Source organism: Lynx rufus, unplaced genomic scaffold (assembly GCF_022079265.1).
Source record: "Lynx rufus isolate CCGP_SWC_20201006 ecotype Redwood Valley unplaced genomic scaffold, mLynRuf1.p SCAF_2, whole genome shotgun sequence".
NCBI lineage: Eukaryota > Metazoa > Chordata > Mammalia > Carnivora > Felidae > Lynx > Lynx rufus.
Window position 1 is genome coordinate 202,688,324 of NW_025814834.1, and position 112,330 is coordinate 202,800,653.

The 112,330-nt window shown below is 46.8% G+C and overlaps 3 protein-coding genes and 1 non-coding gene across 6 annotated transcripts; all 4 read right to left on the reverse strand.

Moving 5' to 3' along the window:
* Positions 1 to 31,812: 31,812 nt before the first annotated feature.
* Positions 31,813 to 31,914, reverse strand: LOC124516766 (U6 spliceosomal RNA). The gene has a single exon (XR_006963166.1). It is a non-coding gene; the product is annotated as a U6 spliceosomal RNA (small nuclear RNA).
* Positions 31,915 to 39,566: 7,652 nt separating this feature from the next.
* HMGN2 (high mobility group nucleosomal binding domain 2) lies at positions 39,567 to 43,932 on the reverse strand. Its single transcript, XM_047083464.1, has 6 exons — positions 43,736 to 43,932; positions 42,686 to 42,730; positions 42,455 to 42,484; positions 42,041 to 42,091; positions 40,853 to 40,948; positions 39,567 to 40,415 (listed from the first exon to the last, which is right to left on the reverse strand). Exons 1-6 carry the CDS (start codon positions 43,748 to 43,750, stop codon positions 40,380 to 40,382), a joined length of 273 nt encoding a protein of 90 aa, XP_046939420.1. The 5' UTR covers positions 43,751 to 43,932; the 3' UTR covers positions 39,567 to 40,379.
* A 1,163-nt stretch (positions 43,933 to 45,095) lies between these two features.
* Positions 45,096 to 74,589, reverse strand: DHDDS (dehydrodolichyl diphosphate synthase subunit). 3 transcript variants are annotated; one of them, XM_047083463.1, is made up of 9 exons: positions 74,526 to 74,589; positions 73,915 to 74,032; positions 72,118 to 72,234; positions 69,151 to 69,293; positions 65,184 to 65,300; positions 64,171 to 64,272; positions 57,176 to 57,290; positions 55,088 to 55,195; positions 45,096 to 47,366 (listed from the first exon to the last, which is right to left on the reverse strand). In XM_047083463.1, exons 2-9 carry the CDS (start codon positions 73,975 to 73,977, stop codon positions 47,130 to 47,132), a joined length of 1,002 nt encoding a protein of 333 aa, XP_046939419.1. In that variant the 5' UTR covers positions 73,978 to 74,032; positions 74,526 to 74,589; the 3' UTR covers positions 45,096 to 47,129. The 3 variants fall into 3 exon arrangements, with proteins under 3 accessions (XP_046939419.1, XP_046939417.1, XP_046939418.1); XM_047083461.1 differs by having other exon boundaries at positions 45,096 to 47,369; XM_047083462.1 differs by lacking the exon at positions 74,526 to 74,589 and adding an exon at positions 74,506 to 74,525 and having other exon boundaries at positions 45,096 to 47,369.
* Positions 74,590 to 79,055: 4,466 nt separating this feature from the next.
* Positions 79,056 to 90,274, reverse strand: LIN28A (lin-28 homolog A). Its single transcript, XM_047082222.1, has 4 exons — positions 90,244 to 90,274; positions 89,594 to 89,778; positions 80,022 to 80,206; positions 79,056 to 79,339 (listed from the first exon to the last, which is right to left on the reverse strand). Exons 1-4 carry the CDS (start codon positions 90,272 to 90,274, stop codon positions 79,120 to 79,122), a joined length of 621 nt encoding a protein of 206 aa, XP_046938178.1. The 3' UTR covers positions 79,056 to 79,119.
* Between the last annotated feature and the right edge of the window lie 22,056 nt (positions 90,275 to 112,330).

The window sequence follows — 112,330 nt, forward strand, 5'->3', positions numbered from 1 at the left end:
TCCCCCTACACGGAAGCCAACACTGGATGCCCTGGGGATCTTAGCGCCCCAGCTCCAGGTAGGTTCCTATTCTTCTGTTGCCACCATCAGTACCCACAGCCTCCCCGGGGTGATTTCTTAATACGCATTTTTTGTAATCTGTGCTTGAGGGGGCCTCTTTCAAGCCATGTCTCCCCAGAATCTCTCCAGCTTCAGGCCCAGCTCCGCGTTGATTTGTGTTTGTGCCACCCTGAGGAGGGTAGGGACCAGACTCCCAGGGTTGACAGACACTTGGGCTGCACCTGGAGTAAAAGGCCAGGGAGAAGGATTCCTCTTGGAGAGATTCAGCCTCCACCTAACGAGCTGTTAGGGGTCCAGGTGTGGTGAGATTTATTCAGAGGTGGGGCCGTGGAGGGATGGGCTTGCAGGTTTCATGGGTGGGGAAGAGTGGCCAGTTATTTGCAAAGCTCTTCTAAGGCAGGGGGATGGAAATGATTGTTTATCCAAAACCTGTGAACCAGCTGTATCGACCTGTGATTTCTTTGAATTGTCACCACCACCTAGTTTACAAACCATAAAACAGCCTCCCAAAGATGAGGTGATTTACCCAAGGTCACACCACTGGTCAAGAACAGATTAGGCAGACTAGGAATTTTTTTCTTTTTTTGAAAGAGAGAGAGAGAGAGGGAGAGAGAATACCAAGCCGGCTCCGAGCTCTGTGCTGAGTCCGAGATGGGGCTCGATCCCATGACCAGAGATCATGACCTGAGCCCAAATCAAGAGTTTGACGCTTAACCAACTGAGCCACCCAGGCACCTCTACACTCTGATATTTTTAAAGTCCTGATCTGTTTTTGGGGTGCGTGGGTGGCTCAGTTGGTTAAGCGTCCAACTCGATTTCGGCTCAGATCCTGATCTCTGGGTTGGTGAGATGGAGCCCCAAGTCAGGCTCTCGCTGGCAGTGAGGGGTGTCTCCCCCTCTGTCTGCCCCTCCCCCGTGCTCACTCTCTCTCGCTCTCTCTCTCTCTCTAAAATAAATAAACTTAAAAAAAAATCAAAGTGTATGAGGATTTCTCCTAAATCCAGATGTTCCCTTATTCCATGAATTTCCCAGGGTAGCAAGTTAATTGAGTTTTCAGTGGAAAAGACTATGGAACCCAACAAATTTGTTTTGAAGTAGCCCACACCCAACATGGGGCTCGCACTCATGACCCGGAGATCAAGGCTCACATGCTCTACAGACTGAGCCAGCCAGTTGCTCCAGAACCCAACAGATCTTGATTTGAATCCTAGCCCTATCACCTGCTTAACATTGGGAAACCAACTCACTTTGTGTCTCTAAACCACAGTTTCCTTATCTGTGAAAGAATTATAATGCAAATCTTTCAGGTATATGCTGAGGACTACATTCATTTTAATTCAATAAATACGTATGGCCATACATTACATGCCAGGCCCTCTTCCTGAGCATATATTGTATACCAGGACTGCTTCTAGATGCTGAGGATATAGCAATGAACAAAACAAAGTCCCTGTTCTCGTGGATTTTACATTCAGTCTGGTGTGATTAAATAGATTATCACAGCTAACATGAACCTCTTACTATGGACCAGGCACTGTTCTAAGCACTTTACCTGTCTAAACTCATTTATTTAAAAAAAATTTTTTTTAACATTTTATTTATTTTTGAGACAGGGAGAGACAGAGCATGAACAGGGGAGGGTCAGAGAGAGGGAGACACAGAATCTGAAACAGGTTCCAGGCTCTGAGCTGGCAGCACAGAGCCCGACACGGGGCTCAAACTCACGGACCGTGAGATCATGACCTGAGCCAAAGTCGGCCGCTTAACCGACTGAGCCACCCAGGCGCCCCTGGTCTAAACCCATTTAATCCTCACAACAACATTATGAGGTAGGTGCTGTTACTGTCTCCAGGGTACAGATGAGGAAACTGAGGACAGAAGTTAAGCATCTCAGACCAGGAGAAGGGATCTCTCTCTGAGGTTGCATAGCTAGAAAATGGCAGAGCTGAGAGACAACTCTGGCAGCATGGGCCCAGACTTTGTTCTCTTGTTCACTCACTCTCCACCTCCCTGATGAGAAAAGGCTGGGGCTAAACCAGAGGCAGCTTGGCCCAGGGGATGGCAGCCATTATTAACATCGGTGTAGGTGTCAGTTCAGTTGCCTGGAACCAGTTTGCAATGCCCTAGGACCTGCTGCTCTGGGCTAACATTGTAAAATGTGGACTTACCTAGACTAAAAAATTGTTGCTGTTTATCTGAAATTCAAATTTAACTGAGCGTCCTGTATTTTGATTTGCTACAGCTAGTAGTCCTACTCAGGGTACAGAACAGATGACACACAGGTGCCAAATATCTGACCACAAGCCAGGAAGAGACACTGAGACCCAGAGCATTAGGGCAAAAGACTGGGTGAGGGAGACGGAGTAGATGGGCAGGGGTAGAGGAGGTGAGGGGAAAGCAGGAGTCATTTTGTCTTCTGTCTGCCCCTTTCCCAGGACCCCTGGCCCTCTTCCTTTCCCTTCTTATAGGAAAGGATTCCCTATCAAGTGCATCATCTCCACTTGAGGACTGAGTAGTGATCGTGCTTTTCTGTGAATAAGTTTCACTTCCTGTGTCCCTCTCCCAAGGGTATTGGAAAGGCAGTGGTGGGTCATTCTGGAAAAGGGAAGCCCGGAAGACACCCGGGCCCTGCCTGGGCAGCTTGGGCAGGTCGGCTTGCCTATCTACGTCCTAGTGAAGCAGTCACTCAGCACAGAGCTATGGAGACCTAACCAGCACCTACAAGGCGGTGATCCTGCCACAGCCTCAGCTCACAGTTGTCACTATTTCCCTCTAGACTCCAACCACACTGACTTTCCTTCGATTCTCTTGCCACAGGGCCTTGGAATATGCTGCTCCTTGCTCTTCTTCAGACCAGCTTGTCTCCACAATCGCTTCCTCCAGGACATCTTCCTTTAGCTTCCTGTTACACACACTCATAGCAATGGATACTTCTCAAGGTTGTACCTTTACATGTGTTTTTGTGATTATTTGCTTAACACTTGGCTCTTTGGTTAGTAAGCTCTGAGAGGGCAGGAGTCACGTTTCCTTGGTTCTTCATGGTCTTCCTGGCACCTGGCACACTATGTGGCACATAGTAGGTACTCTGAGAGGCTAAGTGATACTCTGGAATCATCTAGGTATGAAACGGTAAATGCAGGACTCAGACCCAGGCAATGCAACCCCATGCTCTGAAATGCTGCACTCTGAGTAGTGGATAAATGCTAGCTATTATTATTATTATTATTATTAATAATAATGGGGTTAGAACAGGCTGTTCTGGGCGGTCACTTGAGGTGTTTGTTAAATGAATGACTCATGAAAGGGCTTTGCTGGACACAAGTGAGGTTATTATTTTGTATCCTGTTGAAGAGATTTTTCTGGCATGGAGCAGGGGGGTGAACTACAGGGGCTGAGGACTGGGTTTTGGGTCTTTCGAATGCATCCTTGCACATATAGCATGTGTTTGTTACAATGTTCAAGAGCAGAGCACAGGGCAATGCCGCAGGAGGACAGTCTGTCCATATTCTTTCAGTAGAGGAGGGTCTTGGCATCCGTGTCTCCGGGCAGCAGGTGGAACACAATGAGAGGGGTAATCATAATGGTAGTTGTCTTTAACAAGTGATTACAAAAGGCCAGAGCTTGGCTAAGAATTTAAATAATAATCACCAGCCATGAGGGCTTATTGAGAGAGTAAAACAGCCTGCCTGGAGCTGTTTTATGGACGAGAGCTCACGCAGTCATCCCAACACCACCGAGAGATAGAAATTATTATCCCTATTTTCCAGATGAGAAAACTGAGACTCACAGAGGGACAGGATTGCCGGTGGTCAGATAGCTGGTAAGTATTGCAGCTGGTCTGGGAACCCAGTGCTCAGACTCAAAGCCAGTGCTCTTGATCACTTCACTACACTGTAAGCCCAGAAAGGGGCCCAAGGGTGGACGGGGCACAGGCAGTGAGTAGTGGTGAACAGGTGAGGGGGTGGAGTCTCTAGTCTCCCTCATCCAGGTCTGGGGGACGGGGGTGGCATCACTCCCCTGCTTGAAACGCTCCTGTGGCTCCCCAATCACATTTTGAACAAAACCCAAAGATTGCTGGGCCCCCCGGGACCCAGCCCCCTGCTCCCTCGGGCATCGCCTCTCCTACCGTTTGCTCACTGCCTTCCTGCCACCAGGCATCCTGACTGCTCACTGACATGCCAGGTAGCTCCCATCTCAGGCTTTTGTTCCTGCCCTCCCCTCCACATGGAATGTTCTTTTTCCAGCTCTCAGAGTTCACTCCCTCACTACAATCACACCTCTGCTCAAATGTCACCTCTCCAGAGAGAACTGGCCCTATCTAAACTAGCTCCCCATCAGTGGCATCACCTATGCTATCCTTGCTTAATGGCATGCCTCTACCAACAATCATATTGCCTATTACCTGTGTTATTGTTTCTCCCAGGAGAATAAAGCTCCATGAGGCAGGACTTGTCTGCGTTGTCTACTGCTGTATCCCTGGATACATCTGGCATATTGCAAGCCCTCAAAATATACTTTTGAATGGAGCCACACCAACCTGGGCTCTAATCCCAGCTCTCCCACCTCCTAGCTATGTAACTCTGAGCATTTAGTTAACCCCTATAGCCTCAGTTTCCGCATCTGTAAAAGGGGTGGCTGTGAGTATTAAGTTATATCGGGCAGTAAAGATCTGTGTGGTGCTTGGCACATGAAGGTGCTCAACAGAAATTAGCCCATCTCTCTTGCCCCCTAATTCTTGCCCTGGGCAAAGGAGGGGAGGGCAGGAGACTCGGACTTGGAGGATTCACTGGGTGGGTTCTCTGTTGGTGTGAGAAGAGACTTCAGTTTAAAGGAAGTCGCATGACTGTGATCACAAGGCTGGTAAAGAATGAGGCTAAAGATGTAGTGGTCAGAAAGGAAGAGGAGGGACAAGCGCCTGCAGATGGGACAGCCCCAAGGCTGCTGGAGAATTGGCCACTAGTCTCCTCCACTGACCTGGAGTCTAGGGGGGATGCAGAAGCTTGCTCCTGTCTGTTAGAGAGTGTGGGAAAGGACTCGGAGGTCGAGGGACAGAAGAGGAAGCATAGGTCATCAGTAGGTACTTATCGGGCACCAGCTATGTGGCAGGCACTGGGGATACAGCAAAGGAATAGACAGAGAGGGTGTCTGCCCTCTAGGATAGGGGTGGGTGAATTAGGGCCCATGGGCCAAGTCTGACCGACTTTTATTTGACGTGTTATTATTTTTACTTTATTTTGAGAGAGAGAGCGCGAGCATGCATGCAGGAAGGGCAGAGAGAGAGGAAGAGAGAAAGAATCCCAAGCAGGCTCCGCACTGTCAGCACAGAGCCCGATGCGGGGCTAGAACTCACACACCTTGAGATCACGACCTGAGCCGAAACCAAGAGTCGGGTGCTCAACCAACTCAGCCACGCAGGCGCCCCTGATCTAGTACTTTTGCATGCCTGCGAGCTAAGAATGGTTTTTACATCTTTAAGTGATTGAAAAAATTCAAGAGAAGAATATTTCATGACATGTGAGAATTATATGAAATTCAAATTTCAGGATCCACAAATAAAGTTTTATTGGCACACAGCCATGCTCCATTTACGCCATCTAGGCCTGCTTTGCACTACAACAACAGAGTCGAGTAGTTGCAACACAGACCATATGGCTTGGAAAGCCTAAAATGTTTACTAGCTGGCTCTTTAGGAAAAAAGTTTGTCAAGCCCTGCTCTAGGAACTTGCATTCTCTTGGGGGAGACAGTTAAACAAGCAGGTAAGCTAATTTGGGGATGCTTCTGAAGAGAAGAGCCAGCTGGCATAAACATTTCCTCCCACTCTGCTTTTACCTCCGCCACCTACCCCCTGAAGGGAAATGCTCCATCCAGCTGGGTTACATTACAGGCACAGAGGAGCTGGGGTCATTGTGATCAGCCCTCTGCTGCTGGGCCAAGAGGAGCGAGCCTTTTCCTAAAAGGAAAAAGTCACGCTCAATGATTTGCGAAGTTCAGCATCTACTGGATCCCCTTCCCCTCGCTCAGATCCTCAATGTAAGAACGACTTCTGCATAACTTCAGAGGAACGTCATCGCCTGTGTCATCAAGGCCTGCCACGGGTCCACCTGCCACCTATGTGCAGTGCCTCCCTTTTTATAAAAAGGCTGCTTCCACCCTCCCTCATGGAGCTCTTACAGGGATAAGTCACAGGTTGGGGTTATTCCCATGTCACAGAGGAGGAAACTGAGACTTAGAGAAATTACCTGAATTACCCAGGGTCACACAGCTTGAAATAGCTTGCAGATCCAGAATTAGAAAGTAGTGGAGTGTCAGCTTTGCAAGGGCCTTTGGGACTGTCTTAGCGAGACATGGAAAACTGGTGGCCTGGGGCTGAGGTGAATCAGGTTAGGGTGGTGGCGAATCTTCCATGTGCAAGAAATAAGGTGTGCATTGTCTGTGAAGAATTTAAAAACATTAATGAAACCGGGTAGGTCTGCTTTTTATTGCTATCACCATGCCTTGGCAACTCTACACAACGGTGGTGATAAAATCCTCCCTCCTGAAGAGATCTTTCTGTCAGTCTAAGTTCTAAATAATTGCTGTGCTTATTATGAGTTTTAAGAGTATAATGTATACGTAGGCTTCAGATTAGTACATTTACGTTACCTCACCTTTGAGAAATAATCTATATTACGTGAAGGCTAAGTTGGAGAGCTCCCAACTACACAACTGGGCCCCAACATATGCCTTCAATTGGCAAGTTCATAGCAGGTCAGAGTCATTGGGGCTCACCTCAGGAGCCCCCCATCCCTGTGTGAAAACAGCAGATGTGAAGCCAACAGTGGTGGTATAGTGATTGTAAAAACAAAGGAACGAAACTCGAGTGACCGCAATTCTCTCACTCTGTGCAAATCCTCCTCTGAACCCTGCCCGGCTGCCTCCTTTGGAGGCACTTCATGGGCAATGTGTGTGCATGTTCCTTTTTGTAAAAAACAAAAAAACTTTCTGTACCTAAAAACTATTGGTCCATTACTTTTTTTCTCTTTTGTGTTGTAATTTTTATTTATTTATTTTTTAAGTCTTCATCAGTCTGAGTGTGTAATACGAAGTCCATAAAAGGAAATTTTTACTGTGTTTCTTTTCTGGTCATTATTGTTTGTTTTGTTTTAATTTTTCTTCATGTTTTATTTATTTTTGAGAGAGAGAGAGAGAGAGAGAGAGAGACAGCGCTCGAGTGGGGAAGGGGCAGAGAGGGAGAAGGAGACACAAAAGTAGAAGCAGACTCCAGGCTCTGAACTGTCAGCACAGAGCCTGAAGCAGGGCTCAAACCCATGAACTGGGAGATCATATCCTGAGCTGAAGTCGGCTGCTTAACTGACTGAGCCACCCAGGCGCCCCTATTATTTGTTTTATTTCATGATTATTATTGAAGATAATTCTGTCATGTTGGGGTTAAAAAACGATCCATTCTGGCTGTCAGATACACGAGCTTTACCACTGACCTGAAGACAGGACAAGACCCACAGACAATGACATCATCTTCTCAACCATAATCATCATTATTATTTTACTGAGCACCTACTTGGTGCCAGGCCCTGTTCTAAGGTTTGACATGTATCATCCCCTTCTGTGTGTGTGTGTGTGTGTGTGTGTGTGTCATTCAACAAACATGTATTAATATCCTACCACATGTGAGGCACCATTGTAGGTGCTGGTAATATGTCAGTGAACAAAGTCAAATGCTTGCTGTCTCTTACCCTTGAACCACTGGGCCTGGCGGTGGGATAGGTTTTCTCCTTGTGTGCCATCTCACTTTAAAAATGAAGACAGGATGGGGCGCCTGGGTGGCTTAGTTGGTTGAGTGTCCGACATTGGCTCAGGTCATGATCTCATGGTTCGTGAGTTCGAGCCCCACATCAGGCTGTAGGCTGACAGCTCAGAGCCTGGAGCCTGCTTCCAATTCTGTGTCTCCCTCTCTCTCTGCCCCTTCCCTGCTTGAGCTCTGTCTCTCTTTCTCTCAAAAATAAACATTAAAAACAATTTTTTTTAATATTGGGTCTCTTAATTGTTGAGTTTTTTTTTGGTGTCCCCCTTAAAGTTTGTACCCAAGGTGATTCCTCATTAACTTTACCCTATTCCCATCTTTGCTCATCTCGCCCTCACAGCAATTGAGTGAAGACACTGCAATAACCCTCCCCATCTTACAGATAAGAAAAATGAGGCACAGAGAGGCTAAATGATTTGTTCAAGGACACACAGATATTAAATGGTGGGACTGGCACACAAACATCTCTTACCGTAGAGCCCATGTTCCTAACCCTGCTTTACATCTCTGTTTGGTCCACCCAGGTTGCTGAATAACTCCCATAACTTGCCATAGCTTTAATTTAAAGTTAAAAATATAGCTTTCCAGCCTTTTTAAAAGTCTGGCAACCTGGGCTCACATTCGTGTTTTGTAACCATCAGCAGGGGGAGTGGCAGCCCTTCTGAAATAAGGCAAGCTCATTAGATAGCCACAGCCCCCACCAAACCCTATTGTCTCAGCTTCTCGCCCACTTCACTCTGTTTACCAGCCTGCTCCTGGGGACATCTGGAGTGGGACCCCTGATCTAGCCATTTCACAAGTGGAGGAATCCAGGCTCCAGAGAGGAAGAGGCTTACCCAACTCAACATTGCACTGTTAGGACAAAGCTGGGCTCCAAGCCACGCCTCACACAGCCCCTCAGTGACAGGAGACAATTCGTGAGTGACTTTACATTTAAGGGAAGTTCGGAAAGGGAGCTCCTAGACTCAGATCCGGCTACCACTCCTTCCCTGAGCACCTCCCAATGGCTGGCACTGAGGTGGGCGTGCCCATGTCCACACACATGACTCCCAGCAGCTCTGGCAGGTTGACCTTGATAATGTCCATCTTGCAGAAGAGAAACTGTGGCTTGGGAGGTCAAGTGACTTTCTCAGGATCTCACTGCAAGTTTGTGGCAGACCTGCCTAACTTCAGTTCACTAGCTCTTGACATAAAACCAGAGGAATTTACTTCCTGCTCCCTCCCTGCAGCCCCCTCTCTCACTCTTGCTGAGATTTTCTTGGGCTGAGGCTGTAATCACCCTGACTAAATTTACTCTCTTCCAAGCGGATGTTACCACGGAGCCCCTGAGAAGCAAGCCTGAGTTGTCAAAAACACCTGCTATATGGGGGCACCTGATTGGCTCAGTTGGTAGAGCATGCAACTCTTGATCTTGGGGTCATGGGTTCGAGCCTCACATTGGACATAGAGTTTCCTTTAAAATTTTCTTTTAATTAAACTTTTTTTTTTTTTTTTTTTTTAAAGACCTGCTAGGGGCGCTTGGGTGGCTCAGTCGGTTGAGCGTCCAACTTCAGTTCAGGTCATGATCTCACAGTTTGTGGATTCCAGCCTTGTGTCAGGCTCTGTGCTGACAGCTCAGGGCCTGGAGCCTGCTTTGGTTTCTGTAGCTCCCTCTTTCTCTCTCTGCCCCTCCCCTGTTCACGTTCTGTCTCTCCTTCAAAAATAAATATTTTTTTAAAAGTTAAAAAAAAAAAACCAAAAAGACCTGCTATATGCCAGGCCTGTGTTAGATGCTTTTCACAAGGCTTATATTCCCTTCTTTGTGTTTGTCTGCATCCTCCAAGCCTCTTACAATGAATACATTTTACTTCCGGTACAAGGAGTTGCTTGATCTAGGCCTGGAAATGATTCTACTAAAGATTTGGAGAAGTTAGAGATCAGAATCCCCAGTTTGCAATTAAGGAAACCGAGACTCAGAGGGATTACCCAAGGTCACACAGGTTAACAAGTGATGGAATCATGATGCTGTCGGAGTCCAAGGCCTGGGCTCTTTCCACGCCACTGTTCTGCCTGCCTTTTTTCCCACACTTTGTTCCACAAAGGAGTTCAGGCAAATTATAAACATACATAAGAGAAACCAAGCATTTATCCTGTCTTGTATAAACTGTATTTCAGGAATATCAAATAACGAATGAAGAAAATTTCTTTAGGGAAGAATTCCAAGTAATGAATGCAAAAAGGAATGACAGACTTAGAAAATTACCTTTTGGGGGCACCTGGCTGGCTCGGGAGGTGGGGCAGAGCATGCAACTCTTAATCTTGGGGTGGTGAGTTTAAGCCCCACATTGGGTCTACTAGAGATTACTTAAAAATAAACAAAAGCTTTAAAAATATATTTTAAAAATAAAATTACCTCTTTGTACCATTTAATGAAATGCTGGATCATAAGTGGATGCTCAAACTAATAGATTAAACATTGATGGAGAATTTTGTAATGAAGAGAGCAGGCCAAGAGCCCTGATTGACAGATCAGTCAGTAACAACGTTTTAACTAAATATTATGTGCCTCCAGATGTGCCTTAATAATAAGTACACAGCACAGGGTGCCTGGGTGCTCAATCAGTTAAGCATCCGACTTCAGCTCAGGTCATTATATCCCTGTCCATGGGTTTGAGCCCTGCGTCGGGCTCTGTGCTGACAGCTCAGAGCCTGGAGCCTGCTTGGATTCTGTGTCTCCCTCTCTTTTTACCCTGCCCCCACTCATGCTCTGTCTCTCTCCATCTCTCAAAAATGAATAAACGTTAAAAAACTTTTAAATGTAATAAGTACACAGCACCATTGCCAATAAGTTATTCCTGCCAAAACCATTAAACCTAATATAATCAAGCCACTAGAGCTAACTGTTAGTTTACTGGAATACAAGTGACAGAAGAACAAGTTAAACTACACCATCAGGAAGCAATCCGCCAAATCTTCTGTGACTTGGGAAACATTATGGGACAAATGCGCTGGGTTTTGTTTGTTTGTTTGTTTGTTTGTTTGTTTTTACAAATAAATAGCATTTTTTTAAAAAAGGGAAAGAAAGGTGGAACTGTTGCAGATTAAAAGTTACTTCAGAGATATATATCAACAAATGAAGTGTGAGGGGCACCTGGGTGGCTCAGTTGGTTGAGTGTCCAACTTCAGCTCTGGTCATGATCTCACAGTTCATGAATTCGAGCCCTGCATCGGGCTCTGTGCTGACAGCTCAGAGCCTGGAGCCTGCTTTGGATTCTGTGTCTCCCTCTCTCTGCCCCCCCCCCACCATGTTCTGTCTCTCTCTCTCAAAAAATAAACATTAAAAAAATTTTTTTTTAAACACAAAAAACAAACAAGCAAAAAATGGAATGTGTGAACCTTATTTGAATCCTGATTGGAACAAATCAACTATTAAAGTTTGAATATGAACTAGGCATTAAGTGACTTTAGGGAATTCATATTAGCTTTGTTAGCTATGATAGTTATGTTTGCAAAAGCCCTATCTGTTAAAGATATATGCTGAAATAATTTGGGTGAAGTGATACGATGTTTGGGATTTGCTTTATAATACTCCAGAGAGAGGGAAAAGCGAGGAGGTAATTGAAACAAAACTGGCAAGATATTGATAATTACTGAAGATGGGTGATAGGTACATAACAATTCATTTTATTCTATTTTTATGTATGTTTGAAGTGTTCCATAATAGAGAGGTTTTTTAAAGGCTAAAAGCAAATAATTAAGAAAAATGGGACAAAGAGAAAAGACAGATGAAGAAATAGAGAAGTTCTGAGCTTTTTAGCAGCCAAAGCAGAGAGAGAAACAACAGTCATGCTAGCCAAGTATTGAGAAAGGCAACCTCTTGCCTGCAGTCTTTCGATCCCCACTCAGGCTCCATAAGAACGGGCCATAGGACTGGAACACTTCCTAACTAAGAGATAAAGAGCCCACACAGCTTGTTCTGGGTTTATCACCTTGTGTGGGATTATCTTTCCTTGTCTTAAGTGCAGTGAATATTCTTTTGTCTCTTCTTAGAGTGTGCACATCATATGGCGACTGGCCAACTGCACTGCTCTGTCTGTTCTCTGGAAGGGGACAAGCCCCTTCCACCACTGCACGAGAAGAGTGAGCATAGGCAAATTGCCCTGTGTCCACTGCTGGGAGAGATCCGTTGGCCATATGGGACTAATGCCCCAGATTGAAGGTGATCTCACTCTATCTCTTCGCTATGTGAGTGAAGCATTGTTCCATCCAATGCTTGACTGCATGTGTTTACTTTGGTGACTCAAATACCAAGACTCAATGGGTTAGAGGGTTTAGAGTTCTCCCCTGGGATTCATAACAGGTGCACAGTACTCTGCTCTCTTGGGGTTGAGAACTGGTGCACCGTACTTTGGTCGACACCAAGAGATTTAGAAAACCACCAATCCAGCACAGTTTCTTACAATAAAAAAGATTCCAGTGGCGGCAAAATTACCACTTAACATGGCCTACCAACCAGGTCATCAGTAGGGGGGGCCGGTCACCTGTCCAGACTTTGGCTATAATGAGGGACTTGCAAAGGGGTGGGCCTTAGAGAATGAGGGAAATGGAGAAAGACAGGGGAGAGGCGGGGTATTCCAAGTGGAGGGCACACAGAGAGCAAGGGCAGACATGCTATTCCATTTTTGTAAAAGAAAAAAATGTCATACAAAATGCACGTGAACCCAAATAAAGCTGGACTTGATTGTTCCCTCCTCACCCAAAAGAAATTGATCCAACTCCAAAAAGCAGTCAGAAAACAAAAGTCTTCACCAAAGGTCTGCAGAGGACATTGCAAAGGAATTACACATCACATACCTCACAGCAAGACAGCATTTCAGAATCTCCAAAATATCTCTTCCTCAACATTCCACGCTATCAGAGTAGCTCCCCAAACCTCTTCTTTCTTCCTTTTTCTTTTTTCCACATTCCTGACCACCCAAATTCTGCCAGCTCACTCCCTTCCCATCTCCCAGGAGCAGCTTTTCCTCAGTGGGATGGGAGGAAATTTCACGAGGTTGCTCCACTCTTTTGCTTAGGTCTGTTCCTCTCTCTGCCCTCCTTACAAAGACTCCTTAGAACTAAGTCTGGGAAGGAGGAAAAGCCATGAATATTTACATGCAACTATTTTTGTCCTGTTGCATAGAAAAAAGGTTGGAAGGAAATTCACCCAAATGTGAACAGAGACCAGCAGAGCCTTGGAACCAGATAAAGTTGGGCCCAGGTCCTGGCTCTGCTGCTTCGTAGCTGTGTGACCTTGGGAAAGCCTCACTGGAGATATTTCTGCAACCCTCAGATTGCTGTTCTGTGAATTACTCACATGGTATCTGGCATATAGTAATTTCTCTGTAAAGTGTAGCTTACAAAGTAAAGGCGTTATTTCTACCTGGTAGGAATATGGGGAACTTCATTTTATCTTTATCACTATTTTTTTTTTCCTTTATCGCTACTTTTTAAAAATTTAACTTTTACTTATTTTAATATTTATTTATTTTCAAGAGGGGAGACAGAGCGTGAGCTGGGCAGGGGCAGAGAGAGGAAGACACAGGATCGGAAGCAGGCTCCAGGTTCTGAGCTGTCAGCACAGAGCCCTATGCGGGGCTTGAACTCAAAGACCGCGAGATCATGACTTGAACCCAAGTCGGATGCTTAACCGACTGAGCCACTCAGGCACCCCATATTTTTAAAAATTTTTAAATGAGCACATATTTGTAACTTATAAAACACCATCAAGATTATTATTAACATAGGGCGCCTGGTTGGCTCATTCGGTTAAGGGTCAGACTTTGGCTCAGGTCATGATTTCCCGGATTTCCAGACCGTCGTCTGGACATGACTCCAAGACTCTCCGCACCGCAGTCCTCTCTCTGTGCGGTGAGCTCCAGCCACTACTCGGTTGGCAAGAAGGGGTTAACGGCAGCACCCTGTCTTCAGCCCTCAAAGTCCACCCTAGCCAAAGTCCTCTTTTGCAAGGGCTGCAACCGAAAGGAGCCAGGTTGCTCCTTCCTTCCTCCCGATGGGGACTGCTCAATACCTCCGCTATGGGGGGTAAGATTTGCGGGAGCCGTGAAGAAGTCTGGGAGAAGAGAAGGCCCTGGGGCTTGTGGCCCCGGAGACTTCCGTCCTCCCTGAATCTTGTTGAAATTGAAGAAGGGGGAGGGCTCTGAAGGTACAGCTGGGCGTCGCTGGGTTCTCAGGGTAGGGCCCGCCCCTCAGCGTGTGAAGGGAGGGAGCCGCTAAGTCCTCAAACACTTGGGGGACATGCCTGAGCAGTTCCTGGAATGCAGGGGAAATGAGTGCGATGACACACCGGGGGGCCCTTATCAGCGGGCTCTATAAAACCCTCGCCTCCAGATCTAGCCCCCAGATTGAGTCCCAGGACATCCTGGCTGTTTCCAAGAACCCGGCCCGGAAAGTGGGTGGGGTTCCTGCCTCCTCCACTCCCCCTTCTGGCCCTTCTTGCATTTGGGCCCCAAATCCAGTCCAACCCCACCGCCAGCCCATTCACCTCCCAGTTCTACTCGACCGCGCGCTCCCTCAAATCACCACGGGTGCCCGCCCCGCCCGGGGCAGACCTCTGCCCCGCCCCCCAGTCCTGCACCTCCCCCCAAAACCCCGCGCCTCATTTCCGCATAGTTCCCGCTCCCGGCACTCCGCGCGCGCGCCTCGCGGACTCCGAGGTCCGCTGGCACCTAAGCCCGCGGATCCCGCCCCGAGACCCCGCCCCCTACCAAGGCCCCGCCCCTCCACGTGCCCGCGCGTGCTCCGTCAGGTTCTCTGGCCTGCAAGGCGACCCCTTTGGAAGTCAGTCCTTGTGTCTGTCAGTCCTCAGAGCCCCCGTTCGGCTGGTTGAGAAGGAGGGCGTTCTGAGAAGCTCGGAGAATATGCATGCCCGAGGCGGAAGCAGAGGGTGGAGTTGACCGAGGTCAGGGCGGTGAGGGCCGCAGAGCTCGAGCCCACGCCCACCTCCTTTCCTCCGGCCGGCTCAGTTGGGCCCGGCAGGCACGGGGCCCGGGTCTGAGCATGGATTGGCTTGGTCCCCGCCAGGTGCGCCGAGCGAGTTGGCAGCGAGGCGGGGCGGACCCCGGAACGCGGGTCAGGGTGGAGGGCGAGTCACGTGAGCTGGGAATGTCCGATCAAGGATATGGAACCCAGAGCCCTAAGGGAGGTATAGACGTGAGCTCAGGCCCAGCGGCTCTCTCATCGTGAATGCGGTGACCTGCCCTGGCGGGGATGGGGAACCGGGCCCAGGAGGCCCAACTGATGGGGCGCTGCCTCTCCAGCGCCTCCCAGGTATGGAGGAGCTCGGCTCTGCGCTGCCACCGTGTGGCCGCAGGGAGCAGCGCCCGCCTAGCACGCGGAGAGGACTCCAGGCTGAGAAAACAGACCCTGCTGACCAAGGAGCAGGCCGCCGTCGGGGGAGACCGGCTTTCGACACCCCGCCCGTCTCGAACCGGTTTCTGGGAATGGGGTTGAGGTTGCCTTGGCCGTCCTTCTTTCGGCCACTGTGAATCCGGATCAGGACCTCGTGGGACTTGGGTGTGGATACCCCGAGCCCGCCCCCACCTGCTCACCGGGTATTTGTGAGGAAGAGCAGGATCTTGCCACCAACAACCAACCAGCTTTTCGTAAGCGCCTGCTATTGAAAGACACACAAAAATATATAATTAAAATAAGTAGAGGGGCGCCTCCGTGGCTCATTCGGTTAAGCCTCCGACCCTTGATCTTGGGTCAGGTCATGAGCTCAGGGTTTGTGAAACAGCCCAGCGTGGGGCTCTCTGTGCTGCCGGTAGAAGCCTGCTTGGGATTCGCTCTCTTACTCTTCTCTGCTCCTCCCCTGCTCTTGTGTGCTCTCTCTCTCCTTCACAAAATAAATAAACATTAAAAAAATAATTAGAGAAAGCCCTCTCAAATTCGTGGCTCTCCATTCTCACGAAAATGAACAGGTAACATTTAAGGAGGGCTTGCTGTGTGCTATGCACTTACTGAGTACTTGTATATGCATGAGGACATTAAAATCTCACCACAGCCCTCTAAGGCTAAGCTATTTAACAGACGTGCCTACTTAACAGATGAGGAGTTTGGGGTTCAGAGAGGTCAAGTAATTTGTCCAAAGTCACACAGCTAGCTAACGTTTAAATTTCTGAGTCTTGGCTTTTTAAAAACAATTTTTTAATGTTTATTTATTTCTGAGAGAGAGAGAGAGAGAGAGACAGTGCAAGTGGGGGAGGGACAGAGAGGGAGACACAGAATCCAAAGCAAGCTCCAGGCTCTGAGCTGTCAGCACAGAGCCCAACATGGGACTCGAACTCATGGATTGTGAGATCACGACCTGAGCCGAGATCAAGTCAGACGCTTAAGTAACTGAGCCACCCAGGGGCCCGCCCCCCATATTCTTTTTTAAGCAAAAATTAGACATACACATGGTTTAAAGAGGTTAACAAGTATTAATAAGGTTTTCTATGAAAACAGAAGGCAGCCCATCACACTCTTCCCCCATTTCTACTTTCCCTGAGGCACCTATTTTCAATTCTTTCAGCTGACTGTATTTTACATTTATCTCCATTATCTCTTAAGTAGCATGCTTGTTTTGCCTTTTTTTGATGTTTCAGTTTTAAAGCACTATCTCTTGATTTTCTACCAAGAAGATAAAGTTTTAACTCTTTCGCCATCACGTGCCTCACCATACACATAATCCCACCTCCCCAAACGGCCAACATTTTAGTTGGTTCAGTAATCCCTGTGTACGTTAGTATATGTAAGCTATGATTACTTTCCCTTTTTGTACAACTTGCTGTTCTCCCCAGTTAATAATTGTCCTGTTTTGTCACTTGCTTAAGTTTTTATGTATCCCACTCTCCACCAGTTATCTAAATCTCTTCCCAAAATGTTCACACACATCAGGTGCCTCAGGTTGGTATCTCTGGGGGCGGACGAGGAGATAGAGATGTTTATTTGGGATTAACAGCTGGGAAAGGAAGTGGGCGGAAGCAGGATTGGGCAGAGGGATATGTGGGACTTTGGTGAGGCCTGGTAAAGCCTCCCCCAGACTGGCAAGGAGCTTTGGAGCAAGTGTTGCCCATCAGAGTGTCCCAAGCCCGACTGAAATGGTCAGGCCCTTAGACCCTGCGTGGCTCAGTCACATCGTGGGGGCTGCCCCAGGGAAGAATGCTGTCTTGGGCAAGGCTGCTCTGCATCTGGGGCTGACCCTGAAGGAGTTGACAGTTGGGAGTAGTCTGCTGTCCAGACCTCCTGCTGCTGGGCAGCAAGCCCTTCCTTGAAGTGGCCTCTGGGGACACATCTCTATCTCTATCTACCACTTCATGTATTCTGTTAAGGCCATCTCCTTGAGGAAACTTCTCTTGAAGTCTTCCTGGAACTTTCTGTTCCAATCTGGAGTGTTTTCTCTTTACACCTGGTGAACAGTTAGCACTCTGGGCAGGGAAAGATCTGGAATTTGTAGGGTTTCAAGTTGTAAAGCTTCTGCAAGCTGGGGACTCTTCGAAAACAAGAATACAAAATTAGGTATAATTTATTTAGATTGATAAGATAAACCAATAAATCCCCGGAGCTTTGAATCCCTTAGACACTCGGGACCTTTTCATCTGAGATCTCATCAGGCAATCTAGCAGAAATGCTTTCTGATTACAGCTTGGCTTCTGACCACCCAGAACACTCTACAACCCCCAGCCCTCACAGGGCCCCAGGGAAGTGCAGGAACCTGGAGCTTAGGGTATAGGAGCTTCTCAGGAAGTTCTCCTCTGATCCTGGGATCTTCACAATCATCCCAGGGACTGGGCTCACCTCACACCTATGTTGGGTTCTCCTGCAATCACTTCTTTCTTGATTTACTCCATCCTCTTGCTGGAACACCCATTCCAGTAGTTTCTTAGGAAAGAAAGAAATGTCACTTCTTGGGACCTTGTATATTTGCAAATAACTTCATTTTACTTTCACCCTTAATAATATGGCTGGGTACAGAATATATTTAAAAAAAAAAACAACAACTCTTAGGGGCGCCTGGGTGGCTCAGTCGGTTAAGTGTCTGACTTTTGATTTTGGCTCAGGTTGTAATCTCACGGTTCGTGGGCTTGAGCCTCATGTTGGCCTCTGCACTGACAGCACAGAGCCTGCTTGGGATTCTCTCTCTGTCCCTCCCCAACTCGTGCTCTCTCGCTTGCTCTCTCAAAATAAATAAACTTAAAAAAAAAAAAAAACCTTTAGAACAGGACCTAACACATAATAAGTACTATAGGAGTTTTGCTATCACTATTATAAAAAATTCTAGTTGGAGATTATTTTCTTTAAGTGTTGTTACTGAGAAGTTCAAAGGCATCCTGATTCCTGGTGCTTTGTATGGAATGTCTTTTCCACTTTGGAAGGTGTAGGATCTTCTTTGTTTCTCCAGGGTTCTGACAGGTCACATCAGTATCTTGATACTGGTCTGTTTTCATCCATGCACTGAGCACTTTGGAGATATCTTTCTTTTTTCTTTTTATGTTTATTCATTTTTTGAGAGAGAGAGACACACACACACACACACACACACAGAGCACAAGCAGGGGAGGGGCAGAGAGAGAGAGGGAGACACAGAATCCCAAACAGGCTCCACGCTCCAAGCTCCTAGCTCCTAGCTCCAGCTGTCAGCACAGAGCCCGATGTGGGGCTTGAACTCACAAGCTGTGAGATCATGACCTGAGCTGAAGTGAGACATTTAACCAACTGAGCCACCCAGGCTCCCCTGTTCTTTTTAAATAACATCCTGCTCTTGCTTCATGGATGCACGATATTCTCTTCTCTCTCTGAAGATATTAACAGTAGGTCTTTTTGGCCTGGTCAGATTACCTTTGAGAAAACTTTTTCTGATCCCCTGCCTGGAGAGCAAAGTCTTGGCTGCCAGCTTTCTGGGGGGGGCCAGCTGGGAAACAGGGTTGGGGGGTGTCCGGCATTCACAGCATATACATTCATGTCACCGCCTGACTTGGGGAGGACGCTCCCGCCCTCCCCTGCACCTGCGGTTTCCCCATTCCGGTGAATCTTTTTCATCATTTCCAGAGTAAACCTCCAGTCTTCTGCCAGGATTCAGGAAGGAACCTGACAATTCTGATTTTTTTTCCAACTTTTAATTTAAATTCTAGTTTATTAATATATATGGTAAAAGTGGTTTCCGGTGTAGAATTCAGTGATTCATCACTTGCATATAACACCCGGTGCTCATCACAAGTGCCCTCCTTAATGCCCATCACCCATTTAGCCCACCCCCCACCCACCTCCCTTCCAGTAGCCCTCAGTTTGCCCTCTATAGTTTTATGAGTCACTTATGGTTTGCTTTCCTCCCCTTTTTTCTCCCCCTTCCCCATGTTCCTCTGTTTTGTTTCTTAAATTCCACATATAAGTGAAATCATATATTTGTCCTTCTCTGGCAAACTTATTTCGCTTAGCATAATATACTCTAGCTCCATCCACGTCGTTGCAAATGGCAGGATTTCACTCCTTGATGGATGAGTAACATTCCATTGTATATATATATATACCACATCTTCTTTGTCCATTTACCAGTTGATGGACATTTGGGCTCTTAACATAATTTGACTAATGTAGATAATGCTGCTGTAAACATTGGGGTGCATTTGCCCCTTCAAATCAGCATTTTTGTATCCTTTTGTAAATACCTAGTAGTACAATTGCTGGGTCGTAGGGTAGTTCTATCCTTAACTTTTTGAGGAAACTCCATACTGTTTCTCGGAGTATCTGTACCAGTTTGCATTCCCACCAACAGTGTAAGAGGGTTCTCCTTTCTCCACATCCTCACCAACATCTGTTGTTTTCTGTGTTGTTGATTTTAGCCATTCTGACATGTGTGAGGTGGTACCTCACTGTGGTTTTGACAATTCTGATCTTAAAACGGTTTCCAAACTCTTTTTATTTCATACCCCGCTATATTTAAACAGGTACCTGCGTGTGTGTGTGTGGGGGGGGTGTCTGTGATCCTTCTTCCCCACATCCAGCGTAGGCTAAGATTTCCTTGCATTTGCTGTGTAGTTATTCCCCAACCATCTGTTTTCCAACTTCCCGATGCTATGCTCTGGTCTCTTCCGTCATTCTCCTCGTCTTAGTGAGTTTGTGCCTTAAAATCTCTTTACTGTAGTTTTGGCGGGGTTTTGGGAGGGCATGATGACATTAGGTCCACATGTTCAATCTGCCATAATTTTCAGAGCTTCCATTTTTCCAAAACCAGTAAGCAGGTTAATAATTACAGACTGTGAAAGCTACCGAGGGAAACAAACCTGAGGCCAAGATGAACACAGCAGGCAGGAGGACTCAGACTTAAGAAACACAGATTTGTGTCTTCAAACTACTGCCCTCGTTCCTGTGAAGAGAAGAGGCCATCCAGGAACACGAGTGCAGTCGGAGCAGGTGAGGAAGCCACCGTGAAGATCAAGGTGAATGGAGGGTGGTTTGCAATGGTGATGGCTATAGGGCTGGAAGGAGCCATTTGGGACAGGTGCCATGAGGGGAGACACCGCGTCTGTTTTGTGCCCTGCTGTGTGCATGTCCAGAGCTTACCAATGTCCCTAGCTACCAGAGACACTTTATAAAATGTTTGTAAATGGACACAGTGGGGTGAGGGGGAGGTGAGGAAGGGAGGAGATGAGGACTAGCAGGTTTCTCCTGCTAGTGTAGACCTTGGAGGCCAACCATGGGCTGTGCAGTGTGTGGCCAAAGGGAGCCACAGAAGATGTGGGAGCAGGGGAATGACCGGGTGAGAGTGGGTCTCTACCTGCACACAGGACCAGTGTCACCATGCACCTTCCCCTTCCGGCCTGTTTTCCTTTACACCCTTTCTACTCTGATCACTCCTGCTGCTGCCTGACACATCCTCTCCCCAGCCTCGCCCCTTCTGGCCACTCCTCACCTGCCCCTCCCCCCTCCCCCTTCTTCCCATCCCCATTGGCCCCAGTCTGATCCTTCAACCATATTCTTTTTCTGCAGACTCTTACCTCAGTCTGCAATTGTGGCCATTGGTGGGATCCCGTTTAATGTCAGATTCCCCCATAGAGGGTGAGTTTGCAAGGGAGGGAATCTGCCTCTTTCACTTGTCATTGTGTTCCTAGCACTAGGACTGGGCCTGGCATGCAGAAGTGGGCTCGGCAAATTTTTAAAAAAATTGTTCTGGTGTTTTATTGGGATACAATCGATTAGAACGTCGGATTGGTTTTAAGTGTACAACATAATGATTCCATACTTATATATATTACAAAATGACCGGGGCACCTGGGTGGCTCGGTTAAGTGTCTGACTTCGGCTCAGGCTGTGATCTCACAGTTCGTGAGTTTGAGCCCCGCACTGGGCTGTGTGCTGACAGTTCAGAGCCAGAAGCCTGCTTCCGATTCTGTGTCTCCCTCCCTCTCTGCCCTTCCCCCATTCGTACTTTGACTCTCTCTCTCTCTCTCTCTCTCTCTCTCTCAAAATAAGTAAACATAAAAAAGAAAAAATGATCACAATAAGTCTAATTAACACCCATCACCACAACAGTTACAGTTTTGTTTTATTTTTTTGTGATGACAACTTTTACCATGTACTCTCTTGGCAACTTTCAAATGTACAGTACATTATCGTTAACTATAGTCACCTGCTGTACGAATAATTATTGAAAGAACCAGATGAAAACAGGTGTCATCTTGCAGAGATGGTGGGACAGAGAGGTTGAAGGGGAGACCATGGACAAGGTATGTGACCTGGGAGGGAGAGGATACAGCCTGTGCACAGGCGAGGGACAGAAGTCCTGAGAGAGGAAGTGATAGGTCTCAGGGCCTGGTAGGGCTTCCGTTGAATGAAGCCGTCCCTGAGCCATTGCTTGGCGCTGGGCCCTGGGCCTGCCCCCCGAGCTCTGCAGTCTTGGGGGCGTGTGAATGTCTGTTTGACTCTGGATTGAAACAAGCTGTGAGCCGTGCTATGGGCAGGTCACACCTGGTGAGGGCATCAGGGAGGGCTTCCTGGAGGAGGATGCCCTGGAATGGATTTTGAAAGCTCTGGGGGACATGACCTGGAGTGATTTGAAGGCCGCCAAGTTTCTGAGTCTGATGAGTGGTTGACTAGTGGGGCCACAGGCAGAGGCAAGGGACATGGGTTTCAGATACACTGATCAGTCCAGCGTGTTGGAGGATGCTCAAGGACCTGTGAGGGGCCAGAGTGAGAGGCAGGGTGTGGCACGCACCTCAGGCTCACTCCAGGCCACCGAGGACACCAGGCCGTGATGGTCCCATTCCCCACCTTACTCCCAGCCTCTCCCCGGGTGGCCTGCCCTCATCTTCACTCAGGAGTTTCTTCCCCTCACTTCAGCTCCCCTGAAAGTCCTCTAGGAATTTTTTGTGCTGGGCACTTTTCCAGACCTCTCTCTTATCCCCTTGTATTTGGTCATATACCCCAAATTTTAAGGATAGGTGAACTGGGGCACTGGGAGTTTGAGTGAGTTTGAGCCCCACATTGGGTGTACAGATTCACTTAAAAATAAATAAACAGGGGCGTCCAGGTGGTTCAGTCGGTTAATAGTCCGACTTCTGCTCAGGTCACGATCTCAGTTTGTGAGTTTGAGCCCCGCGTCAGGCTCTGTGCTGACAGCTCAGAGCCTGGAGCCTGCTTCAGATTCTGTGTCTCCTTCTCTCTCTGCCCAGTTATGTTCTCTCTCTCAAAAATAAATAAATAAGCATTTAAAACAAACAAACAGGGGTGCCTGGGTGGCTCAGTAGGTTAAGCATCTGACTTCGGCTCAGGTCATGATCTCACTGCTCATGAGTTCGAGCCCCGTGTCAGGCTCTGTGCTGACAACTCAGAACCTGGAGCCTGCTTCCGATTTTGTCTCCGTCTCTCTGCCCCTCCTCTGCTCTCTCTCTCTCTGTCTCTCTGTCTCTCTCTCAAATATAAAAATAAAACAAAGTAATTTTAAAACAAACAAACAAACAAACAAACAAACAAGGTATAACTGAGCTCACAGAGGAGAAGTGACTGCCCACAATCAGTAGAACTGATCAGGGAGTTAAATCTGGGTCTGCCGATTCTGAAGCCTGCTCTCCTCACTGCACCCTAGAGGCCAGGCAGGCAGGAAGCCTTGGGGATTAAGGGTGCTTCTCATAGCCAAAGCTCTGGGTGCCCTGTGTGTGTGTGGGGGGGGGGGGTCATATTGTACTACACAGAAGAAGTAAGAGCTTGAGGGACAATGTGGTACAGTGGTTAGAAGCATAGACCTAAGGGCCAGAGTGCTTGGGTTCCAGTCAGATCTGCTGCCTCCTATACCTCAATTTTGCCTTCTGCAGAATGGGATGATAATAGTACTTACCTTATTTGGGTATAGGTAAGTGTTATTATCTCCTTTCCTGAACTCCCTCTGCCCAGTGGGGGTCTGCTGTTTCTCATACTCTGGTTGGTGGTGATCACCAGGGAGTGGGGGTTTCCTCTCTGCTCTAGCCTGGAGCAGGAGGAAGGATACTTTCTTATCTCCATTTTATTAATGAGGAAGCCAAGCCTCAGAGAGGTCACACAGTCAGGGACAGAGCCAGGATTAGAAACTGGGCCTGCCCAAACCCCAAGCCTGGCATTTTCCTGCTGCACCAGCTGCGTCCCCAGCATGTTGTTGACCCCTCTGCGGGCAGGAAGGAAATGCTTTCTTCATTAGGAGACCCAGAATGCTCTTTTTCCAGATCTAAGGTATGCATAAAACTCCTTATCTTCAGGAGTGAGGTTCAACCCCTACCACATCTCCAGTGCTGGGCCAGAGCTACTGACAGACCTATCCCCGGCCCCATCCCAGTGGCCCCTGGGGATGTCCAGACATGGGCAGTCAGGGCACAGAAGGCAGGCCCAAGCTGATAAGAAGAGTGGACCGTGGGTTTAAATTCAGCTCTGTCACAAATTTACCGGGTGACTAGGCTAGATCACTTCATCTCCCTGAGCCCCATGTCATTCAGCTGTAAAATGGGTGAAATAAAACATCTTATTAGGGCTCTTGCAAGATTGTCGTCTTGAGGTTGGTGCCAGTAGGCGCTCAGTACATGTGTGTTGAGTGACCCAGCTGACTGATCAGATGCATATAAAAGGTTTGTTAGCACAGGGCCTGGCTTGGAAATGGTGGCCTCTGAGGATCGGCTTCTTGGTACCTGGCCCTGTCCTGTGCTGCCCCTTACGTGCAGCCTCCTCTCCAGTCCTTTTGTCCTACCTTGTGTGGGTCCTCAGCCTGCCAGGCCACCCCGCACCCCCAAACCCTGTTTGTGGTCTCTTTCCAGACAACCCTTCCCCCAGCTTCTGAACTTGACAGCTCGGAGCCTGGAGCCTGCTTCGGATTCTGTGTCTCCCACTCTCTCTCTGCCCCTCGCCCAGTTGCAGGCCCTGCACATCTCTGATCCTGCTTATGACCTCAGACCTAAAGCTTGTCTCTTTTGGTTCCTACATAGCCCGCAGTGGTAAAGGCCAGGTTGAATAACTTACAATACATTAATACCATACAATACCGGGTATCCGTGGTTGTACAGGATGGTTGCACCTGTGGATGCACTCAGAATGCTTGAATTCAGATCCCACCTTGACCTCTTATTTGCTCTTAGACTTTGGGGAAGTTATTTAACTTTTCTCTCCCTCAGTTTGCTCATTTATAAAATGGGATAATAATAGTATGGGCCTGACAAAGTTATAAGAAATTAGCAAGCCAGCATGGAAGTTTGATAAGAGTGGGATTTGGGTCTGTTTTGTTCATTGCTGTATCACCAGTGCCTAGCCCAGTGCCTGACACATATATGCTATTCAACAAGTATTTGTTGAACAAATCTATGGAATAGTGAGATCATGCATATAAAATAGCACTAGTGTCTGATAGAAATACAGTGCAAGCCACTTATAATTTTGAAATTTCTAGTAGCCATGTTAAAAAAAAGTCAAAAGAAAAAGGTGAAATTAATTTTAATAATATATATTTTACTTATTAAAAATATTTTAATGTTTATTTATTTTTGAGAGACAGGAGTGTGAGTGGGGGAGGGGCAGGGGGGGGAGGACACAGAATCCGAAGCAGGCTCCAGGCCCCAAGCTGTCCGCACAGAGCCCGACGCGGGGCTTGAACTCAGACCGCGAGATCATGACCTGAGCCAAAGTCGGACGCTTAGCTGACTGAGCCACCCAGGTGCCCCAATAATATATATTTTAACATAATGTATCCAAAATATCGTTGCAACATGAAATCAATATAAAAATTATTACTGAGATTTTTTTAAAGCAGTCTCTATGCCCAAGGTTGGCTTAATTTCACGACTCTGAGATCAAGAGTCACATGCTCTACCCACTGAGCTAGCCAGGCACCTCTGAGATATTTTGTTCTTTTTTTTCCCTACAAAGTCTTTTTTTCTTTTTAATTAATTTATTTTTTTTAATATATGAAATTTATTGTCAAATTGGTTTCCATACAACACCCAGTGCTCATCCCAAAAGATGCCCTCTTCAATACCCGTCACCCACCCCCCCCTCCCTCCCACCCCCCATCAACCCTCAGTTTGTTCTCAGTTTTTAAGAGTCTCTTATGCTTTGGCTCTCTCCCACTCCTACGAAGTCTTTAAAATCCGGTGTGTATTTACTATAGCACATTTCAGCTACATAACAATAATATCGTAAAGCCATGTCCTACCAAAAAATAAAGCTGTATTGAACAGACAAATATTTTTGTTTTTAAACTTAAAATAATTAAATAAAATTTGGGGCACCTGGGTAGCTCAGTCGGTTAAGTGTCTGACTTCAGCTCAGGTCATGATCTCACAGTTCCTGAGTTCGAGCCCCCAATCGGGCTCTCTGCTGTCAGCACAGAGCCCACTTTGGATCTTTTGTCCCCTTTTCTCTGTGCCCCTCCCCCACTTGTGCTCGCTCTCTCTCTCTCTCTCTCTCTCAAAAATAAACATTAAATAAATAAATAAGATAATTAAGTAAACTTAAAATTTGGGTCCTCCATAGTACCAGCCACATTTCAAGGGCTCAAGAACCTCATGTGGTTAGTGGCTACCAGATTGGGACAGCACAGATATGAAGTGCCCGGGGGCACAAGTTCCCAATGAAGTTCAGCTATTCTTATTAGTGATCTGGAAGATATCTGTACTTTGGGTTGAGTGAAACAAGAAAGTCACTGAGCACTGTGTACAACATGATTTCACTTGTGCAAACATAGAAACCCCCCGCCCCCAAACTATTTATATATGTTAAATATGTAACCCAGATGTTAACAGAAGTCTCCTCCCCTTATGAGAGCTCCAACCCCAATCCATGAGAGCAGCAGGAAAAAATGAAATGTGCCACAGATGCCTGCTCAGGAGAGTGGGCCCAGAACAATGGGAGGCCTTTGTGTTAGCTCCAAGAGGAGTCTGATGGACTGAATTGCTTGGGTTGGGAAGGGAGGAGGATTTTAATTTCCCCAGTCAGGGAAGAACGGGTAAGGGCCAAGGTGGTGGAATGCATGGGGCAAAGGGCCAGGGAGCACCCCTCCCCGGGAAGGAGGATGGCTGAAAGGATATGAACCCATCACAGAGATGATGCTTAAAATTGTTTGCTACCTTGGGTACAGTGTGAACGCGTCGGGGACCCTCGAGCCCTCTGTGAAGTCTTTTCGACTGACCAATGTCTGTGTGCATGAGTTTTAGGGTAGAATCCAGAAAGAAGCTGAGCTTTTCATCTGGGTCAGGGAAAAGAAGGGCAGAAGCAAAGGCCAGGGACTGAGGAGACCGGACACATAAGGGTCCCCTTCTTTTTCCCCAATGCTGTTCTTGGGACTCAGAGAGGTGACTTTCAGCCTCCCATGATTCATGGAGGTGGAGGTGGGAGCCCAGCTCAGTTTGTCCGCTATATCTCAGAGGCAAAGAGGCCTCAGAAGACATCTGGACTCCTCTGTGTTTGTAAATGCCCAGGAAAAAGCCTGGAAGGGTCCACATCAACATGACTGTGGGTGCCTTTGGGAGGAGAGTGGGTTTGGAGAGGTGAAGAAGATTTTCACATTTGCCCTCTATATGTCTGTATTGAGTTGTTTCAAAAAATGTTTTCATAGCAAGCGGGCAAGACCTTTATGTTTAGAAGGAAAGGAAAACACCGCCCCCGCACCTTCCTCCCAGCCCACCAAAGGAGTACCTGGCTAGTGTGGAAAATTGAGAATGTGCAGGCAGGTAAGTAGGAATAAGAAGCAGAAGTCATGAACTCACTGCCTAGCAGTGACCACTCTCCCAGTCGCTGCTGAAACTCTGGGGAAATGTCTGGCTTCTGGGCTGGCCCTCTGCAGTGCAGGCCCTATCAGGTCTCACCATTTTGCCCCAGCCCCAGAGTAACCAGAGATCAGAGTAGCCAAAAAGGTTGTTTTAGGGCCCGGGGCTGTGAGGGGTCTTAGCCTTGTGCCTGAAGTGCCCTGGTGGAAAATGGGGCCTTTGCTTTGGCATGAGGCCTGCTGTGGGCCTTGGATGGGTCTCAGTTCAATTTGGGGGCTATGCTGGGAACATGGGAGCCCCCCTGTGGTACTGAGAACCCTGCCTTCTCGTGGCATAGAGGTCAGGAGTTTGGCCAACTTACTGTGAGCAAGTTACTTAGCCATTATGGGCTTCAGTGTTCTTTTGTGTGAAATGTCGTGAGGGTTCAAAATGAGATAATGTACGCCATACAACTAGCACAAAGAAACTTGGGTAAGAATAAGGATATTCTAAGAACCAGTCTTTGCTCAGCTAAACCCTGTAGCCCTCATGAAGGAGGTGAGAGGGGATGAAGATTTTGCCTGTTAAACGTAGGGAAATCGGGGATGGGATCCCAAGGGCCAGTGTTCTGTCTGGTTGGAGCAGAAAGAGACAGTTATCCGAGTCCCTGTCTTGGGGCAGTGGCAACTTCCAGAAGTTGAGTGGTACAACATGGTGGGTAGAGGGGTGGCAGTTGGCAGCTTTAAGGGCTGGGGCATATTGTGGGGATCAGACCAGTGTGGAGGCAGGGGTGGCTTCTAGTCTCCATTCTGCCATTGGCGTGGTCCAGGGCACGCCACGGGGCCTCAGAATGGTGTGGAGGTTTCTAGTGCAGCCTTCCTTCAGGCTCAGCCCATCCAAGTTCAGATCAGGTGTAGTCGCTTGCCAACTATGTGATTTGGGGCAAGTTACTTAACACTCCGGTGCTTCAGTTCTCCCATCTGTAAAATGGGAGCCACGACGACACTAACTTGTGAGAAGGAAACGTGGTAAGTCAAATAAATTACTTAGAGGGGCGCCAGGCTTATAGTGAGGGCCCGTTAACGAGGCAGACCTGCTGGTATTTCCTGTGTCGTGGATGTGGCAAGTGACCCCTGGGGGTTCTTTCTGCTTTTGGAAGTCCTCCTCTCTCACGTCTGACCCAGCTTCTTAGAGGGCAGTGTAAGGCCAGCCCCCTTCTGTTCAGTTGTACCTGCAGCCCTGAGGAATGACAAAGCTCTTGAATCACTGAGAACAGGGTCCTCGACCCTCGGCATTTTGTGTGGGAAAATGAAGGGAGTGTTTCTGCCGTGGTCCGTCAGTAATGCTTCAACTTTTCAGTCCAGGGCCCTGTGCGGACTCTGATGGTTTCCATTCACATTTTCAAGCCCAATTCATTAATTCACACAGCAAATACTATCTGAGTATTTGCAGAACAGAGTCATGGTTCAGAGAGTGGGCCTTAGAGCCAGACGGGCCTGGACTGGACTCCTGGCTGGGCCACACTGGGTCTCCAAGGCCCTGTGTCTTCACTTGTAGAATGGAGAAATTAATTCCCACTCCTAAGTTAATGTGAGGATAAAACCACACCATCTGTTGAGTCATCGGGGGCTGTTTTTAGCCGCAAGTAACAGATTACCTGACAAAACCAATAAAGGTGTTTCATTCTCTCACTTAAGTGTCTGGCTTTGGTAGTTCTAGACTTGGCTGGGCAGCTATCTCAGGCTCTTTCTGCTCTGCATCCTCAGTGTATTAACCTGATGATCCCAAAGTGGCTGCTGCAACCCCAAGCTTCATGTTCTCGCACAACACAGTCAAGCAGGAAGGGGGGGGGGTGGGGGCGGCAACAGGCCTTCTCCTCTGGAAACTCCTTTCCTTCCTCAATCTTTCTCCAACTTTGGTGGGTGCAAGAATCATCTGAACAGCTTTTAAAGCCAGAGTCCTGGGCCCCTTCTCCAGAGATTCTCACTCCGTGAGTCTGGGGCAGGGCTCGAGAACTGCCCGCTAACAAGTTCACAGGGATGCTGAGGCACTGGTCCCAGAATTATTGGTGCCTTGCGTCTTACCCTGGTGCTAACTTCGGCCCTCAAGAGAGAAGAGGCTGAAGAAGGGGTTAACATGCTGGTACTTTATTTGGAAGGTGCAAGCCCAGGGCGCCGAAGGCGAGGAAGGGAAGAGGCAAAGCAATGAGATGTGGTGCATTATGTCCTGGCTACTGCTTCTCAAGCTGCAAAGAGACATGGTAGGTCACTCAGCAAGTGGATTAATTGGTACAGAGACTTTTCTGGAAAAGTGAAAGGAGAACTTTTGGAGAAAAGGAAGAGGCAGTTAGCCTAGTTCCCTCCCTTTCCATCCACCATTTCCTATTTTTCAACGTTTATCTCTGGGGAGCTAACGTCTCCACAGTTCTGGACTGAATTAGCCACTTGGCTGCCTCTGAGGAAGCCAGATCTCATGTCCCTAGGAGTGGTTTTTCAACCAAGTGTGAAAATGGAGGTGTGACTTAATGCAGGTGGGGCCCAAATGAGAGCACTAAAGACGCAGTTGAGGAATCTACGGGAACCCATAGGATTTGTGTCATTCATTGCAGGTAGGTGGCAACTTGTTGGGTCCAAAGCAGATTTTAAAAATTGAGCCAAGAGGATACATTGATGGATTGATAATGGAGTGTGAGGGAGAGGGAGAAATTAAAGGTTTGGTGGATGATGGTGTTTACTTAGATGGGGAAAGCTTGAGGGGAAGTTACTTTAGTAGGAAAATTAATTTTTTGCCCATGTTAAATTGGTGAAGTCTATTAAGTGGTCTAACTCTGGATCTGAGGGGTAAGGTTCTATCTGGAGATCAGAATTTGAGTTACTGCCACATGCATGGTATTTAAAGTCAGAATACTGGTTTTGGACACCTAAGAAAAGAGGTTGGGTGAAAAGAGACAGGAGTAGGGCACCTGGGTGGCTTAGTCGGTTGAGTATCAGACTCTTGATTTTGGCTCAGGTCATGATCCCAGGGTCATGGGATCGAGTCCCATGTCAGTCTCTACACTGAGCATGAAGCCTGCTTAAGATTCTCTCTCTCTCTCCCTCCCTCTCTCACTGCCTCTGCTCCTCTCCCTTGCCCTCTCAAAAAAAGAAGAAAACGGAAAGGCAGAAACTTTGGCAAGATACACACCATTGGTGGCCTGTTTAATAGATGGTGGGGGCAAGAGCCTCCTTATCTGGGTGGGTGGAAGAGAGAATGGAGGGTTGGAAATGGTGATGGAGAATATGCTTCTTTGGGGAGCTTCGCTGTAAAGGGGAGAAAAGAAATGGGGTGGTGGCTCAAGAGAGCCAAAGGAAGATGCTTTCAAGGTGTTTGCAGGTAGGAATGACCCAGAAGAGAAGAAATGGATAAGGCAAGAGAGACAGGGGACAACTGCACGTGGGTTTAGTCTCAAAACGAAGAGGGATGGGTCCAGATCACAGGTTGAAGGCTTGGACTTAGAGAAGAGAGAGGATCCCCCCAGAGTAGGAGGGGATGTGGGGTGTGGCCACACTACACTGTAGGTAGTAGAGGAAGAGGAAGACAAAGTCACTCCGTTCTGACTGTGTTGTCTAGAACTGAAGTTTGAAGGGAAGTCATCGAAGAGGGTGTTGGAGACAGGAGAGAAGATGAAGGTGGGAAGTAGGTTATCCGAGCGAAGAAAGGGGAGTGTTTCAGGGACACGTAACAGGAGAGCTTGGCGGCGCCGAGGGCCCACTTGAAGTGCGGTCCTACCCATGGTGTGAGTCGGGTTAGCCTGGCGGTGGGTGCTCTGCAGTGTTGAGCTGTGTGGGTGCGGGTGCCGGTGAGGTGCCGTGAGTGTGAAGAAGAGGAGGGAGCAGAGCGTGGCTTCGAGCCAGGCAATGAAATCTGAGCTGAGTCAGAAGGAGGAGAGGTGAGAGAAGAGGTGGCTGGTGGGGAAAAGGCGAAGAGGTAGGGTCAGTGAGGCTGGAAGCAGTGACTGTTATTCCATAGAGGCAGTAATAATATAAAGTTAACCACTGGACGAAAACACCCAAATCAAACAGCTAAAAGAAAAACAAAAAGAGAAAAAATAATAGACAACGTAAGGACTATATATAAAAGACACGGAATACATGTAAGTATAACACGAAACAGTATGATGGGTAGAGGCCAAACATAGTTACCATTTTGCGTTGCTGTGTAAGAACTGAGGAATGTCCACGTCTCTCCAGCACACACTGTTGAGTGAATAAGGAGGGTGGAGAAATGTATTGTATACTGTCTTTATAGAAAAAAGGGGAACTATGCCATACTTATCTGTTTAAATTTTTAAAAAGATGGGAATGATTAAATCGAACATAACAGGCCACTAAATGGGAAGGGAGGGCGTAAAGTGGAGGACAGAGGAATAGAAATTAGACTTTGAATCGATCTTGTTTTGTAGATTAGACTTGGAACTATGTCAATAGTTTACATAATTAAACTGAAATTCTTTTTTTAATTCTGTAAGGAAATGCGAGTTGACATTTTCTCATTTCTGAGATCTGTAGAAAGGACGTATTTGCATATAGAATTTCCAGGTGTAACTCAGCTTTGCTCACATGTCACAAAAGGCTTTACAGGAATATTCTCACAGTGAGATATCACATTTTCATTATTCAGGGCCACACGTTGTACTTTGACTCCCATCATGTCCCCCGAGTTAACCCACAAAGGGTGGCAGGACGCTGGAGAGCTGCCCGAAGTATGGAAGCTTTACGAATTTGCGTGTCATCCTTGGGCAGGGGCCATGCTAGTCCCCTCGGTAGCGTTCCAATTCTAGTATATGCTGCCACTGAAGCGAGTGCAAGAAACTCTTAAGAAATGGAAAACTAAAACAGGGAGGTTAATGTAAATGCGTATCCAGTTAGTGGCAAGCCACACAGAGAGGAACTATAGCAAGTTTAATTTTTTTTAACGTTTATTTATTTTTGAGAGAGAGAGAGAGAGAGAAAGAGAGAGAGAACGAGCAGGGGAAGGACAGAGACAGAGGGAGACATAGAATCCGAAGCAGGTGCCAGGCTCCGAGCCCAACACGGGGCTCGAACTCACGAACTGTGAGATCGTGACCTGAGCTGAAGGTGGACACTTAACCTATTGAGCCCCCCAGGGGCTCCAGGTAAGTTTAAAACACAGTGAACTATCCCCCAAACAAAGAACTACAAACAAAACCTTAAACTCCCTTTTGTTATTCTGATACTGTTGTGTGATATGGGTTTCACACCTGAATAACTGGGATAATCTAATGTCATAATTCAGGTTACAAACGAGAACTGGGATTCTCAATGTTGAGGAAACAATACGTAAGATAGTAAAGAAAAAGCTTTTAAGTCTTCAATTTGGATAGAAAGTATGAACATGTGTTATCTTAAAAAGAAAACGGGTCCTAGCTTTGTATCCCAAAGGCCTAGAAACGACGACCAACACAGCAGCAATGGGCATTCTAGAGCCTAGATTTTGGTCGTGCGATACCATTCACCACCAAAAGGAATGCAGGATTTTTTTTCTTAGAAATAGCTGACTCCAGGTCTGGAGCAGAAGATATACAAGATAAGGCTAGAACATCCTATCATACTAGATAACAAGTTACCAAATGCTACCTAAACTCCCAAAGGATTGTATCAGAAGGGCTCAGCAGCCACTTGAAGAGGTGGCCTGTTGGATAAAAATAACAATTTGAGCATCATGAAGTTGAATAAATGCAATGAATTCAAACACATAAAATATGTTTAATTCAGTGATCATGATACCTAATGATGCTAAAAAAACAATCCACTGGTCACTTTTGAAGGATGCTGGTAAACCAACTTGTTACTTTGAAAACTGGCCAAGACTCGTTACTTTGAAAACTGGGCATTGTATCCTCTTTTTCCAGTATGAACTGTAATTCCTAGTAACCAAATGGCAGACGAGTAAAAGTTTCTCTTTACAACAATATTTCGGGTATTATATGAAGAAGGAATGGCAAAACTAGAATATCATCATTTTGCAACCCGTGATGAATTAATGAATCTACGTATTATGCTTCAATGGCTACAACATACAGAGACACCCAAATACGATGCGTCTCTTGATGAAAGCACACAATGCTGAGGTTTTCTTATCACTGTATCTGAATCCAATCATACCTCTGGATCTATTCCTATTTTTAAAAAATTTTTTCAACGTTTATTTTATTTTTGGGACAGAGAGAGACAGAGCATGAACGGGGGAGGGGCAGAGAGAGAGGGAGACACAGAATTGGAAACAGGCTCCAGGCTCCGAGCCATCAGCCCAGAGCCTGATGCGGGGCTCGAACTCACGGACCGCGAGATCATGACCTGGCTGAAGTCGGACGCTTAACCGACTGCGCCACCCAGGCGCCCCCTATTCCTATTTTTAATAGGAAATACAAAGGATAAAGAAACCTAGGAAATGACACCAGAGACATAATAGCAAAATCCAGACTGGGAAACAGAGATGGAGGGAATCTACAGGCTCTGAGATTACAAGAGTATGCCAACCATTTACCCCACATAGACCCCATTTGGATTCCATTCAAACAAAAAAAAACTACTGAAGAAAAAAAGCAATTAGAAATTTGAGAATTTAAGTATTTCATAATATTAAGGAGTTGATGTTATTTTTTGGTATGCTAATAGTATTATGTTTTAGAAGTTCCTGTCCTTTAAAGACACATATAAATATTTATGGATGCAATGATATATCACCTTACTGTAAGGGGAGGAGCCAGTGTTATAAATTAAGCAAAATTAGGGGCGCCTGGGTGGCGCAGTCGGTTAAGCGTCCGACTTCAGCCAGGTCACGATCTCGCGGTCCGTGAGTTCGAGCCCCGCGTCGGGCTCTGGGCTGATGGCTCAGAGCCTGGAGCCTGTTTCCGATTCTGTGTTTCCCTCTCTCTCTGCCCCTCCCCCGTTCATGCTCTGTCTCTCTCTGTCCCAAAAACAAATAAACGTTGAAAAAAAAAAAAAATTTAAAAAAAAAAAATTAAGCAAAATTAGTTAGGAGTTTATAATTGCTGAGGCTATGTGATAGGTACATGGGGTTTTGTGGTCCTTTTTTCATATATTCATATATATATATATTTCCATATATATATATATATATATATATATATATGGTAGCAAAAGACTCCATTTTTATAAGTTTATTTATTTATTTATTTATTTAGAGAGAGCACGCCTGCGGGAGGGGCAGAGGGAGGGAGAGAAAGAATCCCAAGCAGGCTTCCCACTGTCAGTGCAGAGCCTGATATGTGTGTGGCTTGAATTCACAAACCGTGACACGACCTGAGCCAAAACCAAGAGTCGGACACTTAACCGACTGAGCCACCCAGGCGCCCCAGGCTTTGTCACCTTATTCTTTTGCACATATTTGAAATTTTCCATGACAAAAAAAATTTTCCAAAGCCAAGTCACCACGATTTAGGCTCTCACTGGAAATGTATGATGATGGGGAGGGAAGGAAGTATCTGTCGTAACTTTCAGGTTTCTTGCTCGAGGAATGGAATGGGTGGTGGTGTTTTACCAGATCTAGGAAAAGTAGGGGAGGTGGGTTTGTGAACAAGAAGAGTTCTATTTTGATCATGTTGATTTGGGGTGCCTGTGGTATATCTGGGTGGGACTGCACAGAAGGTTGGTGGAAATACTCAAGAGAGATGTGGGCAGGGAATGAAAATGTGAGTCACTGGATGACATCATAGGGAGAAACTGTAGAGAAGGGTGCACAAAGGGATTTGAGGAGTGGTCAACTAGACTTACAGTATCTTAGAAACTGGAGGGCCCCAGAGAGGTCTAGAACAGCTTATATATATAATTTATTTTGAGAGAGAGAGAGAAAGAGCACGCATGAGTGGGGAGGGGCAGAGGGAGAGAGAATCCCAAGCAGGCTCTGCGCTGCAGCACAGAGCTGGAGGCAGCGCTCAATCTGGCAAGTCACGAGATCAGGACCTGAACTGAAATCAAGTCATACGCTTAACTGAGCCATCCAGGCACCCCTAGGACAGTTTTTTTTTAAGTTGACTATTTTAATATAATTTATTGTCAAGTTGGCTAACATTCAGTGTGTACAGTGTGCTCTTGGTTTTGGGGGTAGATTCCCATGGTTCATCACTTACATACAACACCCAGTGCTCATCCTAAGTGCCCTCCTCAATGCCCATCACCCATTTTCCCCTCTCCTCCACCCTCCCATCAACCCTCAATTTGTTCTCTGTATTTAAGAGTCTCTATGGTTTGCCTCCCTCCCTCTCTGTTTCTATTTTTTTTCCCCTTCCCTTCTCCCATGGTCTTCTGTTAAGTTTCTCAAGTTGAACAGCTTTTAAAAGAAGGGAAGAGTCTTACCTCACGCTGTATACAAAAATGAACTCAAAATGTTTTAAGACTTCAATAGAAGAGCTAAAATTATTTAAAACTCTTAGAAGACACAGGTTTAAATAGTCTTTATGACCCTGGACTGGGCAACAGATTTAGATAGCACATCAAAGCACAAGCAATAAAAATTTAAGTAAACTGGACTTCACCAAAACTAAAAACTGCTTTGTGTCAAATAACACTATCAAGTGAAGAAAACGCACAGAATGGGAGAAAACACTTGTAAACTGTGACTCTGGTAAGAATCTAGTATCCAGAGTATATAAAGGGGCTCCTGGCTGGCTCAATTCGTAGAGCATGTGCCTCTCAATCATGGGGTCATGAGTTCAAGCCCCATGCTGGGCGTAAAGTTTACTTAAAAAAAAGGTGGGGGTGGGGGGCATGGGCACCTGGGTGGCTCAGTTGGTTAAGTGTCTGACTCTTGATCTCGGCTCAGGTCATGATTTCACGGCTACAGTTCATGAGATGGAGCCCCATGCTGGGCTCTGCACTGACAGCACAGAACCTGCTTGGGATTCTCCCTCCCTCTCTGCCTCTCCCCAGCTCATGTGCACATGCTCTCTCAACATAAATACACATTTAGGAAAAAAAAAAAAAAAAGGCAGAGGATTTGAACACTTAAAGTTAACAAATGTCCAGGCAACATGGGAAAATGCCCAACATCTTACGATTAGGAAAATAAAAATCAAGAGGTGCCTGGGTGGCTCAGTTAAGCATCTGACTCTTGGGTTTCAGCTCGGGTTATGATCTCACAGTTTTGGGAGTTTGAGCCCCACATTGGGCTCTGCTCTGGCAACACAGAGTCCACTTGGGATTTTCTCTCCCTCCCCTACTTGCACCATATCTCTACCTTTCATGGAATAAACTTTTTTTTTTAAAAAAAGGAAAATGCAAATCAATGCCACACCAAAATATCACTTCATACCCACCCTGATGCCTATAATTAAAAAAAGATGGGAAAATATGTGATGAGGATGTGGAGAAATTGGAACCCTCCTACATTGTCGGTGGGAATGTAAAATGGTAAAGCTGCTATGCGAAAGTGGTCTGGCCATTCCTCAAAAAATTAGAGATTCAACCCAGCATTTCTACTCCAAGGTATAAGCCTGAAAGAACTGAAAACACATGTCCACACAAAAATCTGTACACAATACAGTAGTATTCATAATAGCCCTAATGTGGAAACAACCCAAACGTTTGTCAACCGATCAACGAATGTATGAAATATGGGACAGGTTTTCCCCGCTACCCAAAAGTAGAGCATTCCAGTGAAACCTTTCCTAAGCCAAATGGTACCAAGTGAAGCAATTACCATTAATTATTAGGGAAACATTTTTGAGCTTTCCCAGACCCAAAAAATGTCAGGCTCTTCTGAGACCTTAGGATACTCTCGGTAATGGAAAACACAGGATAAATGGAGATAAAGCAGAGATACGCACACAGTTTAAAGCTTAGTACAGTGGTTTGATGCAGAGTGTAATTCCTGGGGCCTTGCAGGGCCACCCCGGCTGCTCCGGGTGAGTGCTGCCTGGAGATGTGCTCATGACAAAACCAACAGCGAACACTGTATTTCCACGTTTTGCCTTTCTTTTTAGGTCTTTTGTGAAAGCAAAGTGGCATACTGTGAACTTTTAAAAAGTGGGAGATCCGTAAAGTAAGGTTATCTGACAAGTAGAACGAAGAGCACTCTGTAGCTCAGATGAACCTTAACTACCCCATGCTAGGGCACCTGTCACAGGATGACACATTCTAGGATTCCCTGTAGGAGAAAGGTCCAGAAGGGGGGAATGGGGAGTGACTGTGAAGCACGGGGTTTGTTTTTCAAGTGATGAATATTCTGGAATTAGTGCTGATTGTTGCACAGCCTTGTGAATATCCTAAAAACTACTGAATTGTGTGTTTTAAAGTGGTGAGTTTTTAATGTGGATTCTATCTCCACTTTGACTTGTGCTCAGCAGATGCTGCAGTGAAGCCAGGCCAGGGGGTGCTTGGAGACCGTGGGACCCCAGCACAGCAGCGGCTGTCCACTCACTCACTGCACCTGCCCTCTTCCATCCTCTACCCCTCCCCTATTTAAGTCCAGGGACTGGCTGAATCCTAAACAGATTGTGGCTTCACCTTTCTTGCCACGATTGGTTTGGGAGTAGGCAGGCCATCCAGTTCTGCCCAAAGAAACTCAGGTTGCCGAGGGGCTTCTGGGAAATAATTCAGGATTTTCAGGACAAACAGGTCTTCTGCCTCTGGATACTGGAGTGTCAAGTTGAGGCCCAGAGCAGCTGCCTTGGGAGGTGAGGTGGTTGGACAATGTACTGAGGGCAACAGGGCAGAAAAATTGGAAATAACCAGCTGGGTCCTTAGAACCACCCCACCTCGGGACTTCTCATAGGGAGACAGATCTTCCTCCAGTTGGAAGTCATTTTATTTTACTTAAAAGTCCAAAGCATCTATCCTAATACAGGTTATGGTGACTGTTCCCCACGGGTGGGATAAAAGCTTGGGGATGGGGCCAGAGGGAGATGTGGCCATCTTATTATCGCACTATGATCAAACTTAGTTCAGGTCAAGGCTGGCACTGAGCATGGTATTGTGGCGGTCTAAAATATCCTTACCATGTTTCCAAGCCTGGTGTCTTGGTTTCTAAGCCCAAGTACTCTCACGGTCCATAGCTAGTCGAGTCGAGTCAGCCAAGTGTATCCCATGAAGGAAAAATAAAGCTCAAGCTCGCTCTACTCATCCTAATTTCTAGGTAGCAAAAATAGAGGGTTACTACTGGGTTTAACTTCAGCCAGTCACTCCACATCTGTTTTAACTAGAAGATGGGGGTTAAGACCTATACAAGATTAACACAAAGACTGTTGAGTATCTGGCTGAGCTCCTAGCATGGTCTATAGCTCAACACATTTTATTGAATATGAAATCCTACAAATATTGATTAGAGGAACCCCAATTGTGGCTTTCTCAAATTCTGCAACTTCTACTCAAAGACCAAGCTGTTGTACCCCTAATAGTAGTCACGTTCCACCCTGGAAGACAACACCTCCCAAATAAGAATTAGGAATCTATAACCTAGAACTATTTCAGCAATAAAGCAAGTGGCTGCAAATTGCCCAGGTGGACAAATTTTACTTTATCCAAAAGATGCCTCCAAAAAGAAGTCAGAAGTTATTTTTAAATAAAGCTGGGGGATTGAATCCATATTTTGGCTACTCGCTCTATGTACACAGAACCCTGAACAAGTTTCTTCACCGAGCTCATTTCCTCACTCATAAAAAGAGTGTTAACACTTGCATTACACAAGCATCCTGAGACCGACGACTGGAGGTAATACACAAAAAATTTACCAAGGAAGAGCTTAATAGGATAGCTCTACTCTTTTGACTAAGGGGATACACAAAGCAATCTTTACAGTCTCCAATTTACTTTATTTCCCCCAAACGATAGAGGTGACCTGTGAAAGTGAATTCAAACTGCAAGCAACAATTTATCTTCCTGCTAGGTCACCAAGAGGAAAGGGGTTCTCTGCAGGGTCGCTAAGCTGAAGCAATCAGAAAAGTCCTCATTAACATCTGTTTTTGGAGCTAGAGCAGTTCACCAGCAAGGACACGAATTTAAGAAGTCCCAGAAGACTTGCAGGTCCGTTTACGAACAGAGTGTCATGATCGGTCTTACACACCCAATGGCCAGCTGTGTATAGACACAGAAGCACTTTTCCCTGACACAAGGACTAGAGCCAGACCTATTAATTTTCTCATTCTAGAGACTTTAAATGTGAATGAAGTGGAAAGGCTCTTCTGCTGTCAGCTACCAGGCCACAACCTCCGCTCCATCCAAAACTCTGCCTTTAAAAATACGCTTCAGAAGCAAGTACAGAAATCACTCCTCTGCTCCCAGCCACTCACCCCCAGTCCACTGCAGGGAGTTTTCCTAACTCCACCTAACACTGTGCTCTCCACCTACAGACGGACTCAAAACCAGAAATGGCCATCCCTGAAACCTCCACACCTCACACCAGAATGCATCCTGTCCCGAGAGACCTGGAGAAACCAGGCTCCCCCACTCCTGGGAAAAGATTAGAGGCAGCATTCCAAGCCAAACTGTATCCAGCTTTATTAAAGATACTTTTCATAAACAATCATGGTATTTCAGGCAGGACATGGGCAGACAATCGTTAACAGTATACAACAACTTTCAAACTCCCTTCTTCAATGGACTACCAAAATCAGAAAGCCACTATAAAACCCAATGAAATCTTCATTTGATGCTCTGAACAGGGAAAGTTTAGAGTGAGGGTTGACATTTCACATTTAGCATGTTGTTTAACAACTTTTCACAAGCCGACCCTGACTTTCAGGAAATGAAATGAAAATGGCAGAATTATCAATCTGAAGCTCCACAAGCTAAAAAAGGAACTCTTTTGAGGGATGCCATCTCCATGGTGACACTGTAAAGTCCAGATTGCCTGACATACTGGGAACCATTTCTTGGGGTCAGGTTCCAACAGGTCTCTGGGTTTAAGGGAGTCAAGTCTATGTTGAAGGCAGAGGGAGAAAAGGACATAAAAAATGAAGTTTAGATTTTCCACCCTACAAGGCGTTTGTGCCAAGGTGGCTAATGTGTGTCAACATCAAGGAATTGCTCCTCCTGGGAACCAAGAGGAAGTTTCTCAGAACTAGAAGGGAATGGTGTTTTTCCCCTTGAATCAATCTAGCTTCGGAGATATTCTATTAGTGACATATGCCCTTCCCCCAAAACAACAATGAAGTGTTCTGTGTGCTAACAACATAGCTTAAAAAAAAAGTAAAACAAAATTCTGCATTTTTATAAAACTTGATAAAAAATAGTATTTCAAACTGTACAGTCACCAGAAGTACACAGTTATCAAAAATGCACACACTTCACTTGGCGTCTCCGGCACCTTCAGCTTTCTGTGCCTGGAAGAAAAAGATTAATACAACATTACCACCTGTAGACTGCAAAACTAGTTGTGTTCACATTCCATCCCTAGCATCACTTTGCTCCCAGGCCCAAAGTGGGGTTTAGATCCTTGGTTACCTTGGTAGGTAACTTTCCTTCTGTACCTTACTGTAAAATTGGGAAAGGGGGCACATTAGAAGACTGGAGTTTATTCCCAGCTTGAAAACTCTACGGTGTAGCAGGAGCTTAGGACAAGGATCTCACACTACAGTGCCCTTTATTGGACCGCAAAGGTTTTAAGAATCCAGAATTTAAGTTAAGAGAAAAACCACAAGCGAACTCTGGACTGAAAAGCATACTTCAAGTGAGAGACACAGAAGAAAGGCAATAAGAGCTTTTGGGATCACTAACGGATTCAGAGCAGACTTAACAAAAAGTGAAACAGCAGTCGTACCTGGTCTGTTTTGGCATCTCCATTCTCTGCTGGGTTATTCCCATCCTTGCCAGCATCAGCTTTCCCCTTTTTCCCTTTGGGTACCTTCTCTCCCTTCTAAAAAGGGGAGGGAGAAAAAAAAAAAAAGCAGTTTCTTCTAACTTCATATTAGCAGGGTATTGTCTGTAAAGTTCTGTTAAGAAGTAGGATTATTGGGGCGCCTGGGTGGCGCAGTCGGTTAAGCGTCCGACTTCAGCCAGGTCACGATCTCGCGGTCTGTGAGTTCGAGCCCCGCGTCAGGCTCTGGGCTGATGGCTCAGAGCCTGGAGCCTGTTTCTGATTCTGTGTCTCCCTCTCTCTCTGCCCCTCCCCCGTTCATGCTCTGTCTCTCTCTGTCCCAAAAATAAATAAACATTGAAAAAAAAAATTAAAAAAAAAAAAAAAAAAAAAAAAAAGAAGTAGGATTATTTATCAAAAGATAAAACACACACACACACACACCCTATAAATCCCTCCGCACTGGGAAGGCCAAATTATCTATCACTTATTGTGGTCTTTAAGTATGTGTGTCTTTATGTGGATGTAAAAGATAACTAAGCAAATAAAAATACTTGGGTTTCAAATGTACAATTTCCTCTAAATGGAGGACATTCTCCCTGACTCTTGTTGTTTACGTATTTTTATTCTGATAAGAGTTCTTGATTAGAAAACATTACAAATGTCAGGAATAAGGCATGCTAGCCAAACAATTTAGAAGATCCATTAATGGGGTGTCACCATGATGCTGAATTAAGACACTGAAGGACAGACCTCACTTGGTGAAAATGATCAATTCCAACGTTTTTTATTAAAAAAAAAAATATTTTGAGAGCGGAAGAGATCACGAGAAGGGGAGAGTGGGGAGAGTGAGACAGACAGACAGAATCCCAAGCAGGCTCCACACTGTCAGCGCAGAGCCTGACGCGGGGCTTCATCTCCTGACTGTGAGATAGTGACCTGAGCCGAAATCAAGAGTCAGGCGCTGAACCGACTGAGCCACCGAGACCGCCTCCCAACATAATTTTAATGCCCAGTCCAAATTAACTTTCTCACAGCTCAGGTTTGTGCCAAAGGGGACGCTGTTCTACAGCAGTACTCCTGTCAGCAACATGGGAAACTGCACAGCGTTCTGCAACACCTAGAAGCATCTGGTGTCTCAGCTCCACTCACCTTTGCAGGGGCCTTTTTAGGTTTGGGCTCTGGCTTTGGAGGAGCAGGTTTCTTTTATTTCGGAAAAAGAAGACGACACTATTAGTATGGTGGACCAAAGAGACAACCCATCCCCAAACCACGGTACCACTGGCACAGAAGTTTCTCTTATTTCGTTAAGTTTTTCAGGCTGGCTTTCAGTTGGAATATCCGGTCTTCAGAAACCCACTTAACTACCACACGCAAGTGTCCCGCTCTCGCTACAGCCATCAGCATTTCAGAACCAGCAAATGTATCAAATGGGTGAGCGTCCACAATAGAGCGGATCATTCACAACCAGCCACTGACCCAAACCCATGGGACACAAAAGGAGATTGTTCTTAGTGCTTTTTTAGTTTCAGGGATAAACACGATAATTTAACAGCAGACACTTACAGCAGATAACCTTGCAGATCTTCTCTGTGGCTATTAAGATAACGAAAATAAAAAAAATTAGAAATAGGGCAGTTGAACCACTCAAGAAAAATTATTAAAATTAAAAAATCCGTTTGTTCTAGATGACAAAAGCGGAGGGAGCTTAGGGTAATTCAGCACTAGGGGTATGGTTAAGCAAAGGAGCCCAAAGGCTTTGTTAAGACTCCAGAAAAGAGACGAAGAAAGACTTACCTCATCCTTCACCTTGGCTTTATCTCCTTTAGCATCCCCTTCAGCCTATAAAAAACAAACAAGACCTAAGAAAGTTGTAGCTTCTGAGGCCATTCTTAAAGGACTCACTAAGCTTAATTATCCCAAGGGAAAGAACTGAAGGGAAAGCCTTGCGCACAACTTCTCTAGGACACGCAATCTTCCGGTTTTAGCATCCCCAGCTCCCGTGACGATGCCCGAAGTGCTCGGAGAGCGGACTGCTCTTCTGTGTAAGCGTCGCGCCCGAAGTGGCCCAGAGAGCGCAGGGACAGGGGGTCCCCGGGCCCCAGCCTGCCCAGAGTCTCCGTCGAGCCGCCCCGGGCGGCGCGCGCTAAACTGGAGCGAGAAGCGCGGAGCAGCGCGGCCCGCGCCGCCGCGCCAGGGAGAAGCAACAGCTGCAGATGGTGCAAACAAACCCCTCCGGAGGCGGGGCCCGGGCGCCGTTACCATAGCAGCCGTCGAGGGCGGGAGACTGGAGGCGCGCGCAGCCGGGGGAACTCGTGGGCGGCAGCGGCGCGCACCGGCGCGAGTCTCGTGCGCCGGGGCCGTGGGCGGAGGCGGGGCCACACTGCGAAGCCCCGCCCCAAGGGACATGGGCCCCGCCCCCTCACGGCGGCGGTTTTTTGGCGGCAGCGCGCTCCCCCGCCCGCCAAACCCGAGCGCCGCCTTCCCGCCCTTTCGGGTTTGAATTGCCCGCCCGCGGGGAGGGGAGGGGGCATGGCGATGGGGGAGGGGGCGCGGGGCGGGCACGTCGAGCCCGAGGGGAGTGGGATAAACAGCCGCCAACATGGCTCCTCCCGCCGCGGCCGCCGCTCCTCCAATATGGCCTCTGGCGCCCGCGGGCAGCCGAGCCGCGCAGGGTTAGCCCGGGGCAGCCTGACACCGTCTCGAGCTCCTGTGTAGGGCGCCTGAGCCTGTCCCGGCCCGGTGCCGATCCTCGCGCCCCAAAGCCGGGGAAGCGGCAGCGGCGGCAGCAGCGGTGGTGGCGGCGGCAGTGGCGGCCCAGCGCCTGAGGGCCCTCGCGCCACGTACCTTTCTCTTGGGCATGGTGGCGACGGCGGCGGGACGTAGGCGCTGGACGCGGGGATGCAGCGGCGCGCGGGCTTTGGCCGGTCCGGGGGTCGTTCTCGCCTCCTCTTCTTCACACTGCTCGGGCTCCGGGGGGTTTATAAAGTTTTTATAGCGCTGGGAGCCCCGGACCGGTTAGAACCGGATTTCACCTCCCGCCGCCGCTCATTGGCCCAGCTGGGGTCACGTGGGCGGGGTTTAAACTCACCTCCTCTGGAGGGAGTGAGGAGGGGGGTACGGGGGGGGGAGGGCGCGCGAGACGGCGGCGCGCCTAGGGGGTGGGGGCGCAGTGGGGGAGGCGCGCGTCGAAGGCAATAAACGAGGAGGGGGGGGAGTGTGTGCGAGTCGGCGGGCTCTGCGTTTCGGCTCCCGCCAAGAGCTGGCTCTTGCAAACTACCAAGTTCCTTCCACCTTATGCAACCAAGCTACCCACTTCTCCAAGCCATGCGACACTTAGGGCGCATCTCGGCCGCTTTCCTTCCTGTTCCCGCTGGGGGCCCCAGAAGAAGGGTTTTCGAGGCCTGGCCGCACCACCCTTCTCCGCCGGAGGCGGGAGGAAGCGCGCGGCTTGGAGGCACAGGCTGCAATTCCCAGGGCCAAGGCTGACGCTGAAGTGGGGAAAGAGCGGGGAAGCCAGCTTGGCGCAGCCGGACGTGCATCCTTCCAAGCTGCCACTCCAAGGAATCCCTTCGTGCTCCTCACCTGGAAGGCGGTCCACTCGAGGTGGGGTGGGGTGGGGGTCCGAGGGTGAGACTTGACACGCCGAGGTCCCTTTCGGGCGCAGTGGGGCAGGTAGGAGCTGTCCTTTCAGCACCCGTTTCTCAGCCGCCTCCCCAAATGCCAAGGAAGCCCCCCCACCCCAAAGCCTGTCGGGTGGCTCCCTTAGGTCCCTGTGTTCGCGGACCTCAAGACCCCGCCACAGAATGACGGAAAGCAGCCGCCTAGGCCTCCCAGCACTCCCCTCCCCCTATGCTCCACCCGCTCCAGAGACATCAAGCTCAGCTGCCCCCACCCGACGCGGCCACCAAGCCTGGGCGCTGCAAACGCAGCTGGCGAAATCCCTCCTTCCACACTGGCAGGCTGGCTTCCTCTCACTTGCGCGAGGACAAGGAGGGTGGAGGAGAGAGTCCGGGGATTAGGAAACAAGTAGAGGAACAGGTGTTGCGATGGCAAAGGGCTCTTCCACTGGCTCCCCCACCCCACGCGCCCCCAAAGCTGAGGATTCTGGAGGTCGCCAAGCGCACCTGCGAGAGGGCAGGCCATTGCAGCCGCAAAACAAGGTGTTCCCTCTGCTGTACTATTTGTAAACAAGTTATACATCTAAGAATTTTTAAAATTCTATTTGAAACCCAGGAGAACACGAGAACACAATAAATATCCTCAAGTGGGGGATTGGCTCACAGGTGAGACATTTAAATAGGTCCCACTTAGTTTCTTGAGGCAAAGGATGAGCCGGTTTGTACAAATCCTACCGGTAGAAAACAATCACAATGAGTTCATATCAACTGTTTGCAGCCCCTGCTCCTTGGCAGTGGTGATCCCTCCACCCCTACCCATCCCACTCTGTGTATCTTTCTCAGAATACAGGACCTAAGGCCAAAGAGATACCAGCTCCGTTAATCATCTGTACCCCATTCATATTGGGGCAAGTCAGACACAGAACGGAGACAGGACTCAATAGCCATGCTCACTGGGCAGATTCCGTTTGTTGCCTCCAGCCCCTCATTCCCGCCTTAATTGTAGGGCTCTGCATTATAGCCGCATAATTCATGCCTCCCTAATTAAGGCTGTCAACAGCCCCATTGTAAAGCTGGAAAATGTACAGCACCTGCTCTCTGGGAACCCTGTGCCAGGGATTGGTTGTGGGGAATGCCAGGTGTGTGTGGGGGGCTTGCCAAAGGGTGCATTGATTGGCTTCTCAATCGCAGTGTCTGGCATTTGTTTGATTCTGGGAGCAGGGATGATGGCCAAGGGGTCTCTTGTGCCAGGTATACTGGCACAGGAAGGGGAAGAGGAGACTGGAATACAGGGCAGTGGGGGGTTAAAGACTATGCTCTGAGCACTGCTTGCAAGACCCCACCTCTCCCCTAGAGGGAGGTGCTGGGGAAACAGTTCGCAGAAAGTGAAATGGGAAGGCTAAACGGAGTGGTGTTTGGTCGGTGTTAAAGGCTGGTGCTTGCTGCTCCAGGCACCTGAAGCAGAGTTGCTCAGGCAGACAGCTCTTCAAAGGCACTAATCCTCTCAGCAGCTCCGAAGCAAGGCCTGGCAGGGAGAGGACACAGCCCTTGACTTGGCCTTCTCCCTGCTGGGCAGCCCTGGCCCTAACAAGCTGAGACTCTGCCACGCGGAGAATAAATCGTCTCGGGGGGACTTAAGGGGCCAGGTCCAAAACAGAGAAGCCTCAAAGGCTGAGGCGGTGGGAAGCAGAGTCTGGGATGGTGAGGACAGACGTCAGTCAGTTGGGAGAAGTGCTTGTTCCTTTGCTCCGGGTCCTGTGAGGTGTTCCGGGGAAGGAGGCCTGTGGTGGATTAGATTCACCAGGGCCTAGAGGCCCTCCTGTTACCCTGTGGCCATGAAGGGGGCTGGTCGCACAGGGGCGTGGAGCCTGGCCCCGTGCCCTGCAAGAGGAGGAGAAAAGCTTGTGTGGGCTGAGTCGACAATAGGTAATTGGATTGTAATCACCCGCCTGGCTTCTGCGCGCCATTGGGGGCGCTGAGCCTTTCAGTGAGCAATCAGCACTGTGTGGTGGGAGGGGGTAGAGATTCAATAGCAAATCCCAGGTGGAGAGCCCAGGGGGAGGAGCAGCAGATGGGCAAATTTTCTTTCTGTCTCTCCCTCCCCTCCCTTGCCCAAATAACGCTGGCTGCCTATTAGCTATTTACCAGCAGATCCAAGGTGGGGCCCAATCTTTTGTGAAAGTCGGGTGGAAGGCTAAGATGGATGGGTAAAGGGCCAGGGTTTTGGGGAGACCTCCTCCCTGAAATTCTGTTATGTTGAAGGATGTGCTGGTAGAAAAGTGAAATGCATCTAGAACACAGGTAGAGGTGGTAGAGGTGGCAGAGGCGGAAGGAGAGGGCAGCGAAGAACTGGGGCTCCCTGCTCTCCAAAGCTACAGGTGACCAGAGCTGGGTTTAGTGTACTTGTGGGAGGCCATCCCCTCAGTCCTCCCCAGGGGCCACTGTCCCGGGCGGCCCAAAAGGTGTATCTCTGGCCAGCAGACCTGGCCTCTGGGGCTCCCTTGCAAAGTAAAGGAAACACAGTTCATCCTTAGGAAGGAGGTGCCTTTCACCAAGAAAAGAAAGGGGAGTGGGGCCCTGGAGGCAGAGGGCAGGGCAAAGTGGCAGGAGGCCAGCCCCACTCAGGCTGATGCAGTGCCCAGACGTGCCAGCCAGTCAGCCCGCTTGAGTTCCAAGGCCTGCAGGAAGCCTTGGACCCGCTCTTCCCGTCTGGCTGAGAGTTTGTGCAAGCGTGTCCGTCGGAGCTGGGCGTCCCCACTGGCCTGGAGCCCCTCTTGCAGCAGCTGCTCTGTCACTGCGGCCTGGTCCCTCTCCAGCTGCTGCCTCTTCCGCTCCTCTGCATACATGTCTCGGGCCTTCTGCTAGAGGAAAAGCAGGGATTGGGAGATCATTTTTTAGGTGTGAGTGAACTGGGATGGAGGAGGTAGGGGGTGGGGCACCAGGCGGGCCAAGCTAAGTGGAACAATGGGGAGTTTGTACCAGATTTGGAAAAGCTTGGGAGTAGGTGTGCAGAGGTGGTGCCCATGATGTATAAGCACGGCAGTGGGGCTTCTGGGTCCATCTTGGCTTGTTTTGGGTGGGAGCCTCTGTATTTCCTGAAATTCTTCTCAGGTTCACACTTGGAAGGGAACCAGGCAAATATGAGTCTGACTTCTGGTTCCCCCACAAACTAGCTTTGTGGCTTTGGGCAAATCCTCTCCTAACCTCATTTCTTCATCTATAAAGTGGGGGATGTGCCTACCTTGAAGAGTTTTAAGGATTAGCGATAATATATGCAAAACCCTCTCTAGCATATTAGCAGGCTCTCAAACAGAAACAGCAATTTCACAAGTTATTGTCTATTCTCTGCTGCTGGGAAGGCTCTATTCCTGCCTGGGGCAGGTCCACTGGGTCATTTCCTTTGGCTTCCCAGGTCACTCTAAAGGTGCCGTCCTCCCAGCTCCCTAAGCTGTTTTTCAGAGTTTGGCTCCAAACTTGCCTCCTGTATAGAGACTGGCCTGACTCTTACAGCAAATGATCCTCCTATGAATACTGTGAGAAACGGGTTCAGCTCTCTTAAGCCACTTGCCGTTTTCTGCCTAGTAGAATAGGTTTTAGTGTCCATAGTCCATTTTTTGGTAGAAACTCAGCACTTGAAGGCTCAGCAGAGCACCCTGGACTCCTGGAACCAGCTCTCACACAGGTGATCGTGCTCCCTGGCAGCACTTCTCATATGTTTATGTATCTTCAGACAAACTCCTAAAAGGCAGAGACTGTGTGGCTTTTCCTCTCCGGCACTTGGGTGCCCTGTACTTGTGAAATACTTAATCGGCCGACCATATGATCCCGGGACGGCAGGGGAGATGCTCCTGGAGAGGGGAAAATCTCTTTGGAGCAGAACCAAGGCCTTGCTGTGCCTCACTGATGGGCTCTGCTCCTGCTGTCCTAACCGGCCGCAGAGCCTTTGCACCAGAACTCCTTCTGCCAGACCTATTCCATGTGTGAGAAACTAGACTTTGCTGCCGACCTGGCATTTCATACCCTGATGACCCTTACCACAGTCTACCTTGTATTACAGTATTTGTGTACCTGTCTGTGTCCTGCTCAGCCTGTAAACCTGGATTGCTCTGTCTTCCCCCCTTTAAAGAATATCTTACATGTGCACAAGCACTTGACCCTCACACGGGAGCTACTTTTTATCTGCTGGAGATGGACCTGGAAGTTCAGAGTGGAGAAGTGATTTGCTAGAGTCTCTCAGCAATAAAGATTTACTGCATGAATAAAGAGGACAAGTGGAAATTCTGGAAAATCCCTCCCTAGAGTCCTGCATGAACCCAGGCATCCAAGGGTACTCTTCTGTTAGGGTGATGAGCTCACATGTGGAGCTACAAAGACTAAAATGGGTTTGAGAAGTCGCTGTGAATGCCTCCCATCTTGCTGGAAGGGCTTCTTCCTGGCCTTGGTCAGGAGGAAACCTGGGTCCTGCATACAGGACCTTACTAGTGTGTGACGTACAAGATACGGTCTCAGCAATCCACGTGCTTGTGGGCCGATGAGGACACAGATCTATATACAAAGTCCCATAATACTAGGTAGAATGTGTAAGGGTCATCAGAGAAGCAAGAAAAAGGGCGATGTAGCTCAAAGAGAGACACTGTGGCTGATGGAGGTCAAGGAACAGTGACGCCTCATGGACAGACAGAATCTGAGCTGGACATGAACCAACGCGGAGGATTTGGATAAAGGTGGGGTGCATGGTGCCAGGGCGCGGGGGGTTGGGCATCGGTCAGTGAGAATAGTGGCAAAGACACACGGAATGGATTGAAGAGCTTGACCAGGCCAGAGTGAGTCCTCTGCACAATGGGCAATCTGAGGAAGGATGAGGAAATGAACGCCTGACCCATGGCTGGCATTGATGGTTAGCTGCTCTTCCATTATCACTGCTCGCAGCCAGAGCTAAGTAGGTAAGTTCTGGCAGGCCAGAAAGGAGGGGAGTACCCGGCCACAGAGGGAGGAAAACATGCTGTGTGCAAAGTCACTGTGTGAGGCACAGGCTTCTTCTGAACGGCAAGCTCCAGACTGAGCGCTGGGAAGGAAGAGACTGCAGTCAAGGGAGAGCCTGGCCCCTAACTGCCAGGAATCAGTGATTCACTGTTAGGATGACACAGCCAGGGGAGATCCTTAAGACATTCTGTCCCACCTCCCCACTGTACAGACAAGGACACTGAGGCCAAAGTGGGGAGGGACTTGGCCTAGGTTACACAGAGGGATAAAATTCCCTCTATTGGTTTCTCCATTACGGGAGCTTCTTGAGAGGTCTATGGGAAATGTGTGTTGTGCCTCTGGATAAGTTGCACTTTCTTGGGGTGGAGTGCAGAACCAGCGGCCTGCATATGGATGCCTGTCTGTCCAGCCTCCAAATGCTCTGGATCTACCTGCACAATTCAGAGGTGTTCTAAGTCTTCTCAGGTACTCAGTGTCAGAAAATCCAGGATCAAGAAGTCCTAATAGTCAATTTCTCTCTCCCTGACCATACTGCCCACTGTCCCTGTATAATGGCCAGTCAGGGCATTAATAATTTCCTTAGAGACTTTTTGTACAGACCTTATGCGGTCTTGGTGCAAGAGCTCCATGGAGCTTGCTTTGAGAAATGGGGTTCTAACCTATTCATCTAAATCTCTCCTGGGCATTAAGCCTCTCTGCTTTTGTTTTCTCCTCAGCAGAGTGAGGGAACAAGATGTAATAGCCCCCCAGCACATAAATCCTTCAGTCCTCCACTACATTGCCTGGGCCTGGGCTGCAGGCATTTGGTTTCAAAACATTCATTAGGGGCGCCTGGGTGGCGCAGTCGGTTAAGCGTCCGACTTCAGCCAGGTCACGATCTCGCGGTCCGTGAGTTCGAGCCCCGCGTCGGGCTCTGGGCTGACGGCTCAGAGCCTGGAGCCTGTTTCCGATTCTGTGTCTCCCTCTCTCTCTGCCCCTCCCCCGTTCATGCTCTGTCTCTCTCTGTCCCAAAAAAAATAAATAAACATTGAAAAAAAAAATTAAAAAAAAAAAACAAAAAAAAAAAAAAACAAAAAACATTCATTAGCCAATGACAAGTCCTCCCATAAGTCCTCACTTGCCGCAGTCAACATGCCCAGGTCAGTAGCACGGGGGATGCATTACTGAGGGCTGCCTGAGACAGCTACCCCTGCCAGAAATACAATGTACTGAAGCACCCCCAGGGGCTCCCTGCCTAGGGAACTGTACCAGGGACAGGATGAGCAGGGTGCCGTGAGTCTATGGCTTTTCTGGAGACAGGAGAACTCTGATGAAGAGCTCGGAGACACGCGTGGGGAATGATGTTGGCCACCGTTCTCTGAAAAGGAACTCCTTTCCAGCTCTGCTCTCAGTACTTTAGGTGTATTAGCTTACTGAACCCTATCACAAACCAGTGAGGCAGGTATTATTATTAACATTACTCCTCTCGTTTTACAGAGGAGGAAAATGATACTCTGAAGGGTGACAGTCAGTCACAGAACTAGTAGGCAGCGCCATGATTCAAAGACAGGAATGCCTGAGACGATAGTTCAAGCTTTTAACTTTTCCTAAGAAGAAGATAGTGACTACGTGAGTAAATAAAATAAAATAAAATAGAAATAGAAATAGAAATAGAAATACAAATAGAAATAGAAATAGAAATAGAAATAAAATAGTTGACTGATTCAGCCTTGTGTTTAATCTCTGACAAATGCACCAAAGGAAGTTCAGTGGAAGGGATGCCTGGGTGGCTCAGTCAGTTAAGCATCCAACTTTGGCTCAGGTCATGATCTTGTGGTTCGTGGGTTCGAGCCCCATATCGGGCTCTGTGCTGACAGCTCAGAGCCTGGAGCCTGCTTCGGATTCTGTGCTTCCTTCTCCCTCTGCCCCTCCCCCCTTTCAAAAATGAATAAACTTAAAACAAAAAAAAGGAAGTTTAGTGGGAACATGTATCTTCTGCAACACCATTCTTACAGACTAGGTGAAACAAACACTTCAGTGACCCCTTATGGACCTTCCAACCATGCAGCTTGTAACTGAGGATCAGAGGCTCTGCACTGCCAGCCCCCCTTCCCTGCTGATGTTTTCCCTGTCCTACTGCATCTGAATCAAGATTTGCTCCTTCTGCCAGCCCCCATTCTCTAGGGCCGATGGGTGATCACCTGGAGACTGCCAAGGTCCCCTCAGATACCAAGGTCTGGCCCCAAACAACTTGTAGCTGAGTCCCTGCGTCCCTTAACACGCACCAGGTACGCTCATCCCAGTGAGCTGCTCTAGGTCTAGAAGCCACTTTCCTGCCCTCTGCCCTGGCTTCCTGCAGGAAGAAAGACACACCATGCTGGGCTTAGAGCTACGGCGGCTCAGATTTTAACAGTGGGAATTTGGGAGATGGGACGGGAGCACAGACATGGAGGCGGAAAACTGAACAAGGAACCGGGAAAAAGAATCCAGTTTGGTCATACAATACAGGGTACACAGAAGGGAGACACTGGAAAGATCAGCAACCTGGTCTGAGGCCAGACTGGTGAGGATGTTGTTAGTTTGGAATCTATCCTCAGCTTCTGCTGAGGTGCTAAGATTTCTAGGAACAGAGCTCTGAGGACTCCTGGGTAGAGAAAGCCTGGCCAGGATCCCCAAAGGGGCTGCTAAAGAGTCAGGACAGTCAGTACCTCTGCTAGAACTTTGGTTTCCTCACTTTAAAAACTGTACCAGTAACGTTAGTATCTTACCTTCTTGCACTACATAGAATCTATGTCAAGGATGCCTGACGTGGTAAGAACTCAATAAATGTTTGCGGTAATGATTCACAGGTATATGACAGAACTCTTAATAGTCGTCCTCGAACGTGTCCCCCCTCACCCCAGAAAACAGCAGAACTGTCCCCCCGCCAGCTGCCCAGGCCAAAGCCTAAATGTCTTGGTTCCTGGTAACATTCATATTTGTACTCATTTGTTTTATCCTCCAGGATACGTAAGAGTTTCAGACTTACATCATCAACATGATCACTAACAAAAACCTCTTAAATAATGTTTAAATTTCCTTTTGGTTTGTACTATCCTTAGAACACATCCCCCTAAAGATGTACGGTAGAGAACTATGTTTGGGTAACTTGAATTATTTTCTCTATGGGTTCTATTATTGACTTAGAGTTACTTTCATTTGTTTCTGTTTTCACATTTCTTTTTCCCCATCTCGGTCCACTCAGCCCTCCCCCTCCCTACATCACTCCCCCCCCACCCCCACCCCCCGCCTCGAAGCACATTCTCTCACCTGGACTACTGTAGGAGCTTGGTCCTTGACTCCTGCCTCCCTGAAAATCCTGAGTGATTTTTGCAAAATGTAAATCAGATCCTGTCAGTCCTTTGATCGAAATTCTTCAGATGTGGTGCCATTGCCCACAGGCTCTATATAACCAGAGGCCTGACTCCCTCCCAGCCTGCCCCACACCCTTCTCTCTCACGCATGCTGGCCTGTCTGATCTTCCGCGACCCAAACTTGATAACCTCCGTATCCTCGCACTGCTGTTCCTTTTGCAGAGAATAATTCCTTACCCCCAGGTTTTCACACGTTTGGCTACTTCTCGTCTTTTATATCATGGCATAAAAAACACCTCCTCAGAAAGGACTTCCTTGGCTGCTCCATTCAGTATCTCTTGCTTTCTTCATTACTAGCACACCACTCTACTTTCTTTGTGGCTTTATCACAATCTGAAATAATCTTACATATTTGTTTACTAGGTTATTATCTTCCTCAAGTAAGATTATAAGCTCCACGAAGGTAGGGACTCTCTAGTACCTGACTTATACTAGGCACTAGAGAAGAATGCAATGAATGAAATTGAGTCCTCTGAGAGCCATGTGGGAAAGCATCTCAGAAACCCGAAATTACTATAAAAGGCTTCTGAACAGCCAAACCAGAGATAAGAATACCCATACACAAAAGCTCACACACCAAGAATTCTCTGGGCTTCAGAGACCGTTTACTCTTACTTCACAGACATATTTCTAACAAGCTTGACTGACTGGTTTCCTTGCCTATAGCTGATTTAAATCAGTAACTAGGAAGAGAAGGTGGGATGCTGCCAAAATTAGTCTCTTGACTGGTAAAAAAAAAAAAAGTAGATGGAAGATGTACAAAAGCATACAAGAAATCCCAAAGCCAAGTATTTGGGGACCATCTAGCTTGGGCAAACAGTCCCCCCTTCAAGGGCATCGCTGTCCAAGGAAGTGCTTCAAGACGGCAGTTGCATTATCATTATTAGCATCACTAGAATGTGATTATTCTAATCATCATCATCGTTAGCAAGGGCCTGGTATATAGGTGTCAAGGATTATGCACAAGACACATTTCAGAAAGTTTCCCATCAAAAAAGGATAGAACAAAACAAAAAGGATAGACAAAAGTTTTGGTTCTTAAAGGAGCTTTGGTCATGTAGAAAATTCTGATACTCCTTCCCCACTGAGGGTGGATAATTGAGACTGTTGTTTTTCCTTTTACTTCAACAGAACTTCCTCTTTCAATTCCTCATATTCTGAGAAAACTGACGAAGCATATGACCAAAGCTTCATGATTTGATGGACTTATTCCAGGAATTCTGGACTTGGGATTCACGGACAGGTTCTAGGGGTTATGTGAACTAAGTGTTTCAGTGATAGGTAGGATCCTACGCAAAATGCCACATGTTGGGTGTGATCTATGCAACTTTTCTAGGGAGATGGTCTACGGTTTTCATCAGATTCTCCAAGAGGATTAAGAAGCCTTAACTTAACATCATTGTTTCCTCCTGGCCATTATCTCTCTAGACTCAAGCACCAGCACCAGCTAAGGGTTCCAAAATCTGTGGCCTGGAGACAAGTTACTCTGCCCCTCTCTTTCCATACTTGGAAAATGAAGACACCAAACCTGTGGGATTGCTGGAAGGGTTCAATGAGAAAACTTCCGCGAAAACAAGGAAGTGCCTCAGGAGACCCTCAAAGTTAGCTGCCATCATCACACACACTCCCATTATGATTATTAAGAACGCTCATCAGATGCCGGCGACTCTGCCTCCGAACAAAACCTGTTTCAAGATCTGGTGATCAAAGCTGAACTTCAACTCTTGGCAGAACACAATTTTGTATAATAGAAAGACAGTGCTATCTTGTCCTTAATCCCTTCTGGAAGAGGCTTGAATCTCGCATACTCCCACTTCTACAATCTTTGATTAGCTTAATACCGTCAGGGAATAACGGACAAGCTCACCGAGAAGCCTTTCCTGGGTTTCTGTGGCAAAGAGACTAAAGATGTGTAAGTTGAACCCCAGTTCCGTCTCTTATTGGTTATGTGTCCTTAACAAAATAATTTCGATGTATTCACTTGCACGAGTGGGGCTGATAATACCTACGTCATTGGGATCTTGGGGGCATGCAACGAGATGGTACCTATAAAATGTTCACAGTGCCTGACCACAGTAAATAAGTTGTAGCTACTATCATCACTAACAAGCTTAGTAGCAAGTGCCTTGTGTAAGTAGTAGGTGGTCAATCAATGCTAACCTTTTCTTCTCTCACATCCAGTCAGACCAGCCCTGAGCTCTTACCTGGAGCATGCTATGGTTCATCTGGTACTGCAGGAGGGCCTCACAGAGGTTCCAAAATGTGTATTCCGGCCACAGAACGGGTTGGAACACCAAGCAGGAGTGGGAGGTCTGGTAAGCGGGGGAAGGAAGACAGTATAGTTTAGTAGCAGGTTGCTGGAACACCCTCTGGGTCAGGCTTCCAAAGGAGCGGGCTGAGCATGACCCAGGAGCCCGGAGATGAGCTGACACAGGCACCTTGAGCTGCCGCTGCCTCCGCTGCCAGCCCCAATTTACCTCACTCGTGGGGAGGGGTCATCTGAGGCACCTGCCCGCAGCGAGGCAGAACTAAAGCAAGACTAGATCAACATTCCCACCAGGATTTTTCTAAGAGCCAATTTTAGGACGATGAAATAACATCTGGATTATGTTATTGGCTCTTGGCCCTTAGAGGTCATCGGGGAGACATGTTGTCTGATAAAAGTCAGCAACGAACAAATGGTAGCTGCTGTTGTTATTTTTAAGTAGCAGAGCAGGGCACAGTGGTTAAGATCACGGGCTCTGGGGCCAGACTGCCTGGCTTTGGATCCTAGCTCCACCATTTACCATCCATTTGACCTGAGGCAGTTACTTAACCTCTCTGGGCCTCAGTCTCCTTGACTGTAAGACTGGGTAATAAGAATACCTGGTTTTTACAGTACTGTGAAACTTAAACGAGATCATGTACGTAAAACAGACTACAGAGCTGGGTGAACTTTAATAATAATCACTGACACACGAATCCCTTTTGGAACATCTTGACAGCCACTGCTTGATCCCCTCAGTAGTGAGGAATTCAGTGCCTCAAGAGGGACAACTTGAGTTGTCAGACAGCTTGTTATGCAAAACCAATGTCACCTTCCTTGGAACTTCTACCAAGGTCTCCGGTCTTTTCTCTGGAACAAGTTTGTTTCTTCTTCAAAGCGACATTCTTTCAAATATTTGAAGGCTAGATTACAGCTGCCTGTTATTTGTCCTCAAGGTTGTAATGACTTGTTCAGTTTGCCTTTGCCAACTATAAATTTGAAGACAGCAGGGATTATTTCTGACGTGGCCATTGCCATATTCCCAGCACAAAGGAGGAACTCTATTTTTTTCCGAGGGAATAAACTGTCACCATGCCTCCCTTTTTCAGACCACTATCCTTCACTCATTCCTTATATATGACATGAGTTCCAGATTCCTTGGCATCCAGGTTGACAGGCTCTGTTAAGTCCTCCAGTTTACCAATGCAGTCTTTTAAAACTCAGTGCCCAGAAGTAAACTTTCCAGACATGATCTGACCAGCAGAGTAGACCACAGACACGTAAGCTGCACATGCTTTCTTTCAATATAGCCAAAGGCTGAAAGTATCTTCAGTAGCTAAATCATTTAAGACTATAGTCCATTAAAATTTCTGGAACTTGCTTCTAAGTGGAGTCCCTCCGACCTCTCCTTGAACAAGGACTTCCTACAGTCATGTGCCACTTAGGGGCCAAGTTAACAGATGATGGGGATTTTCTAGCAAACGCAAACTGATTTGACTGTGAGCTTTAGGGGGACCACTTACACTGGGGTAATGGAGCTGAGAGGCAACAGCAGGCCCCTAAGAAAGAGTCTGCATAGAGTTTATATTCCTTGTGGACTGTGCTTGCATAGACGCGGACATTAGTCTGAAGGAGACAGATGAGTAACTGCTCGAACCCAACACAAGGTTCCAGCTCAGAGGCGCTGAAGTAACTGCTAGATTGCCAGGGCAGCAGCTTACGCTTAGGGACAGGGCAGAAGTCCAGTGCTTTGAACGGGGGCACAAGTGAGGTCTGCCCCACAGCTGGATAGCCTTGATTTTCCTCTAGGCACTTTAGACAGCAAGAACCACCCAGGCTGGCAAAGCCAGGGACAGATGAGGAAGCGACAGCAAATGTTCCCAGGCACAGTCTGGATACACTTCTCCAGATTCCCCCAACCCCACAACCCCGGTTCTCTGGTATTAGCACAGCCTGGGGTGGGGATGAGCCCCGCTTAATCCGCCCTGTGGGCACAGTCATGGCTTTCAGGCTGACATAAACACAATGGTGGTTGCAAACGACTTACCTGCCAGAGCAAGAAGTCGCTGAGCCTCACTTCCCCAGAAGTCCGGATCAAGATGTCAGGGTGAGGGGAGTGGTTGGTATAGAGGCACTTATCAAGCAGAGACTCAGAAATATCACTAAGGTGAGTGAGGAAGAGACAAAGATAAGCACACATCTCTTTCTGGATTACTCTCGTGGTGAACTCATACTAAAGGCTTCCCAGTTTATAGAACACCATTAGCCAATACAAGCAGAAGGACCCTAACATCCAAATGAATGCATGGTTTGAACCCTCGCAACCACACAAAGTATTTCTATCTTCATTTTATAGATAGGGAAACTGAGGCTAAGAAAAAAATAAACAACTTGCTCAAGGTTATTTCACTACAGGCCTAAAATCGGATGCACCTACGAGACTACGTCCTTCACTTAAAACGTCTTGTTTTTTAAAATGCACATATCTGACCCTGCAATTTGATGCAATACTAACACAACTATTTTTAATAAGTATGAATCTAAATGCACTAATTGGGAAAGATGTCTCAGATCTAACGTTGAAAAAAGCAAGCCTCGGGACGCCTGGGTGGCGCAGTCGGTTAAGCGTCCGACTTCAGCCAGGTCACGATCTCGCGGTCCGTGAGTTCGAGCCCCGCGTCAGGCTCTGGGCTGATGGCTCAGAGCCTGGAGCCTGTTTCCGATTCTGTGTCTCCCTCTCTCTCTGCCCCTCCCCCGTTCATGCTGTGTCTCTCTCTGTCCCAAAAATAAATAAACGTTGAAAAAAAAAAAATTTAAAAAAAAAAAAAGAAAAAAGCAAGCCTCAGAAAATACACAATGCAGAAAACATATGCACATACTCAAATACTCACATATATGAATCTATGTATCTACAAAGAAAAAGTTTAGAAAGACACACACCATATTATTAGTAGTGATCACTTCTGGAAGGCTGGATAAGAAGGAAAGACTATCTTTATGTACTTTTGTTATTGTTGGAATTTATTATAAAGAACATCTTTTAAAACTTTTAAGTCATATGGGCCCTGAAACACCGCAAAAAATCCACACTACTTAGGGTTTAAAAGAACAGCAATACGCCCACCCCTCCTGTGTTTGTTAAGAGCTACTTTCTCAAGCAGACAGACACTTAGAAAGGTGACGGAATGGAGACAGAATGGGGACCGCCACTATGGAAAGAGGGTATTTGCAAGGCTGGTGTCTGCTGGGTCCAAGAACACTGTTTACTGGTCCTTGCCAAGCACCGAGAGGCAGAATTTGGAATCTCTAAGTGGTAAGACTTGTATCTTGGGAAGTGTCTAGCAAGTAAAAGTTCTTAGTGGGAAGATTCTTCCAGGAGCAGGGTGAAAAAGAGAGATCTGGGAGGAGTATGTAAAACAAAACTCTACACCTACCGGCAGTGTGCCTTTGGGTAAGTCATTTCATCTCTCAGAGAGAGTGCTGCAAATCAGAGGGAGCTTTTTTTTTTTTTTTTTTTTGGTAACATCATATGGGAAACGATACTCACTTATGACTTGCAAAACGAAGGGCTCTAATTCAGATTTCCCTGATAATCTGATAGTCCTGTCTTAGCAGCATGGTCTTAATCCTCTAATTAAGAAATTTGAGACGCTGTATAATCCATGTAATTTCTCGACTCCCTTATCTTTGAAATGGGCAAATCTGTCCTACCTACTTATAGGTTGTTTTAAGGGTCAAATGAAATGAAATACATTTTTTTAAAAAGTGATCTCTAGACTCAATGTGGGGCTCAAGCCCACGACCCCGAGTCACATGCTCAACTGACTGAGCTAGCCAGGCTCCCCGAGAAGTCATCTCTATTACATAAAGTAAAATACCAACTTTCACCTATAAAATTAGAGCAGTTCACATTAAAAAAAAAAAAAAAAAAAAAAAAAAGCTTGACAAGAATAAGGTGAAATGGACACATCCAGACCCAAATCTGGAAGAAGCCATCTAAAATGCTGACAAGAGCTAAGTTTATAGATTTCGTTGGAGCCTTATTTGTAATAAGGAGAAATTAAAAACATCCTACATAACCAACAACTAGAATGATTAAGTAAATTAAAGCAAGATATGGGGCGCCTGGGTGGCGCAGTCGGTTAAGCGTCCGACTTCAGCCAGGTCACGATCTCGCGGTCCGTGGGTTCGAGCCCCGCGTCAGGCTCTGGGCTGATGGCTCGGAGCCTGGAGCCTGTTTCCGATTCTGTGTCTCCCTCTCTCTGCCCCTCCCCCGTTCATGCTGTGTCTCTCTCTGTCCCAAAAATAAATAAAAACGTTGAAAAAGAAAAAAAAAAAATTAAAAAAAAAAAAATTAAAGCAAGATATATTCTGTGGCCATTAAAAATAACTTGAAAAATTATTGAAAACATGAGGCACGTGGGGCGCCTGGGTGGCTTAGTCAGTTAAGTGACCAGCTTAGGCTCAGGTCACGATCTCATGGCTTGTAGGTTCAAGCCCCGCGTCAAGTTCTGTGCTGACAGCTCAGGGCCTGGAGCCTCTTGGGATTCTGTGTCTCCCTCTCTCTCTGCCCCTCCCCCGCTCATGCTCTATCCCTCTCTCTCAAAAATAAACATTAAAAAAACAAACAGGCATGGAAAAGGGCTCATATTACAACATCAAGTGAACAAAGCATGATTCGGGTTGCAAAGTGTTCAGTGTGATTTCTTTGGTTATAAATACTTATGTCATTACTAGATTTGTGTTTTAAAAAGATGACTCTGGCTTAACCTCCAACCATAGCTGATCACTACTTTTGTCAGCACCAGCTTGTGCCCTGTGCATCCATTACTGTGGTACACAGCACCGTGGATTACTCATTTGTATACACGAACCACACTGTGGAGCTGCTTGAGGGCAAGCCCCTTGACACACTCATCTCTGTATTCTTGCTCTTCTAGCATAGGACCCTCTTGGGACAGAGACTCCATACGTGTTTGAATAAATGAATGAATGAATCACTGAAAACAGATCTCAGAAATAAATACATGTTGGTTTTCAGAATGTGAGGAGCTTATAGGCTAAAAAAGTTTTTGAGGGGCGCCTGGGTGGCTCTGTCAGTTAAGCCTCTGACTTCAGCTCAGGTCATGATCTCACAGCTGGGGAGTTCGAGCCCCGCGTCGGGCCCTGTGCTGACAGCTCAGAGCCTGGAGCCTGCTTTGGATTCTGGGTCTTCCTCCCTCTCTGCCCCTCCTCAGCTTGTGCGCTTCCTCTCTCTCTCAATAATAAGTAAATAAACTTAAATCAAACAAATTTTTAAAAGTAAAGACTAAAAATAACTTTTTTTTTTACGACGTACCTGCAAACACCCCAGAACCCCTCACAAGTAGTAGACATTGTCACAGTTTGATGGGAAAAATCAACTCCGTTGATTAAACTCACACACAAATACTTAAGCATACAGGAAGAGCTAGAAAGACATATTTAAAATCAAAGTATTGCCAGGAACATTGGGGTGGGATCCTGGAAGATCTAAATTTTCACCTTTATATATCCAGTAGTTTGCAAATCTCTGAACATGTATGGTCTTTATAAAAGTATGTGTGTACCAGGGCTCTGATCGGCCCAGTGTGAGCAGAACACCAAGCTTTCTAAGGTTGTAGCCTCCTTACCCTGGTGACCCTGCCCAGCCCATGCCATGTCTGCTTGACTAATCCCATGTAGGTAAGTTACTAAGCCATGCAGGGCAAAGAAAACAAATACGGGAAAACTTACGGGGCAAGAAGAAGAAGATAAAGGTCAGCGATTATAGCAATGTGTTCTGAGTATCAATACACTGAACTAGGAGGCAAGATCAGGCTCTAGTTCGGGGCGTGAACACATACAAATCTACTTGCTAAATAGCATTCTTTCTTTGCAGCGAAATGTTTGTCTATTTATTTTTTAAGTTTATTTATTTTGAGAGAGAGAGAGAGAGAGAGAGAGAGAGACACTATGCAAGCGAGCAGGGGAGGGGAGGAGAGAGAAAGAGAGAGAAAATCCCAAGCAGGCTCTGCGCTGTCAGCACAAAGTCCAAAGTGGGGTTTGAACTCACGAACTGCAAGATCATGACCTGAGCCAAAACCAAGAGTCGGATGCTTAACTGACTGAGTCACCCAGGTGCCTCAACATTTGTCTCTTTAAATGAAACATTCACTGTAAAACACAATAATACTGTGAACAACTATGAAATCACCCCACAAGTCAAGAATTAGAAAATTACAATGCACGTGCATCTACTCACACATCCTTCTTACAGATCTCATCTTCCTGCCTGCCCTCTGCCAACTTAACCAGCATTTTCATTTTTCCCCCCAACAGTTCATTTTCAATCCACGACCTAATTGACCTCTCTACAGGATTCAACCCTGTTGCTCCCACCAATGCTCCCACCCTCCCAACCTGCACCAACCAATTCCCTCTTCTCTTGGCTTCTGTAATACTGACTGCCTGGTTTTCTTCCTGCCTTTCTGGTGGCTCATCTTCTTTTCTCCTCAAGGCTCATTCTCCTCTACCCAGACAGCAGAGCTTAGAGTTTCTCGAAACTGCATTCTCAGCCCTCACTCCTTCTCACTCTAGACTCTCCTCAATGTACTCATGCCCTCTTTGCTTTGGTTACCAACTGCTCACAGATGACCTCCACACTGATATGTCCAGTCCCCATCCCTCCTCACAACTGTCGATCTGAGAGCTATGTTCTACATCTACCATATATCCCAAATCACACTGCTGACCTCCCTCCTCATACTGGATCTGCCCTCAGGGGTCTGTGGCACAGGAAGGGCACCACTCTGCACTGTTCCAGAAGTCAAAAACCCTGCAGTCACTCATAACACATCCTTTCCCCAGACCCGGTCCATTAAGACCTCTCGATTTTATCTATAACACTTCATGCAGTCGATTCGACCTCTTCCTCCTCCTCCTCCACCCCCCCCGCCCCCAGTTCCATTCCGGGTAATCTATACCTGAATTATTCTAACAACCTTTCTGCAACTGACAAACTCCTCACATTACCTCTTCTGTCCCCAGTTACTGCTTTTCCTTCCTTCTTTCGCGACTTATTTCCTTGGCAAAGCCTTTCCTACCAGGTCTATTCCTCTTGCTATAAATTCTTTTTGTACTATACGCCAATGCTCATAGCATTTATCACATTATAATTGTATATGAATGTGCAAAATAGATTATTGTCTGTTTCCTTTACCAGAGCTCCTTGAGAATAGGAAATATGTATTTTTATTCTTACCACTGTACTCCCTCTGTACAACAATGTGCTCGGCCTTTATGTGGCACTTTTAAAATGTTTGTTGAGTGAATAAATGACTGATTGAATGAATGAACTATGTGGCACAGAAAGACCACCCAGCTGTTGGAAAGGAAAAGGATTTACAGAATAATGTTAAAATCTGTCTCCTTATGGGGCACCTGGGTGGCTCAGTCTACTAAGTGTCTGACTTGATTTTTGCTCAAGTCATGATCTCATGGGTTCGTGAGATCAAGCCCTGAGTCGGGCTCTGTGCTGACAGTGCAGATCCTGCTTGGGATTCTCTCTCTCCCTCTCTCTCTGCCCCTTCCCTGCTCTCTTGCACACATTCATTCTCTCTCTCTCTCTCTTGCTCAAAACAAACAAACAAACATTTAAAAAAAAAACAAGAAACAGAAAAACACCAAAAAGCCCCCACAAAAACCCTATCTCCTTTTCTTCTAATTCTATTCTCCCTGAGCAACTTTTTGATTTTTAATTAAGTTTCCCAGGTAAATCAAATTATTCCCAAGAAGGGAATCCAGAAAATTCCTGGGTCCCAAGATCCCAGATGCTAGAGGTAAAGGACAAGAACTCTGGAATCAGACAGCATTAGAAAGGAGTCACCTCTGGCGCTGACCGGCAGACTAGCCTGGGGGAAGGTCACTCTAATGCTCGGCTCAGTTTTCTCATCTATAAAATGGAGTCAAACACTCAAAGCTCTCACACAGGGGATTAATGACTGAGTGAAATACAGCACATTACACACTGCCTGGGTTCTTTCTGCTGTTATTTTATTTTTGGTCTTATTAGTTTATTAATATTACTACCAAAGGTTACACTAATAATAACATGAGAGGGACCAAGTGGCTAGATGACTTCCAGCTCTAGAAATTAAGATCTCACATGTTATTTATGAGGAACAATTTTCTTTTCGAAAAATACCGGAGTCTTGCGTGAAACTGTAATGTGAAGAGACCTAAGGACTATACCCCCCAACAAGCTGTGTTCCTTGAAAAATCATTCTAGGAAAAACACTGCCAAAGGGCCAGGAGGACGTCTTTTTCTTCTTCTTCTTCTTCTTTTTTTCTAAAGATTTTATTTTTAAGTAATATCTACACCCATGTGGGGCTTGAACTCACGACCCTGAGATCAAGTCTCATGCTCTACGAAGTCAGCCAGCCAGGCGCCCCATGGAGGCCTTTTTTTTTTTTTTTTTTTTTTTTAATTCCAGTACAGTTAACACACAGTGTTATATTAGCTTCAGGTGTAAGAACATCATTTTTTAGGGGCGCCTGGGTGGCTCAGTCGGTTGAGTGTCCGACTTTGGCTCAGGTCATGATCTCGCGGTCCATGAGTTTGAGCCCCGCATCAGGCTCTGTGCTGACCGCTCAGAGCCTGGAGCGTGTTTCAGATTCTGTGTCTCCCTCTCTCTCTTGACCCTCCCCTGTTCATGCTCTGTCTCTCTCTGTCTCAAAAATAAATAAACGTTAAAAAAAATTAAAAAAAAAAAAAAAAGAACATCATTTTTTAGTGAATGCCTCGGACGTGCTATCCGTTATACCATTTTTCTGGGGCTTCTTAGTGTTTGGTGAACACAGAAATTCTAAAGTGGGCTATAACAAGCCAATCCTAAACTCTATGGGGGGGGTTGGGGGGGCAGGGGAATCATGCCCCAAATCTGTCCACATGTATCCCCGATTTGACTCCTGGCCCAAGTACATGGCGCGGGAAGTACACGCCTGGTTTCCCTACCAGTTACCACGCTAAACAACTAAGGGTACCTGGGGTCCAGCAGGCCTTGCTCCACTCCCCAGGCCATCTCTCTCACAGCATTACTGATCTCATGACGGGACGTGTATGCAAAGCAGACATTGAGGAAACACCTGAGAAAGGAAGACGAGAATAATTTAGCAGAGGACAGGGACTAAGGACTGGAGTCACTGCTTGCAGGGCACGGCTTCCCCACAAGAGCAAAAAATACCAAATGGCAATCATGGCTATCACTCAAAGGTGAGATGATGAATTGTGTTTTCCAAGTTTTCTTAGAATGACCATGTCATTAGTTTTGTAACAAGGTGAACACTAAATGACACATACGAGCCTCCCTCCGACTGCCAACCAGCTTTCAGAGGATGTAATCTACTGTGATATTAGCACAAGCAAAGTAGAATACGAGGCAAATCTCATGCAAACTAATCCACTGCCAAACACATATTATAATCCAAAGGCACACATAATGAAGTCTGGATTACTGAACTCTCTTCGCCTCTGCACCTGCGTGACCTCCCAATATCAACCTATTCATGGGTTAAAGGAGTGGAACAGGAAAAAAATTTCTTCAAGGATCTGTCTTCAGAGACAGAGATACAGTGTAGACAAAGGTGGGGTATCAGGTCCTGGCAAGTCCGGGCCGGTCCTCAAGAACCCTGATCCAGAGCTCAAGGCCATATCCACAGCTCATCCACTCTATAGCCCTCATTTCCGCCCTGTCCTCTGACAAGTAAAATAATAATTATTATTATGTACATGTGCATATGTAAATATACATGTATATCTTGCGGGGGGATAGACACATGAAGGAAGAGAATGAAAAACTGTACGTATGTGCACATTTAACATGGTATTAAGGACCATCTCTGGGCTGTGCAGCAGATGCAGGAAGTCTCTAAGCATCTCAAACCCCTCTTTGCCTCTTGTACCAAATGCACACCCAGAAAGACCCAGCACGTCTCCTTAAAGCCAGCAGGGAGTCCAAGATTGATACAGGTCCCTCAGGGGAAATCTGAACACTTACTTGTTGTAGTTCTTGGTGGCCTGTACCGCCTGTGCAATCAGCTCCTGGAGATCCAAGGGCAACAAATGCAGATCGCCCAGGACCCGGATGCATACCCCATGCTTCTGCAGTTTCTCCCTGGTCAGGAAAAGGAGGCGGGGTTGGAACAGAGAGCCTGTGGAGCTGGAAAACTGACGACACTCACCTCCCGGTTTCTAAGTGCTTTCCTGTGTGTGTCAAGCACTGTTCTATGCAGCATTCTGTGCAGTATTTCACTGCATCCCCTCCATGACTCTGACAGGAGTTCAGCACATTCCCCATTCTCCAGCAGGAAACTGAGGCTCAGGCATGATAGTCAGAGACTGCCCAAGGTCAAACGGCCATCAAACGCGGTATCAGAAAGAACTGAGTCCGTCTGGGGTGCCCAGGTGGCTCAGTCGGTTATTCGGCTCAGGTCATAATCTCCCATTTTGCGAATCTGAGCCCCGCGTCGGGCTCTGCGCTGACAGTGCGGAGCCTGCTTGGGAGTCTCTCTCTCCCCCCAGCCCCTCTCTCTCAAAACAAATATGAATAAACTTAAAAAAATAATTGGAAAAGAAACCCAGGTCTGTCTGATTTGGGAACCCGAACCCAAATTCTTTACCACACATTACACCGCTTCATGTGTCCTTGTGGGCAAGTTGCATTTTATGTACTTAGTCCCATTTTGACAGGAGAATAAACTCAAGGGGAGGAGCTGTATTATTCATTACTTCTGTACCTTCTGGTGAAATATGTTAATAACAGCAACATCTAACATTAAGTTTATGTTTACTAAGTGCCAGATGTTGGTCTAAGTGCTTCACACGCATCAACACATCCCACCCTTACACCAACCTTTGAGGCAGAGACCACTATCATTCCCCTTTTATTGACGAGGAAACTGAGGCACAGGGAGGTTAGGTTATTTGCTCAACCCCAGACAGCTGGTGGGTGGAAAGCTGAATTTGAACCTAGGGAGTCTGGTTCCAGGGCCTGTCCTCTTCATCATGGCATTTCACTGCCTCCATACCGTAATTCCCAAACTCTGCACAGTGAGCATGAATTCAGTTACCCAACTAGCTTCCCTCACCTGGGGATGCTATGGAGAAACTCAATGACTAGTGTTTGGAAAATGGGAACTTAATAGCAAGAAGTATACTGTAAGGTGGGGTATCAGGCATGTCCTGGAGAACCCTGATCCAGAGTGCAAGGCCACACCTTAACAGCTTATCCACTCTATAACCCTCATCACTTTTCTTCGAGGGTGAAGCAAGACCTAACCACCTATTTTTGAGAATCCACTGAAGCGGCCGCAGTAGACAAATGTATACTCAGATCAAAGCAAAACCAGAATGAAAACAGATAGATTCAGGCCTAGAGCCAGCACTTACAAGCGGACCTTGTATAACCAATTAGCCTCTCTGAACCTCAGTTTCCCCTACCCCTTGAACTGGGGGGGCGGTGATAACCATCCCTGCCATACTCTCCACACTGGCTTGTGTTGAGTAAGATAAAGTATGTGAAAGTGCTCGTTCTCAGACACAGACAGGTGACTTGAGTGACATCTATAGGGAAGGAGAGGCAAAAGCCCTGGCAAGGAGCCAGGAGATCTGGGTTCCCAACACGGTTCTGCCATGAGCTTGCTGTGTGACCATGGGCAAGTCTTTCACTTCTCTTCATTCTAGGGTTGTTTCCCAACTGATGAAACTGAATTAGGTCAGTGGTTTTCCCAACCTTCTTTTCGCTAAGAGCTCTTTCTTCATAATAAGAATTACTCAGAAGCCTGATATATACAACAAGTAAAATGCCAACCGGCACCCTGTGCCTTATTCCCTCTGGCTTCTTTGTATACCCACTGCTCAGAACTCTGGGGTTCTGGGGCACATTGTTGGAAAGCCACTGTTAAAATTTCTTCTTGTTCTGTCCAGGACTTTAGAACCTAAGACTGTTTCCTCTACTGCTGAATGAAGACAGCGATCTCAGTAACTCCTCTACCTCCGTGTATTTTGATCTTTCAGGAACTGTAAGATTACTTCCTGTGTTTTGGACGTCAGCATAGTAGACCACAGCTCAGCCCTGGAGTTGGAAGATCTTGTCTGTCTTGGTTCTGCCTATCCAATAGCTGTGTGACCCAGCAGGCAAACCTGAGCTTCTCTGGGTTTTACTTTCCTCCTCGCTACAATTGGGATGGTAATATTTGTCTCATAGGATAATGTGAATATGAAATGAGAATACATGTTAGGCTCAGGACCTGGCACGTAGTATAAGCACTTTAAAAAGGTGAAATTAGGGGGGCGCCTGGGTGGCTTGGTCGGTTAAGCGTCCAACTTCGGCTCAGGTCATGATCTCACGGTCCATGAGTTCAAGCCCCGTATCGGGCTCTGTGCTGACAGCTCAGAGCCTGGAGCCTGTTTCAGATTCTGTGTCTCCCTCTCTCTCTGCTCCTCCCCTGTTCATGCTCTGTCTCTCTCTGTCTCAAAAATAAATAAACATTAAAAAAAAAAATTTTTTTTTAAAAAAGGTGAAATTAGGGACACCTAATTCCGTGTGGCTCAGTAGGTTACGTGTCCAATTTCGGCTCAGGTCATGATCTCATGATCCATGAGATCGAGCCCTACACCAGGCTCTGTACTGACAGCTCAGAGCCTGGAGTCTGCTTTGGATTCTGTGTCTCCCTCTCTCTGCCCCTCCCCTGCTCACGCTCTGTTCTCTCCCCCCTCAAAAATGAATAAACTTAAAAAAAATTTTTTTAAAGGTGAAATTAGTGTGAATAACAGAAGAATCTGAACCACCCCCAGCCCCTTGGGTGGGAACTCTGAGCCACACGGGCTCTGCTGGGGACCAGGAAGCAATGTCTCTGGCTGAGTCTCATTATCCAATATGGACAGAGAAGCCTGGCCACCCTCCCACCACCAGACCCAGACAGGGACAGAGATGACAAAACTGTTCTAGGCCCAGCTCCACTGGTCTTCTAGGATCTCTATTCTCTCTATTCTCTCCCTGGTCTTGGTATAGGAGGAGCTGGGCAGAAAAGGGCTGTTATGAAGACTCTGGGACAGTCCTGGCTGGAAAGGCTTCCACGCTTTCAAGCAGATAATCTCCATCAAACTTCTTCTCTGCCCCTGTCTGGCATTGCTCCCTACGTAAGCTTAAACTTCATGACAGCTAAGAATCGTACTGACTCTTCCCCTTAAAGGCCTCTTAGACATCATCTGTCCCTTCCAAGAGAACATGCAGAGCAATATAGTAACTTTTCAGGGATGACTACGTGGCAGAAAAGGACTTTTTCAATGTTTCTCTCATGCTACTCCCTGATCACGGTTTATCAGTCATGGGGTAGAAATCTGATGCAAGTGGGCATTAATTAAGGGCTTTAGTTCATTCTGGGCTGCTGTCTTGAAGCAGAGAAAGGTGGAATGCAGAGAGAAGGAAGAGGCGCTATCTAATGGATTTCAATTCCTGGTTTCAGCTTTGCCTGAGGCTGGCTATACTCATCCTTGCATTCTGTGAAATATCTCTATATCCTCGGATAATTAAATGCCCCCTTTAAAAAAGGGGGTGGTGGTGGTGGTGGTGGTGGTGGAGAAAAACTAGCTTGCCATCAAAGAGACCTGACTGGGGTGCCTGGGTGGCTCAGTCAGTTAAGCGTCTGACTCTTTGTTTCAGCTTAGGTCTTGATCTTGTAGTTTGTGAGATCGAGCGCCACATCAGGCTCTGCATTGACAGCATGAAGATGTTTGAGATTCTCTCTCCCTCTCTCTCTCTCTGCCTCTCCTCTACACACTCTTTCTCTCTCAAAATAAAATAAATGAACATAAAAAAAAAAAAAAGAGAGAGAAAGAGAGAGACCTGACTAACATTAAAAGGGTTTAGAGGTCCCTAAATAAGCCTCAGGTAAGAGCGTTGAGGGTCAGTGTGGGGCTGGAGGTGGTGTAGGAACACACTCCCCCATCCCATGGCATCTTACTGTTCTTCCATCAAGCGGCTGAACTTCTGCCGGGCCAGATCCATTAGCCCGTCTACCTCACTCTTGGAGCGTTTGAAGTTCTCAATGCTGAACGCGTAGACCGTCACCTCTAGGATGCCCAGGTTCAAACACCAGCGCAGAGTCTGAGAGGGAGAAGGCAAGGAGCTAGGATACAAGGAAGGGAAATAAGAGATGCCTCCGCCCCGACTCAGTGTTGGAGGTGAGAGGCAGACTCTTCTCCTCCCCAAACCAGGTAAAGCTAGGACAACACCAGTGTTTCTGTCAGAATAGCAAACCAAGTAAGTAGAAAGCCACCACTTGAGAATATGAAAAATGTGAACTTAGTGAGGGAGTGCTATGCTGGTATTGTTGGTTTACTGGAAAGAACTCTTCACTGAGAGAGTTCTAGGTTCTAGTCTCAGACTCCACCATGCACTTGCTATGTGACTGTAGGCAAATCATTTAACCTCTGTGGGCCTCAGTCTCCTTATCTGTAAAACAGGAGCACAGTCCATCCCTTGCAAGGTGGCTGAAGACCAATATAAAACACAAGGTTTTATTATTCTCAGCACAACTTCATCATTCCATTAGACTGAGAGGCTGATGAGTTCTAAGAATACAGGCATCAAGTGCACGGCCATGTAGCAGTGAAGTCTGCAAAGGGTTTTCGCTTTCATTATTTCATTCGATTCTCCCAACAGCCCCTTGAGAATGTCATTACTGTTTTCATGCTTACTTTATAGATGAGAAAACCTGAGGCTCAGACAGTAGATGAAATGTGTCAGAAGGCCACAGCTCTACTATACGAGTCCGTTCTGTGAAGTTCTAGAACAGCAAGACCTCACCTCTAGTGACAGAAATCAGAACAGTGGTTGCCTGAAGAGGGGAAGAGGAAGTGGGACAGGGTTTGACTGGGAAGGGAGGGGCACAAGGGAACTTTCTGGAGAGGTGGAAATGTTCTGTCTTGACAGGGGTACAGATTAGACAGGTAAATGCAACTGTCAACCACACCCCCCCCCCCGCCATTCTGTGCATTTCACCAGATGAAATTATACTTCAGTGAAAAGAGAAGTGAAACTCCTATGTAAAGCCGGGCCCCTGGGGCTGCTCTAATCCAGAGTCACTAAGGGCAGAGAGCGGACTAGAGCTGAGAACGGCAGTGTTGAGACAGGGAGCCTGTCTCCACAGGGGACACAGACATTCAATCAGAACTGAACTTGAAGAAACAAAGCAGAAGAGCTGCCTTTCTAATCCCTTAACACACATACATGAAATTCGTTGCCACCTTGGGAAAATTACCTGTGAGAGCTTCACACCGGAACAGGCTCAGGCTCTACACACCTTACAGGGAAGCCACCCTTCGGCTGGCACATCTGGATCAGAACCTACCACTGACTGGAGTCAATATAGCTGTTAATAATCACAACTTCAACTTTTTGAGCGCTTCCTTTATGCTAAGTCCTGTGCTACGTGCTTTTTTCACTGTGCCATTTTGTTTATTCCTCACGTCATCTCTGGAGGTAGAGATTATTGCTGTTCTCATTTTACTGACGAAGAAACTGAGGCAAAGGGAAGCTGTGTAACCTGCTGCAGGCCGCAGCGCCCGGAAGCGGCAGAGCAAGGGTTACAATGAGTTCTGAGCGACTCCAGACCGTAAGCTCCTCGGCGCTAGGCAAATCTGCCTCTTAGTCACAAAAGAGAAGCTGGGGTCAACAAACCAGAAGACCACCTCAGTGTGTTAGGGAGCCCCACAGCCAGCCACTCACTCAAGGCCAAAAATATCAATGCTCTGGCATCAGGCCATGTTCTTGTGCTGGGAAGCTGAGGTCTGTCCAGACCATATTTCCATTCTTCTTAAAGTCAGCTTCACAACAACAGACAATATTCCGTTCTTCTTGTTAAATTTAACGTTTTCCAATTTACAACAGGTATTAAAACTGTAAAACGGGGCACGTGCGTGGCTCAGTCAGTTGAGCGACCGACTTCCGTCCAGGTCATGATCTCACGGTTCATGAGTTCAAGCTCACATCGGGCTCGCTGCTGTCAGCACAGAGCCCACTTAGGATCCTCTCTCCCTCTCTCTCTACCCTTCCCCTGCTGTGCTCGCTCAAAAACAAAAAACAAAAAACAAACATAACTGTAAAATGCCCATGACCTTTGCTTAGAGTGATGACTCGGGCTGTCTGGCACTTTTCCCAGTGTAAGCACTAAAAGGCCTCAGGCAAATCAGGATAGGTATAGTCACCCTACCTTTGTTCCAGAAATGTCACTTCAAAAAATTTATTCTAAAATTGAACTGTTTAAGGGGCTCCTGGGTGGCTCTGTCAGTTAAGCATCTGACTCTTGGTTTTGGCTCAGGTCATGATCTCACGGTTTGTGAGTTCAGGCCCCGCATCGGGCTCTGTGCTGACAGCGTGGAGCCGGTTTGGGATTCTCTCTCTCTCCTTCTCTCTCTGTCAAAACAAGTAAGCTTAAAAAAAAAATATTAAAAAAAATGAACTGTTATAATGTCTGGTAATAGTGGAGCAGCTAAACAAGTTATGTCAGATCCTTATGATAAAATATTCCACAGGCATTAAAACATATAGGTAGAAAACCTATGTATATATACACCTAGAAAAGGACTTGCCAAAATCTCGTGTAAAACAAGGTTACTGAAGATACAGATGTCATTTTTATAAATGTTAAGTCATGTTAGAACATATTACAAGGACTGGGATGAGGCCCAGAAAACTATAAACTATTGATATACTAAGGTGTAAGGGAAGTCAATTTTGTTCTTGTTTCTAATATTTTGTGATGATTCACTCTGTAATTTGAGTTCTGTTAATGTTGACATGAGACCCATAACAAGCAAGCGATAAAGAGCTATAAAAAAAAATACTCTCAAACCACAGCAAACTCAGCACCTGATTTTCTAGCTACAGTCCAGTTCTCCATAGACCGTTCCCTGCCACCCACACTCACCTCAGCCAGCTTGTTGAAGCCCTGTGAGTGGCCTTCCTGCCGCTCTACTTGGCACTTCTTGGCGTAGCGACGGTTTCCATCCATTATAAAGGCAACGTGTTTGGGCACTGGGCCTGCCTGGGAAGTGAGAAGACAAATGATCGGCACAGAGAGCCACGAAACCCCAAGCTGATAGGCTTGAGTTCTATGATAAAAGCCCCCTGAGGAAGGGAACTGGGTATTCTGTGCTTTGGTTCAATAAATGGGTATTAAGCACTTTTACTTATGTAGGTATTTATTCATATGGAGCACTTACTATACGCCAAGTACTATGCTAGGCTTTTTATACTTCATCTAAGTTTTTTTTTTTTTTTTCATATAAACCTATAAAGTAAATAGCAGTGTCTTCATTTCACAGGTGGGAAAAAAAAGTCTCAGAGAGGTCAAGTGACTTCCACAAGTCACACAGCTAAGAAAAGGCAAAGTGGGAATTCACACTGAGGTCCGTATGCTTTTAGAACTCATTTTTAACCACATGCTCCTGACCACCACTTTGGTTTCGTGTCTCCACCTGGCAGGCACAGGAACGATATTGATGGCTGTGGTCCAGTGCAAGGGTATCCTCCACAGAAAAGAGGAATCCACTCGATCCAATCGCTGCCACACAGGAATGGGGGCCCGACGTCACTGATCTTCCAATTACATAAGAGAAGCCAAGCATCAGGACTTGTATCAAAATGTAAATGTCAGGAGCCATTTCAAAGCAAACAAAAAAGACATTTTGGGGGCCAACAAAACTTCTTATCTGGCGTATAGCAGCCTTTAGTTGTCTATCACAGCAAAAATTCACTCCTTAGCCTAATTTCACTGGCCTTAGGGCCTCTTCACTGACTGCTTCGTTTGCACCTCTCCAACAGTTTTGGCTTTTGTCCTCAAGTTGTAGAATAAAAAAAAAAAAAAAAATTTCCAGTCAAATCATGTAGTTTGTTCTTCCCAACACGTGACTGCAGTAGTTCCCCAAAAAGATACTTTCTACTTGCTTGCCTGCTTGAGATCATTTGGCATATGTGTGTGAGTGTGTACGTGGGGGGGAGGGGAGTGGGGGGAGATTAGTATAAGGCTTTGCTGACTCCTAAATTCACTGCTACCCACTGCTTGACAGTCTGTGGTTGAAAGACAAAAATCAGGCTGGCTGGCTTAAATCTCAAACCTGTTATATGGACAAAATATAACATTGTTGTGATTCCTAGAGAAGAAGCAGAGGCAAGATTTGGGGAAGTAAGGGGGTGTAGAAACTGGAATGATCATAGTCCTCAAATGGCTGAAAACAGCCCCAGTAATAGCAGTAATTAAGAAATGCTACACAGAGTGCTATTTTTGGTGTTATGTTTCCTCTCATCCAAAACAACTATATAAAGTCACAGGGTTAATACATGATACACTGGGACTTTTGGTCTGTTTGTCTGTCTCTAGAGCCCAAACTCTTAACCATCATTCTCTACTGCCACATCAAGGAAAGATTATTCTATCTAAATCCAGAGAACAGTACAAGGAAAAATAGATCAAAGTTCCAAGTAACAAACTTCGAACTGTAAGGAAGACCTAACAGTCTATGATATTGGGAGGTCCCAGGGTTCTTGAAAGCATGAAAATTAGGACAATTACCTGCCAGAAACACAGACCTGGAAGTTACCTTGCAATTCAGACTCTTCGGTTCCATTGCTAAATTCCACTTAACATCATGGATTACTACTCCATGTTAATAACAGGTTTTGACACAAGATTACCCAACTAACCAGCAGGCCAACTGGTGCTCACCTTTATGATGTTGGCACAGAATCGCTCCCAAAGTGACAACTCTCCTTCCTTGATCCATGACATAGCTCCTGCCCTGGCAGAGGATGAGCCCAGAACAAGAAGACACCAGCCCGGTAACCTTGGATAAACAAGAAAGAGAACAAATCACCAAAGCTTGCAAACAGCTTCAGATGACTGTGCAGAGTAGCCAGCATTAGGATCCAAAGACACTGGTCTAAGCCTATAACTCTTCACCACCCAGAGTTTATAGCGAATGAGACCTTTGGGGTAGAGGCCTTTCCCTAGTTCTGGCTTGGTAGACGTTGCTGCTATCCTCTTTTCCTTGGAAACTGCACCGACTTTCCTCGGACATCCAAGTCGCCTTCCTGCCACACCACAGTGCCTGCATCCTGATCCTTCCCCGCTTCTTCCTTCTCCATCCTCCCAGAGACCGTTTCTCATTCTGCGTTCCAACACACCAACCCCTTCAGGGGTTGCACCCGACACCTCCAACCTCAGAGGTCTCCCCATTATCATTCCCTCAATCATCTCCTCCACTAGCCCCTTTGTTTCTCCCACAGCCGCGCCCCCCCCCCCATCCCGCCCAGTCACCTCTCTCCTCTCTCGCTCACCGCTTAAACCCAGCACCTGCTCCACTCCACCCGGAACCTTCCGGCTGCTCCAGTGGCTCGACACTTCCTCACGACGTGGCGCTGGAAGAATATGTCATCGCCGGGCGCTGGAACACGCCCCCTCCCGCCACCCAATGGGCGGCGTAGGGCCCTGCGCCTGCGGGCTTGGAGGAGGGGCGGTGCTAATGTTCCGGCCAAAAGTCGCACTCCCGGAGGCGGGGCAGGGAAGAGCTGCGCTCACGTGACCGAGTGGGGCGGGCGGGTTCCGGGCCACGTGCTTGGGGAACCGGCCGGGAAAGGCGGGGCCGAGATCGCCTCGGGGAGCGGAGAGGTCTGTATCTCTCCGCAGATCGGGAGGCCTCGGGCGGGCTCCCCTAAAGAGCGAGAATTCGGGGATCCCCATGCCGAAGCGCAAGGGCGTTACAGCCGCTGGTGGCAGTTTAGGACTGCTGAGAAATGAGTTTGGGCGGTGTCCCGCACGCTGGAAGGCCTAGAGACCTGGCCCAAGTCTTTCAAATCCTGTATTTACTGTTTGCAGTTTTGTTTAGTGGATTTTAATCATTTGGTAAATTCCTAGCTCTAGTCAGTCTCACAGACCCACTTACTATCAATCCATTTTGTGCTGATTTGTGCACTCATATTTTAAGATTGTCAGATTCTCAGGACCAACCCAGAGCAACTCAAAATGGGGTTGAGGCCAGGAAAGCTCTGCTCTAAGAATGACTAATAAAATAACTGAGAGGCCATCAACCTTGATAGAAAAATCATAGGCATTAAGCTCTGTAAGGAAACCTTTAAAGAAACTGTTTAAGGAAACTGTTTAAGGAAAACTGTTGCAGGAATTTGAGCACTCACAAAAGGAACTGAGTTCAATTTTCTGAAAATTAGAAAAGCAGGGAAAAAAAACCCCCCAACTTTACAATTTCCAAAGAACCTTGTAGTTTCTCACTTTGTAATCTCATCCGAGGAACAAGGTAAGGAAGAGTTACTGCACTGGTAACTCCCAGTTCATCATGTGTCTGATGAAAGGGTTACTTTTACCACACATGATCAAAGAAAGCCCTAGAGATGAGTAACCCACCCATGAATAGTCTTAAGCTTTTCCATCCTTCCTGCTTTGCATCCTGGGAGCTAAGTTTCAGCCTAGCTGATTACTTCGGTTTTGCAGAAGGCCATTTACTGAAGCCCTGTAATAGTTTGCTACTTTTAGCAGCTTCCATGGTCAGCTTTGACTTTTGGGCGTGAAATCTCTGGAGTGGATATGTAATTTCTTGGCCTTGTTCTGCTGTTTCTGTGCACTTTGTGTAATAAATGGCATGCCTCCAAGCAAGTTTTTTTCTTCTTAAATCCTTCCCTTGGGGGTGGGGGAACTAGATGTTTTAAAATACAATGTTCATTAGAAGGCTAGCACACTTGCACTCCAATAAAATGTTAACGTTTTTGTATAGCTAATCAGTGTTACTTCCTCTGGCCTCAATTTCCCTAGTTCCACATAGTCCCCTCCCTGGGGTGCTACAGGGGGTTAATTAATTAAGATTTGTAAAAGGCTTTGAGGAGCAGGGGAGAAAGTATTAGGGTCTCATGCCCCAAGCCATGGCCCCATCCTTTCATCCCAGCCAGTGGCACAGGCAACCCCATTCTTATGCATGCCAAGCTCCTAATCCCCTCTTGAATGTGGCAGCTTCCAAGGAAAAGGACAAGAGGCCTTAACTAGAAACAAAAATCCACTGTAATGAGGTGCTAAGAGGACTGAATTTTCAGGATTCATTTCTAACAAAATGGCTGAACAGGAAACTTAATGGTTCTTCTGTGACTTCTGAGTCCCAATCCAAGAAGGTGGGAATTATGGAAGAAAAAACACCCTAAATATCCAACAAGAGGACAGTTTCAGTACCAATAACTTTTTATTTATTCATTGGATTTTCCCAGGGTAAAAAGAGAAGGGAAAAGGGTCAGCATGTGTATTACAAAACAATAGCAGGTGGGGAAAGGAAGTACCCGGCACAGCAAAATCAACCACATAAACACCCCCCAGAGATGGAGTCACTAAAGCCCAAGGGGGCTCAGTCTCCTGCAGTTCAAGAAATGAGGGGAAGGGATCAGGGAAAGAACAGATAGGTACAAGCTTTCCTACCCCAACCCACCCCCATAAGTTCAAGATTTCACACAAAGCTTTGGTTTCTAGCAGTAAACATGGAGTTACATTCGTTCGTCTCCTATTAAACAATCTTGTGGCCACTTTGACATAAGTTTCTTGCACCTGCATAAAAATTCCTGAGTGACTTGGATTATACATTCATCTTCCCTTTCTTGGTCTCCAGACCCTATTTCTACATGGAAGGCCCCCCTCATTGCTTTTGCTTCTCTCTACCCTGAGATTAGAGATTAAAGTAGGGTTGATCCATTCAAATACAAGTGTATTGGTATGAATCACATCAAGGAATGGTCTTGACACAAGATATTAGGAACAAGGGATGGAGTGTTTATAGCTTTTTCAGGGTTTAAAGGTATATGTGGGAGGGGGGCTGTTTTGGGGAGGGGGATAGGGTAGGAGTCAAGTTTTTAGAATAGAAGATCTGGTCCAAAATAGGAAATAGGGGAAGGAAACACAAAAGAAAGGATGGTTCAAGACCACCACACTTTAAGAGGGGTCACCAAGCTATGTTCCAGATTCTCTTCCTGGTGCAGAACCTTTTGTCAAAGATGCTTTGGCTATTTTTCTCAATACAAAAAGAAGTTTGTAAACAATAAAACCCCAAAAGAACATGGAGAAGACCAACACTTTATATTTACACAAACCAGACCACCTAGCAATCACCCAATCAGCTATTCGTGAAGTCCTACAAAACCCAGACAAATACGATATAACTAGCAGTGGGGGGGGGGGAGCAGCGATTGGAGGAGACAAGAACCCAGGATCAGACACACATCACCCAATGCGTTCTATTGCATTTGCCCCGTTTCAACACAGTGAGGTAGGTTTGTGGTGATCTCACAGCATGTAAACGAAACCTTTTCTCCTTTAGCTACCACGACATTAATCACTGCTACAGCAGGGCAGGACACTGGCTCTGGGCACCACAACGCCATGGCTTATGGTCTCTCTGGAAGCCAATAAGAAAAGCCCAGAATTTACAAAAGTTGAGAAATTTAGCCTTTGCTTCATACACCCATCCCTGGGCAGCTCAAGATGGGTACAGAGGTATTGTTCTTAAAGCTATTCTTACCAACTCTTTTTTTTTTTTTTAAACACACACACACACTCTCTCTCTCTCTCTCTCTCTCACACACACACACACACACACACACACACACACACACACACCCTGTTGTGCATGGTAGGCCTAGCCCAATCCAGTGAAGGATGGATCTGGTATGTAAAGTGAGTCCCGTGCCCTGGGATTAGAAGTCTGGAACAGAAATCCTTTACTATACTTAGACAGCCCTCTCCTAACCTTGGCTTTGGCTCTGCACCTTTTGGCTCGGTGCAGCCTCTTCAAACCTTCCCGTACCACCTTTTCCTGTTCGGACCAATTTCCAATCTTCCGGTAGAAAGAGATCAAGTCATGGGGGCAACTGAGCCAAAACCTAGTCTCCCATGGAACATTGAAGGCGGAGGGGTTTTTAAGAGGACACTATGGCAGAAAAGCCAGTTCTATTTGGCAAAAATGAGGTAGTTCAATAGGCTATGCACTCCAAATAGTTGTTCTCCCTGATGATAAAACAAAACAGTATTCCTGCCGTGCAGACCTGAAGTTGCTGCCGACTTATCCCTGAGATCGCTCATGTACCTGAGAACACAGTGCAGGAACGAGGGCCTTAAGATTAAAATACACAAAAGTACAAAACCAGAACATTTATATTACGAAAAAAAAAAGTTAAAATGCACAAGATACGTCATTCGCACACAGCTAGTGCAGTTGGCATCCTGGAGAAAGTGGGGCCCAAGGTGCGGTCATCCAAGGGAGCAAATAAATAAAATTCTATCGGCCCAGAATGGGGTGGGAGTAAGCTTAGGAACAGCAGGTCTGCAGCTGTTCCCCCAACAATCCCTTTGCCTGCGGTCACAACCCATTGCTCGGGAGAGTTCTCAGCATCTTATCCCAAGAGCGGGGTAGGGGACAAGTTGTGGAAAAAACCCTGCCTTACCCTTGAGAGATTCCCTCCCACAGAAAGTAGTGCTCCGTGGGTTGGGCCCATCAATCTGGTCTCATGCTTGATCTTTACATTCTGGCATGGGAAAAATTATTACTACGTATCCTTCTTTGAAAGGAAAACAACTTCCCTATCCAGACCACTTTCAGAAGCTGGAGATCTGGGGGGCGGAGACTCAGCTAAAGCACACAGGGAGAGATTTTCCCCAGAACACGCTCACAAGCATTTGGATAGAGCATGGTTGGAGTTCATTTGCCTCACCCCTTCCCCCTACCCTGCCAAGAAGGGAGAGGGGGTGATGCTGTGGACCCCGGCCTGAGACACATGGCAGCGCCAGCTGCCCCCTACCCACCCTGTCCCCACTTTCTCCACTCTGCCGATTGATGCCTGCTCCTCAAAACTTCCTGATCACAAAAGCATAGCCCCCACCCACTGTAGCTCAATTCTGGGCCTCTGGGAGCAGGGCAGGGCTATGGATCTCTTCTTCTTCTTCCTCCCGAAAGTAGGCTGGCTTTCCCTGTGAGCTGGGGGCCTGCTGGGCTTTCAGTGGACACGAGGCCACCATGTGGCTGATGCTCTGGCAGAAGTGGCACTTCTTAGGCTGGGGTGGCAGCTTGCATTCCTTGGCATGGTGGTCTAGACCTCCACAGTTGTAGCACCTAGTACAAAGCAGGATGGTAAAGTTGAGAAAGGAGCGAGAGCAGAAGCCTTCCTCTGAGTGAGGACACCTGGGCTCTGATCAGTTACTATACTCACTCTCCTCCCTGGAAACCAATTTCCTCACTTACAAAAGGAAGACTTAGGACTAGGACTAGATACCTCTAAGTTCTTCCCAAATCTGTCATTGTCTAGATGGGATCTTCAGATTTATGTCCACTTGAAAATTCTGAAATAATCAAGGACGGGAAGTCATGGACCCCAACTGGGAACCGCAATTCACGAGATAGGGAAGACACTACCATACGCTTAAGAAACTGTACCGGTCATTCACTAAAAAGAGAGAAAATTAAAGGAGTCAGGCAACTATATGACCTGCTCCAGCACAGAGCAAAGACAAAAGAAACTAGCCACTTGGAGACCTAGTGAAGAAGCAACAGGTACATCCACCATCTTGTCCCCATCACTTAGACTTTCCCATCTGTGATCTTCTTTGCTTCTGAAATAATTAAGTGCCCTTCTCACCTACAGCCCTTTCCTCATCTCCCATACCCTAAGGCAGAAACGCCAAACACCCACACGTTGCCAGGGACTGCAGGCTTCATTGTGTCTTTGGCATCCTGGCCCAAGAAAGGGGCTAGATTGGGAGAACTCTCCCTAGTCCAGCCACCTTCCCGTCCATACCTGTCTCCCTTTGATCTGCGCTTCTGCATGTTCTTCCCTTTGGGCCGCCTCTCGCTCCCAATACAGAACACCCCACCGGGGCCCGTGACGCGGATAGATTCCAGGCCCTTAGCAGACTTCTTAAAGGTGAACTCCACGGCCTCACCCTCCTTGAGGCTCCGGAAGCCCTCCATGTGCAGCTTGCTCTGGGGAAGGGAAACATGGTAGATTTTAATGTTAGTCTCCACTCTTCCACCAAAAAACTGCATACACGCGTTCTTTAAGGTACAAGTGTGATACTATTTCCATGTTATCAGTAAGAAATTATCCACTCAAAGAGCTACCACAATTAAGAACAAGCGATCCATGTTACATTAACAAAGAATAATCATTACATAAACAGATGCCATAACTTTTTTGTAGCTCTTGTCATTTAGACAAAAGTAGAACAGATGGAAAACTCTTAAACGTAACATTTATGAGAAATCAACAAATAGTGGCGCCTGGCTGGCTGGGTCAGCAGAGGATGAAACTCTTATCTCAGAGTTGTGTGTTCAAGCCCCATGCTGGGTGTAGAGTTAAAAAAAAAGATAGGTGGCTCAGAAGGCTGAGTGGCTGACTTTGGCTCAGGTCATGATCTCGCAGTTCGTGGATTCGAGCCCCGCGTCAGGGTCTGTGCTGACAGCGCAGAGCCTGGAGCCTGCTTCGTATTCTGTGTCTCCTTCTCTCTCTGTTCCTCCCCTGCTCACGCCCTGTCTCTCTCTCTCTCTTTTTTTTTTAATTTTTGTTTTTGTTTTGAGAGAGAGAGAGAGAGAGAGAGAGAGAGAGAGAGAGAAAGAGAGCGCGCGTGAGCAGGGAGCGGCAGAGAGAGAGGGAAACACAGAATCCAAAGCAGTCTCCAGGTTCTGAGCTGTCAGCACAGAGCCAGCGTGGGACTGGAATGCACAAACCGTGAGATCATGACGTGAGCCGAAGCCGGACGCTCAACCGACTGAGCCACCCAGGTGCCCCCCCCCCCGATTTTGATCTTTGCACTGAGATTGTGAAAGACAATGACCTGAGTTTTAAAAACACACACTGAAATATTTAGTGATAATGGTAACCTATGATTAAGACACGATGTTACTGGCAAGTTAAAGGGAAAAGACAGTATGACCAAACCTGATGAATCAGTAAGTTTATAAGGGAAAGCCCACTAGGAAGTTCAAGTATATATAGAGAGAAATCAACAGGGAAGGGCAACAGTTCAATACCGTCAAGAAAATTACCTATCTGTTTTAGCTACCAAGCCAGAATTCTACACTTGTATAGCACTTGTATGCAAACTACATTCCAGAGAAATTAAATATCAAAATGTTAAAGTATGGAACAACCTGTACAAGTCAAGACAGATAGACTGATAAAACTATAAAAAGCTACTATAAATCAGTAAGAAAAAAAGAATCACAGAATATAATGCCTAATACATTTTTGGATGAATTAATGAACCAAGAGGTAAGTAAATCTGAATTGTCTGACTTGGAAAGACAACCGGGTCATACCGATAAAGGAAAAAAGATCTAGCATGTTTGGAACAACCCCATTAATAGACTACATGTTTATATTAAAATTTAAAAATATCGACACTTGCAGAGAGCCTGGCAGCCTTCCCCAAAATAGGGAGTTATCACATAGCTAGTTGAGAGGCAATAAACGGGTCAGAAGAACCCAGGGTCCCGATTCAAAGCTCACAGTCCATTCTACCTTGCCACTTAATGCATCAACAGCAACACATTAGTGGAAGTGACAGCCTCTCCCCAGAACAGACTTCATTATAGCTTACTCCATTAGAGTAAAATATCCAAAGAGTGTGTCAAATGTCAACAAGGTGTAGTCGTAGAAAATAGGGATCAGAGAAGCAAAAGGGATCACTGTGCACCTAGTCTTGACGTGAGGGAACATGAATAAGTAGCACTCTTATATTACGCAGGTGGTGGTTGGTAGGAGGAATATTTCAAACTGGGACTTAGGTGAGACATGCTCTTTAGCCAGCCTGGATCCCCACTTTCTCAATCGTGGACATTGTTGTTTTAATTTAGATGGCATTGCTTAAGACAAAGATTCCATGGAGGTAATTGGATAAAAGAGCATAGGGCTGAGGGCCAGACACACCGTAGAGTTCACGAAATGCTGGTTGTACCAATTTTTGGCTGCATGACCTTAGTCAATCATGCAGGTCTGGACCTCAGATCCTTCAGAGAATTGGGGTAACAGTAAGTTACCCATCTAGGCCTCTAATGAAGATTATGTGGGCATGGAAACATCGGGAATGTGCTCAGCAAATATTTCATGTATTATCTGTAGCTTTTGTCCACCAGTTCCACCATGGGAATATCCTTTCCCTTCCTTTTTATTCCCCCAGGAACAGCCAGGGGACGTGATGACCTCTCCCCTCCCCCAACGCTGATGTGAGGCAAGGGGCAGAGCATTAAGGCAGGAACTAAAAACACGGCAGAAAGGTGAAGGGCCCTTTCCCCTTTCCTGTTGCACAGAATCGACCTTGATTTGAAGGCAGATATGCCTGGTCTCTTATTCAGCTGGGATAAACCAGTTGTCAGGAGGTACAATCCCAGGTCCTCCCATTTGCCTAGTGGACTCGGAGGCCGGGACACTCCTAGTTCCAGCTGTGATTCAGCAGATAAGTGATTAAGAACAAGGGTTTGGAGTCTGAGGCCTGTTTCCTCCTTTCTGTGCTAACCTGTAAAATGGAGCAAGTATTAATTTTATGGTGGCCCTATGAGGTTTTATGCATGAAGAGTAGTTAACACATAGCCTATCACACATAAATCCTCAGTGAGTGGCAATTATCATCAACCTCTTCAGACTGGATCAGGGCAGGGTAACAGTGAGAACGGAGTGTCAAGAGGCTCCAAATTTTAACTCGGGTTTTTAGTGCTAACTGTGGAAACTCAGATGGGTTTTTATACCCATCTACACCTCCTAGGCTCACTGTGAGAACAAGAGAATACCAGTGGGGGCAATACGAAACTGACTGGTCCTCTCAGGTCACCCACTCCATCACTGGAGGATTTGAGGTTTATTTAAGACTGTCAAATTTAAAAATGTAACCCTGCAGGGACCTTACCGCAGAGATTTAGACTGGTGGTCTGCAGGGGTGGCTCCCTGCCCCCCCCCCCCCCCCGCCCCTTTCTACAACACATAGTTTGAATTCCTCTCTTATCAGATAGGTAATCGCCGTGCAGCCCCACTGAGCTGGCCTCACAGGGCCAGCATCAGAAAGGAGCCTGAAATTCTTGCTACCACCCCCCACCCCACCCCCAACCACACACAAAGCAGGGCCCCGCCCCTCTCCCCATCCCCTCCAAAAAAGAAAAGGCCTGGGGGGGGGAGGGGCAAAGCTTGAGCTCCCCCAATAGAGCCCAGCCCCAGGAAACAAAGAGTTGACACTGGTTGGTTCTGGTGGTCAGATTCCTGGAGTTCCAGAGGCTGTAGCTTCCCCGGCTCCCCCGACTCCCCCCTACCCCACATTCATCAGTTCCTTCCTCTCCATAATGGGGTTATGGTCACTGAGAGAAATGGATAGAGACACCTTTCTTCCAGTCAAGCCTGCTGGGTCGGCCAAAGTCACCGCCAGCAGGCATCCTCACTTCTCCCTGCCCTGCCATCCCAGGCTTCCAGGGATAGAAGGACACAGGAACCCCTCTACGTTACCTTCGGTCAAATCCTCTATGTGGGAACCCGAATGAGGGCCATTTATTCAGGTAAATTATTTTCAAGGTTGGTGGGGGAAGCAGGTTTCCTTCCTATCTTCCTCACCCAATTTGTTCAAGGCAGGAGGGCAGGCAGCCCACAAGGAGCCCACTCTGCAGGGGAGGATGGCATTTAATCAGACAGAAAACAGTTGCAAGGAGACCTTTCTTTTTTTGGATGGCAGGGAAGGACTTAGGCCAGTTAAATACTTCGACCTTCTGTTTCCTTAATACCTCACCACAGCCTCCACCACCCTTTCCCGTATCAGATACTCCATCCAGCATCGACCGCTGGCTTCAGCAGCAGTTGATACGAAGGAGCTTAGGGAACGTGGTGTTGTGAAAAGCACACAGGAACCCGAGTTTCCCACAACTTGCTCTGTGGAAGTCAGACACATGCTGGTTCTTTAATCATTTGCAAAAGCAGGGGATCAGACTTCATGATAACCAGCTCCAACGTTGCCCGGTTTTAGTCACATCGCTCCTTTCTGCATAGAAGTGGCAGGCAGAATTTGGGGGAAACTTGCTTTGGTCCCAGCGATCAAAGGTTGCATTCTCGGTTTTTCTGCATCACTCAGGCCGATTCCAGCTCCAGACTGTCGAGTGAGTGTCTATCCACTCAGTTCCAAGTGCCTAGCCATACACAAATATTTGTGGAATAAACCAAGTTGTCCACCGCCCCAAACTGCTGATATTCGTCTAAACTTACTATAGGCTAAGGAGAGCTCTAAGCACATCACATGTTGTAATGCATCGAACCTTCATATCAAGTCTGTCAGATAGGCCTCATTATGACCCCATATTACAGCTGAAGTCATGGAAGCAGAGAAGTAAAGCGTTCTCCAAATTCAGTGCACTGATCGCCATCAGCCTGACCCTACAGCCAGTGCTATGCAGTATAATGCAAGTCATATTTGTAAATAAACATGTTAGATGTAGATATTAAAACTTTCTGATAGCCACATAGAAGTAAAGGAAGCAGATGGAAGAAATGACTCAGTCCCGAATTGTCCCCATAGTCCTACCTGGGCTTCATTCCTGAAGGTAGGGTTTGGTAGGGGCTAGGAAACCAACCGGTTCTACCAGAAGCAGTTTATTTGATGATATGTCAGGGAGGGTTGAGGAAAGAGATCTGTCTGGAACCAAAGGCTGCCAGCAGAGACAACCCCCACCAGTCACCTCTGCTCAGACACAGCCAGGACTACCAGTTACTGCCTGGAGTTCTCCACCAGATGGTGCTGCTCATCAGCTGTCAGCATAAAGGCAGCCAGAGGGAGACTGGAGAGTAGAGTTGCTTGGTTTTGAACTGTGAACCAGAGATTTATCTCCCCAGCTTCTTAGGGCAGGCATCCTCTGTCCTCAGGAAGCAGTTAAGGGGACTGAACTTTCAAGGATAGGGCGCTGACTTCTCACCAGGTCCCCACCCACTCAAAGGGTGCAGAAGAAAGCGTCCTGGAGTTTTAAAGCCAGAAACCCAATTGTTCTTATGTTCTCTGCCATTTATAAAAGCCACTAACTCTTCTTGGACTTTGATTTCCTGTCTGAATTAATTTAACTCCAAGCTGAGATAATTTAAAATGAATCTGTACAAATTGCATACTGTTCCTGAAAATTCTCTCTTCCTCTCCCATACCTCCTGACCCCAGACTTAATATAGATAGTAATTGTTACTCCAGCTTGCAGGAAGAAGGGAGGGGTGGTGGTTTTGCCTAGAGCAGTTTCCCCCAAATATAACAGGGAATTCCAGTAGGGTGAGGACCTGGTGATAGTTTGGTTAGGAATGTTCAAGAAACAACCCTGCCCTGCGGAAAGTCACTAAAAAACCACTTCCGGGGCAAGGCAGTGTCACCAGCTAAAAAGGTTCCAAGTTTCTTCTATTGAAAACTTGCTCAGGATGGTGGCACGGCCTTTACTTGGGCCACGGTCAAGAAAGCATGGCTTTTCAGAAAGACAAGGACCCAAGAAGATTCCATAATGCTCAAACTCTACCAACTTTCTGAAAACCAAAATGATTCACTTACTTTAGTCTGATTTCTTTCCTATGAAGGTGAAAATGAAAAACTAACAAATCACCACCAAACCTGTGGCTTCACGTCCATAAGCAAAAATTAGAGAGTCCTATCTGGGTCTCAACACTTTTGACATTCACTCCAGTTCATGCTGCGTGAAGAGCCCAGCCCTATTCTAGACATCAGTTCAGAGAAAGAACAGTAACATTCCCTCCCTTATTATGTCCAGTCTTTCTCTCTGGAGGAAGACCTCTACTGACAAGGACCCCAAACTTGTCCTCCCAATTCAGGAACTCCTTACTTCTTCATACTAGTTCCTTCGGCCCACCAAGTCCATACTAGGAAACTAGACAGCTAGTCCCTTTCTTCAAAGAGCTTATAGGTCAGAGGAGGAGATAAGGCCAGCACATCACTAACTAGATATGAGGTGAGTAATCAGAGGCACCAACAAGGTTATAAACCAGGTGAGAAGAAAGCTCCCTCTACATTCTCCCCTCCCCACCCCATCCAGAAGATTCCTAATCCAGATCCTGCCTGAGGTCGCTCTCTCCCACTCATCCTTTTCAGAAAAAGCAAGCCACGTGGCTTCAGCTGTTTCCAGTTTCTCTGTATTGAAATTTTTTCTCCTGACCCAAACTCAGTCCCTCAGTCAGATTTGGGATGTTCTTTTGCCTCCAGGCCTTCCAATACAGTATTTTAGCTGGAAAGCCATTTTAAACATATTTGGGTTCTGAGCAGCTGTAGAAGCAGGGAGGACTTTTCTTGTTTTCAAATTTCTACAAGTCTTGGGGGTTTGGGAGTTGAGCCACAGGAAACATGAGTTAAACCAAAACTCTTAAAATGGCTATTAAGATTTCAAAATTCTTAGTGAATCTTAGGAAAATAGTTTAGTGCTTTCGTGCACCTCCGTTCCCTGTAGAACTGCGTTTCTCAATTGAGGGGGGTTTTGCCTCCCAGGGGGCATTTGGCAATGTCTGGAGACATTTTGGGTTGTCACAACCGAGGGATGCTCTGAACAAAGAGTTATCCTTCTCAGAATATGTCAACAGTGTTGAGGTTGAGAAACCTCGGTTTAAGGGCTGGCCATCTGCCAATATTAGGATTCATAAACTCACCTAACCCTGGGGACAAGCAGAGAGTTCTAGATCTGAAAATCCGTGTCTGAATAAAAGGATTGTTTAGAGAAATCTCTTCACCTTTTTCTTTTTTTCCCCTTTAAGGCGAAGGGCAAGTTTTCTTTCCTACTTATCCACTGCTGGAGGTGCATAATGCATTTGAGAAAGAAGAGTGTGTCGGGAACCAAATAAGCCCAGCCTTGGAAAGGAAAATGTTAAATTGCTTTCCCCCCTTCTTCCTCCTTTCTTAGAAAGGGGCTTCCCGATCCTCTCTCCTGGCAGATGTTTATCTTAGGACAATTATCCTTCTCACCACATCAGGCTCCGAGGTACCCACCACCAGCAGCCAAAGGAGGGGAGGTTTTCTTGCTGAAGAGAGTGCCTTACCCCCCATGCACACACTGGGAACATTTTCCTTCCCTAGAAAAATTTTTAGGGATCACCCTTCATCTACTTAATTCTTCTCCAGTAGAGCCCCCAAGAGATATTTCACATTCCTCAAGTGCAGGGATTGTAATCACCAGTCTAACCGCTACCATAGAGTTTTGAGATCACCCCAAGCTCCGGCCGCTTGCTCCATAGGCTCAGGGAACTTACAGTCATTGTCCTTCTAGGACTGTTTCGGGGAGGGTGTTAGGGGACTAAATTCTCGAGTCCTTATCCCAGCCCCACTCCCTCTTGATAACTTATTCCACTGTGGAATGTCCTTGGACATTCCAAGATCCCCAAGTCCAGGTTATCTCCCAGCTAACCCATCTGAAGGAGCATGGCGCAGGCTCCCCTCCCCAAAACCTGAAGGTCCCTGCTTTCCTCTATGCCACCCAATATTTTCCACTTGCTTTTGATCCTAAGGTTAAGTGGACTGAGGCACAGATTCATTTGTTCGGGAACACCTTCCTTGGGATTTGGATATCACCAAGGAAACCCAGATGATGAGGGGCTACATTCCTCCCAGATCCTATTCAGCAGCCTTTGGAAGGGAGGGAACAAAATTTGGGGTCTCTTTTACTCCAAGCCTCCCAAAGTTGGGGAAGCTGTCCAGTCCGTCTCCAGACCAAGAGATTTTAATCTCTTTGTGATCAGATAAATGGAAGAGTGGGAGAGCTGGCTACCCCGCTGAGGAGGGCCATTCAAAGCTGGTTCCTGTAATAAAGTGATTTAATAGATCTAAAGAGGCCAATTCCCTGCATTCTCCCACAATTACTTCCTGAGGGTTATCATTCACATATGTAAATGAGACAGGGAGGGGGGCAAAGCCACTAGCCAGAACTAGTTGTCTGATGGGGGGGGGCGTTAAGGCTGGGGGGGAGGTCGAGGACACAGCAAGGAGGTGGCTAAGCATCCTGCTGTATACCCTCCCAGCAGATGTTCGAGTAGTCCAGTGACTCCAAGGTACCCAACATTAAGTGCCTCCCTGCATCCCATATCTCCCTTGTTTCCCCCCACTCTGTGTCCTCATTGAAGGCCGTGCTCGGGAGACTTCCCCGCTGCCTCGGACCAGTCCACCCAGGATCTCCCTTCTTCACCCCTCCCCCTCCAGAATACCATCCCTCAGGCTCCAACCCTTAATCCCCACATCCTCCTTTCCCCTCCCCCTCAGCTCCTAAAGCCAACCTCCCCGAAGTAACCCCTCCCTGCCCGGCCTGGGTGTCAACCTACTGGACCTGAGATCATCAATTTCTCCTTCCCAGGTCCAACATGAAACCTCCAAAGGTGGAAGGGACACCAGCAGCAACTTCCTTTATGTGGTTGTTATGGGTGGCTGGTGTCCCAGGACCTCTGGGACACTTCTAAGACATTTAGGAGAGGGTGAGAGGAAGAGGCAGCCAGGGAGGAGGGAAACCTGAAGTCTCTGGCTCCTTGTTTGAGGCCGGAATGTTAGGACAGCAATCAATGGCTGTCTGGGGCCATAAATGCCAAGCAGAGAATAGGTCCAGAGGCTAGCCTCCCTCCACCCCCTGCCCTGCGACACTGAATTTCACCCCCACTGGCCTGCCTTGCTTTAACTGAGAACTTGGGGTTGTGACCTAACTCCCTCCCAGCCTGGACCAGGAGTCTAAGGCCTGGGCTCCTTAGGTTTTCCTTCCTGGAAGACGTGGACGGCAAAAGCCCAGTAGGTGAACTGTGTGCCAGAGGCGGGTACTCTGAAGAGGTTTCAGGCCCCCAAACAGATTCTTCAAGGATCTGCCAAACTCACTCAGGCCTCAGGGCTTTAGTTTTGGGTGACCACCTGGGTGCTGGAACCTAGCTGACTTTTCAGCTTTACCCCTGTTTGATCCTAGAGTGGTTTGCCTGCCTCTCTCCCGCCAGGGAGCTCCATTCACATGTTAGTGAAAGACGCTGGGCGCTCAGGGCCCTGCTCAGAACCGGCATGTGCTTCCCTGGCCGGCCTGCTGGCCCTCCCCCCACCGGCAAGCACAATACAACCTTAGTTTCTGCCACATGGGGTCACCTCCCTGCCCCCTGCCCCCTTCCCAGGGGAAAGAGGTAACAGACACGTGGTAAGCCAGAGGGGTTCCGGGAAGGGGGTGGGCGTGCTGATAATCGGCTCTGCCCGCCCCCCATCCCGTTGGAATTAATGGGGACTCAGAACTGGGGTGCCAGCGCACAATGAGATCCCACGGTTTCCCTCAATCCAACAGCCGAGTCCGTCCGCCCCAACCTTGAATATGCGCGCCAACATCCCCTTCCCCCGGCAAAGTTGCCAGAATCGGTCTCACCTGGTGCACAAAGACATCCACTGGGGGGTCAAGCGCGACCCCGGCGCGGGCGGTCATGGACAGGAAGCCGAACCCCATGCGCACGTTGAACCACTTACAGATGCCGGCACCGTGCAGCAGCTGCGGCTCCTCGGCCGCCCGGGCGGCGTCCTCCGGCGCCTCCTCCGGCGCCTTGGCGCAGCCACCTGGAGGTTGGGAGGGCGCTCAACTGGGGGGGCCACGGAATCGGGAGGGCCCTCTCGAGACCCAGCAGGGAGACCCGAGTGTCCAGCCCATGGGTGTGCACCCAGGTGGCTGTAGCTACCAAGAAGCTGGCGAGGAAAGACCTGTCCTGGCCGCCTCCCGCGCTCCCCAAGCTTCCACTGAAGCCAGTGTTGCCCCAAAAGTTTTGCTCCTCTTCCCACAACATGTTGCCCGGGGATAGCTGGCCGGACAGGCCCCTCCTCTTCTGTCCGCCCGCCCCCGTAGCCTCGGCGTGCACGCCGCTGGGACACCAGGGTTCCTTGCTCCAGAAATGGCCCCTGAAGCAGGAGGCCGCACAGACTTAGGGTCCTTCGGCCAGGCTGGGGGACATTTCCCAACCTCCCTTTTATGTGGATCCTGGGCGCCCCTGAAGCCTAAGGTGTCCCCAGTAAGTCCCGAGCTCGAACCTGCGAACTGCTGGTTTGACACAGAGCCCATGGTAGTCGGCTGAGCCCGCGGCCCCGGGCCCCTGGTCGGGTGGCTGCTGGCCCCAGAGAAGTCCGGAGGCAAAGGGGTGGCTCGGAGAAGAGGCTGCTACATCTTCCCCAGCACAATAGCGGTGGGAGGGCCCACGGCTTTTCAAAGGCTCCCAAATTCTAAAAGACAATGACCCAACCCCCCGCGGGCAGCCCCCTCCCCTCCCCTCCCCTCCCTCTTCTTTCCCCTCCCTTTCCTTCTGGCTCCAGCTCCGGCCCTCCCCCATCGCTGTGGTCTCTGACACCTCTGGGGTGTCCCTTCTCAGAACCTTGAGGTTTGACACCCCCTCCCCACACACACATCTGGAGATGAGGGCCGTCAGCCCTAGAAGTCTTGAGGACCCTGGAATTTGGGATCCTGTACTTTAAGGACTTAGTGGGGGTCCCCAAAGCAGCATACAGGTGGGGGGCTTGTGGGGGGGGTAGTTTTAAAACCATGTGACTGCTCCCACACACACTCACACACCACCCCCGCCCCCCGCGCAGATAATTATACATTCCAGAGAGTTGGGGGAGGGAGGTGTGAGCCTGGCAGCGCTGGCCAATCAGAGACTCAAACCACCTGTCAAGGGAGAAATGGATGAGCCCTCCCCCTCCCCCAGCTCTTGAGCGCCCCTCCCCCTCCCTTCCCCTTCAGGCCTCCGAGCTGACCCGGCTGCTTGGAGCTGACCCGCTCTCACCCCCCACCCCCGTGTGCTTAGATAGACCTGGAGTTCAGGACACTAGGAAGCCTGGGATGGGGAAGTGGGGGGGGGGGGTGGCTGGAGACCCAGCCCGGCTGATCTCCAGTCCTGACCAAGGCGCTGGCTCTCAAGACGCTGTCTCTGACTGAATGTCTCTCCCTCCCTGAGTTTCCGACTGTTTTTTAGATCTCTCAAAGTGCTCCTAATTGATTCTGTGTAAAAAATCCTTCCTTTTTTCCTTCCAAATCTGTGTCTAAAATTGACTCCACGTGGTGCTTCCTGGGAGAGCAGAAGGAAACCTAAGAGGCTTGAAGTGTGTTCCTCTCTCCTCCAGCTGCCCTCATCCTGTTCCTATCCCAATCCCATCCCTATCCGTTGCTGGGAGAGGGACGAAGTGGGTAGGTGGGTGGAGGCATTTCTTCCAGTCCTCCGGACACTCTTGGGTAGCCAGACCTTCCTTCTTTCAGAGTCCCATCCTAAAGTGCGCTTCCCTCCCCATGGTGGGGTTGGTGGGGGAACTGGAGTAGACGATCTCCTTACTTGAAGAGGTAGCTCCCCTTCTGGGAGATAAAGAGGGTTGGTCAGGGGGGGTGGCTAGTGCCCTGGTCGGAGATGGACAATGGCCGGGGGCTCAGTGCACGGCCCTGGCCCTGCCCCTTCACTTCCGGTGCTCAGTTCAAACTGGACAATGCCAGCTCCGGCCAGTTCCCCTCCCCCACTGCTACAACCCATTTAAAGAGACAGAGCCTGCTTTCGGGGGCATCCGCTTGCTCTGAATTCAGTCTTCTCCACCAAGTGTGTAGAACCTCTCGCGCTTCTCACCCTGAGCGTGTGTGTCTGTGTGTGCGTGCGCGCGCGCGCCCGCCCGCCCACGTGTATATTTAAGAGAAAAAGAGAATGAGTGGGGGTAGGGAAGGGAAAGAGGGGAGAGCAAGGGGTTGTGGAGAGATTTTTTTTCTCTCTTTCCTACATGGAGAGTGCTCTCCAAAAGACGAAAACTTGAGTGTACGGGATAGGGGGTAGGACTTTGGGTAATAAAGAGGACAAATGTGGCCCTTCACTACTCAGCCTAAAAAATACATATCATTAAACAAATATCATTAGTAATGTCCCACTCCCAGTTGAGAACCTTAATTTCGTTCTTCCAAGAGTTCTTCCAAGTACATCAGCCAAAGCCATTTTTGTTTATATAATCCTCCCCACCTAGGTCTTATCTCCCCTCGGTATTAGGGCCTTTAAAATATATTCACTCCCTGTATCTCTATTCTTAAGATTCAGGAGCAGGTGACTGAGGTCTGGCTGAAGAGAGGGAAAAAGGAATTTAGTGGTTTGGTCTCTCTTGGTCCGCTCTCAAATAAGGGTTGTTCCCTCCGCAGGCGTGACCAGCCTCTCTGTCCAGGGTCCTGAGAACTCCAGGAGCCCTGTCCACGGTGCTGAATAAAGCCACGCTCTCCTGGCTCCCCGCTCCCAGCTTTGAGAATGCCTTATTGATTTCCCACCTCCAAGTCCTTCCCAGAAAACCTCTCTTCTCAAACCGTCAATGACCCTGACACGCTTGAGACAAGTGAAGGGATTCTCTTGAATGCCAGAAAAAAAAAAGAGGGAATATTCAGCAGTACATGATTCTGTGAGAGCAGTGCAAGTATCTCAAGCTCCCCTTCAGAAAATTGTATGTAAGAATTCATTTGGCCACAAAGGGTGAGGAAAGAGGACATAATATTTTCTGATTCAAAGGAAAGCAGGGTAGGGGCACCTGGCTAGCTCAGTTGATAGAACATATGACTCTTGATCTTGGGGTTGTGGGTTCCAACCCTACATTGAGTGTAGAGATTAGTTAAAAAGAAAATCTTAGGGGCCCCCGAGTGGATAAGTTAATTCACCGTCCGATTTCAGCTCAGTTCATGATCTCACAGTTCGTGAGTTCGAGCCCCACATCAGGCTCTCTGCTGTCAACACAGAGCCTGCTTCAGATCTTCTGTCTCCCTCTCTGCCCCTCCCTCACTTGTTCTCTCTCTCTCCCTCCCCCCCTCACAAAAATAAACAAATACTTTAAAATATATCAAAAAAATACAAATAAAAATAGAATCTTAAAAAACGTGGGGGCGCCTGGGTGGCTCAGTCAGTTGAGCTTCTAACTCTTAATTTCGGCTCAAGTAATGATCTCACAGCTGGTGGGATCGATCCTCATGTAGGGCTCTGCATTGATGGCAGAGTCTGCTTGGTACATTTTCCCTCTGCCTCTCCCCCTCCTCAAAATAAATAAATAAACTTTATAAATAAATAAATAAATAAACCAGAGTAGAAGAAACAAAACAAAACAAAGCAAAACAACAACAACCCAAACCAACCAACCACCACCACCAACAACAATAACAACAACAAAAACAAAAACCACAAAGGAAACCAGAGTAGAAGAGAGACTAATCTTTGTTTTCAAATTATTTTCCTAATTAATGGGAAAATGGGAGCATAGGTGTTGGAGCCAGCTTGCCCATGTTTGAATATTGGGTCTACTTACACAGCGATCTGGGGCACATTCTTTTTTTTGGGGGGGGAATTCTTTAACCTCTCTATGTCTCAGTTTCCTCCTCTGTCCAATGGGGATAATGAGAATATTTAACTCTCAGAGTTTTATTATGAACAAAGTTAGATCACACACTTAAAACCTTTGAAATAGTGCCTGTAATAGTTTTTAATAATGTAAACTATAACTATTATTATAGCTATTGTGAATATGATTGTCTCTATGAACCAGAACCTGCTGGATCATTTGCTTCTTAGGACTAGGGCCATTCATGTATTGTTTCTTTCTGCATCTTTTCCCACATCCTTACCAGTACCTAGCACAGTGCCTGGCCCATAGAAGGCACTCAAGAAGAGTCTCCAGAATAACCTTTAACTGAAATAATAAAAATGTTATAATAGTCTTAATATTTATTCTCCTGACTGCCTCTCTGAGGTCTAAACAATATAAACCCAGGAGGGTTTCAGGACCTCATAAAGTTGCATATGTAGAGACAGAGGCTGCTTTAGGAAAGGGCATATGGCTCCCAATATAACTGACTCTGCATCCCCAGTGGGTTGATTCTATGTGGGAGGTGGGGACTCCTGACCAAACCTTCTCCTGGGTCCTTGTCTCAGTGAAAACTTGTTAGTTTCCTACTGCGAACCAGTCAATGTGTTAGCTCACAAGTTTGGTGGAAGAACCAGGTAAGTATTATGCACCAGGTAGTATGATGACTGAAAATGTACCCCCCAAAAGTAAAGAAGAAACATGTCCAGGTGCATGCCTTGGCTGACTCAGTCAGTAGAGCATGTGGCTCTTGATGTTGGGTTCATGAGTTGGAGCCCCACGCTGGGGGTAGAATTTACTTAAAAAAAAGAGAGAGAGAAAGAGAGAAAGAGAGAAAGAAAGAAAGAAAGAAAGAAAGAAAGAAAGAAAGAAAAAGAAAGAAAGAAAGAAAGAAAGATTCCCTGCCTTCTCAAAAGTTACAGTCTGGTTAGGGAGACAAGGCCTGATATAGCTAAGTATTACAAGTTTTTGTGTATTTATGGGAATAATAATATCTAGGTGGGAAGAAAAAGGGGTCTTTAGACAAAGGTCTAGTATTAACACAAAACATCTGTTGTTGTTGTTGTTGTTGTTGTTGTTTGAATATCTCTTTAAAATATTTTACCAAGTTCCTCTTGTGTAGGTACATATCTTCATAAATGGAAGAGCCGAAATAGGTCTTAGTAATAACTCATTCAACATTTAAAAAATATTTATTGAGCACTCCCATGTGGCAGGCATTGTTCTGTGTTGGAAATACATCAGTAAACAATACAAACAAAAATGCTGCCTTTGTGGAGCTTATATCCTGACACCTTATCATAACAAGAGCTATTATTTGTCAAGAATACAGGCACATTTCTTTACTATATTATACATCTGAAACTCATATAACAGTGTATGTTAACTAACTGGAATTAAAATAAAAACTTGGAAAGCCAAAAATATTTTTTAAAAAGAATAAAGCACATTTCTTATCTCATTAAAGCCTGTCAATAACTCTGAGTAATAGGTATTAATATTCCCACTTTGTAGGAGAGGAAACTGAAGCTCAATGAATCAATATAACCTGCCTAATGTAGCTCAGCTAATACGTGGCAGAAGCAGATTTAACTCACATACGTGACTCCAAAACTCACATTCTTTCCACAGTCCTAGAAAGTTGTGACTGGTACTGTCCCCATTTTACCAATAAGGAACAAGATATGTACAAGCAAAAAGGCTGTGAAACAAAACTATATATTCAATATGATTAGTAAATAGGACCCAAGCTTGTCCCTGAGCCACAGTTCATCTGTCATTTGTAGTTATCACCCTCCCCCAAACTCCTTGGCTTTATAAATCAAAGAGCTGACCAGAGCGGGGCAATCATCTACATCCAACTCCCACTTCGGAGGTGTTTTGAGAATTCTCTGGTAAGGTCCGGGATGGTTGTGTGTGTGTGTGTGTGTGTGTGTGTGTTTAAGATTTGATTTTTAAGTAATCTCTATACCCAAAGTGGGCCTCGAAGTTACAACCCTGAGATCAAAAGTCTCATGCTCTGTCAACTGAGACAGCCAGACACTGCCAGGATGGTTGGAGTTAAAGCCCTTACCATCTAACATGAATGGTAGTGTGCATTTGAGAAAAGTATTTCCCACAATGTGTCCTTCAGTATACTAGTTCCATGGAATGATTAATATATCTTACTAAACTGAAAAGTTTCTAGGGGCACCTGGGTGGCTCAGTCGGTCGAACGTCTGACTTCGGCCCAGGTCATGATCTCGTGGTTTGTGGGTTCGAGCCCCGTGTCCAGCTCTGTGCTGACAGCTTGGAGCCTGGAGCCTGCTTCGGATTCTGTGTCTCCTCTCTCTGCCCATCCCCCACTTGTGCTCTGTCTCTCTCTGTCTCTCAAAAATAAATAAATAAATGTAAAAAAAAATTTTTTTTTAAGTTTCTATAGTGAAATATTTGGAAAATTGTATATTAGCTAGATTTCCTATGCAGGACTTTTCAAAGCCTCTAGTATGGTGATGCACTCTGTGATTTATCAGGGAGGGAATTATATTAATGTGTGCAGGGTTTCCATTCATTCATCTGTTCATTCACTCAGTCACCTAACAAATATTTATTGAGCATCTATTATGTGTCAGGTGGCACTGTTTGAAGCACTGATGATATGTCAGTGAACCAAACAGATTAAATTCCTACCCTTGTAGAGCTTACATTCTAGAGGAGAGGGACAGATAATAAAGAAGTAATTAAGTAAAACGTATAGTATATATAGTTAAAGCTTGTTAATTTGCTCTGTTATCTCAGGAAAGGAACCCAGTTTTACCCTTTAAGGGTAAAATGAGGGAATTGGATTCATTATTAGACAAATGTTTCTTCCATTTCTGACATTCTAGTGTGTGTGTGTTTGGGGGTGGGTGGGGGGGTGGGTGTGTGTGTGTGCAAGAGAGACAGACAGAGACAGAGAAACAGAGACAGAGACTGGGAGAGAGACCCCGTTCCTAACTATGCTGAGAAGCAATCTGTTTTCACCCATGCTGTCATGTTCATCCCGCTCTAGGGACTAGGGCTTCCTACATCAAGTGGGATTGTGTACCTCTCACCTCTTAGGCCTGTTGAATTGGCAGAAGGAGGATGAGCCAAGGGAGTCCCTTTCCTTCTTTCAGTCCTGCTCTGCATGCGGGCCTTGCTTCACAGAGCAGGACGCCAGGCACTTGCTTTCACCAATAATGGCTTCATTACATTGAAAGGAGACCAGAGTGACCTCAGTGAAATAGACTTCCTGACCCCAGCTGACCTCTGACCCTCACCCTGACAGCCTCTAAATCTTTTCCTTCTGACACATCCCCCACAAGGTACAAGCAAGAAGAGGAAATGATGAGCCCACCATAGCCCACTGTCCGGTGACTGTACCTCACCCGATGTCCTGTTGCATGGAACTTGCCATGCCCGTAATTTACTTCGCGACTGCTGATCTTTTCAGTGATCTTCGCTGTGACTCTAGCCTGGCCCATGGGCCACAACTCATGAAACTGTCATTCACCTGGTGTCCATTTGTGTGTGTCCAATGATTGTCATGTACCATGGAGGCAGGGTGTCTAACCAAATGCTGTCATTTCCCCAATACCACTTCAGCCTCGACCTTTAACCTACCCTTCCCTGACTCGGTAGTTACTGCTTATTGAGAGCTGATTATGCCAGGTGTGTACCAAGTGTTTGTGTGTATTGTCTCTTTCTGTCCCCAACCATCCTAATCTGACCCCCATTTTACTCAAGGGGGAACTGAGACTTAGTGAGTAGAGTTAAGTGATTTGCCCTGACTCACAAATCACAAAGGGTGCAACCCAAATCTAGCTCAATCCAATATTTTTCTTCTTCACTTTTTTTAACAGTTAAAGTAATTAATGCATGTGGTTTAAAAAATCAATTAGTATTGAAAGAATTATAATGAAAAACAATAGTCCTCTGACTACCCTACCCCCTTTGCTCCCGTGAGGCAACGACTCTTTGGGTCATTTTTTTCTGTAGGATATTTCCATATCTCTAAATTATATGCATGTACCTCTGTTCCTTGATTTATCAATTTTAGATATCATCTATTGATTTCCTGTTGCAGTGGATGAGGACTTATCTCTCTTACAGGACCTACCTCCCCCTTTTCCTTCCTAGTACAGTTAAATCACCATTTTCAACCAAATTGATAACCAATGTTTATACTGTTATGATTATGGGAATGTTCACCTTATTGCCAAGTTGTATACTAAGTAGGACAAAATTTCTTTTCTTTATCATGTTTTATTTTTCCTCTCTCTCTTTATTTCCTCCTTTCTTTCTTCCTCTTTCTTTCTTTCTTTCTCTCATTTAAGTTTTATTTATTTAAGTAACCTCTACACCCAGCATAGGGCTTGAACTCATGACCCCGAGATCAAAAGTCAAATGTTCTTCTTCCTGAGCCATCCGGGCACCCCTACCTTTCTGTCTTTCCTACAATATTTGCCATTGAAATATCTTCAATTATTTTCAAGGGATCCATCACATTATCTTTGCCACTTATCCCTTGTTTTTCCCAGAGCCTCTTTCCTGAGGCCTTCCTTCCTGGTTGTTCTCTGAGCATGCTTCATAGTTGTCACCTTGTCACCTTCACTATGGTGGCTAGACCCACTGATTCCTGGAAGTCCATGTCAATCTCTTCCTTGGTTCACACTTAAGGAGCACATCCTCAAGTAACTGCCTAAGAAAGGGTGCATGGGAGGGAAATATTCTGGACCTTACAAGTCTAAGTGTGTTGTGTTCTTTACCCTTGCTTTTTGATGATTACAAACCCATACCTTTTACCACTCTGCTATGCTGACCCCTAGCAAAATGAAGAAAGACACGTGGCTTACTCTGAGGTCACTGAAGTTGGAGATGTCTTTTCTAGATTCTGAGGTTGTGAACCCAGAGTTATCAGTGGAATAAAAATTACTGTAGTTAATGCTTTTTGAAGGTTCACCATGTGCTAGACATTGTGCTGAATGCTTTACATAAATTATCTCATTTAATCCGCACACCAAATTTATAAAAATAAGCATGGTTATTGTTCCCATTTAAAGATGAAGCTGAGGAGCTCCTGGGTGGCTCAGTCAATTAAGTGTCCAATTCTTGATTTCATCTCAGGACATGATCTCACCGTTCATGAGTTCGAGCCCCATGTCAGGCTCTGTGTTGACAGTGCGGAGCCTGTTTGAGATTGTCTCTCCCTTACTCTCTGGCCGTCCCTGTCCACTCTCTTTCTCTCTCTTGCTCTCTCAAAATAAAGAAATAATTTTTAAAAAGTTTTAAGGTGAAACTGAGCACTGAAGGGTTACTTTAAGTGACCTGGTAAAGCTCATGGAGTAAGTGATAGAGTCAGGATTCAAACCCTGGTAGGTAGGTTGACTCTGGAATCCAAGTTCAGATTCAGTAACGTACGTTGGAGGAGACTTAGAGATTAGTATATTCAGACTTTGTCTTCCTCTCATCCATTCTGTAAATGTGGAAACAAGACCTAAAATCTAAGTGACTTGCTCAAGGTCCCTTAACTAGTTAATAACAAGAACTAGAAACCCAGGTTTCCTAGTATCACCCTTTCAATCAAGGAAAGAGTGTTCAAATTTAGGATTCATTTCTGAAAGTTGGTTTCCCTGGTTGTTTAGCGGGGAGAAAACTATTAGAAAGGACAGATATCAAAGATTTATGTCCCATCAGATTGTAGCTGGGATGTGTAGTAGAAGCATGTATAATGCACTATGGAAACAATGAAAGCTACCTCATGTGATATGTCATGGAAAGCTTCACAGGGAAGGTGCCATTGCATTGGACCTTGTCTAGGGATTTGAAAGCCAAGGAGGGCAGTGCGTTCCAGAGGAAAGGCACAGCAAAAATGAAAGCCAGGACGATTGGTGAACAGCTTGTTTGGGGAACAACTACAAAGCTTGGTTACCACATTGCAAGTCCTCTATGTCCCTGTGAAGACAGACAGAGAGACCTGCCCTCCTTCCACTCGATCTTCAATCACACATTCATTCAAGATTTTGTCAGTAAGAGAGATGGAATGGTATGGTAAGAAAGTTCTGGGTTCTATCACTAATTCACTGACCGGCCTTGAGCAAATCTCCTCTGGGCCTCTTTCCTCATATATCAAATAGGAGAGTAGATTTATGATCTCTAAGGTCTCTTCCTGCATTTGTGATAATTACAGAATGAGAATAGGGCAAAAGGTGTCTAAGTGTCTTTGACTTTCCTCCCTTTGGAGTAAGGAAGAAAATAACATTTAACTTCTGCTAAGTTCTGGGCATAGCCCCCTCTAGCCACCCTGTGAGGAAGTGTCATCTCCCCATTTAACAGAAGAGAAGACTGGAGCTCAAACTATTTGAATAACTTCCTCAAATTGTCCCAGCAAGTAACAATAAAAAATAATAGCTAATATGTATGAACGTTTACCATGTTCCAGACACTCTGTCAAGATCCTACATTAGCTCATATAATCCCTCAACAACTCCATGATGTGGGAATTATCATCTCCATTTTCAAGATGAGGAAACAGAGATTCAGAAATTGAACAATTTGTCCAGGGTAACTCTAACAGTAAGTACCCACCCAGGTCTGCCTGATGCCACAACCTCTGATGACATCTGAGTCTGCACCATACTTCATAGACACCAATCCAGAATCAAGGCTTCCAGATGACAAGGGACAGTCCCTACCCTCTGTCCAAACCACCACTGGGCCCCTGTGGTTTGACCATGGTGGAGGAAAGGTGACAGAAGGCACCTGGCTGGCTCAGTTGGTGGAGCATACAATTCTTGATATTGGAGTCATAAGTTGAAACCCCATAATAGGTATAGAGATTACTTAAAATCTTTTTAAAAAGAAAAAAAAAAAGAAAGAAAAAGAAGAAGAAGCTATCCTTTCCCCCACTCTGGACTCTCCTGAATGCAAGCCACCCTTTGAGGTTCTGATGCCCCCACTGCTGTTCTATTAAAGGAGAGAGTATGGAGCACAGAGAATGGGTCCTTGACTCCAAGATTCTCAAGCCAAAAGGGACCTTGCAGATCAGCCATTGCCCTCCCAGGCCCCAGATTTGACATCAGCCATTTTCTAGACTCAAATTGCAAACCTCCAGCAACATGGATCTTACAGCTTCTGGAAACCTTGCCCATCCCCTGATAGTTTGGACTGTTAGAAAGTTCTTTCTTCCATTGAATTTAAGCTGATCTTTATAGCCTTTAACCACTTGTCTTTAGGACAAGTCCCCATCCTCTTCTGCAGACTCTACAGTCAAGCTTTCTGTTCAAACCGCAAGATCACCCTTTCCCAGTTGTGTGACCTTGGGCAAATTTGTTAGAGGCTCAACTCCTGAATTTTGGTTGGTTTCCCACTATTCCTCTGGAAGCTAATGCCAGATTTACCCAGCGTGTTCCTCACTGATCCACAATCTTTTCCCACTTTCTGTGCATCACTTTATACAATGCTTTTGCAATGGCAAAGTGTTTTCCCATGCCTTGTCTTACTAGACCCTGGAGAACAGGGTTGCTACAAAAGGAAGGGGGCAAGACAGTCATGTAGTTATCTCAGTTTTGCAGGTGAGGCTGGTCTCTACCCTCAATACCAGACTTACCTCCAAACGTATACTCCTCACTCCTATCAGTTAGCTTTCCAGGGCCTCCATACCCTTGCTCTCCTTTTCTTCCTGGTGTTTTTCAATGCTTACCCCTCTGTCCAAACCACCATTTCCTTTACTTCACTTTTCCCTTACTTACTCATTCTTTAGGCTCCAACATAGGTGTCACTTCCTTCAGGGATTTCTTTGCCTCCACCTACTCACCCCCCTACCACCTCTTCACTTGTTCTTATAGTACCCTATATTTCGACAACAGAGTATTTCCCCCACTTTATTATATTTGGTTATTTGTCTTTCCCGTTCGCTGCTAGAATGTAACATCATGAAGTCAGAGACTATGTCTGTCTTGTTCATTGTGTGCCCAGCACACAACACAAAGCTTGGAAAAGAGTAATAGTTTGTTAAATTAAATGTTAATTGAATGGGGGGCGGGGTGCCTGGGTGGCTCCGTCAGTTAAGCAACTGACTTCAGTTCAGGTCATGATCTTATGGAGTCCCCCATCGGGTTCTGTGCTGACAGCTCGGAGCCTGGAGCCCGCTTCAGATTCTCTCTCTCTCTCTCTCTCTCTGCTCCTCCCCCACTCATGCTCTGCCTCTCTCTACCTCTCAAAAACAAACATAAAAAAATGAATTAAAACGACTGTTTGTTGAATGAACAAATGAATGACTTGCTCAGGGTTGCATGAATAATAATGGCCAAAAGTAGAATCCAGGTTTTATTTCTAAGTCCAAGAATTCTTTTTACCATCTTCTGAACCAAACCTAATTCTTACCCTTAACCCTTGCTGTTAGCCCCTGTCCCCACTTAATTCCTTAGAATCTTAGATTGTTTATCTGGAAGAAGTTCGGAGCTCATCTGATTCAACCCCTTCATTTTGTATATAAGAAAATCATGAAGAAGAAGAAGAAGAAGAAGAAGAAGAAGAAGAAGAAGAGAAAACCATAGAGGTTAAGAGGCTTGCCTAAGGCCACACAGTAAATTGCGCTGTCCTTTCTGACCACCAGGCTGGTGCTTTCTCAGAGCTCATCAGTGAGTTCATGGACTCACAGGGCTTTGTCTTCAGGGTGAGAGTAGTAGCAAATAATTCTACCCAAGTCCCTGCTTTTATGCTCTCTAGCTGCTCAAAAGTCCAGACACCAAGAGTTTATTCTGAGATGTCTCACAAGCAGAAGTTTCAGACCAGACAGGATGGAGGGGGAATGTATGTGTTGTGGGGAGGAGCAGGTCATGGGGAGCCAAGGATACAGACGTGAAAACCAGGCTGTGCAGCACAGCCCCACGTTGTGGGGTCCCTCGAGGCCCCACTGTGGCAACACCACTCCCTCTGCCCCTGATGCTGACCTTTGGGGCCAGAGATCAATAACCTGGGACATTGGCTTCAGCCCCCTTTAGCCCTCCAGTGACCACAGGCTGTTCAGAAGAGCTAGCAGGACTCAGGGTCATTAAGTAACTGTCACTCTTCCCCAGCCCCACGCAGGGCACTGCTGGGGGAGGGGCCAGGAATGGGAAACATCACAGGGAGACATAGGTATGGCCAGCTCTCCTCCCCACCAGGGAGTTACTTCTATCTCTTCTTGACCCCCACCCTTTCCCCCAAGATTAATTTCTGCTCTCTCTGTCCCCCCCCCCCCCCCCCGCCAACATATCCCTAGCACTGAGCTCTGACCCTCCTCCCCGAACCCAATCTCTTGGTTGGGCCTCCATCCTGTTTGTTGAGCTCTATCCCTCCCTCACAGAAACCCTACATCTCTCTTAGCTGAATCTCCTGTGGTTGCCCCCCCACCCCCCAGATTGTGCTGTATAATCTGGAGATGTTTTATGCTTTTTCAGCCAAAGCAGTAGACAGGAATTCTTTATTCACCATTTTCTAAATATCTCATACCAGGTATTTTCTCATCCCCTTCTTCTCCCCAAGAGCGAATCCGCTTTTCTGTCTCTAACATTAACAGGATCCTGTTTCAGAAACACACTCACCCACCCCAGCCCCAGCCCCCCCCCAACTTTCCATGATCCTTGCCCACCATTTCTTCCCCACATCCAGCCCAATTCTCCAGCCAATCACTTCTGATTGATTGATTAAGGAGGAGGAAAGAGGATCGATGGAAGAATCTGGGCCTATTCTTATTCAAAGCTAAAGGTCGGGGGGGGGGGGGGGGACGGATATTAATTGTGGGGAAGATCAGAGATCCACTATGGAGCTGGGAGGAGGGTGAGGTGTTCTGCAGTGTGGGGGAGGATGGGTGCAAGGCTTAGACTGTTCTCTAAAGGTTGGAATGAGAGTTGGGGCGGAACTTATAGAAGTGAGAAGGCATAAATTGGTAGGAGTCATAAATGAGGTTGGGATCCCCAAGACTACTGAGGCGAGAAATTTACCACCTCATCATTCTTCCCAACTAAGATGAAGTCCTCCGTCCCTCGTGCTCTGGTGTCCAGCAGGGGGCGCTCTGTCTCCATATTTCCCCTCTATTCACCCAACAGAACCAAGTTCTTTGCTCCTTCATTCATTCAAAAGTATTGAGCCCCCTGTGTGCCAGGCACTGTGCACCGGACACATCGCCACTGGACTGCAAAAATGCAAGTACGAACCAGACAGACAAAGACCCATTCTTTGCGGTGCTAGCAGGATAGAATTACAGTGAATAAATAATTACAGAGATTTAATTTAAGGGAAAGGGGATCAGGACAGACTTCCTGCAAAACTGACTTTTAAACTGAGACTTAGCAGATTCCTAAGTCTTGGCCAGGTGACGATGTGGAAAAGAGGTTTAGATGGGTGTGTTGGGGGTAGAGAACAATGTGCAAAGACCCTGAAGCAGGAGAGATCAGGACCCCTTCAGAGGGAAGGAAAGAGGCCTTCATGGTGGCTGCATTCAGCTTTGGTCAGAACTTTAACCCTTTGTATTGTGGAACATGCACAGCGGGAGCCCTGGGCTTTCCTAGGCTCAGTTCTCTTGATAATTGCTTTTTTTTTTTTTTTTTTTTTTTTTTTTTTTGAGAAAGGGAGGAGCGAAAGTCAGCAGGTCGCTAGGGCCTTTCTAGAGCGACCAAGCTTGGAAGGGAGAATTCCCGTTATCCCCTTCCTAAGCTCAAAACTTTTTTTTTGTCCAGGAGTGCAACAGAAGTAGATTTAGTTTCAGTAGATTTAGTAGATTTAGAAGTAGGTTTAAGCTCAGGGCCCCTTCCACGGCTGTGGGGCAGTGAAGTCATGTGCTCACATATTTTCATGAAACGTGCCCAAATGAGATTTTAATCACAGCTGGGAATTTGAAAGGGGGCATACCAGCAGTGAGTCTGTTGAAAAGCAGTATAGAGGTGTGCCAGGCAGTTAATTAATACAAATATGTTTAATGAGGTTTGTGGTATTTTTCAGCTTTCGAAAGATGTGATTTATCATGCCTTCTTTTCTCGTTCTAAATAAACGTTCTCTAGGGGTATACATTTTATGTTTATAATCTAGTTTTCCCTTGTTTAAAGAGGACCTCCTAAATTATAAAAGCTCCAGGTCCAGTACCCCTGGATCTGCCTGAGTGGGCCTCTAGAGCCCCATCTTCTGGTGCCAGATCTTAACTGGCCCCTGGCCCCTCCCTCTCCCTTTGCTCTGTGGTCCACACTCCCTGGGCAGACAGTTCATGGGTAAGGAGAATGCTAAGGGGATAAAGCTGCCCCTTGGCTCCTGGGGGGAAGCATGTTGAGGGTACAGAGTGCCAGACTGCCGCTGCCCAACCCCTCCTGAAGAGGAGACATCTCGAACTATCCAAAGTCTTTAGGCTACAATGAGAGTCTGTGGGAGTGCTGCCATCCGCTCATTCATTAGTTCATTCCTGCATCGTGTTGTTGACCCACCCAGCAGCTCTAAGGGGCCTTGTTGGCTTTGATGTCTGTTTCACTGGCATGTGTTAGGCTTGCGTCAGGGGCATCTCTGTAGACCCACTTCCCCAGCGGTGCTGCGGACAAATAGGGCCCATTCCACTGGAGATGCTTAGGTATTTTGAGATGGGGTAGGGGGAGGGAGGTGAGAATGTTTTGAATGGTGTGATTTCTTAGGACAGATAGAGACTCTGAGCAAGGGATGCATCCCCATTAGACCCTGGATGATACTGAACCTTCAGACCCACACGGAAGATCCCTGGATCTGAGGCTTGGAGATCTGGGTTCAAATCCTTTTTTTAATTTTAGTTTACTTATTTGAGAGAGAGAGAGAGAGAGAGAGCATGCAAGCAGGAGAGAGGCAGAGAGAGAGAGAGAGGAAAGAGAGAATCCCAAGCTGGTTCTGTGCTGTCAGTGAAGAGCCCGACTCGGCGCTTAATCTCACAAACTTGAGATCATGACCTGAGGTGAGATCAAGAGTCAGATGCCAACTGAGTCACCCCAGCGCCCCATCTGGGTTCAAATCCTGCTTCACCCATTAATTTAACAGCCTGAGCAAGTACTCTCAGTTCTCTAAACCCTGTACCCACATTTGCAAAATAAGGATGTCATGGGACTTTTTCAAGTTGTACATGAATTGCCGATGAGATAATTGATGGCCAGATGTTATAACGTTCTAATTTGAGATCATCTCAGGCTTATAGAAAAGTTGCAAGAAGAATAAATGAATTCCTGTATCCCCTTACCCAGATTATCCAAATGTTAGAAATCTACCTCATTTATTATTATTCTCTCCTCTCCTACTTCCTCTATCACACTTAACTATTTCAGAGTGAATTGCTAACCTTATCCCTTTATCCCTAAATACATCAGACCGTGTTTCTTAAAAATGCAAAGATATTCTCAAACACAATCATAATACAATTATCAAAGTCAGCATGATATAATACAATCTACTTGACCTTACTTGAGTTTTTGCAATTGTTCTACCAAAGTTCTAATAATGTCTTTTCTTGTCTAGAATCAATCCAGGATTACTCATTCCATTAAATTCTCACATCCCTATCTCTTTAATCTGGAATAAGTCTTTTATTGTTTCTCCACATTTTCTTTCTTTATTTTAGAGAGAAAGAGAGAGAGAGAGTGCATGAGTGAGAGAGGGGCAGAGAGGGAGAGGGAAAGAATCCCAAGCAGGCTCCACTCTCGGCACCGTCAGCACAGAGCCAGACATGGGACTCGGACCCATGAACCGTGAGATCATGACCTGAGCCGAAATCGAGTCTGACACTCAACTGACAGAGCCACCCAGGGGCCCCATGACCTGACATTTAAAAAAATAATAGGCCAGTTATTTTGTTAAGTATCCTTCCATATGGGTTTGTCTACTGTCTCTCGATGATTAGATTCAAGTTTTGCATTCTGGGCAGGCACATCACAGAAAAGATACTCCTCTCTCAGTACATGATGTCAAGAAGGAAATGATATTTATTTGAACCATTATGTGTTGAGGTTGAATTGGTTGGTTGAAGTGTCAGGTTTCTCCACTGCAAAGTGACTATATTTTCCCTACAGGGATTTTTTAGGGAGATATGCTGAGATGACATAAATATCCTGTTTCTCCAACCTATCACCCCGTAGTTTTAGCATCCGTTGGTTGGATGCTAAATCAGTTTTTATCAAATGGTGATGGTTATCAAATGGTGATTTTCTAATTACATTATCTCTGCATTTATTAGAAGAGGTTTGCCTTCGCCATTTGTTTACTCATTTATTGATATCAGAATGGACCCATGGATTCCCACTTTTCAACGGGCTATAATCCATTCTATCATTTATTTTGATGTTTAAATTGTCCTCGGATGGGCCAGCGGGAACCCCTTCAAACTGTTTCCTGGGTCCTGGGTCCTCATCTTTCTTGGAGCACTCTCTTGCTTTCTGGCACTTTCATCCGTTCCAGGCTAACCTGTGCTTTCCCAGCCCAGCACTGAGATCAGCCGTCTCTTCAAGGAGCCAAGTGTTTTACAAACTGAGAATGATAAGCGGGAGCTGTACTCCTATTTGTCTAGGGCATTGTGTTTGTAGAACCCAACATCCTGAATTTCTTAAAGAGCCTTGACCTTAAATTTTTTTTTTTCTTCAACGTTTTTTATTTATTTTTGGGACAGACAGAGACAGAGCATGAACAGGGGAGGGGCAGAGAGAGAGGGAGACACAGAATCGGAAACAGGCTCCAGGCTCCGAGCCATCAGCCCAGAGCCCGACGCGGGGCTCGAACTCACGGACCGTGAGATCGTGACCTGGCTGAAGTCGGACGCTTAACCGACTGCGCCACCCAGGCGCCCCTAAGAGCCTTGACCTTAAAAAAGAGCTGAGCATTGGGGCGCCAGGGTGGCTCAGTCGGTTAAGCATCCGACTTTGGCTCAGGTCACGATCTCACAGTTCGTGAGTTTGAGCCCCACGTCGGGCTCTGTGCTGACAGCTCAGAGCCTGGAGCCTGCTTCACATTCTGTGTCTCCCTCTCTCTCTGCCCCTTCCCTGCTCATGCTGTGTCTCTCTCTGTCCCAAAAATAAATAAACATTAAAAAAAAAAAAAAAGAGCTGAGCATGAACATCAATCTTGCTTAGTGGTTTTGTGATCTTCGGTAATATGAAACGGAAACAATAATGCCTAGCCCCCAGAGTTGTGGTGAGGATGTCAACTCTAAGAAGGCAAGGATCAGGGGCGCCTGGGTGGCTCAGTCGGTTGAGTGTCCGACTTCGGCTCAGGTCATGATCTCACGGTTCGTGGGTTTGAGCCCTGCATCGGGCTCTGTGCTGATGGCTCAGAGCCTAGAGCCTGCTTCAGATTCTGTGTCTCCCTCTCTCTCTGTTCCTCCTCTGCTCTCACTCTGTCTCTCTCTCTCTCTCTCTCAAAAATAAATAAAGATTAAAAAAAATTTTTAAGAAGGCAAAGATCATTGTATGCTTTTGACTGTAGTGCCTCTGGCACCTAGCAAACCGAGCAAGGGCCAGTGCACACAAGGAGCTTGAAGGAATGAGCTGTAGTGTGAGCATCGTGCCTGGTACACAGCAGGCAGTGGGGACCACTGTTCGTGTTTACTGCATGTGGTCTGTTTTGTGGACTGTTTGTATATGCACAGAGTTAGAGCTATTGCCAGGAGTCACTGGTTGGCTGGAGGCCTCTGCCCCTTTCAGAGGCAGGAAGGCTTCTGGCCGAACAAGCAGAACTGAACTAGGCTAAGTGTGCGAGGAAGAAGGCCTAAGATGGGTAGTAAAGTCCAGAGAAAGCTACAGGTGGCAGCCAGAAGGAGCGTGGCAAGGCTGGACCTGTAGCACAGGACAGGGTGGAGGGCACTGATGGAGGCAGACTTCTGGGAGATGGGAAGAAGCTTTGCACGAGACTTGGGGAGATGAGTGGACAAGGCTGCGTTTCGGAGGCTCCACATGAAACTCCTGACTCAATGCAAGATACATCTCAAGGGGAGACCAGGACATGACTACCTAGGAACCCCTAGTTAGATGGGGGAGACACAGACTCTGCTCCTGGGGATCTTACACCCTGACCTTCTCACCACTAACCTTGTCCCCCTCCTCCTCATTCTGCTCCCAGATCCCCCTCCAAATCTGATTGGGCCTTCAGACCCTCGGCTTGTCCCCCATCTGTCCAGAAGGCCTTGTGATCTTGCACCAGGCTACATTTCTTAAAAACCCCCTCCTTGGAAAACAGTTTAAACATGCTAAGATTTAGGAATTTTTGTACCCATGGACCCTTCTTGAGTCTCCAAAGAATAATCATTACAACAAAAGATGACTGGGGAGGGGCGCCCGGGTAGCTCAGTTGGTTAGGTATCTGACTCTTGGTTTCCGCTCAGGTCATGATCACCTGGTTTGTGAGATTGCTTCCCTAATTTGTGACAGAAAAAAAATGACACATGGGAAAAGGATGGGCTTTTTGAAGAATCATTCTGGGTCAATTTGTATAATGTATGAAGAAAAAATAAATTTTGATCCCCATCTCCACCTAAAAGAAATAAATTTTTAAAAATAAAAAAAAAACCCACAACAACAACAACAACAACAAAGGCCCTCCTTCACTCAGCCTCTGGGGGTTTCCTGGAAACGGGGTGGCGCTGAGTCTGCTTCAAAGTAGCCAAGGGTTATTTTGGAAGGTGACACCTTACCCCTGTCTACCACAGCCCTCTTTCCAAAGCCACGTCACCTTCTAGCACCCACAAGTGCTCTGACAGCTGACAGGGGGGAACCAGAAGTTCAGAAATGGAGTCAGCCTGCTCAGGAAGGCCACAGGCAGAGGATGGTGAGGGGGCTAGGTCCCTGCTTGGCACGCCCAAGGTGGGAAGTGCAGAACCAGTGGGCCCTGGTGCCACAAAAGCAGTTACATTGCCATGAAGTCCTCTGCCTGGGAGTTTGTCTCTAAGGGGCACTGAACAGCAGGTCCCCAGAGACAGGTATGAGCTTCTCCTGTTTGAACCCATTTTAAGGTGTAGAAACCAATGACTTGAAGAAGCTCCCGGAACAAGCCAGTGACAATATTATGCTAGAACCCAGATTTCCCACTCTGTCCTGTACCTTCTGTCCACAATCCCAATTGTCCCTTGGCTAGGAACCCATGGAATTCAGAACGTTCCAAAATGTTTTTTGAGACTTTATGTCGTTTTCTATTTTTTTAAAAAATGTTTATTTGTTTTCAAGAGCGAGCATGAGCAGGGGAGAGGCAGAGAGAGAAGGGCAGAGGATCCAAAGTGGGCTCCGTGCTGACAGCAGAGAGCCCGACACGGCACTTGAACCGTGAGATCATAACTTGAGCCAAAATTGGATGCTCAACTGACTGAACCACCCAGGTGCCCCTTCATGGAGTATTTGAAAGCACAATCAAGGCTAGTGATGTTTTTTCTTTTAAAATGTATTGGAAAAGTTTATGCCTCATAAAAGCTAAACACATTTCTATGATTGGCCTTGCTGTGACATAATCATTGCCTTTAATAAATGGTACGTTATGCCCAAGCATTGTGCATGCCCCAACTGTTAATGGCATAAATCCCTCACCACATTCTCTCCGAGGCCATGTTTCCCATGGCTTGCCCCCAGGCAGTGACTAGGCAGGCAAGGACTGAAAGGCAGGGACACCTTGGGAGATGAGCGAGTCCTCTGATGGGCAATTTTGAATTGAAAACTCCCCCTTGGCTCTGCTGAAACTTTCTTAGAATTGTACCACGGTCTAAGACTTTTCCTGCCCAACCTTCATTCCTTCCTCTGTCCTCCATGCCCAGTCTTCTGCCAGGCCTCCCAGCTTCATCTGGTTCCTTGCCCGTTTTCCCTCACTAGTGTTTTCCCCAATAAATCTATCCCACATCTAACCGTCTCTTGACATCCGCTTCCAGAGGGGCCTGAACTAACACCTTCCTACAAGCTCCACAAGCTATTCCCCAAGGAGGAAATGCATTGTTTCAGTCCAACAGATATTTCCCCACTTTCATATTTAATGCATCCACCAACCACACACTGAATCGCGTTTAAGATATTTCATAATTCAGGGCGCCTGGGTGGCTTAGTCGGTTGGGCATCTGACTTTGGCTCGGGTCATGATCTCACCATTTCGTGAGTTCGAGCCCCACGACAGGCTCAGAGCCTGGAGCCTGCTTCGGATTCTGTGTCTCCCTCTCTCTTTGTTCCTCCCCTGCCCTCGGACTCTCTCTCTTTCCAAAATAAACATTAAAAGAGAAAGATATTTCATAATTTCACTGTGTCCTGCAACTTTTCTTACAGTTTCAGTGGCTGGGATACTCAATGCTTGTTGTCCACCCTAAATAGGAATCGATTTTTGATCATTTCTTTTTTTTTTTTTTTTAATTTTTTTTTCAACGTTTTTATTTATTTTTGGGACAGAGAGAGACAGAGCATGAACAGGGGAGGGGCAGAGAGAGAGGGAGACACAGAATCGGAAACAGGCTCCAGGCTCTGAGCCATCAGCCCAGAGCCTGACGCGGGGCTCGAACTCACGGACCGCGAGATCGTGACCTGGCTGAAGTCGGACGCTTAACCGACTGCGCCACCCAGGCGCCCCGATTTTTGATCATTTCTTGTAGCAGTTAATTTGTGACGCCTCTGTTGCTTTGTGAGAGGCTGGGATATCTCCTTTAATCTGGAGGTCATGACCTCCTGGCAGTATTCTAATATATTCTTACTTTATGAGTGTTCTGTGGGAAATGAGTTTGTGAAGAGCTGGCCCAAACCCACCTGGAACATATGTACCCTGTCAGTTCCTGATGCTGTTCAGGACAATGGGCGTTAGATAGCTTCTTCTGGCCAAGGGCAGAGCAGTCTGCAGTCTTCCAGGATCGGTGCCTGCCCATCCCGTGCAGAAAAGAGGACCCTCCGTTTTGTCAGCCACCTTGTGTTGACCTCATTGGTTTCCTTTGATGTGTTAAGAATGACCAGATCTAGAGGTGATAACCCTTGGGGGTTTTGATCAAGGTGTCAAAAACATTTTTGAGTTAAGTCAAAAGATTTTTACTATAAATGGTGTCTTTAAATTTTTCTCCTATGCTTTCCAAAGTGTTTTCACAAGTTGTTCATTTAGATTATTTATTTATTTATTTATTTATTTTTGAGAAAGAGAGAGAGAGAGGGCACAAGTGAACAAGGGGGAGAGAGAGCGAGAGAGAGAGGGAAAGAGAGAGAGAAGCGGGGCTCACATAAAGTGGGGGTCTTGTTTTTTTTTTTTTTTTTTACCCGAAACAGGGCTCATGCTCACCTGATGTGGGACTTGAACTCTGGAATGTGAGGTCATGATCTGAGCTGAAGTCAGATACTTAACTACTGAGCCACCCAGGCGCCCTAAAGTTTATTTTATTATTTCTTTGAGTAGGCTTCATGCCCAGCATGAGCCCAATGCTGAGCTTGAACTCACGACCTTGAGATCAAGACCTGAGCTGAGATCAAGGGTTGGACACTTAACTGACTGAGGCACCTCAACACCCCTCATTTAGTTCTTAAAAAAACACTGATTCTTAGAGTATAGGCTCTGACGTTAGGCCTGGGTTCAAATCCTTGTTTGTTATGTACCCTTGGGCCAATCATTTAAAATCTCTGAGCCTTATTTGCTTGTCTGTGGAATAGAGATGATACCTCTTCGGCAGGATGAAGCGAGGTCATGTATACTTAGTAGTGGGCTGGCCAGGGGCTCCATCAGACTAGCTCACAGACAGAACCAGGGGGTCTGGGAAGGCGCTGAAGCATTGAGTCATTAGTGGCACAGTGAGATG

Bases quoted from the DNA above. Each gene is read 5' to 3' on its own strand.
- HMGN2 (XM_047083464.1), bottom strand. The intron at 42,485-42,685 runs GTAAGTCTTTCT...TTATCTTAATAG, and splicing joins AAGCCAAGGTGAAGGATGAG to CCACAGAGAAGATCTGCAAG. The intron at 42,092-42,454 runs GTAAGTGTCTGC...CCGAAATAAAAG, and splicing joins GATCTGCAAGGTTATCTGCT to AAACCTGCTCCTCCAAAGCC.
- DHDDS (XM_047083461.1), bottom strand. From the start codon at position 73,977: ATGTCATGGATCAAGGAAGGAGAGTTGTCACTTTGGGAGCGATTCTGT. The intron at 55,196-57,175 runs GTAAGTCGTTTG...CCCGCTTACCAG, and splicing joins GCGACTTCTTGCTCTGGCAG to ACCTCCCACTCCTGCTTGGT. The intron at 47,370-55,087 runs GTAAGAGCTCAG...CTTTTCCTCTAG, and splicing joins TGAACCATAGCATGCTCCAG to CAGAAGGCCCGAGACATGTA.
- LIN28A (XM_047082222.1), bottom strand. From the start codon at position 90,274: ATGGGCTCTGTGTCAAACCAGCAGTTCGCAG. The intron at 80,207-89,593 runs GTGAGACCGATT...TCCCTTCCCCAG, and splicing joins TGGATGTCTTTGTGCACCAG to AGCAAGCTGCACATGGAGGG. The intron at 79,340-80,021 runs GTATGGACGGGA...GCTTTGTACTAG, and splicing joins CGCAGATCAAAGGGAGACAG to GTGCTACAACTGTGGAGGTC.